Source organism: Papilio xuthus, unplaced genomic scaffold, assembly GCF_000836235.2.
Source record: "Papilio xuthus unplaced genomic scaffold, Pxut_1.1 DF826923.1, whole genome shotgun sequence".
Taxonomy (NCBI): domain Eukaryota; kingdom Metazoa; phylum Arthropoda; class Insecta; order Lepidoptera; family Papilionidae; genus Papilio; species Papilio xuthus.
The window spans coordinates 253524-362989 of record NW_013531726.1 but is presented as its reverse complement, the minus strand read 5'-3'; the positions used below and the strand labels follow the sequence as shown (position 1 = coordinate 362989).

At 35.3% G+C, this 109466-nt stretch overlaps 11 protein-coding genes and 1 non-coding gene across 16 annotated transcripts in view; 8 read left to right on the top strand and 4 right to left on the bottom strand.

The window, feature by feature from the left end:
• LOC106122352 (microtubule-associated protein futsch) overlaps window positions 1–10561 on the top strand; it is a 105069-nt gene extending 94508 nt beyond the window's left edge. The window contains exons 12-13 of the mRNA XM_013318292.1: window positions 1388–8296; window positions 8586–10561. Of these exons, the coding sequence (XP_013173746.1) occupies window positions 1388–8296; window positions 8586–8755 (7079 nt within the window). The 3' untranslated portion in view covers window positions 8756–10561. The remainder of the gene's footprint in view (window positions 1–1387; window positions 8297–8585) is intronic.
• A 3021-nt stretch (window positions 10562–13582) lies between these two features.
• On the bottom strand, window positions 13583–33562 carry LOC106122554 (uncharacterized family 31 glucosidase KIAA1161). Of its 4 annotated transcripts, none has more exons than XM_013318594.1 (9): window positions 33439–33562; window positions 27438–28000; window positions 21536–21624; window positions 17348–17489; window positions 16599–16821; window positions 16015–16194; window positions 14528–15939; window positions 14254–14431; window positions 13583–14143 (listed from the first exon to the last, which is right to left on the bottom strand). In XM_013318594.1, the coding sequence occupies exons 2-9, from the start codon at window positions 27969–27971 to the stop codon at window positions 14004–14006; spliced, it is 2898 nt and encodes a 965-aa protein (XP_013174048.1). In that variant the 5' UTR covers window positions 27972–28000; window positions 33439–33562; the 3' UTR covers window positions 13583–14003. The 4 variants fall into 4 exon arrangements, with proteins under 4 accessions (XP_013174048.1, XP_013174047.1, XP_013174049.1 ...); XM_013318593.1 differs by lacking the exon at window positions 33439–33562 and adding an exon at window positions 29833–29974; XM_013318595.1 differs by lacking the exons at window positions 27438–28000; window positions 33439–33562 and adding an exon at window positions 25251–25860.
• Window positions 33563–39046: 5484 nt separating this feature from the next.
• Window positions 39047–48105, bottom strand: Snx27 (sorting nexin 27). The gene is made up of 9 exons (XM_013318706.1): window positions 47801–48105; window positions 42069–42171; window positions 41365–41635; window positions 41189–41286; window positions 40878–41121; window positions 40634–40797; window positions 40355–40544; window positions 40081–40283; window positions 39047–39904 (listed from the first exon to the last, which is right to left on the bottom strand). Exons 1-9 carry the CDS (start codon window positions 48067–48069, stop codon window positions 39836–39838), a joined length of 1611 nt encoding a protein of 536 aa, XP_013174160.1. The 5' UTR covers window positions 48070–48105; the 3' UTR covers window positions 39047–39835.
• A 610-nt stretch (window positions 48106–48715) lies between these two features.
• On the top strand, window positions 48716–68130 carry ClpX (Caseinolytic protease chaperone subunit). The gene is made up of 11 exons (XM_013318556.1): window positions 48716–49165; window positions 58725–58865; window positions 60437–60650; window positions 62385–62563; window positions 64458–64607; window positions 64902–65046; window positions 65261–65352; window positions 65620–65773; window positions 65842–66037; window positions 66122–66509; window positions 66980–68130. Coding segments are annotated over exons 1-11 (1734 nt in total). The 5' UTR covers window positions 48716–49092; the 3' UTR covers window positions 66982–68130.
• A 255-nt stretch (window positions 68131–68385) lies between these two features.
• Window positions 68386–69642, bottom strand: Kynu (kynureninase). Its single transcript, XM_013318242.1, has one exon. It carries the CDS (start codon window positions 69631–69633, stop codon window positions 68386–68388), a length of 1248 nt encoding a protein of 415 aa, XP_013173696.1. The 5' UTR covers window positions 69634–69642.
• Window positions 69643–70463: 821 nt separating this feature from the next.
• On the top strand, window positions 70464–73599 carry LOC106122426 (cytochrome b-c1 complex subunit 2, mitochondrial). Its single transcript, XM_013318374.1, has 8 exons — window positions 70464–70709; window positions 71017–71246; window positions 71916–72207; window positions 72332–72459; window positions 72612–72787; window positions 72882–73001; window positions 73090–73257; window positions 73483–73599. Exons 1-8 carry the CDS (start codon window positions 70512–70514, stop codon window positions 73557–73559), a joined length of 1389 nt encoding a protein of 462 aa, XP_013173828.1. The 5' UTR covers window positions 70464–70511; the 3' UTR covers window positions 73560–73599.
• On the top strand, window positions 71540–71613 carry TRNAT-AGU (transfer RNA threonine (anticodon AGU)). The gene has a single exon. It is a non-coding gene; the product is annotated as a tRNA-Thr (tRNA).
• A 287-nt stretch (window positions 73600–73886) lies between the features above and the next one.
• LOC106122396 (uncharacterized) lies at window positions 73887–75080 on the top strand. Its single transcript, XM_013318341.1, has 3 exons — window positions 73887–74049; window positions 74120–74496; window positions 74717–75080. The coding sequence occupies exons 1-3, from the start codon at window positions 74022–74024 to the stop codon at window positions 74954–74956; spliced, it is 645 nt and encodes a 214-aa protein (XP_013173795.1). The 5' UTR covers window positions 73887–74021; the 3' UTR covers window positions 74957–75080.
• Window positions 75081–76134: 1054 nt separating this feature from the next.
• LOC106122559 (cytochrome P450 6k1-like) lies at window positions 76135–83114 on the top strand. The gene is made up of 10 exons (XM_013318602.1): window positions 76135–76271; window positions 76653–76811; window positions 79750–79950; window positions 80493–80645; window positions 80807–80991; window positions 81646–81800; window positions 81997–82115; window positions 82200–82305; window positions 82380–82628; window positions 82816–83114. Exons 2-10 carry the CDS (start codon window positions 76653–76655, stop codon window positions 82989–82991), a joined length of 1503 nt encoding a protein of 500 aa, XP_013174056.1. The 5' UTR covers window positions 76135–76271; the 3' UTR covers window positions 82992–83114.
• Window positions 83115–83495: 381 nt separating this feature from the next.
• Window positions 83496–88397, bottom strand: LOC106122393 (cytochrome P450 6k1-like). The gene is made up of 10 exons (XM_013318339.1): window positions 88297–88397; window positions 87480–87635; window positions 86435–86635; window positions 85943–86095; window positions 85660–85844; window positions 85256–85413; window positions 84930–85048; window positions 84611–84716; window positions 84196–84444; window positions 83496–83753 (listed from the first exon to the last, which is right to left on the bottom strand). Exons 2-10 carry the CDS (start codon window positions 87633–87635, stop codon window positions 83563–83565), a joined length of 1518 nt encoding a protein of 505 aa, XP_013173793.1. The 5' UTR covers window positions 88297–88397; the 3' UTR covers window positions 83496–83562.
• Window positions 88398–89210: 813 nt separating this feature from the next.
• LOC106122431 (cytochrome P450 6k1-like) lies at window positions 89211–90500 on the top strand. Of its 2 annotated transcripts, XM_013318381.1 has the most exons (4): window positions 89211–89337; window positions 89581–89739; window positions 89976–90176; window positions 90287–90500. In XM_013318381.1, the coding sequence occupies exons 2-4, from the start codon at window positions 89581–89583 to the stop codon at window positions 90446–90448; spliced, it is 522 nt and encodes a 173-aa protein (XP_013173835.1). In that variant the 5' UTR covers window positions 89211–89337; the 3' UTR covers window positions 90449–90500. The 2 variants fall into 2 exon arrangements, with proteins under 2 accessions (XP_013173835.1, XP_013173834.1); XM_013318380.1 differs by lacking the exon at window positions 89211–89337 and having other exon boundaries at window positions 89483–89739.
• Window positions 90501–90539: 39 nt separating this feature from the next.
• LOC106122430 (probable cytochrome P450 6w1) lies at window positions 90540–92549 on the top strand. The gene is made up of 5 exons (XM_013318379.1): window positions 90540–90724; window positions 91026–91183; window positions 91357–91475; window positions 91644–91752; window positions 92234–92549. The coding sequence occupies exons 1-5, from the start codon at window positions 90651–90653 to the stop codon at window positions 92404–92406; spliced, it is 633 nt and encodes a 210-aa protein (XP_013173833.1). The 5' UTR covers window positions 90540–90650; the 3' UTR covers window positions 92407–92549.
• Window positions 92550–109466: the final 16917 nt, after the last annotated feature.

Here is a 109466-nt window from a genome sequence, read left to right as displayed (position 1 = left end):
AAAACGCCTAGCCCTGTTGATAAGCTGGACAAGGTTGAAATACCGACTGTAGACAAACTAGAGAAAGAGAAAACGCCTAGCCCTGGTGATAAGATGGACAAAGCTGAAATACCGGCTGTAGACAAACTCGAGAAAGAGAAAACGCCAAGCCCTGATGATAAGATGGACAAGGATGAAAAACCAGTTCAAACTGCAGTTGATGAAAAACCAACTGTTGACAAAGTTGAGAAAGAGAAAGCACCAAGCCCTGTTGATAAGATGGACAAGGCTGAAATACCAGTTGCAACTGTAGTCGACGAAAAACCGGCTGTTGACAAACTTGAGAAAGAGAAAACGCCAAGCCCTGATGATAAGATGGACAAGGATGAAAAACCAGTTCTTACTGCAGTCGACGAACAACCGACTGTTGACAAACTTGAGAAAGACAAAACGCCTAGCCCTATTGGTAAGATGGACAAGGATGAAAAACCAGTTCTGACTGCAGTCGATGAAAAACCACCTGTTGACAAACTTGAGAAAGAGAAAACACCTAGCCCTTCTGATAAGATGGACAAGGCTGAAATACCAGTTCCAACTGTAGTCGACGAGAAACCGAGTGTTGACAAACTTGAGAAAGAGCAAACGCCAAGCCCTGATGATAAGACGGACAAGCCTCAAATACCAGTTCCGACTATAGTCGACGAAAAACCGAGTGTTGACAAACTTGAGAAAGAGAAAACGCCAAGCCCTGATGATAAGATGGACAAGGCTGAAATACCGACTGTAGACAAACTTGAGAAAGATAAAACCCCAAGCCCTGTTGATAAGATGGACAAAGCTGAAATACCGACAGTAGACAAACTAGAGAAAGCGAAACCGCCTAGCCCTGGTGATAAGATGGACAAAGCTGAAATACCGGCTGTAGACAAACTTGAGAAAGAGAAAACGCCTAGCCCTGTTGATAAGCTGGACAAGGCTGAAATACCGGCTGTAGACAAACTTGAGAAAGAGAAAACGCCAAGCCCTGATGATAAGATGGACAAGGATGAAAAACCAGTTCTTAATGCAGTCGACGAACAACCGACTGTTGACAAACTTGAGAAAGACAAAACGCCTAGCCCTATTGGTAAGATGGACAAGGATGAAAAACCAGTTCTGACTGCAGTCGATGAAAAACCACCTGTTGACAAACTTGAGAAAGAGAAAACACCTAGACCTTCTGATAAGATGGACAAGGCTGAAATACCAGTTCCAACTGTAGTCGACGAGAAACCGAGTATTGACAAACTTGAGAAAGAGCAAACGCCAAGCCCTGATGATAAGACGGACAAGCCTGAAATACCAGTTCCGACTGTAGTCGACGAAAAACCAAGTGTTGACAAACTTGAGAAAGAGAAAACGCCAAGCCCTGATGATAAGATGGACAAGGCTGAAATACCGACTGTAGACAAACTTGAGAAAGATAAAACCCCAAGCCCTGTTGATAAGATGGACAAAGCTGAAATACCGACAGTAGACAAACTAGAGAAAGCGAAAACGCCTAGCCCTGGTGATAAGATGGACAAAGCTGAAATTACGGCTGTAGACAAACTTGAGAAAGAGAAAACGCCTAGCCCTGTTGATAAGCTGGACAAGGTTGAAATACCGACTGTAGACAAACCAGAGAAAGAGAAAACGCCTAGCCCTGGTGATAAGATGGACAAGGTTGAAATACCACTTCTGACCGCTGTCGATGAAAAATCAATTGTTGACAAACTTGATAAAGAGAAAACGCCAAGCCCTGTTGATAAGATGGACAAAGCTGAAATACCGACAGTAGACAAACTAGAGAAAGCGAAAACGCCTAGGGCTGGTGATAAGATGGACAAAGCTGAAATACCGGCTGTAGACAAACTTGAGAAAGAGAAAACGCCTAGCCCTGTTGATAAGCTGGACAAGGTTGAAATACCGACTGTAGACAAACTAGAGAAAGAGAAAACGCCTAGCCCTGTTGATAAGCTGGACAAGGTTGAAATACCGGCTGTAGACAAACTTGAGGAAGTGAAAACGCCTAGCCCTGTTGATAAGATGGACAAGGTTGAAATACCACATCTGACTGCTGTCGATGAAAAATCAACTGTTGACAAACTTGATAAAGAGAAAACGCCAAGCCCTGTTGATAAGATGGACAAGGTTGAAATACACGATCAAGATGAAGTTGATGAAAAACCGATTATTGACAAACTTGAGAAAGAGAAAACTCCTAGCCCTGTTGATAAGCTGGACAAGGTTGAAATACCGACTGTAGACAAACTTGAGAGAGATAAAACGCCAAGCCCTGATGATAGGATGGACAAGGCTGAATTACCAGTTTTAACTGAGGTTGAAGAAAAACCAACTGTTGACAAAATCGAGAAAGAGAAAACGCCAAGCCCTGTTGATGAGATGGACAAGGTTGAAAGACAAGTTCAAGAGGAGGTCTATGAAAAACCGATTATTGACAAACTTGAGAAAGACAAATCGCTTAGCCCTGTTGATAAGATGGATAAATTAGAAAAAGCAATCCCAACTTTTGTTGATGACACTTTGGCGATAGACAAAACACCAAGCCCCGCCGATACGCTAAAATCAGTGAAAGAAGTTGAAGTTTCAGAACAAATTCTTACTTTCAGAACAAAAGGTGAAGAAATTAATGTGCCTTCAGAAAAGTCACATCAAATTGTAGAAACTAAAGATAATTTATTAACACATAAAGAGCAAACCGAGAAGGTTACAGAAGAAAGAAAAACCTTGCCTACCGAAGCCGTGGAGAAATTAGAAAAAACAGTCGATAATGCATTAATGACTACTAAAGACATAACTAGTACCACAGTTTACCTTAATGGCCACTTCCAGTCACCTAAATTAGATTCGAAGGATGAGACAGAAGACACATTTATGTTAGAAAAAAGTTTGGACTCTTTGAGTCCTGAACTTGAAACTTCACCAACGAAAGATGAAATTTCACGCAAGGATCATGTTATTAAATCGACATTCGCTAAGCAAATTAAAGAATCTGAAGAAATGATAACAAAAGAAAGAAGTTTCTATTCAGATTATGACATTGGATTCCAAAGTATGAAAGACAGTGATGACAAATTGAGTTCTTTGTCTACTATTGACAGTGGAATTATTGATAAGGACAGCTTTACCCATACCTTAAAGCACGGCGTTAGTTCTGAGGATATTTCAAAGGAAGTCAGTATTGAAGAAAAATACAGCTTTGAAAGTTCAGAAAAATCAGAGAAAAGGCAGGTATTAGACAGATCATTGAAGACGACTAGTGGTTATAAAGTAATTACTAGTGAATTTAGTAGCTATAGTGATTCATATCAATCTACGAGCAGTCAACACACAAGTTTCGTCGATAGTACTAAAGAAGGGCCACTATCAGACGTGAAAATTCCAATATCTCAATTAGAACATGAACAGTTAAATATCGATTCTAAAGAGCATGGTATCGATACCTTTGAACAAATGAAAGATAAATCAATTGATGAAAGATCTAAACAGCCTGCTGATTCCCATCTTGTTAAAACTATTCAAGCAGCATTCCAAGACGAAGGCATACAACAGGGAATTAAAACAGAAGAAATTGAATATGTTAGTTCAAAAGTTGATAGAGTTTCAACTCCACCTACCGTACCAGTTAGTCCCCTACCCAAAATACCATTACAAGACCTAAAATTGACTGATGGTGTTCAAAGCGAAGTCAAATATGATAAATTACAGGGATCTGAAGAAACCATAACCAAAATTGTTCACGTAGGCGAAGATGTTTTGACACAAAAAATATCAACGTCAACTGAAAAAGTACCAAAACCATTTAAAAGCGATAAAGAGGATGAAGATACATTATCTTTAATGCAAACCATGGGTAAAATAAAAACAGAAACTGACACTGTTACTAAAATAATTAAAGACGGCGAAAATGTAGTGACCCAAACTATTACAACCGTAACGACTAAAGAAATAATTTCTAGAGAAGATGGCACACCACAAAACGTGAAAACTACTATTGAGACTACTACTCTGAGTAAAAGTTCAGATGGATCAATGACGACTACCACAGACACTCAAACATTACTTTCAGAATGTTCTTCTAGTCTCCGATCGACTTCACAGATGGATTTGTACGATCAAGAAAAAAAACTAGATAAGGAACTTGAGCACAGTGATGAAAAGTCTGAGTCAGTATATAGCTATCAGACGCAAGAAAGTTACAGTGAAAAAGGGTGGTCAGAAAAAGATAAATCACATTTTATCAAAGAAGACGATGAGGCCGACAGTAGCATTGAAGCTGTAGTAATAGATACTGATGTTAGCAAAAAAATTATTAAGGAAAATAACTTAGATATCATAGAAAATATTACTACCACAACAAAGAAAGAAACCATACGAATTGATGATGATAGAAAACTAATTAAAACCACAGTGGAAACAATCACAACTAAAGAATATCCAGATGGTTATAAAGACGTGCAGAAAAATGTTGAAGTGAAAACAGAAGAGGTTACTGTCGAGTCAAGTCGTAACATAGATAAATTGCTTAGTGATTTTTCACTGTTAGAAGAACCCGAAGAAGATATTTCCACTAATACGGAAACAGTGACATGTGACGGTATTGTTATAAAACGAACAATTACAAAAAGTACACTAAAATCAACCTATGTTGACAATCAAAGTATTCCAAGGAAGCTAAAGACTGTTAAAACAGTTACGACAACAGATGAATATCCCGATGGATCTACGCAAACAAAGGTGGATTCTAGCACATCTCTAGAAGATATAGAGATGGAACATGTTGAAGAAACCTTAGATCTCTCAGAATATACGATAGAAGAGGACACAAATGTTGATGTACAACGAGAAGAAAAGGAAGTGATTCTTAATGGTCAAAATGTTTTGCAAACTATCACAACAGTCACCTCGAAAAAAGTCTTAAGTACGCCAGATAAAGCAAAGAAAAAAATGAAGACTATTATTGAGACCACCACAGAGTCTATGCTACCAGAAGGAATAACTGAAGTTACAAAAGATGTAAATATACATGTTTCGGATTACAATAATGAACCATTAGATGACATTTCAGGCGGGTATGTACAATTTGGAGAACCTCTCGTAGATACAAAAACTGAAAAACAAACAATAACCGACTCAGGCATAACAATAAATAGGACAATTACTGTTATAACAACTACCCGAAATTATAAAAATATTTCTAAAAGGATTACAAGAACAAATAAAACTGTAAAAACTATAACAGAAGATGAGTATCCAGATGGATCGGTGATATCTAAAACCAGTGAAATGGTTTCGATAATAGATCAAAATTTGGATGTCGACGGTAGTAATTTAGGAGAATATGACAATTTCCAAAAGAATGTCGACGAAATACTAAAATCTCACATACCACCTGGTGAACCAGAAGAAACAGAAACAGTGGAAAAAGAGGATATAACAGAAAATGGTGTAAAAATAAAACGAACGATACGTACAAAAATTATTAAAAATAGTTTTTCGGATGTCCAAGGAATTATATTCCGACAAAGAATAATAAAAGTAGTTACAACATCAGACGAGTTTCCAGACGGGTCATCTCGAACTTCTGTAGATGTAACTTCATCTGTATCAGAAATTGATTCAAATGGAGAAATGCAGACGGATGCACCTGTAGAAGAGACAAAGAAGAATATTACAATAGAAAACAGAAAAAATGTGATTATTAAAGATGGGGTACAAATTAACCAAGTCATCACAACAACCACTACAAAAGAATTAATAACGACTGAAGATTTAAAGGAAAAAATTAAAACAACAGTTGAGACTGTCACTGAGTCCACATCACCAAACGGAGCTGTTGAGGTTATTAAAGATGTTAAAGTATCTATAACTGATTACGAAGAAGATACACTTGAAGAAACTTTAAAGGAATTTATTGAAATAGGCAAACCTGTAATCACACAAAGTTCTGATTTGCAAGATATTGATGAAAATGGTATCACTATATCTAGAAAAACAACAATAACAACGACAAAGCAAGAATATGAAAGAACTTCAACAAGAACAAGAAAAGTTAAAATTATTGTCGAAACTGTTATAGAAGACGAATACCCAGATGGAACAGTTGTAACAAAAAGAAGTGAGAAAACATCAATTACTGATGTTTTACCAACAATGACAACTGAATCACTGGAAGAAGAAGATGCTCCAGAATATCAAATTGATGATACAGAAATAGTGGTCGACACTAATGATGAATGGGATATTAAGAAAGAAACTATCCTACAAGGCTCGATAACAGTTAAACGGACTATCACTACCCAAACAAAACGAGAAACTTTAGCTAGTGACGACCAAAATATTAAACGTGTACGAACTACGGTTGAGACGACTACTGTAGATGAATATCCCGATGGTACAGTCGAAACCACGAAAGATGTTAAAATTACAATATCCGAATATCAAAAAACAACTGACAGCGACCTACAGGCCGCTCTTAGAGGATTGACTTCCACTGGAAAAATCAAAACGTCAGTTGACAAACAATCGAACCAAATTTTAACAGAAAACAATGAAAGCATAACTCAAAACATAACAACCTACACCACAAAAGAAGAATTTAAGAATAACGAAACAAGTGAGATTGCTGTGAAAACCGTAACTGAAACGGTCACTGAAAACGTTCATAAAGATGGTACAATTGAAACTACAAAAGATGTTAGAACTCAAATCACATATCTGCCGCCCGGCACTACTCTCGATGATTGGTCACCAGAAGATTTAGAAAAAATTTCTTGCACACAAAAGACATCACTAGAAGATAAGCCGAAAATTGATGACTTAAACCTTGAAAACAAACATGGAATAAACACAGTGGAAAAGCCAAAGAAACAACGTTCTCCCGTAGGCGAAATAACAACGGACACTGAGACTTTTACGAAAGTTATAAAAGAAGGCGATAACGAAATAACTCAGACCATCACTGTTGTAACGACAAAAGAAGTCATCACTCCTGAAAAAATTAAGATCACTGTTGAAACCACTACTGTCAGTAAAGGAAACGATGGCGTTGTCAAAACTACAAAGTCGACAAAAACAACAATATCCGAAATTAAAGAAGAGTATGAAGAAATTATTGATACGGGCGAGAGTGAAAAATCCTTTTCTAAACTTTCATCAAAAACAGGAGAAATGCGTAGTTCCTCAGCTGCCAGCGATGACCTAGACCATCCTGGAATTTCAACGCCGCCCTCGGATATAAGTTCCAGAGGTTCCAGGGCAGCGACGCATGTATGGGGTACCGAAAGCAGTGGCATGTACTATAGTGACGACGATGGCCAAATGAGTCCTAGTAGTACAAAATCTCAAATCGCACACTCACCGCGATCAAACGTAAGCTTTGAACTAGATCCAAAATTACAGCTATCGGAGACTTGTCAAGATTTGCCAGAGGACAAGTCTGAATTTGAGTCCATGACATATAGAGAATCGTCACCATCCGTGCATTTAAGTCACATTGGTGATACTGATTCTTGTACATCCTCCACGCATTCCGAAGTGAAGTCTGAAGTTCAAGTTACTGATAAAATCGGCAAAACGTCGGAGAAAAAGGTAGATGATAAAAAACAATCATTTAAGTCTGATATCACATTCCTTAAAGAAGCCGATGAACATTTCGAAAAGGCCATAGAAGAACATAAAAAAGTCAGTGGATCTGATGTCATTTCAAGTATCACCGCTAAATATGAATTGGGCCAACAAAGTCAATCAAGCATGAGTCAGCAACTATCAACAAAAGAAGAAAGTAAAATTACATTAAAGGACCTCAAAACAGAATCAAAGAAATCGTCCGAGACAACTTCTTTCAGTACCTCAAGACAAGAATCAAAATCTAAAACTCAAAGTCAAAGCGTAGAAAAAGATCCTATCGAATCTTGGGGGAAGCCTTTAGGTCTACCTAGTCCTATTCAACCACCCACATCACAAGGGGATGGCAAAAGCACACCGAAAAAGCAAGGTCCCAGTTCAAACGTTCAAATCAAGAACAAGTTGAACCAAGAGAAAAGTAAAGATATGAAAAACAGAGCATCAGAGTCTCCCAGCAAAAAGAAATCTCCGAGCCCGGTGTACATGGAGCTTACGTATGTCCCTCACCACGGCAACTCCTACTACTCCGCGGTTGAATTCTTTAAGCGCGTCAGAGCACGGTACTACGTCTTCTCGGGCACCGAGCCTTCGAAAGATATTTACAACGCTCTTCTCGACGCAAAAAAGACTTGGGAAGATAAAGATTTAGGTAGGTTATATTTAACGTGTGTTACTAATGGGGAGAAAAACTGCCTTTTGGTATTTATAGATATAGGTTAGCATGATCAATAGTTACTGTTGCACTAAATATACCAGAAATATACAAAAGTACTCTGAGGCCTGTAGCAACAAATTCCGTAAAATTTCACTCAAAAATACGTTGGCACTGGCGCCACCTACTTAAACCTTTCAGTGTTTTTCCCCATTCGTTCGATAAGATCACATTCTCCCTTTTTTCGTATAGCAAATAATAATTTTTTCATCGCTTTCTATTCCAGAAGTGACTATCATTCCTACATACGACACGGACGTGCTGGGCTACTGGGTTACAGAGAACGAGGAGGCGTTGGAGAGGTATAAGATCGATCTGTCGCCGTCGGCCTCGCGCTGCACCATCAACCTGCAGGACCACGAGACCTCCTGCGCCGCCTACAGACTAGAGTTCTAAATGTCGGGACTATTTGTGGCATTCTCAGCGAACCAGTGAGCCGCCGATGTACGCATGCTTTTGAATGATGGAACCAAAGAGTAATTAATTGTCGTAGGAAATAAAAGGGCTGTGATAAAAAGAGGCATTCAAAAGCATTCGCATTAATCGATTCGAGCCACTCGTTCGCATGAGGTCGCTTACAAATAGATGTAATATACTTTGTGATATTATAATGCAAACAACAGACTGTTAAGGAGTTTGATAAATTAAGAGTAAGAACATAAACGATTAACATTTGTACGAGCTGCAAGCCTCTAGCTGCTAGCTGTGAGCTGCAGCGACCACGGACAAGCGAATCTTAAACGGCCAAGTCCTCCCCAACAATATATATCAATAACCAAGTATTCGACCTAAGAACAGAGACGTCCATTTTTTTCTAAAGATACCGTTTTCTAATAACGTCATAAATATTAACATGCCATTTAAAATATATTTCTGAGTATTTTTTAAATTTGGTCTTATACAATATGTAGAGCTTTTATACATGATATTTAGCGTAACCAGTCCATTTTGTTTAGCCAAAACACCGCTTATCTAAATGTCTAAATTTTTGAAAATTATTTTGCTAACGCATAAATTCTACATAGAGGATATTGTATAAAAAGTATTTAATATACGATTGTTTTTTAATTGAGCGCTTTATGAAAAGGACGTAACGATTTGTGCCGCTCCTGCGAGCTGCAACGCCCTAGAGGGGGCACCACCATCAACTATTCAACAACTTTTCTACAATTAAAATTTTAAATAAATATAAATGTATGTCTTATAAAGGCGTACTTAAACATGTCGTTTGTCGATGTCGACGCACTCTTTATATTAATGTTTCTTAGAACCAAGATAACTAAAGGAATCTAGAATGGCAAAGATAACTTCCTCATATTGAATTAAGTACAGTTAGGTTTAATGATTACGAAGTGAGATTCGTTTCCCAGTTACTTTACAATCCGAGCTTCCCTGCCATTTTTGTAGATATAATAGGTGAAGTGAGAGGCCGCCGCGTCCGAGATTAAAGGTAGTGACTGCTCGGGAGCCGCGGGTGCCTAGGACGGGTCTCACTGGGAGCAGCCTGCACTCCCAGTCTGGGATCCTTACCCGACACACGCGGCTGCGGGCGGACGCCGCGGCCCTCGCCCCGCACAGAAGTCATCTGTGTCCTTCTAGACTTACGACGAGCCTAAATCGATAGAGAGCTTAATCCATATAAAATGTTTTATTAGAACTATTTATTATTACCAAATGAACAATCTATTTACCTTTGTTTTAGTTGAGGTCTGCTTGTTGCCTATCGTCCCGAGAGAGTCGCGAAGGATGTTATTTGGACTGGCGCCGAGAGGCGAGCGATCAGTCTATGGTTATTGAATCTCTGTTGTTACTTTTACGTTGGTCGCGTGGATATTTCGCTCCGTTAACGCGTTGTTTATAAACAAATTTCTAGTCGTTTCGACGTATACTGATGTACTGATATTATTTCGTTCCTATATCCGATTACGGTGTGACTTTCTTTAACCTTTTTCAAAGGAATTTTAAAATAAATTTTGCTGTAATAATACAATGATGTTCTCAATTAGATATTTTCCTCCGGTGTTTGAGTTAGAGTGAGGTGAGTGCGTGACTTCATCGCCACCTAGCCTAGTGCGGCCATTCAGTTCTACTCCGAGTCAAGTTGAGGTTATAAGTCAATTAATTTTAAGTCATCCATAACATAAAGCGGACATGCCGCCATCCTCGCTTTCTCAGCCAGCCTCTTCTATCTATAGATAAAAACTATCAGTGTACTGGCACCAGCACAATAAATTAACTTTTAAAAGAAACCTTTTAAATGTTTTAATAATTATCGTATTACATATATATGTCTATATATATTTTTTATGTATCCATCTGTACGAATGAGATATTATTTTTAGGAGCATAATAATATAATATAGTATGTGTTTTATCGGTGTATTGATTGGTGTGAGCACAATGATATATATTTTGTTTATGTGAATTTACGCTTTATCTAGTTGTTTGGGCGGAACTAAACAGAGAGGTGTTTGATTTGTTACGAACGACTCGTCTTCGATGCATTCTCTATCTTGAGGAATCAGCGATAGCTCTTAGACTATTTTGTTACTTTGCATTAGTTAAAGAGACGTGTATCATTTGTTTTGCGCGTGTTTTGTTTTTGTAGTTTTGTCTAACTCTAATAGAATGCATCGCTGACGAAGAATGAATGAAGAGTTTCGAGAATGTTCCAATTAAGTTTTTGTCAAGGCTTCGTATTTTGTTAGCGGCGCACCGCGCCTCGCGAACAGACCCGAAACTTTACTATTGTATTTTATAGCTAGATCTCTAATTAATGCATATTATTAGGAATATTAAAATGTTGTAAAAGTAAGAATTGTATCAGCTTAGTGAACATCAATAGCTCCGAAAAATAAACCATTATTGAAATTATTAAATGTTGTATTCTTGTGACCTTCGCTTGTTCTAACCTTTTTAACTCTCCTAAATAATTGTTTAATTGAAACAATTTAATTATTAATTAAATACAATTAATTTGATTAAGAATAAAATTAATTAATTATTTTTTTAATTATTGATGTGTTATCAAATATGTTTATTCTAAATACATATTTTATTATTTAAAGATTATTTTGTTAGATAATGGATTGCTAAGAGATGTCATAGAGATTAAGACGTGTGTTAACACTGAGTGGTGCTAAACAAGGGGTGTGCTATGAAAATGTTACTATGCAATTTTTTTTTTATTATTTATGATGTTTTTTTTACTCTTTCATATAATTCAAACTAAATATAGATTACGCATAAAGAAATACTCTCAGATAAATATTTTAATTTTCTGTCAAAAAAATTAGCTTAAAATACTTCGTTTTTTTTTTAATTTTAAAAGAAATCCTATTTTTTTTTTAAATTTCATTTTACATATAAATAAGATTCGCTTTTTTTCCTTATTTAAGTAAAATTAATTCCACAAAATGTTAAAAAAAATGTGTAGAATCTGCTAATTTGCTTTTCGATTGATATGTTATTTAAATATATATATATATATTTATATATAAAATTGATAAGTTATGTTTTCTGTGTGTACTTATAAGAATGGTGTTTAATAATTTAAATAATGAATTAACTTCTTACGTAATTAGTTATTCTATCTATAACCGAAATGTGTAATATTAAATGGTAAAGTAAAAAAAAAAGTAAAAAATCCCTTACATTGTATCTCATCTTTTCTCCATTCTGAGTGTTTTGGTGGAAATGTAAGTCATTCAACTAATAAACATATTTCAAAATAATTATGCTTTTATTTTAGAAAAAAAATCTACTTAAAAAAAATTAGGAATAAAAAATTAAAAAATCCCCCTGTAGTTATATTACTAAAGTACACTTAGATATTAAAATTGCTTATGATAATGGCAATATTTTAAAGAGTCAAACCCCTCTTCCACTGTATATTTCTCTAATATGTAAACATCATTTCCACCAGCGCAAAGAGCATTAACGAAATTATAAGACACGAACTTAGTCACTTTCCGGTGGTTTGAGAGACCAAAATCTCTATATAAAATATTTTATCATCTCTGTCTTTCATCTTTGACAAAACAGAGATAACAATATATTTTAAACGCGGATTTTAGTCTCACAAACCTACGGTCAGTTGATTTGATACATGTACAATACTTATTTAGAAAATAATTGGATGAATGAAAGTTTTTTTTTTTAAATAAACAAAGGGGCAAACGAACCATGGACTGACCAGATAAACCTTACTTCAATTATTACCACATAAAAGGTTACGACTTAGGGGACTTCAAGAAAAGAGCGTACACCCTTAAAGGCCGGTAACGCCTCTGCGGTTTCTTTGGCGTTGCGGATGTCCATGGGCGTCGGATCAAATAATTTTAGTCGATTAGTTGCTCGTTTTCCACCTTGTCATATAAAAAATAAGTTTAAGAGATTTTTAGGAATAATAAATAATACAAAGATGTAAGACTAGATTCACAGTATTTATTTGGATAAAGAATTATTTTACTGGAACAAATTGTTTTAACTAACTTATTTCTTTGGTACTATTTTTTAAAACAATTGATTTAATATAAAACATTCAGCTATTAATAAAATATTAATTAGCGTACAATATAAATATAATAAATATTTATAGAATCGTACAGAATTTAATTAATTTTAATTGGATTTAAACAAAAATGTATTATAAAATGATTAGAAAATTTAATTTGTTTGCAAAAAAAATCCTCATATTTTATAATCAATATAAATGTTTACACTAATACAGGATGACAAAGTGAAATAATAAAAAAAACATTATTAATTTCCAACAAGAAATCTGAACTTGATAAAATATAAATTATATTTTATTTTACAATTTATAATTATTAATTATTTTATTACAATTTAATTAATATTGGATCATATTTTCAACACATCCTGTAGTTAAAATGATTTTCTACTTACATAATAATCTCAATAAATTACGTATAATATTTTATTTTAAATAAAAGCAATCTTATTGTTATAAAAATCACAAGACAATAAAAGCACACTTATTACAACCAAAATAAAAAAACATCTTTTCTTGAACATCGGAATTATTTTGGTAACAATTATAAATATGAACATCTATTTTTTTGGTCCCTCTCATATTGAAAATAAAACTATATTTTACTGTTTTATGGAAAAAAAAGTATAAACACAATTAGGTACCGTTTTAATATTTGTCTCACGAGAGATTATTTTATTTTAATTAGCTTAAAAATAAGATCCACTCTCAATAGACAAAAATTAATCGAACAATAACATTTCAAAGATACAAAATGCATTTTTAACTATACTAATGTTCTAATACTCTTGGAAGATTTTAATATATATTACAATTAATGAATATTGGTCATTGGACAATATTAATAGAACTTCAGTCAATTTTCTACTGATTACCATTTGTATTTGAATTTTGAGTCACGATTAAACAGTATGATAGTATTAAAGTTCATTTAGACAAATCGCAATCGTACGAACAACACTCGGCCGTTGCTTAAGAACGAGACAAACATAATGTAATGCAAAACATTTGTTTCGCTCTGAAACGACTGCCGAGCTTTGTTCGTACGATTCCGGATTGTGTAAATGAACCTTAAATGTCATACTTGTTCCACTATTGTTAAAGTATTTCTAGTGTTTGGTAGTAGTCTCACTTGAACCTCATATCGTCGGGCTTACGGATGAAGTAGGCGACACGGTCGACAGGGACGCGGTAGTCGTGCATCCAGCGGCTGCCCTTACGCAGCGAGCCATCGATGCCATCCTGCCACAGACCCGCCGGCAGGTACACTGTCAACAACAAAACCATTAAAGAAAAAGGTATCAAGATAAAGATAAAATCATAAAAAGTATTTAGCCCTTTGTATCTTTCTATTAAAAAAAATATATTAAAGTCTTACCTTCTCTGCTGGTCTCACCGGGGCGCAGCACTGGGGCTACCACCAGCTCGTCTCCAATGGCGAACTCGTCGCGCACGGATAGCGCGGAGTCTCCTCCCGTCACCAGCCATAATGGTCGAACCAGCGGCAAGCCCTCCTCCAGCGCTTCACGCTTGTATTTTAGCAAGAGGGGCGTTATCTGTAGAAATAAAATAATAGTCCACTCATAAGCAGAATACGTAACTAATAGAATGAACCAAAATTTTGGTAAGAGAAAAATTTCAATACTACTCACCAGTTTTTGTCTTAACAAAGTCAAATTCTTTGCCATTTCTAACACTCTCTCGTCGTTGTATTTACTCGGTAAATGAGTAAACTTCATCACGGGCAAGAAAGTTGCCATCTGCAGCCATCTCATATACAGTTCTCTCTCGGGCAAGTCTATTCCGTTCTCTTGAGTCGAGTTCGCTGCGTTAGATTCCATTAATCCTTTCGATGACGGCAAGAACTGCTCACTGCCCGGCCAGTAAATGTCACCGCCCACCGCACCGGGCATTATAAACGGATATCCGTTCACGCCATACGTTAACATCGTCGGTATAACTTGTCTCAAAGCCTGCCAAGTGGATTCAAACGGGGGTAAAGAAACAAAGATCGGTGGCCTCGGTAGAGACACCGCTGAGGACACACCTATTATATCTAAAGACTTTTCAAAGGTCTTCGTAAATATTGTCTTGTAATGATCGGGGTTGATCAACTGTTTCTCGCACTGGTAGTAATGCGGCATATCGTAAGCCGTGCCCAAGTCGAAATAGAACGAGTCTATGAAGTATTCGTCAATAACCGCCTGAAGCTTATCCAGTATCCAAGGAACTGAACGATTATTGGTGATGTCGATCACACCCGCGCTGGGAGAGGACTTGAACCTTGTCAGTGCGGGGATTCGGCGATCACCATTCCTTTCGTTCACAAGCAATCTCTTCTGCACAGTCTCAGCAAAGTTTTTGCTTTCCGTACTGACAAAAGGCTGAACCGTAAAAGTTACTTTAAATCCTCTTCTATGCAACTTGTCAACTGTAACATTCAATGTGTCGAAGCGAGATTTATCGACTGTAAAGTCACCTATTTCGTTCTGCCAGAATTCATTGATTAACACGTGACCTTGTTTTAGAAAGCCTAGGTTAATTACGTCTTCGGTGTATTTTGAAATTGTTTCTGCGTTTAATTCGTGTTTGAATCTCGGCGCGATTTGCCAAACCGGCTCCGATATCAGTGACTCTAAAGTCTGCATATCTTTCGGCTTCAACCCGTCCCACAACGGGGCCCTTCTATGACTATGTATAGAAGAATGCAGAGATTTCATATCTTTGGACGTACATATATTGTATCGGAGTTCTGGAAATTCTGTTACCTTATTTACGAATGCAAAGTCATCATATTTAGCTTTGAGGCATATCTCCTTCCTGCCGTTATTAATGGCGACATGCAGAGGTGTTTCATCATCGATGATTAAAGCGGCTCCTTTAGAATTAATGAAGTAGCGTGTCAAGACGTTACTCCATTGTGACTTTTGTATATCACCAGTGATGAAGGGAGTGAAGTCTATAAGACCGGTGTTGACAGGCCAGGTCAGGTTCAGTGATTGTCCGCCGCCATACCAGTGGACCTTAGTATCGCTCCAGTCAAAGCAATCTGTAGGTGCGATATCTGTAATAATACAATACTGTCGTTAGAATAGTTATTAATAGATAATTATACCATCAAATATAATGTGTATGTGACCTGAATGCAAAGCCTTCCAGTGTACGGAGTAGCAGGTAGTGTTGTCGAGACCGGGGTCGTGTGGCAGGCTCTTTAGGTAGAGTCTCAAGGCGCGCGCCCACTGCAGGCACTCCGAGCCATCGCCCAAGCGGTGCTCCGGCAAACACGGATACGATTTCTTCACACCCTCTAAGCTTACACCTAATTAAATAAAAACACTCTAATAAGTATTGTTACTGGCAGACTACGAGTTTTCCTACAATACGGCAATGTCACGTCTTTTATCTTGTTGTTTCACTTTAAAAACTTTTATATGACTTTTCCTTGTGTCTCTTTCTTAATTTATTCTTTCAACACGTCCATGAAACTAATGAACAATTGTCAAGGTGCGTTCGTCTGTTAATCAATGTGATTTATTACAATCAACAATCGAGGTAAATCTATTATAAAAGGATGGAAATGATCTTATTTTCTAGAAATATTTCTCACTAGAATAGGAACGTCCTATCAAAGTCTCTTTATTATACCTTTCCGGCACGTTTTTCTTTCTCTATCTTTTGCTACTAGCTGACAACCATTTTAATTACAATAAAACACCAACTGACCTAAACTAGCTCTCAGTATCTCAACTTCATCCTTATTGTAGATTCTGATGAGTCGCTTTGGCTCGTTGAACTGCACGGTATCAAAGTAGGCCTTGGTGAGTACCTGCTGATGGTACAACACATACGCGAAGCTGACGAAGAATACCACAGCGAGGAACATGAGTGCCACGAACGCACGTAGCTTGTAGTCTGTAGGTTTCTTACGCATCTTCTGCGGGATGCTCTGAAAGATATAGGAAATTGGTAATCTTTGTATAACGCAGAACTTCAGAGTTAGAACACAGCAGATGAATGGAAAATGATTTAACTGTATTCAAGTTTGTGAGTTGAGGTAGTACAAGTGACGAATAGGATATGGTGTTACTGGGAAATTGATAGAGAGATCTGGGACTTTTGGGGCGACTTATAATGTAATCAATCGAGAGATCTGCGAGGGTTTGTTGTTTTTTTTTTTCTGGTGATGGACACGGGGGAGACCATCACCAGGGACTAAGGGGTGCCTCCCCCCCGAGAGGGAGCTGCCTCGGCAGCTGGCGCAGACGGGGCCGCGGACAAGAGCGAAAGCGTGCCCGTGGTCCCGTCCCGATGCGTTGGAGGAACAGAGGGGTTTAGTGGGTTTGCCTCCGCTATGGAGGAGAATCCCACATAACTACCGCGTCCCCCCCGGGGCGCGGAGTATGCATAAAGCATTCCCCTCTAAAAAAAAAAAAGGGTTTGTTGTTTTGGAGACTTTGGTAAGTGTTTCGAACCTGTAGTTTCTCCTTTAACAAGCTGGCCAGTGAATTGACTGAGGTGACGGAGTTGCTTGGCGAGTAGTCGTCGTCATCCATGCTGAACTCAGAGCGGCCCAGGCGGCGAGCGCCCTTGCGCCGCGGCGACCGGAGCGGTGTCCTGTATGCACAACACTTTGATTAATCCCATTGCTTTTTGCTGAGGAATCATGTGTTTTGTATTTCCTTTCATTCTCTTTGATTAAACTTGATTGAAACACTCTGAACCACTGGAGATATATGCTGAAGTAAGCACTAGAAATGTGTTAACATGCCCATCTAGGAATTAACAATAATATGTAATAGTACAAGACTGTCGGCAGTGGAAGCGCACTGTAAAAGAACATCACAACTCGCACGGTGACGAGCGTAAGCAGTTACTGATTTTATTTATTTGTAGTTATTTTTCTCTATATCTGGATATATAAAAAGAAAAACGTATATAAATGTCTGTATGACCCTCACTCGAGAACAATGTCGCAGATAAATCAGCGTCATTTGGTAACGTCAAATGGCGTAAAGTAGCGTCAATTTAAATGTTGTGCAAGGTCACACGAATACTCGGATACTGGAAACGACATCATCATAACTGTCGTAATGAGGATACTGGCACTGACACTCACGCACACCCTCATATCTGCTGGAAGTGGCTCCACAAATATCATTCTACATAGCTACCAAATAGAATATTTTATTATTTAATACTAAAAAAACTCTCTAGAGATACCTTCTAACGAGCATCCATCCATCCACCCATACATCCAAACATTCGCATTTATAATATTAGTATGATTTACATGCAAACATGTCGAGATACGGGTTATGTAAATTGTACGCAAACTAATCAGCTTAAAAAATATCTAGAATCATAATATTGTTTAGCAATTATCGTTTATCGTTTAAAAACAAACACATCAACAAACAAACGCTTGATAATTATTTCAAAATAACTAAGAAAAAATGTTTTGTCATAAAAATGAACATACATCGTAAAACAATATATTAAGTTTAATATTAACCAATGATATCGTGTAGTTATTGTTGTTTGTTTTGTTAAATTATTATACAGTTTAATTGCAATTAATTATAATAGCTATGTAAATATTATTACAAATCCGATAAAAAAGTTAAAAAGATAATAAATACAATTACTTTAATAGTTTTAATCACATAAAGAATATTTAAAAGATTAAATTATCTCAAATAATAAAAAGGTATTCTTATTTGTGTTAAATTTTTAAAAAAGATGCACTTACAATTATTAATAAATGTTTCCACTAAACAACACTGTTTATAATATATAAAAAAATCTTTATTTCGTTAGAGAATTATTAAAAAAAAAATCCAATTGCACAGAAAAGTCCGTGATGAACACACGACCGTAACTGACCGGGCCAACGTTCGCTCGACGAGAAGTTCGCGAAACTACGCTCAGACTTGTTCTCATTCATATTATAATTATTTATTTTTTATTCATCTAATGTGACGTCATTATAATTTAATTTATGCCAGTATTATAACTGCTAATATTTTTAATTTAACCAATTAACTATAGCTTTGTAATAAATCTTTTACCATTGGTTTTTGAGATATATAAAAGATATCGTCTTTATCTTAGATAAAATAAAAAAAAACAATGTGATTTAAATGTAGATTTTGCTGTCAGAAACCCACGGTTACTCGTCTTGAGACATCTGAATAAAAACTAGTAAGTTTTTAGGTTAGATTACTAACTAGATTTCTTTAACTTTCTCTAGTATAAGCCCTTTCTCTAATACTGAATATGTAACAGATTTCTCGAGCCAATACAGTTCGAGTTCTCAGAAGTAGTCTTTAACAAAATATTCACACGATCATGTGTTTATTTTTTTTTACAATGTTGGTAACATCCGTTCTTTATACAAGGAAGTTTATATTCGTATTATTATTTTGGCAATATGCATTGGAAATATGCTACAAAAAGGCTTGTTAAAATTTTTACTTAAACAAAATACCTAGTGTTAATTACGCGTCAATAGCCTAATGGGGTTCGAATCCCGTCATATTACTATTGACGTAAACCATATACTAGCACAAGTCAAGAGCTTAGTTGGAATGGTAAAAGAAATTTAGTAAATTTACAAAAAAATCTGCTAAGATTTAAAAAAAAATTAAACTGTTTTTGGAATAGTTTTCGAAATACTTTTGCACGTGACATTCGAGAGAGATAAAACACTTTTAATATTTATATTAAAATTGCAATTTAAATTGTACTTTACGTCTTATATTAAAACTGATAACATATAGCTAGGATTAGGAAATTAATTACTCTAATTGGGTTTTAATTAATTTCATTAAATTAATTAATTTATTGTAGTTTTAACAATGCAAGTAAACTATTTAATTTAAAAGATAAATACATGAATAAAATGAAACCTTTCGTTGTTCAAACACAATTCACTGTCCATGCGATTAGTACATAACTGATTATAAATATATAAACTAAATCTAATGAATTCGCCTGACTATTCCTGTCAAAGTCTTTGGGAAATATCATAATAGAGTATCGAAAGAAATTTTATTTACTATACAATTCTAATTTTTATAACATAATTTAACAAATCTTACTAATGTTATAAAAATAAAGTTTAGATGGATGGATGTTTGTTAGAAGGTATCTTCAGAACGGCTGCATGGATGTCGCTGAAATGCATAGATGTAGAACATAGTCTGGAAGAACACAGTAATTCGTGTATTTTTGTAATACCGCGGAACGGAGTTGCGGGCGACGGTTAGTATGTTATAAGTAACATCAGTTCCTCTCTATATGAAATAAAATATAACAAACAGACATTTTAATTTTCTTTTAATATAATATTTAACTAATTAGGTCAAGATCTGTCAAAGAAACTTAATAACAAAAGTTATCGCGATGTATTTTATTACATGTCAACTTTGTAATGCCAAATGATTTTATTAATATTAAAAAGATACATTTCTAAACAAAATAATGCTTTATGAATTTAAAAGCAAATAATTTAGAAGATTATAAGCAAGAACTAAATAATATGGATGTCCAAATAGACGAAAAAAAAAATTTAAACGCAATTAAACGATCAAATTCAAATGTCTGCGTAATTAAAAAATTTAATTTCATAGCTGCACATAAAGTGTGTGTACATACACGTTTACAGTTTATTACATCAACGCAATTTACCTATGCGTAAACGGCCTAATCATTAAAAACGATAAAAAGAAGCACAAAAAAAAACAAAATTGTAACCTCTTACAATCTCATATGACTCCATTTATTATCTGTGTTCGCGTTATCTTAAGTACAGAATTCCCGCGCAAATCTGACAGTTGACAGATGAGAAATCGCGCCCTCTGATCACATAATGGCGGGCGATGTGTGTCAATTGGTTATTCCTACGCTGACCGGCGCGACATGACGCAGCGGAGATTCGCACGGGCATCGATTGAATACAAAACAAATAGTACTTTCTTTCTTATTTTTTATTATCAAGGTAACAATTTATATAATTTATTTTACAGATTCCATTTCTGTAATTACTAGCTAATGCTTATGACTATAGATGGTTTAGAAAGAAATGCTTTCAATTGATCTTTAAATCATAGGTATTCTATTATGGACCTATATCATAAGAATTTATTTAAATTTAAATCTTTAAGACCTACTGTTGATTATTTTCTATTTTTAAATTCTTAATTTAACAAACAGTACGCGTATAAAACTGAAACACTAGTAGGAAATCATTAAAATGTCCTAACAGATCTCATCGCATTTACTAACCGGCAAGGTTTACACAATAGAGCTGTTAAATTGGGTTACGACAAAGGGATCGACTATTAGGTGAACACAGGCGAGGCGAAAGATTGCAACCGGGACGGGTTCAACGACCGGATGCACTTCCTTATTAAGTTGTCCCTTAAGATTGAGTGCAGACCGCCCCCCCCCCCCCGGCCCGCACGACGCTGTGCCCTCCCCCCCACGCACGTCCTCGTATATACGTAAGTCTCTAACTGACCTAGCCTATCGTCAATATGTTCAAAAGAAAAGTTACTCTGCTTTTCCACTGTCTTCAATTTTGTATAAAATAAAGTTCATAGACGTTGTATGTATACAAATGTTTTGGCAGTGTAAACTCAAGGATAGCAAACACTCACTTGACTCTGTCGTCATCAGACATGACATTGCTGTCGTCCCCATTGCCGTCACTGAAGCCCGATGCAGAGCTCTGATGATGCTCCGGAATCTGGAACATGACAAACATTAATTAGAACGTTCATTTTCGCGAAGTCAGATATTTTTCGAGGGTAATTTTGTTGTGATCCTTAATTGACCTAGTGTGCTTTGCAGTCATTCGATTGATATTATTTTTTTAATAAATTTATTACCTTTTCTTACCGTTTTATACATACGAATGTTCAGGTTTTTGTTATAACGTATCTTCACCGCTTAACAGATCTCTGTGAAATTTGACAAAATAGCAGAACGTAGTCTGGAAGAACACAGCTTTTTATTAAGTTTAATTTTAATTGCCACGTGGATGGAATCGCGGTAAAAATCTAGTTAATAATTTTAAAAGCTGCCATATAAAATGTCATTCTTTAAAATAAGCTCACAGAAATACATTTAACGTGTGAATGCTTTAGTAGATACGGCAGAGAGAGGATTTAAATTAAACAGAAGGCCTGTCCAGAAAAGATAAAAGATAAATCTAACCTGCGTCAAGGGAATGCAATCAAAGTCTTTACGTTTGACGCCGCGCATGTTCTTTGGTGTCGTTACAGCGGGGAACTCAATTAATACTAATTACAATAACCCAGTCTTTAGCCTACAGTCTAGACCTTAGTCCGGACATGGGTCTATTTCAAGGACAAAACCCTACTAATTTAATTTTAAACAATTTAAATTAATTATTAAAACAAGAGTGGACAGAATCTCTGTTATCGATTTTTTTAAATTAATAAAGATTTTATTAATCAACTATATTATGTTTTTCATATAGTCTTAGATAATTATATATTTCGTAATACACGGCAACAGTTGGATTACTGAATATAGAAAGGTCTAGATCTGATGTAGATTACAGCCGCAAAATAAATTGGTTTTCTCTAATCGTTATAACTTCTTATTTTTCATGTAACGTAATAGTTGAAATGCAGTATTGTGCCACAAAATATCTATGTTTTTAAAATATGATAATCCGTTGATGTATAGTTTCATATATTTTAAGAAAATTGGAAGCAATTTTTAAAAAATTGACCAAAACTAACAACGCCATCTATTGCAAGACGTAGAAAATCTTTGATCACAAATAGCTGCGTATTATACCTTTCCTTGCACTAGATGGCGCTGAGACTGAAATATAAATTTAAGACATTTTTAAATTTAATTAAAAAGTTCCTTGTAGTTAGCTCTGTAGTAGACCTTTATTCGCACAGATGGCGCTTGTAAGAAAATCTAAATTTAACCAATTTCAAAATCTTTACGTGCAAGTAGCTCCTTAGTGCATCTTTATATGCATAGATGGCGCTCATACTGAAAGCTAAATTAAACCAATTTGAAACCATGTTATTTTAATAATAAATACTAAAATAATAAACCAAAAAATTATAACAGATATTGTCAAAAGAATGATATACAAAAGCAACGACTATTGAATTAAGCAAAAAAATTAAGATAAAACGTATTGAGACCTTGGAGTCCAGATAGTTGTTGACACTACCAGAGCTGTCCGAATTGCTGCTGGCAATACTTCCATCACTGCCATTGAAACTCCTGCCACTACCACTACTCTTGCTCAAATCCGAATCTGATTCAATCCAAAGCGGCGATCGATATTTGAACTTGTGAGCGAATGCGTTAAATCGAGACTCGTTATTCATTTTTAATTCATAATTATTTAAAAATGACAATTTTTTAATTTATTTTAAAATCTGCACTTTTACAATTAACTCTTACACTTTCAATCTCACTCTTATAATCTAAATACTGTCTGAATGTTATTTTGTTTTTTTTTGTATTATGATTGCACAGAACATTAATACTTGCTTGTAGTTTGTTAGAAAGGTTAGGTACGAGAACTAAGCGTGTGCGGGGTCTAAGATCACGGACAAATTCAAATGAATTGAATGTAGGCAAATAGGTCGCCTGCAGGGGATTGACAACTTCGGCACTTTATTTTTTTATTTACACTTAAATATTTCATTGATAATTTAAATTAAGGAACTCATTCTTTGTTCAATTTTCAGGATTTCGTGGTTTCTAAAGAAAAAGTTAAGTTCTTAATCTCTTTATTCTTTTTTCTTACTTGCATAGAAGCTATTACATATGTAATTCGTCGTTAATTTGGCCTTTATTGTGAAACAAGAAAGTAAATAGTTTTTTTATTTCTTTATTAGTAAAACACGATGGTCTATGTTTGAGCATGATTTTAGCACATAGGTCGTTGACGTTTCTATCTAATAAATCTAATTGGTTTAGTTTTAAACATGTTTTACAAAATAACGATAAACAATTTGATACGATAATAAGATAATTGTTTATAGGCGTACATTAGAAAGAAATGTGCCTAGTCAAACAGGTTTCTACAGATATTCAATATCTAAATCTTTTAATACTATAACAAACTCGCCTAAAACAGTCAGTGGCAAATATGTGTACGCAGAGATGACGTAGGAAATAACGTATTTCGCATGTCTTATCATTATGTATATACGTATTAATAAAATTAGAGTGTCGGTGTGTAATATAGAAACTTTTTGGCTGTCTGCAAGGTCGTGTTTGATCGGGTAATCTGAACGGCTGGATTGATTTTGTCGGGACTACGGGCTACTTCTTTTGCGCTGGCGAAGTCGTGGCCAATCGCTAGTTATACATAAATTATACTTAATATTTTTAATGTAAACAACTCTTAGAAGTAAAAATAACAATTAAATAAGACACTGTCATGTCCAAACAATACAATATGCAAATGCATAAAACTAAATACAACTAATTTGTTAAATAATCATTAAGCTTTATTTTATATCAAAATATTAATAAAATTTACCAATAATTTCTCTTTATATCAAAAAAATATAACGCAAAAACTTTAATGCCGAAGTTGAGCATCGCGAACGGATGTGGTCAAGCAATTTTGATAATCTGTGTGCGGACTGCGGAGAGGTCTACCGTCTGTCAGTGTCAGCACGGCCAGCGGGATACACTGCAAGGTCCTCCGAAACGTACGTAATTAGGGCTACCAACTTACAAGAAAAAACTACATTTGACTAACAAAAGGTTAACAACTTTTGACTCTGAACAAATATAACACATGAAGACGTAGCAGTCCTAAACAATTAGTGTTACTGCTAGTTTATTTAAAAAGTAATTTCAGGTAAACTAAACTTCGCCAATCATAAAACAGTTCTATTCGAACTATATTTGCTAACATCAATACCTCTATAATTTTCTTTTATGTAACTTTACGACTACTATTTTTTAAAAATGATATCAGACTATACTATTGTCTGATAAGCGTCGTCAGCCCATCATCTAGGCTAGGCCTGGGGGGAGGTCAGGCTAGATCTCCCCACCATCCCTGGTGACGACCGCTGTCGTACGCGGTATCATTGAATATGCATACTTATTTATTAATTCGCGTCTTGCAACGTTTATCAAATTATATAGTTAAATTCGTAGTTGTCTTGTGTTAACATGTTATATTGATTAGATAATTGTTATTATGATTTACAGATATACGACTAACAGCGTTGAGGTCAACTGATATAACATATACATACTTAAAATTTGACTCTTTATATACAACGTCTAAGCTATTATAATTCTAAGAAAAGTTTATAAAAGAGAAGTTATTTAAAAGCATAAACTCACATTAATTTTAGCTTCCTTGTTCGTTCCTTCGAAATTTTTAATTTCATCGGGCATCGAAATTGAGGCTCTTTGTAATTTTCTATAAACTACAGGGCTGTCACTACCAATTGTTACATCAGTTTTCTCTTCATCTTTATCAGTCTTACTTTCAAATGTTTCAGCGAATTTCACTTCAGGTGTGGCAGATCTTACTTCAGCGGAGTCTGTGAAATTAACATCAGACGTTCCTGGCTCATCTTCATCTATGTATTTAATATCGTTCGGTGTACGATTCGCTTCGAGAATAAGTCGCTTAGTTTCCGGAGGAATTTCTACGTAATCTTGAGGATATGAAGGAATGTGTAGTTTAAGATCTGGTTTCTTTCTCATCCTCATTTTGCGTTATCAATTATCTTACAAATATTGTCTCTGCACGTTCAGTTTCAATAGATAAGTTATCTTGTTAATTCAAGGCGGCGTGGACATTATAGGAAATTTTACATAACCTTGATTTCACATGGACTACAATTGATAATTAAATATACTAATTTATTACTTGTTTAGTTTAAATTCGCTATTGATATACACAGATCTGTACCTGCGTAAGCGCACTACACTATACGTGCTACTAAAAAATATCGCAAAACATTTCTTTTTCTTTATCAAACGATATCTTTGATTATATCACGTGGTGTTATGATAGTAACAAAGTCGAATTTAAATGTTTACTACACATTCGATTAGATTTTAGTGTTCATTGGACACGAAGGGCTGCGATACTTGAAGAATCTTGATTAATTCGTTCGGAATTAAGTTCAGTTTTGGTTAAGTCCAGAATATCCTTCTTGACGTCTTCAATTTCACAAAATAACAAAATCATATAAATCACAAAATTCTCGAAAATTTTTGTGTTTACTATTTAAATAGCTTATATTTTTTTTTACTTTAATAAAAACTATTTGCTATTTTGTAACAGGCATAAAATACTTCGAAACAAATTTTGAAACAAAAATCTTTATTTTAAATGAACACACGTAACAATGCAGTTTTGATGTAATTGTGACATAATTGCTGTATTTAACAAAAGAAATTCATAAATCTGCAATAGTTTGAAATTTTTATTTATTGAAGATAACTGTTATAAGATAAAAATTGTGTTTCTTTGTTCTTTTTATCGCGTGTATTAAAACCACAACCTACATTTAGTTGTTGGTTTAATTAACAATCTTTTGGAATTAAAACCGCGCCTTTCAGATATGAAAGTTAATCCAACAGATAACATAGAAATGTGCAATCAATTTTTACCACTAATGATCGCACTCAGAGTCGTTATGTGGTCTTAGGAAGACCCTTAATGTAGATTTCCCATACATCTAAACTGTGGTGAACCACTGAACGAGATATATGCGAAAGTTTGGGTACATATATAATATGTTACGTGTAACTTGAAACTTTAAACTTAATATTTTCAATGGAAAAAGTATAAATAAGTAGTAAGTAAGTAGTAAATTAACACGTTTGCTTTTAGTTTCAGCTTTTTTTATTATTTTTATTTATTAGATTTAGAATCTAGGTAACAAACTCAATCCTAGTCTAATAGCTACAATTCTAGTACCTAGTAAGATGCTATATACCTAGATGTATCACCTTAATCTAATCTCTTACGTCTCGGCTTAACGCGTTATACAAACAGAGCGAGCACTTCGTTAATACATAAAGTCTATTTACATACGTACGTACGTTACGTACTGTACATAATATACTGTACGGGGTTAATAAGGGCTATTTAAAAATGTCATTTGTCTGCGGATTGATTGGACAAAAACTTTGAATGAAATCGGCTAACGTGGTCAAATTCTACGTGTACTTAAAACTATATGATTACTTCGTGTTAAGGAAACATCTCGATTTTATTTAGTTAAATCTATTGATATATGAACTTAAGGAATATAGAACTAAATTATAATGTTAGTTAGTCCTACAAATAATATATACTAGAAATCTCCCGCGAGTCCTACCGTGCTGAATAAAAAAAATAACCTAATTAGTAGTCTACGTGTTTTGCCAAACTAAATTCTACATCTATGCCAAATTGTAGCGAGATCCACACAGCCGTTTTGGAGAAACTCTTTATCTATAACAAACATCCATCCATCTAAGCTTTCGCTTTTAACATTCGCATTATAATATAAGTAAGATTAGACTCACCCCATCCTCTGGATTGCCTAAGTAATGCTGCTTTAAGACTTCCGATTCCAAATTTTGTAATGTTGGCATTGATATAGAGTTCCTTCTTAACCCTGCTCTTCTTTGTTCTACTTCTTTCTCCATAATTATCATGTCATTTGACTCCTGAGCACCGAATGCTTTGGATGTGCTCGGAGATTCTGATACGTCAGTAGACTGAGTATTAGGACTTGTCGGGGATGACTTTGATTCAGGATCTAATGTAATATACAAAGTTCCTTCAGGTGTGTTTACCACTATTGTGTCACTGTTAGGTGTGTGAACTGCCCCTAAATCTTTGGCATGTATTTTGTCCTCTTTCAGCGTCTGTGGTTTCTCATCTTCCATCTCATGTTTTCGTATGTCAAGTGTTTTCGGACGTGTCGTTTCATTTTTAACTTGATCGAGTTCTACACATTCGTCGACAAAAGGTATTGTTTTGTTTGATTTCAGTTCCGGAGAATTTAAACCTTTTGCTACTCCTTCGAATGGATTGTTGGGTGCATTGTTGGCCATTTTTGATTAGTCTATTTCATAGTAGATATCTGTAAAAATAATTATTTGTAATTTAATTAAATAAATAAGTAATATTTAAATGTAAAGTTTATTTTAAATTTAGTTTTAAAATCACGTTGTAATGAATACATTAAACGGTCAACGGCTTAAAATAATTAAGGATACTTTTTCATGTTAAATTAAATAACTAACTTGATTGTTAAGTATCTGAGTATATACAAAAAATTACTTTACCTCTCAAAAAAAAAATCTTAAAAATAAACTTAAAATCACGACATTCAAGTTAAGATTAAGTAATTCATTGTTTTAACTTTAAACTAAATAACTTTATAAGATGTTACGACAATTGTAACATAGCAAAACTAAATTGTGCACCTGAGTTGTTTGGAGTGACGGTTCGGTGATTAGCGGCCGCCATATTTGTTGTGTGATTCAATAAAGGCGGGAAAACCGATGTCATCCGGACGTCAACACGTCAAAGTATTTGTATGGATGTGTGTGAAGTACATATTGAAATTTAAATATTATTTCTATAAAATTCCCATTTCTCCATGTGTCATTATGCTTAAGAAATGGATAAAATTATTTTTATTTACTCTGTAGTATGTATGAGATAAACCTTTGTTATCATGTTTTAGTTTTACTCTTGCGATCTTTAGATATGTTACATTAAAACCAATAAAATTAAAAATGGTAATTAAAAATAACGGGGATAGGCATAAATTTTCACCTAAGTATTAGAAAATATTTTAAGAGTCCTCAGAGATATTTAAGAAATCCTCGGCACAAGGTCGCACAGTAGCCGTGTGTGCGCAGGCTTTAGCAGAAATCTGTTGACAGTTTAGTGTACGTCACAAATTGGTCCGGTAGATATTTACTTTTGTATTACAATCGCTGCAAAAGTTAACATAAAGCTGATAAATATATTTTTTCATCAGAAAAAGATATGGTTAACAGAAGTTATTGTCAGCCAGCATTTGCTAGCCTTATTTTAAAAAGTAAACGGTCAAATTTATTAAAATTACACACTAAAATTCAACCTAATTTTGAATTTCGAATTAAATGAGTAACGTCGAATTCAGTTAACCAAGTAACTGACGCCCGCGAGTTCGTCCGCGCGGAATAAAAAAAAATAAGTAGCCTATGTGCTTTTCCAGATTATGTTTTACATATATGCCAAATTCCATCCATCTAAACATTCGAATTTATAATATTATTAAGATAATAAGATGTAACAGTTTCAGTTCTGCCAACCGTGTGGCATCAGTTTACTGACCTCATCATACGTATATAAGGAAACGTCCTCGCTATATGTTTTATCACATATTACGTAAACATATAACCAAATTATATACTTTTGTGTGGATACAGAATACTATAGTTAGTAATTAATATCTAAATACGATGTCTTATTATCCGACTGACTGAGGATAGCTAAAGTAGGGTTTCTTGGTATTTAAAGATTTCGACACGATTTAATATAGTTACTTAATGAACTTCAAGTTATTATATTTCAGGCTTCAAATGATTTTTTTTATTTTCCTATAAAGAAGAATTGCAAATGTTACTATGAGTTTCGACAGTCGATCACCTGTCTAAAACATGTTGTTATCTCTGCATTTATCAGAGAAAATTGGAATTATAACAACACTAGCTGTTGCCCGTGATTCCAAAACGTGATTAGTAGCCCAAATTTCATTGAGGTATCTTCAGCCGTTCTGAAAATACCTTCAAACATCCATTCATCCACGTAAAAATTTGCATTTACAATTTTAGTACGAAATAAGATAAAATTTTGTACATTGCCGAGGTTTTCAGACAGTGGAAACCCACGATAAGCAACATTATTAAAAACACTTACTTGTTTATTTTCCGTCGAGTTTCCCGAAATATATTACCAACACTCCCCGAAATAAGGTTGTTAAGGGACATTGTATAAAAATTTAATAGTATACCATGACATAAACAAATAAGGCAATCAAAATGATAACAACTACGGCGTAAATAAAATAATCCAAATAAAAAAAACACCAAAAACATTTCACATTGCCACTTGGTAAACCATTTTCACATTTCAAATTTATTTTAAACATGACAAATAAAAAAAAAACACAAAAAACTTAAAAGTAAAAACAATTAAGTCGTCTGTAAATGTTAAGCTTTACTGATAGTTGATTTAATATTAAAAATACCTCATAATTATAAGGATATAAACGCGTTATTTACTATTAATTTATAATATTTTTAGTACACTAATTAAAAGCAGGAAACGTGCCCACCGGGTTACATCACACACCTAATGAACACTAACAATAAATCCGTTTGCATTGCTCACGCGCTCCACACTGCTAATAGTTAACAAAACTCGTTAATTTAATTACAACTCACAGAATTACCATTTTTTAACTCTTCCACTAAAAATCATTAACTAAAATATGCTATAGACAAAAGGATGTGAAGTGGATAAGTATGAAACTTAGGCTTAGGTTGCTTTCCGCGGACGAGAGCGAAAGCGTGCCCGTGGTCCCGTCCCGATGCGTTGGAGGAACAGAGGGGTTTAGTGGGTATGCCTCCGCTATGGAGGAGAATCCCACATAACTACCGCGTCCCCCCTGGGGCGCGGAGTATGCATAAAGCATTCCCCTCTGAAGAAAAAAGGCATAGGTTGCTTTGGTCAATGTCATTCACCTCTTCATTCAGTTAGGCTTGCCTAGGCCATAGTCAACCACGCTGACCCAGTGTGGGTTGACTTTACACATATCTATGAATGTCTCCTCAGATACGTGCAGGTTGAATCCCGATGTTTTACCCGAGAATTTTGAAATCACGTGTAACGGAATCGCGGTTACTTTACTGTAGATATTTGATGGTTTTTGAGATTTATAAGTTTTTTACTCGAAGTAGCTAAATCTTCAAACCATATATGTTCAGTTTCCTTGGTCCAATTTAGTAATGAAGAACCAGTCTCGAACCATTCTTTTGTTCACAACAAGGCAGTTTACTTAACGCGTTGTAATGACATAAAATTTGAGCGCAAATCGCTTCTCATTACGCGAAAACTCTTAAGAAACTATACGTTCATTGTCTCGGCTTATCTCTTTGTTAATAACACTGTTGGAGATGAGTTAATGATTCAAATAAGAAATATATAGATGAAGCTTAAATTAAGTCTAGAATTTAGGGTAGAATTAACCTACAGCGTTGCTTGCATTTTCCTGCAAGAGTAGACTAAATACCCTACTTACTAAACTAAATCTTTCGACAACTTAACCACTTAACGTCTAGTGTTGAAAATGCTCTGCTTCATTCATTGTAAAAAAATACAAAGAAGTTTATATATGCCTACCAATTTAAAATAGTTAGGTTTAGTGGAAATGCCAACTGTTTTTGTTTCAGGCACTTTACAACCTATCTTTATATATATAATTCTTCTGTGAGTGTGTATGTCACTGAACTTCTCTCAAACGACTGGACCGATTTTGATGAAATTTTTTGGGTGTGTTCAAGGGGATTTGGGAATGGTTTAGATTCACAATTTTGTCCGCTGGACAATGTTTTTTTAAATAATTTTTAATTTATTAGTAGTTGTTGATTTTGGAATGTTTTACATTGGATCCGACAGACGGCGCTACCATCATTAATGCAAATTAAAGACGTGTAGACACGACAACGTTCGCGGGTCCGCTAGTATATCTATATAGCCGGATCGAAACAATTACTATATAATTCGGTCGCGGCTCTAGATCAGAGCAGTAGATTATTATAAAAATCAAAATATTACAAGAATATTTTCATGAGTTTGTTGCGCTGCGTTAACGTTAACCGAGGTTCATCACATATTAATAACAATTATATTAATCCTGTTTCAGATACAAAGATAAACACAAACCTCGTGTTCTTCACGCAACGCTGAAGCGAGATTCACAAGGCGAGCATTGTTTTATAGCGCGCCGTTACATTGGTATGTAAATCGCACCTTAACCACGTGCTTTACACGTAGCAACCTACTATATAGACACATGCATCCTTTTACAATAACATATGCGAAGTCCCAATAATGAAAGACCCGGAGAGGTCTGAAACTAGTCGTTCACATAGATTACACAATTAAGCCGCGATTAAAGTATTTTTTACTGGAGGAAATTTATTTATGTCAGCTCATGCCCACGCCATGTTCTAATGTTCCATGTTCCATTGATCGTCAGTGGCTCAATGGTTAAGCATTTGACCTGTAATGTGCAGGTCCCTGGTTCTAATCACGCCATATACCATAAGTGTGTATGTTTTGTTTTCTTTTAACATTTATCCGACGTTCTTATGTGGAAAGAAAACATCAAGCAACCTGTACATATCTGCGCAGTAAAGGGACGTTACGAGTTATATCGCTGACCGTACTCTAAGGCTTAGGTTCTAAGTATTGTGACTACACTAGTAATTTAATATTCCGTAGCACGTCAATGTCGGAGACATCGTGCGTCCTACTTGCATATGGTTAACAAATTCGCTGCACAATGATACAAATTCATATTGACATTCGGAGCTAAAATTGATCTGTTTAATAATAACATAACTTACATACTGCATGCATTAAACTACATTTAAGGATCAGGTTCACAATTAACTAGTTAATTTACTACTGCTAGCAAGCAATAAACTACATAATTTTACTTTTTAATAATATTATAAATGAAAATGGTTAAAATGGATGGATCGATGTTTGTTAGAAGGTATCTCCAGAACTGCTGCACAGATCTCGCTGAAATTTGGCATAGATATAGAACATAGTCTGGACGAACACATAGACATACAATTAGTTTTTTTTAGTTCCTCGTGGACACACACAGCTAGTGATTAAATGAAAATAATGGATTATAATTTTTAAGTTGTTGAAAAATTTTACATTAAAAACAGTTATTTTCTTATTCAGTAGGTCTTATCTATTAAATAATTTAACTTCGTCATTCTTGTCATTTTCATTCATTATGATAACGCCATAATTCAGGCTTCGAAATGTTTAATTTATCACTTTATGACACTAAAAATAGATGTTCAACAATTTTGCTCGCGAATAATTTTTATTCTCCTTGTAATATAATATAAAAGCAGTTTGAAAGTTTTTGTGTTTTTCTTTTAATACTTTTGCAAAAATATATTCCGATAGTTTCTTTACTTTTACTTTTAACACTTGAATACTTAATGTCGGTTATTTCAAAATTGTCTTAGGAAATCAAGGGGCAGTAGGTTTCTGAACCCTGATTTTTCAAGCTAAAATTAAATTTATGTTCAGTTCTTAAATGAACAGTGGTTAGAAGAAATATCATCTCTTTATTTCAGTGCAGTTTTTCAAACTTGAAATTAATTAAAAATCCTTTTAAAAAATACAGTTGTTCGATTTTTTTATCAGTTTACTAAAATATCTTGTTTCAATAAAATAACTTAATTTAATAAATAAATAAATCCAACGTACCACAATTAAAAAACACAAAATTTCACACACACTCACTAACACCGCGCCTAAACCTTTTGAAGTTTAAAAAACAATTCGTAAAATGGCGGGTTGCAATGCGCGCGCGCAAACCACACTGACCCGGTCTTATCTATCTTATTACCAACAAACTGTAACTTAAGTTGTCTATGGAAAAGGTGACCATGAATTTATGGCCTGAAACAAGATTAGAAGGACAATTTCCTCACAAAATAAAACTAAGGCAAAGATTACCTCAATACGAGATGTTTTGTATCTCACTGTTCAAAGGAAAGTGACGAGGAAAACCTTTTAAAACATAAACAGATTTACAATTTTATTGTTGTCTTCGTTTTCTGTTGTGTAATTTTACGCTCTTTTCCTTAAAATAACATCGAGTCGAGATCAAAAAATATAAGGAATCCGTCCGATTAAAACATAGATAGTAGTCGATTCTCAGACCTACTGACTATAAATACGAATTGGTGATGACACCAAAATTTTATATAAAACATAATAAGCTCGCTCTTTACATTACTTATCTTATTAATATAATATTATAAATGCAAATGTTTAGATGGATGGATGTTTGTTTGAAGCTAACTTCCAAACGGCTGAACGGATCACCATGAAATTTGGCATGCATATAGAACATAGTCTGAAAGAATACATAGGCTATACTAATTATATTTATTTTTAATTAGGCGCGGACGACCACTCGTCTTTATAAGGACTGTGTAAATTCCCAACGGATATTTTGGTAATGATTATAGGATTAGGATTCTTACGTTTAAATTTCAAGGAATTCCTTAGAGCGACCTACATTTCTTCCCACAGGATCATTTGTAGCTTACTCTAATGTTACCTCGTCCTTCCCGCAATTGTGATGTCTGCTCACTGTCTACACAGGAAGTATTAATATTACACATAAGTACGAATTAATATCTTCAGACATACTGACCTTTATATGATTGTGCTTTATCCCATAAATATTCTTTACTTGAATTATATTTTACTTTGAATGACAAACAACACAAATTAAATGCGAAAAACAATCTTACTTCTTACTAATATTGTAAATGCGAATATTTAGATGGATGTTCGTTATTATGTGTCTCCAAAACAGCCAAATGGATCTCACTTAAATTTAGCATAGATGTAGAACATAGAAACACCGCATTGGCTAGTAATTTGTTTTGTTATTAGTTCCGCTCGAACGGAGTCGCCGGCGACAACTAGTCTCAGTACAATTGTAATCGTAAAATCTTAGAATCCAAATTTGAATAATTTTATTCCAAGAGGCTATTATTTTATACGTCACCTACAGATTGCAAATTTTTACCGAATTAGTCAAATTATAAACTGTCAGATTTCGAACTGGAGAGAACGAAATATTCGCAATGACGTTGATAATGTTTATATACATGTATTTTGACAATGGAAACCCTACAGTTGTACAGATCGAGTGCAGACGTACTTGTTAGCGTATGTTATAGAAATAATTAAAAGTAAACAAACGTTAGCGTTTCGTGATTGTCGAGTTAACGCGGCGCTGATGTGAGGTCACGTGCATTCAATAAACGACCTTAAACTCAATAGCATTAGACACTTATTAGCAGTGATAAATGAATTATAAAGTATAGAATATACAGTATGATTTATAACTCGACTAATATTTTTTTTCCAAAATAAAAAATTATTTAATTTTTTTTTATATTTTTTAAACATATTTTTTTGCATGTGGTTTTGTATCTTTTGTTGGACAGAATTTATTAAAGGTGGAAATAAAAAAAAATGTAGTTTAATACAATTTATTTGTTTAAGCGAAATCTATACATACAGATTTAGTTTACGACATACATTTGTGACAGACATACAATATCTATAATTTATACATTTATACTATATTAAAAGTTAAACAGGAATGTAAGTAATGTTAACATTTCCTCACAGTATATAAAACTTCACATGTAAATTTAAAGTAATTATAAAAGTTTTCAGAACAAATATTTTTATTATAAAAATTCCCTACAATATTATTTTTAAAGTACATTTTAACCGTTTATTAAGATGGACATAAAAAAACAAAAAAATTGTTACATCTGTAGTTACATATACTGTGACACTTATTACGATTTATTACAAATATATTGATAAAAATTTCCACTTATTTTATTGCTCTGTGGTCATAGGAATTTTATACTTAATCTATGTTAACTTTAAATAACAGATTTTCATAAAGTTGCATAAAAATTATGACATGACAAAATAATATGAAAAAAAATGTCTTTTGATTAAGTTTTGCCATAAAATAGAACTTACATTTTAATTATAGTTTAATCGATAAATTAACTTGTACATATATTTGACAGATTAACAAAAAAAACGTCACTTAATCACTAAAAACGTTTCGTTACACGTAGCAAAATAAAACAAACTACAAAAAATATTAAAAAAGAAAAGTTTAAAAGCTGCTTTTACATTATTATATTTATTAAATAACTGTATTTAAAAGATTATTTTTATTGCACTTTTTTATTTTATTACGAGGCAAAAGTTATTAGATGATGTACGGAAGACTACGAAATCTATTGATCATGCGCTAAAGTTGGCCATCCCTGCATCAATTCCGAGTAACAAATCCAGATGTAAATAAGAAATAAGTCTGTGTAGTCGAGGAAATTTATTCCGTACCCATCGGTGAAATGACACGCAATGCTACCGAGACTAGAAAACTATTTTAATATACTGAATGAAACCTTCCTAGCATTAACATAGTTTTTTTTTAACGAAAATGCATTGATTTAAATGTTCAAAATATGAGACACTGATTATAATTTCAGATTTGCAATCAATAAAGCTTAAGAAAAAAACAATTAACATTCACCATAGTGTAAAAAAAAGTAAAAAAAAAAAGAATTGTTATTTAGGATAAATGTAAGAAATGTTTGTATAATATTTAAAACGCCTAAACGATGCAATATGGCACCAACAATAAATATAATATATAGCTAATAATAATAATAATAATACTGCCACACAATACATGTCATATGTTTACATTCGTCTACACATACATAACACATACAAATATATAAGAGATGGACTTGATAATTGATAATGGAGATGGAACGACAGCTAAATACTCACATATGTGTGTCCGGTATCGGCACCGGACGAATATACGTGACTTTTCATATAAGTTTATTATCATGTTTCACGAAATTTGGAATAATTTAATAAGAGAGATTGCTTTCAGGTAAAATATATTCGTCTCAAACAAACCTATAGTTCCCAAAATAAGATACATTTTTAAAAATAACAATCATACAGGATCATAAACGACTGTTTTTTTTTTAATTAAGATATTAAATTAATTTGGTTTAATAAACCGATCTAAAAATGACAATAGCAATTGGATACTATGATGTTTTGAATCAAATAATTTTTATACTCTGTTTTATACAAAGTATTGATTTCGACCATACTAATGCATACAGGATGTTGATGAATATAATTTGGAATTATAAGTATTTTTTGAACCTGCTGTATATTTTTAAGACATCAAATCGTAAATCTTGACGTAAATATAAAACAAGCCATCAGGTTTGAAGTATTATAAATGATTATGTGATAGTTATAATAATTTGACATATTTAAAGCTCTTTTAAAATTAAATGTGATAAATAAGTTCGTTGATAAATTTCATTTAATTTAATTTGTCATTGATATCGTTTTAGATGTAAAATGATATAGGGTGATTAAAATTTTATAAAAAAAAACAACAAAAACATTCAAAAATTTCCTTCTACATCTGATTCGTATTTGCGACTTCAACACAAATACATGACTGTTTATTAATGGTTTCCCACTGTTGACAAACTTGTAGAGAAACATATTGCCATCCTTATCATTCAAGTTTTCAACAGTGAAATTTCATTATTAATCGATCGCATTCAAAAGCCATTCTTAATTTCAAACTTATTAGAATGCAATAAAGTTTAAAATGCATTAAAACAACAGCTATGCAATATATTAACGAGATATGTTTATATATAACTACGTCTATATTATAACGATATATGTATAGTACGACAAAGTCATCTGGCCCAGTGAGAAGGGTCATTAATTATATAACACCTAAATATGTATAGAAAATGACAAAACACACGACATGACAACTACAGTACGACAAGGATGTCATGATACTTTTTTGACATTGATTGATCCTAATTTGAAGTCAAAGGTGAAAGTCTGAATCCGCGAGGCGCGCTGTAATCGCGGTTGCTTAAAGAACATGGGTTTCTGAGACTTAAATCGCCGTTTAGAACATATTATCTGTGTTTTGTTAAAGATGACGACATGGATTATGATGTTTTATACAGATTTCAGGCTCAGAAACCTATAGTTAGACAGAAAATAATAAAAGAAAAAATGATATGACAGCTACAGTATAAAGAGGGTCTTGTGACTCATTTGACGTCAACAGAGGGGGCGCTAGTGAGCTGTCATAATTTAGTTTGTCTAATGGTCACTGGGCCAGTTAACTTTGTCAATATAAACAATTTAATTGCCGTCACATTGGCAACTGTGTTACCAGTATGTTGCGGACAGATTATTCATAAATATACTAAAGTTTATTTTGTCTATGGCAATCTAATGTTGAACTGTCATGTTACATAATACACCTACATCTATCATCTATACTTATATATTGAAGATGAACACATTAAGACCAGCTGAACGAGAAAAAAAAACAGTAAAAATGTTATTTTACGAATTAATTATTTAAATTTAAGACATCTAGATATTTCCAAACTCGATCTTTATTTTTGCAACTTTTAACAAGTCGATTTTAGGGCTATGTATTTTTAAAGTCAAAGTTACGAAAGGAAAGATTTGATCGTTTACATTGAATAGGTTCAAAACTATTCAACTGATTAAAAAAATTCTTTAACTGTTGAAAAGGTACACTATGTCCAGGAGACATAGGGTAGATTGATAATTAGATCTGTTGATTCCGCGCGGACGAAGTCGCGGTTAACTGCTAGTGTTTATTTTTAAATCTCGTCTCTCTGGTCTTACTATTTATGTGGAATATCACTTAAACTAATGAACTGATATATATTGTATATGTATATCACTGGTTTAAATATATAAAGGAAAAGCAATAACTGTTTATATGTTAGCCTGTATATTCACTAGAGTTTAAAAAAATCTTTTTTTTACGTGAATTAATTTTTTTTATTTCATAATTAGTTTCAGAAAAAAAAATTGGTTTCGATATATCAGTTACTTAATGTTTACTTTAATATTTAATTTAAAGATTTTCAATACCGTAAAGTTTTAAATTCATTTTTAAAGAATGATTTTTTTATATAAGACTTAAAATTCTTACAATAGAAATTACGTTTAAATGATATATTCAATGATTAAAAGAGTTAATTTCGTATTATATTTAAAAAGGTTATAAGGCGGTATTTTAGACGTTACCTTATATTTATCTATTTTTGTTAATAATTCTACTAATCCATCATTTAAAATAGGCGCGTTTTTCAAACGTATGTTTAAAAAATCGTTAATAATTTTAACATAAAATTCAAGATTGCAAAAGACTATTATAGAAAAAACCGAAACACCTCTACATATAAATAACTATTATCCTGGCAACACTGAACTGACAGCTGTCAATTTGACAAACGTTCGAAAACCGCGCCTTTATTTTAAAAGATTAACGACATTGTTTGCATTTAATTATTAGATTTAGGTCTTATTTGTAAAATTAATACGAATAAAAACCTATTTAAAATTAGACTACTATTGATATAATGCATTGTTTGTAAGATGTTTTATTCTATTATTTAATAAGATTAGTGTTGCCATCATGTCATGTTAACTATTAAAACTTACCGAGTTAAAAATGTTATATTTATTATATAGATTTTAGTCGACTTCGATAATACTACGACATTATACTTAATAACTAGAATTAAGTAAATTTCCACTGGACACGATGGCGTTGCTTCTTTGCATTGAAGTGTACCTTAAATGAACTATTTAAAAAAGTCCGCATAAATACGATTAATCTTAGACTGGAGATTCGAATTTAACAGCAACGTGCCCTCTCCCCTTATGTATAACGATGAATTATTAAATATAAAACAATTCGTAAGTATATAAGTACAGAGGAGGAACGGACAGCATCAGTTCCTATCACAGCGAGTGCGGCGCGCCTCTCACACGGACACCTACAAATAATCACATCTAAACGATAAGTGTTACCATAGCAACGCGCGCCGCCATCTTACATTCGGTACACATGCATAGTGTCGGTCATGTTGCGACACATTAGCGGAATAGTGTTAATATCGGGCATGTTGTGTCTCGATTGTGTAACGCGCTACTCGCCGGTGTCGCTCCAACTCGCCTCCTCCGCTATTCTGTCCATGCAGTTGCACAGGAACTGATACTGGAAACATTTACATCGGTGTTTCAATTCACAACTAATTGCTATGTACCGTAAATGGAAAATAAATTTAAAGGCAAATCAAAAAAGTATGAGAAAATTTGTAAAAATGTCGCGATGTTTTGTTGCAGCGTAGATATGAATGTGGTGAGATGCAGCGTGTAGTGCAGTGTACATACATATGGCGTGTAGAGAGCGATGGCGGTGGTGTGGTCGGAGTTCCCGGGGCGCCGGTACGTGATGCGCGCCGCCGCCGCCGCGTCGTCCGCGCGCCACTCCCGCACCTCGCGCCACGACACCTGCACAGCCTCCCCCTGACCCGCCCCCATCTCCGCACCCTCCGCCCCCTCGCTCCACGCCGACAGCTTCAGCCCGCTCCAACCTGGGGGAGAAGCGGCGGTCGTACACACAAATGCATGAGGAAGTGCGAGACGTAGACGGAGCGCGGCGTACCTATGGCGAGGACGAGGGCGGGCGTGGCGCGGCAGTCGGTGGTGGCGGGGGGGAAGACGACGTCGCCGTAGCCGGGCAGCGCGCGCGCCAGCGCCAGGTAGTCTCCCGCGCGCCGCACCTCCTGCAGCGCCTTCAGCTGGTACAGCCGGTTTCCCGCCGAGATCACGCCGCGGTTCACCTCCTCCACCGCCTGCGACGCCGCACACACGCAACAACGTTACCTTCCGTACGCCGCCACAGAGACGTGGTGCACGTCTGCGGGGTAACGTGTGAATGTACCTGCCAGAAGAGGAAGGCGGCGGCGGCGGGGTGCGCGCGCACCAGCGCGGCGTCGCGGCGCGGATTGAACAGCCACTTGCGCACGCACACGCAGCTCGCCGACGCCGTGGAGTAGTTCTGCACGTACAGCGAGTGCGGGCACTCGTTGCCCTGCAGCTTGCGCTCTGCTCCCACACACCCACACACCCATGTGTTAACATCACCCGGTGCCACTTTACGATCACAAGTTTAAAAAGCGACTCACCGAAGTTGTACTCGACGATTTCGAAGAGATAGAAATAAGGTCGGAGCTGGTTGTCGAGCGCGATCTTGTCGCACACGGCGCGGTAAACGTGGTCGGCGTTGGCGGAGCGCGCCACCGACACCGCCACCACGCTGCGGTCCGGCAGCAGCACCTTCAGCTCCACCGGCGACGCGCACGACTCCTCGCCCTCCGTCAGGAACTCCTGCACCCACTCGCTCTCCGCGATCACCCGCACCGCGCACACCTGCACACATCGCCCGTCAGGATCTCCTGCCCCTTTCCTACCCCACACTTTGTCTGCTGTGTGTTACCTTCTCTAAATACTGCTCCAGGCCCCGTCTTCTCGCGTCCAGCTGCTGCTCGCTCAATGTGAAAGGCCACTTGCCCGGCAACTTCGGGAAGTTGAAACCTGCATATCGAATTAGTGTAGATTACTCACTTGAGAACCATTAAACGAGTCATTTTCTAAGTAAATCTTTAATGTTACCCAGGAACTCCTTCCTGAGCTGGTGGTGGAGGGCTGCGAACTCCCGGTATCGCCTGCTGCAGAGGTGTCGGCCGGCCATGTGCACGTTGAAGGCGACGAAAGACCTGCCCGTGTTGCGCTCCATCACGACGCGGTAGTCGGGGATGGAGACCGGCAGAGAGCGCTTGTCTGTGTAATCATATTTCTGGTAGACAGCGGCGCGCGAGTTGGTCGCGCCCCCGATCACACCTACGGGAGCGGACTCGTCGCCCGGCTCTAGACGTTCTGCTTCCTGAAAAGGACGAAAGTATTTGCTGTTTGTGGGCGTGTGAGAGAGATAGAAAGTTGGAATTTAATTCTAAGAATACGTTATTTTGCATAACGATATGTAATATGTTAAGAGTTGCCAAGTGTTATGCATTAATTTTGGCGCTGAAATACTTTACGACTAATTGTCTAAGCATGTGCCGCGGTTTTGTAACAAGTGTAACATTTGCCACGTGACGTGGTCACTTGGAAAACGCTAATTACTGTCTATCTTAAATATCTCAATGTAAATATCTTATTCTTGTAACCTAAATAAAACCACTTTGTCCCATAGTGCGTTCGCGACTGCCGTAACAATTTATTTAAGGGACTTTGAGCACGCAATTAGTCGGGCTAGTGGAAAAAGGGCCTTAGGTCTTAAATTCCGTTTATTACATGATATTGTATAAAGTACTTACCTTCTGCGTTACAGATATGACAGTAAGAGAGAGACAGTCACCACCGGATTTGATCAGGTCCACCACTTGCTTGTGGGTAGCGCCTTCCACGTTCACGCCATTACTGGAATAAAACGTTGAACATCATGTTAAAAGATTTATTTGGACGTTCATATATTAGAAAAGCAATAAAACACTTTTACAATATGAACAGTTTATTGTTCACTAAAGTGACAATAATGTATTCAGGTGTTTATTACGAAAAATCTTCACTAAAAGACTTCATTAACCATGACTCTGCGTGTTACATTCGAAACACAAAACATAAAATATATAGCGTAGGAAACGTGTAATATGCTCGTTGATATCGGAGAGCGATAAACCGTAATGGATTACGCTCATGCCGTTTGTATGTAACAATTATTGTAACGAATCCGCAAAGGCCGACAGTAAATGTCCCTTCAGAATAAGTTATAATATAAATATACAAGGGAAGACATATTATATATTTCGTTCGTTCTGAACATATAAACTTTACTTGCACTAATAATAAAGATAACAGATTTGTGTAACGATTAAAATCAACCAATACTGGATTCTTTTTAAAAACACTTTCACACTCAAAGTGCTATTTCCGAGTAACATAATTTTACATATATTATAATTGAAAATGTTTGTTATAAGGTGTCTTCAGGAACGCTAAACGGATCTGAAATTTAGGATGTAGAACACAGTCTGAAAGAACTACATTGGTTACTGATTAAGTCTTTAATTCCGCGTGGTCAGAGTCGCGGACTAAAGTCGCTATTGTTATAACAATTTTATAAAATGACTCTATTTTACAAATTGAATATAAGACACATGGAATAATATTAATTTAGAGTATGACGAAATACTTGGTGGATATTGCTTTATGGACATGTTTATGACTTACTAAAAATAGAAGATAGCAGAGTTCAGATCAGACGTTTAGATCCTGTATGAGTACAGATGTTCGCGTAATCGATCGCGCAATAAATGTGTCCGTTCCGGCTTAAGGTGAGTTTCCACTAAAGCTACGCTAAAAATTTAACTTATTGGATATTGTACAACACCATGTAAAAATACTTTAGAATCAACCTTTGTCTTTAAAAAATATAGTGTGGTAGTTTGTGGGTATGTAATTATTTTTATTTAAATACTTACTGATTCGAAAACTATAATTATGGCTAGTATGGTACAGAATACTATTGCATAGAGTAGGACTTTTGACTCGATAAACCCAGCTATCGAGCTTAGTATCAGTGGAAACGCAGCTTTCGAATGTTAACTGCGCAACGAACGGACGCCTCGACCGAAGGCCGGCTAATTGCTATACACCAGTATATCCCGGGAAATATACGGGAATATTCTAGACATATAGTAACATTAGTCTATTATTTAGGATCAATTAACTTTATCTAAAGAACTTAATGATATTTTATAATATTTTAACTATCATTAACTAGTTGAAAAGGCTGTTGAAAAAAGGAAACAAAGAACCTAAAAAGTAGGTAGCACTTATTCCTTAAAAGAAAAATAGGTCAAAACAGCAAGGCAGCCTGCGTCGCATTGTTCTGTGTTCTTTCAAAAATAAGGAGATAAACAAGGTTTTAAAATTTGGAGCCTTTAGACCCCTTTTTTGTTCCCAACTTACATTTACTTATTTCTTAAATTCAAATTGCATAATTTACCCATCATTATCTGATATTCTTTTGGGCGTCTCCACATCGTATATTTCAAAACCGGTGCTAGGACAGTAGTAGAAGCAATAATGGAACTGTCCAGAGACTCCACGTTGCAGCATTTCGACAACTAACGAGTATACATGCACTAAACATCGACACCTCACCAAAAAAACTAAAACCGAATTCACTTCACCAAGTACTAATGTCTGTACATAAACACAGACGTTATCACTTTTTCTATAAATATCAAAGAAGGATTTATTATTATTTGTTTGTAAATTGATCTTGAAAATTTAATTCACGAAATCACGCACTAACTATCCAGAGAACTGGCTTAGTTAAAATGCATTAGTTCACTATTCTCACCAGATTTTTAAGGTAAATTGACGTAAAATAATCGTACAAGTAAGACGGAACGTTACGAGTTATGAAGTTGAGAGTTTAAGTGATACGTAGAACTAATTAAAGATGAGAGCTTTTAATTATTTAAACATGATAATTATTGAAACAATTTACTGCGCCATTAATAAAGACGGCTCATTCGCGTTAATGTATTTGAATCCGTACCACGAAAATACCTTATAATAAATCTTTTAAGTTAGTCTTTACGTTGAATACTTTGTGCTTCTAATTGGGTTTGGATTTCTAATATCATCTCTAATACGAAGCATTCCTCGTTTGTCTTTAGTGTTATCATACGTATTTCTTTTTTATCGCGCAGTGTTGCATTTTGAGCGCTGGGCGAAAGGAACAATTGTGTTAAAAAGTTCGTCGCTCGGAAGCCAACAACGCAGAGTTTAAAGCGGCGTTAAAAAAGCGCGCGTAACTTCCGCATACTTAAAAAGAATAGTTTATTCTTTGCGAATACTTAATTTAATGCATATTATCTTAATATAATGGTCATTAACTTAGCGAAATAAGCTATAATAAATAACAAGGCAATAAGAATTGCACTTAATTATGTTTATATTTATGATAAGAGTACATGGCACCGTAAACTAGAGTCAGTTTATTGGCTTTTGTATTACCGTTGACCCTATTGCAGATAGAGAGGATTACACGGCAATAGCCTTTGTAAACTAAACTATCTAGATTATATTTGAACACTATACAATACCATTGCAATGCAATACGTCGTTTAATTTTTATATCAATGCGATGTTGATGCGACGCAATCATGTCTAAACGTTGAAATAAGAGTCGTAGTAAGAAAAATACATAAATAGAACAAAAAAAAAGTAGCCAACTCAGCGAAATGCAGCGACGGAATAACCCTTCCGTTTCCTAAGAGATAGCATTAATTTAGATTTTAGGGAGTGTCGTAACAATAAAATGTCTATTAGTGTGGGTGTAAAACTGTATGCTTAGGAAAGTTGTCAGACTATTGTGACATTTATCTAATATATTATTCAAAGAATGTAAAATTAAACAAAAGAGTACAAGATTAGAGTATTGCATACTTTTCCTTTCGTCTTTTCTAGTGTTTAGATCATATCAATGCTATGAAAATTGAGGAAGTGAGTGGATAGTTACATATAGTATACTATCTTTTTCTGTAATTTCACGTATTTTGTGTGAGACTGTGTTTATATTGTGATTTTGATTGAAAAGATACGTTATTGTTCAAGAAACATCCTGTGTACATTCTTTAAACTGCAATTACAATCCAGGGCTGGAATCTAGAAACATATTTAAAAAGAAAAAAACTACTCGGAATATTTGTTGCTTTTTTTTAAAACACTGGCTGCTAATATTTTTATGCAGATATAGTTTTAATTACAAGAAAAAAAAGTTGAATTGCGAATCACTTTTTTGAAGTTTGATAATAATTTAGTATCCAATATGGTGTCATTAATGCGAGTATACATAATTATACATTTAGATAAAATGATACAGGCCAGTGTATTCAATACGACGTCTAATTAAACATGCAATTAGCATGTACTTAATGTAATTAGGGCAAGGGTCCTTGAGTGCACATCTTAGGGATGTCAACATTTAAAGGCTAGATTTAAAGACATCCTGGATTTAGGCCTGGTCATTTATTACAATTTGGTGAATACATAATATTACATATACATATAATATTATGTATTCAATGAATGTTTTATTGTCAGCAAAACAAGATTTAAGCATAACAAATATAATTTGGTTGTAAAATTAATGTTGCATGAAAATCATTAAAATTTTATTAACTGGAAGGAATGGGGTTACTACCTTAGCCATGGAACATGGATTGTATTCCAACACAATATAAAACTTCATACAAAAACGTATAGCCATCTCTATTTTTTCAGAATGAACGAAAGGGATAGTAAAATACTTTTGTATTGTTAACTCAGCAGTAGAAATTCACATAAATTTCTGTTAGAGAAAAGAGCCATGATTATTAACGCCATTAGCTACATGCAGTAGATAAACATATGTACATACTTAGTTATATGTTATAAGGAGGTCTAAATATATCTCTGAAGCTATTTATTGATTTATTTCAAGGCCTTACAAGAAGCCATACAATTTATTTTACAGCTTCCCAGAACAATTTGCATACATAAATAGGTAAAATATGAAATAAATATGTAATTAAGATTAAGATTATAATTAATATTTGGGTAACACATAAGTATAAGGCAGAAGCGAGAAAGATGTTAGGACCGTGCCTAATGGAGATCTCTGCTCTCTGCCTACGTCTCTGGGTTATGGGCTTAAGTTACATTACTGTTGTGTTATAATTAAGTAAGAAGTTTTTATTTCATAACATAGTCAAAGATATGTTTAACAAAGTTATTTACAAAATAATTAAAAACAAAAAATTCTCTTTTATGGAATACTAGTGGACCACGCAATTAATATATGTAATAAATAATAGTTTGTCAGTCCTATAACCTAGCATTTTATAGCAATAATATTTATACAAAAATAATATGAACATTAGATAAATAATATTCACAATTCTAGTTGTACCAAACAATATTTATTTATGAGTGTAATAAATAACCAATAATAGTTATCAATGTGTAATTAAGATAATCTAATATGTTCCTAAAGATAATTAAAACAAAACAAAAACATTAGTTCTACCGGGGAAGTACTTTAACCTAAAAGTAGATATATATTTGTTTTTCTACATTTTGTATGACCCCAAATATGAGAGATTTGAATATCTATTCAGAACTCTCTCTCTTTAACTAGTACCATATCATACACACGGAATTAAATAAATCTAGTAATTAATACACCCTACATCATTCAGAGACACTATAAATTTCCATAGGTGAAAGAATTCTTCAAATCAGTTTTGTAGTTTCAGAGTCAATTCGACACATATAAACATAATTTTTATAATATGATTTTACTAATGCTGATAATATTTTGTAATAGAAAAGTGTAAAAAATCAAACTATGTAAATATTACTTTAATGATATTTTTAATTTTCTGTCATTAAATGCACAAGCAAACACAGAGTGCTAAAATAATTTATATAGTATGTTATAAACATGAGAGTTTTGGAGCCAAAATGATAAATAAAGTAAAAAAAATCAATAGATAATGAAAGAGATGCCAATATGTTTTTGTATAAATTAGGAAATCTATGGTTATCTTGTTAGATAAGTTCATTATGATAAAGAAATTTAAATACTGTGTAACTGCCTTCTACAAGGGAGATCCTTATCCATATATAAGGGGTGCATTCCATATAAGATGTCTACAGTGAAGTAATGTTTAAGTAACTAATGATTCTAGTAGCGGCAAAGAATGAATTTTAAATTAACTTTGATCATGCCTACAACTTTTTATGTGAATATTGTGAATATGCTGCAATAGCATTATACAACTGTTACAACACTCTTGCGCAAACTTTCAATCCACAAAATATAAAACATTTTATATTTTATGAATAAACAGAATGTAAATAATAAAACTTTATAGAGTCCAAAAGAAATATTCATATTTCAGTAAGTTATGAAATATTTGATCGTTATCCATTACACGCTTAACCCATAATTTACGCTTACATTGACTGAATATTAAATTTAAGTACTCACACTTCTAATATCCGGTCTCCTTTTCTAATACCAGCCTGCTCAGCCGCTCCTTGCTCCAGAACAGCGCTGACATGCTGCAGGGGTGCATATAATTCACCATTGATAGACCTCAGCTGTCCACCTTCCGAAACTTGACCGCGCACGTTAAAACCGAAGCCAGTTTCAGTTTTATATATCGTAACTCGACGGGGCCCATTGCTTTCAATTGGGCCCTTATTATTTCTTTCAGTTCTAACAATACTGTTATTATCGGTCTCTGTCTCAGCCATTTTGGACAGTTTTGACCAGATGACAGATGCATTACGTCGCTGGCCAAAGAGTATATAACGCTAACAGTTTTAAAAAAGGAAAAGCGCTGTGCCTAAAACCATTGACCTCTATAGCTATTGATAGGTCACTAGTCGCTACTTGTAAATGACAGCTATTGCTTCGTTCCGATTCAAAAGTATCAGAAAGCGTATTTACCGAACTGTCTAGCCTCGCCGAGGAATGGAGCAATGCGCGGTAACCGTATTATTACGTTAGTTATTCATTTTTAGTTTTGAGTTAGTCATATTTTGAGTTCTATTCCTTTGCAGCATTGCCAACCGCTATCGTCACTCCAACAAGTGGGAATCAAAAAAGCACAAAAATCACGGCTCATAGCCTGTCTAGTTTTTGCACCATAGATAAAAGAAAAGTCTGTGAAAAGCACAGATTACCTGTGTAAAAAATCTGAGTATTTTGTAGTTCTTAAGATTTTCTCACTTTAACTTCTATACCAAAAAATAAGTTTGGGAATCTTTACATACGTTTACCATTTATTTTGAAACATGTTTTTTGAAATCAGTAAATCCTGAAACAGCAAATCAAAATTTAATTTTGACCAGATACATTAAAAATATGAAATTTAGACATTGAAAGCAGATGGCGACACTGATAAAACAACGTGGTAAAGAAAATTCCAATTACTTCACATTCACATCAAAATCAGCTGTGAACATCAGTATGGCCGCACCATCACCTACAAAATAATTTTTTTATAATTCAGATAAATAAATAGAAAAGTGCAATTTTTGTGTTAGTATCGCGTTAGATTGTGTTAGAATTTAGAACACTGTCGGTGTTGATGTTGACTAAAAGTGTTGCGTCATGATAGGACACCTCTCACTGACAAACAAATACAACAAAAATTGCTAACTACGAACAAGAGGCGGCTGTTTGTTACATTAGAGTTATATTTTTATTTGTGGCGTCGGTTGTGATTGCGGGCTGATGTGTTTCGTGCATCATTTGAACATAAATAAGTAACAATGAGCAGCATAAGACTTAGCTTCGTGTCGGTGGGAAGGATAGCGGTTCGGAGAAATTCGCATCTGACATCGGGTGAGTGGATTTCCATTTTCCATCATCATTATATTCCGATTGGCTTTTGCCCAATGTTTTATGTCGCAGTTACAGATTACTGATACAGTACGTATGTTTGTTTGATAACATGACGTCACCACGTTAAATGTTATTATGTATTCATTTGAGTGATATTTATTATCTAGCAAGTTTGTTGTTTTCTATCCACAAGTGGTTTTGCGTTGCACCTCATATCTTTGTAGCAAAAATAGAGTTTATAGTTTGTGAGAATTATAGCAATATAAAATAATAAAAGAAGTTAACATGATAAGGTCAATAACATTAAAATTGTATAATTTGTGCTTGACATTGACTCTTAAGGTCTTTTAGATGAATGTGGACCATTCATCAGCAATGAATAAATAAGTGGTCTATATGCATAAAAATATTAAATAGAGGTGATGAATTTGCATATCATGTTGCAATATTTGAATTAACAAACATTTCATAAACATTTTAAGAGGTTGAATCAAAATATGATTTGTGAACTTGATATATGTTACAATATTTATTATTCATGTTTGCATTTTATTTAGTCTTTGTCAGTTTAAGTTGATGATCTCCGGTTGGGTGGAAAAATATGTACCAAAGTACAGTTTGGAAAAAATTTCATATGATTTTAATTTATATATGTATTAATCTGACATATTTCCTGCAGAATTATCCTAAAGTAACACATCAAAATGGGTTGTTTTCAAACTATTTTATTATGCATTTAATATTTAATTTGGCCTTGTTTAAATGTCGGCTATACAATTTTGTGGTAATTTGCCACTAAATAATGTAGGTCAGGATCACCAAGTGGTATTCATGTACATGGATTGTAAATGATGTGATTGTGGTGATGGTTCAGAATTGTGTAATTGAAAATTTGTTTTAATTATAGCTTAGCTTATGTGTATGTATGTACTGCAAGTAGCATCGGTGGCTCAGGTGTTAAGCACTAGACTTGCAATCTGCATTTCCTGGGTTCAAATCCCGCCATGTACCGCTGTGATGTTCTATTTAAATATGTTCATTTATCTGATGTTCTTATGGTGAAGGAAAACATTGTGATGCAACATGCACATATCTGAGAAGAAATTTAAGTATATGTGTGAAGTCAGCCTACCCGCACTGGGCCAACATGGTTGACTGCCTACTACCTAGTCACCACTAACTTAGAGTAGGCTCTGAGCCCCTCAGTGGTGATGTACAGTGAGCTGATGATGGAACCTTGCGGTTGTGTTTTTAATTTGGATATCAGACTATTCAAGCGTTCAGAATAAACTTTGTCACAAATATTGTTACAAAAAACATGTAAAAAAGATTCCTCAGTCTACCTCATTTAAGTTAAAAGTTACATTAGCACCTATATTGTGGATAACCACATTTCAGTGTGTACTAGCCCTAATGCTCTTAGGTTCAGTAAAAGTCTGAGAGTATAAAGTGAAAGTTGTGTTATATCACAGCATCCACGCCGACTGAGGCTAAGCTTGAGTAGTTAGCACTAATAGGATATCCAGCTTTACAACAAACTTCTTTGTAATTTTTTTAACAATGAATTAGCAAGCTTGTAACTTCTAACTTGCTCCTTAGCGTTATCCTTGTCTTGTGGTGCAGTGACATTGACAAATCCCACCTTTTCTTGAAATGAGAACTTGAGGCATGTACGAGTTTTGCATATTTGTGGAAGATTCATTAGTGATAAGTTGCATACAATAAATATAGTAGGAGATAGTAAAAGGATCGTGATGATGTCTAACTTCAGTTATATGTAAAAAAATTGTAAGAGTGTTCCAATATTACTATATTTTATTATCATGGTTTTGTTTGTTGTAATGGAAACTTAGAACCTAATTAAAAGCACAGGAACTTAATTATTTGTCCTCAAAGCAAACAAATAAGGGGGAAGATAATATGTGTTATATGAGTTTTCCTCATTGGAAATGTTTCATGGGAAAAGTAGTGTTGCTTTTTGACTATACTTCATTTTAATCCAATGCCAAAATAAAGAAAATAAAGGCACTGCAAATTCTAATATTATACAAGATAAAACAAAGTATAATATTAAAATTATTTCATCGATAAAAATGTGTATATCTTTTCCTCATCCTCGTGGTGTCTAAATTTAAAAAAATAACTTATCTTTTAAGTGTAAATGTGAATTTTTTGTATCATACCATTAGCCGCAAGGTCTTTTTTGGACAGCTGTTGTCATGGAAGTTGCATTTTATTTTACTTATCCATAAAATTTAAGTAATTTTTTTGTCCACTACTAATATTTGTATCATGTTTCACTTAATACATTTCTATTTTTGGATATTTTTTACTATTATACTAATAATGAAGCATTTCAATTCAAGAAAAGATTAATAGAGTATAATTAGACCTTTATATTTTATTCTAAAAATATAACTCTTCAGTGACATCACAATTTAATATAAAACAGTGTATCTTATTACATGTTCTTATGGAAAAAGAGCTAGCGGCCACATGAATAAGAAGTGATCACTGCCTATAGACATACACAACTGTAGATGCCTTGCCTACCTTTAATTGACAAAGGTAGGGTACTCCCCTCCTATATCATAGTCGCATATAGCCTAGCCTATAGTATAGTCAAACTTACTGAGTACAGAAAGAGGCAATATGCTCTCTCTATGAGTCCCTTCCTCCATAATATCCACGTCCACTTTGAAATGCAGGATTGCTTCCACTTTACTGTCTTCTATTCATGTGACAAATGTTGCCGGCTGCTATCACTGTAAAATGTGTAAGCTATTTGCAAATATGTATGTTACAGATCGGAATGTCTATTAAATATGATTGTAAAATATATGTGTTAAGTGTTGCAAGAGAAAACTTTCTATATTACGTAAAAATAATAGTTTTAAGATCATAATCGCGTGCGCACCGAATGAAATACATTTTGTGGGGCATTACAGGCGCCACTTTCGTTTTCTCGCCGCTAACGAGATAATAATGACTGGATTTTAAAAGGCTTTAGTGCGTTGTGTTTTTTAATATTTACCATAAAATATCGTAAAGTGGACTGTCCCTCATTATTTACCTAAAATAAATGGGTAAATACGATTCTGGAATAAATGTTTCTGGAATAAATGGAAAACATGTTTGTTACTGATACTATATTAATTTATTAATATTTAAAAGTTATATTTATATAATCAGTTGTCTTATTTGACGTCAATAATAAGTTTAATTATAAAAGTATGTTAAATTGACTTTATAAATGCATAATTGTTTCTCATAATTGAATATGTTTTACTTTTTATCTGAATCCAGTTTTCGATTAAAGCCGCTAAATAGTAACCGAATTAATTGGGAGTGTGTCAAGGTGAGTGTTGCAAGTGGTGTCATGTGCCTGACACCCCCCTCCCCCCCTCTCCACCAGCCGCAAGACACGTTGCACCCTGCACGTGGCTTTATGACCACAATCCTTATATATATAATTCTTCTGTGAGTGTGTATGTCACTGAACTTCTCTCAAACGACTGGACCGATTTTGACGAAATTTTTTGTGTGTGTTCAAGGGGATCTGGGAATGGTTTAGATTCACAATTTTGTCCGCTGGACAATGTTTTTTTAATTAATTTTTAATTTATTAGTAGTTGATGATTTTGGAACGTTTTACATTGGATCCGACAGACGGCGCTACCATCGCAGTGTCAAATTGTCAGACAACGTCTGTCGGGTCCGCTAGTATATAAATATGAAGGTAAAATGTCAGCGAAGTATTTTTTTTCTTTTTGATACAGTATGTGAAGTTCTCTGCCTACCTCTTAAAGTAAATAGCTTGATGTTTAATGAGCAAAAGCTTAGAATTTCCGTTAAAATAAGTCGCAGTGTAAAAAAAGCCGTGTTTTAGTCTATCTCAGACATTTTAGATTTATCAAGTAACTTTTTATAAGACTGTCTCAAGGTAAATAAATCCAGACCAGACACATTAATTCTATCATTAATGAAATGACAGATAAATGACGAGTCATACTATAAAATGAGGTTTTTATTCACTTAGTTACATAAAGACAATTAAAAGTTCTTAAAAAAAACTATAACATTAATTAATAGTGCTGTTGTAAATATTTACTTCCCGATAATGACATTTTACCGCAATACAGTTATCAAAAATGAACAATTAAGACAACATAACCTGTAACCCAGAAGGGTAGGCAGAGATTATAAACTTTCATATTGCGCCGTCCTGACAAACCACTCGCATCATCCAAATTCGTACATATTTTTTAAGAGAAATTAATACGTCAACTTTCAGCGATTTATTATTTTGTATTCAGTTGCACATTTTGACGGTGAATTATGAAGACTTTCAAGATAAAATATGATCTTCCCCGTGACAACTGTAATTTGAGCCCGCTTACTTCGTAAATTATATGACGAGGTGGTACATTACTTTGGTGCATGTAAGCGCGCAATGTGGATGCAATAAACAAAACATGTAACCAAGAGATGTACAAATTGTAAAGTTGAGGTTACACTGGGACAGTTAAAACAAGCATATACATTTTTGGAAAGTATTTTTACGATCAGGGACATTCTTTGTAGTTTTCCTTTTGGATTTTTGGAACGAGTTTTTTAAAGTTTGGTTACTTAGCCAACAGGTAATACTATAAAGAGGAAATATTTGTATTTTTGTATTCAACTAATAAACTCAAAAACTACTAAACAGATGCTAAAAAATTATTTTGCCTTAAAAAGGTACATTTCGACTCAGTTACATAGGCTATATTTATTACTTTATATTTTTAAAAATTCCTCGCATAATACGGATACGGATCTATGATAGAATCCTTTCATATTTTGATATAACAATTAAAATATTTTTGAATAAAAGAACCTTTTTAGCGCCAGTGTAAACACGTCTTTAAAGTATACTACCAAAAGCGGGCAGTATATTCAAATCACGAAAACGAACATTTAAAAATTTACCTCCGCACATTCGAGTCATTCTTCTCAATTATTTTTGCCGCAAAATATCGGTTTACCTATATCCAAATTAGTGTATTACTTTGTATAAATTGTCGACTTGGCAAACAATATATCACCATCCTGGGTATTTTCCACGAAGGGTCGGCACAGTTTAAAATCTTCCATTTATCTCTATCAGCTGTCATATTTGAATTCACTCCCTAATAACACGCTTTATAAAATGCTATATATTAGTATAATATAAATGCGAATGTTTGGATGGATGTTTGTTTGAAAGTATATCCGGAACACCTCAACAGATCTGGCTGAAATTTGACACAGATGTAGAACATAGTCTGGAAGAATACAGGCTACTAAGTTTTTTAAATTCTGCGCGGACGGAGTCGCGGATGACAGCTACACAATATAACTTTGGAGATCCCGGGACCCTCGCAGACGCACTTGAGGTTGGTCACCGAGGGGTTTTAGTGAGTAAGAATCTCACATAACCCCCTTTCCCCCAAAAGGCAGGGTATCTTACGAAGATCCCCCCCCTGATACCAAAAAAAAATTGTACATTAAGTAAATAAAATTATTATATATATTTTAAAGATGAACAACAATATTTTATATTAGTGGTAATGTTTATACATTATCAGTGCATTGCCCCCGTGAATAATATTTTATCAAATTACTTTATTGATTGCTAACACATATGTAATTGACTGAATAATCATCATAAAGCGTCAATAGTCTAATGGTTAAGGGTACGGATTACCGATCACGAGGTTCACGGGGCACGGGGGTTCGAAACTGGCTATTCGACTATTTTCGTAAACCAATTTCTAGCACAAGACTAGTGTTTAGTTAGAGTGGTACAAGAATTAACAAATATCTCCTAATATTTTTCAAGAAAAAAAACACTAAGTGTTTTTTTGGTCTCATATAATGTGGTCTTCTATAAAACCTAAAACTTATTTTACTAAAATCAGGATTAACTTACAGACAGACAGACAATTGGATTATCGTTATGAGCAAAGCAAATGTATGATCGCGAAACGTGATTTTTTTTTAATATTGCATACAGACACTCTAATTTTATTCATTGTATAGATACTAAAATTTCGCACACACTTGTATGATCAAAAATGACACGGTATCACTTGAATATAACTAGTGAAAGTATTTATTGGAAAGCTCTTTGCAATGTCATATCGCTTATTTTGACTCTCTGTAAATGCACTGTAAACTCTGTTAATGGATTTTACATTCCATCTTTTGGTACAGAGTGCAACTATGGTAAACTAGCTGCCGCCCGCGCGGAATTGAAGAAAATAATTAATTAGTCTATGTGTTCTTCCAGACTTTGTTCTACGTCTATGCCAAATTTCAGCCGGATCCGTTAAGCTGTTCTGGAGATACCTTCTAACAAACATCCATCCATGTAAATATTAGCATTTATAATTTTGGTAATAAGTAAGATATATTAAAATGCCACTATTATTAAAAAGAAACATCGATATTACAGACGAAATATGTGTTTATTTATCAAATCAATTTTATTATTGAATCGCTAAAAAATAGATAAAACGTGTTTTTGTTTTTCACTGATTAGCTTATGAAAGGCTACGTGATTTGGTTTAACTTATAAAAACTTCATTTTACGTACAGTGAACATGATTTAGAAAATCGTGTGTCACATTTCATGATCACAAAGGATGTTTTGCGGTCACTCGCATAGTGTGGGGATACTCGTATAAGATGCGGTTTACACGCGACAAAGACAGAGGTTAAAGCACTTCGTATACAAGGAAATGTAAACGTACCTAATATTGTATGGTACACACAACGTTAAATCCTCGACTCGCGTCGTCTATTCGGTCAGATCAGGCATAGTGACTACATGTCAACTATACAGATTTGCTCTGCCATCTTGAAAATTGCAGCGACTTCTCTCACGATGATATTGACAAATAGGTTGCGAGCAACTGTCTTTGGCGATGATAGAAATGTCGGCGACGTGAGCTATGTACCGACTTCTTTAACATTGCATAAGTCGCTTAGCGACTAAACTCACCGGGTTTTGAAGATTTACGTTGCGTTGTGTATTAAGGGCCTTTGATTGACAAGCGTGAGTTTCCATTGCCGAAGTTCACGTACAATATCGAACATATTTGTTATCCCTTTCTTTCACTTTGAATAAAACTGAGATGACAATGTTTTTGCATAGATGTGTCTGAAGAAGAAACATATGGTAATAGTAAGTTTTTAGTCTGTTGAAAGCTACGAAGACTGGTGACAATATTATTAGGATTATATTTTACCCAAATAGGACTTGATAGTCTTGACTTTTTCGTCACTTTTTTTTTCTTTATTCAAATCAATTTGTGGGAATTTTTTGTTCAAATGTATTTTACATTGTATGCTTAAAATTCTGTATACACCTAAAGTCGTGGTTTGTGTGAGCTTTTTTTGTTTATTTTTCCTGTTCCTTTGCCGTATAAATACATGTTTTCGTAATATTGCGCTAACAGATCTCTCTGAGTGATAAATATTGATATAAGTATCGTTTAATGATGACCAAATTTCTGGTTATCCTCGACGGTTTACTTGTTTATGGTTATTCAGAAAATTACTTGTGATGATTGTAATTATTAGATGTCGCCCAATTATTGAATATCAGAATCAATAATCAAAGAAAATTTTATGTTCCATTAGGAAATTTAGAAGTTAGTATGACTTGCAATTCAGTGATTTGCAAATCATGCCAATAATCTTGTCTGTTTGTAATTGCTAACAAGACAAACTCTCATCGCTATATTATATTCGATCCTTGAGATCCATCCGAAAATTATTTGAAAGTTATTTGTATCTAAGAAAAGCAAGAAGCTAGAAAAAATCTGGAGAGTGTCGATGACTTAGGGGTTAAGCACTTACTTGGAATCTCCAGGTCCTCCTGGGTTCGAATCCCGCCAGGTATCAATGTGTTTTGGCGATTTACATATGTGCACTTATCCGACGTTCTTACGGTGAAGGAAAACATTGTGATGCAACCTGCACATATCTGAGAAGAAATTCAAAGATATATGTGAAGTCAACCAACCCGCTCTTGGTCAGCGTGGTTAACTTTGGCCTAGTCACCCCTAACTAAGGGTAGGCTTCAAGCCCCTCAGGGGGGACTTACAGTGAGCTTATGTTGCGTTTACACTGATCATGTTTTTCTTTTGATAAAGCGGTCACTGTTTAATTGGAATTAATTGAATATGTTCAAAATACCACAGATAAGCAAAAATATTTTCAGATCGAATATTAATTTCGGCCGTGAATTAGTTGTAATCCAGCGTTTATTTTAAATGAAACATCTTGTAGGAATTGTATTATCTACACTTGGTTAGTGCGAACCGAGGTCAGGTCATGGTTAGCCTTTGTTTGTGTCTTGAGGTTATTGTAACTATGACCATGATGTCTGTTGTTTTGCTACGAGTGAAAGTAACTAACAAAGACTCAATGTGAAGAATTAGCTTATGGTTTGCAAAAGAAGTCCTCCTCCCAAAAGGTCCAATAGTCCTGTTTCAATCTGTAAGTTAATTGTAACACTGTATTTTATTATTTTCTTGTACGTATCAATAACAAAAGTCGCTGACTCAGGGGTCCTGGGTTCGAATCCCGCCATGTACCAATGTGTTTTTCGATTTTATTATGTACATTTATCCGTCGTTCTTATGCAACCTGCATATATCAGCAAAAAAAAACAAGATATGTGTGAATTAATGGGAGAGGCGGCGACGCGGCTTGCCACCCGTCACGTTTCGTCTTCCGAAAGAGCGAAATACTGGTCCTGGTCTCTATCTACCCCTCTGGGTTGTAGACGTGAGTTGTATTTTATCAATGTCAAATATGTATTGTTAGATATAAGTACTTGAATTCAATTCCATGTATTGATACCGATTGCAACTATGTAATGTGTAGATGTTAAGGTCTTATACTGACCTTACAGTACAATGCAGTCAACTGACCACGCAGTTAACTATCCATCCATTTATTAATCTATGTGACCTAAATATGTACCCTTAATGAATCAGTATCCTAGTACATAGTAGCGGCGTTAGGGTAGGGTGAGGTGGGGCGACCGCCCAGGGCGCCGGCCGTAAAGGGGCGCCATATGGTCTCTAACATACACTATCTCTGAAAGGTTTCCCCCAAATCAAAAAAGGGAGCGCCAAAATAATTCTAAAATTGAACTTGCTAGTAGAAGCAGAATACAGTGAGAGCTATTTAACACTAAGTTTTTTATTTATTTAATTTACACATAATAGCTGAAATCATCACGCGGTCAAAAAAAATGGAATATACAAAACTGTTAATTCAGCCATCATGAGGTGTTAGTAGAACAATAGAATGTCATCAAGATAACATTACGTTAATTTATGATAATCTATTGATAACATCTATGTAAACATAAGGGCACATACACCCTGGCTGTACGAAGCATAAACAATACCCTTAATCATAGGTACACACTTCGCGCTTTTAACCGTGCATTTTGGTGCAGATACACTGAACCCCGTGATCAGTTGACTTTATTTTAATGTATGATTGTTTTGTTGGTCAGGTGGTGTGCAGACATGCCGCGCGGTGCGGCGCGCTTGCTTACGGCCGCTGACGACGTGCTCCGTACTGTGCAAGAATCCTAGCGAGCAGCCGCCCGGCGCCGCGGGCACGCCGCACGGACCACCAAAAGACACAGCCGCAGGTAACATTATCTTGAAAAAATAATATCCAAAGTTAAGCCAATGTCAATCTATCTTTCGCTACTCTTTAGAGAGTAGATAAGGAAAAAGAATTGTGGGATGGGAATGAAATCGGGACCGACAATAGTTTACATTAAGGCAGACACTCAAAAGGCACCAACACATGCAGTTGCTCTTGTGTCGAGGATGTCTATGTGCATATATTTTGTCACTACTTATAAAAAAAAAGTGTACCATTAGCCGTAGTATCTCTTTGCTGGTAGAGAGCTATTCAAACAATAAATCGACCAATGAGATCTTTTAATATGTAACTGGTTTAAGTCGATATGCGATTCTACAATTAAGATAATGCAGATAAGACTACTACAAAGCTGATATTATCGTTAGTTAATCGATACTAGATGTCATACGATGACTTCCTTGTTCCTTATTCACGTATTTTGCCTTTTTTGCGTGAATATTTCTATCGCAACTATAACTAGGGAGAACAAAGAAATATACAAAAATGTAAAAAGTTAATAAATAATATATTTTTTATTTTTTATATTGATTGCTCTTTGTCTGAATGAAATAGAGGAATAAAACAATTGTGATTATTTCTTTTGAGCATAAATAAATATGTGATTGCAATTTCTACAATATTTTTGTTATGTAAATACGTCATATCTAACTATACTTATAAAACTATTGATAAATATAAATTCAATAAAAGTAATGTATTAGTTAAATTATTATTTTTTTCTATATTTACATAGACGCTAAAGTTACGTGTCCATTATCCCGCGTAAGACGCACCGCACGCACGGCCCGCAACGAATTTTAGTTTGGTCTGTATGATTTGATATAGCGTCGCGTCGATCATCCGCGCCGCCCGCATTAAACAAAGACGTAGCAACGTCCGCGCATGCGCGCCAATGGACGAGTACCTTAATATTAATGCGCCAAAATTAGTTGCAAATATTACTTTAAATATAATTTAATTGTATATTAAATGCATTTTAAAATCCATATTAAATCATAATTAAAAAATAACGAAGATACACGAGTTGGCAAATATTCAAGTTACATAGTAATTGTTTTTTATTTATGGATTAGACGACACGTGTCTGTAGAAATAAACAATATGATAATTTAAATATCTCTAAATAAATATATGTAAATGTCTTTTGTACACTACAATATAAATGACAAATCTATATGAATATAATAAAAAATCTTATTAAGCAGAGAAATATACGATTTCTTAAAAAATCAGTTTTTTAAAGATGACTTGACAAAAGCATCGTTTCTAAGTATACATAAATATTATTCCGGATATTAATGTTGATTTTTGAGGCGCAAATTATTGTACAAATAAGTTTTAGACTCATGAATTGCCTACTTTAAAAGTCATGAACGCATGATATTTTTTCGTCCTGTGTAGTCAGCATTTGTCGTGTTCGAGTAATAAAATTAAACGACTCGCGTATAGATAGATGAACGTCTGTCATATAGTTGTTTTTAAATAATTGAAATTAGAAATATGTCATAGGATTTTTTTTCTTACCATTAAACGTATTTGTTGTGACGTCAGGTCAGAGTTCCGGTGGTAAGAAGTCCGGGTCTGGCACTGGCGGCGTACTGACGTGCCCCAAATGCGGCGACCCGTGTACCCACGTCGAGACCTTTGTCAGCTCCACGCGCTTCGTCAAATGTGACAAGTGTCACCACTTCTTCGTAGTACTCAGCGAGGTCGACACCAAGAAGAGTATTAAAGACAACGCAGAGAACAAATCAGGTTTCTATAGGTCAGTCAGACTCTTGTTATACTTTATTTTGTGTAACTTATTACCCCACCATTAGGGTCCGTTCACACAGACCGGGCAGAGTACAATGCAGATTTTTTGTCGCAAATAAAATTGAAACAAGGCTTAAACATCTAGTAATAAATAAAGCCTATGCACCAGGGGAGTATAGATTCCCAATAGCAAACAAACCATTCCTCTTGATAAAGTCTCTGCCCGGTCTGTGTGTACGAACCCTTAGGCGGAATACCTATACTATTATACTGCAACAAAAATAAAACGATTGGAAGAAAACTCTTAAAGCAAAAAAAATGGCAATATGCAATATTGTATGATAATAAATTCAAAGAGTATATATCTAATTCAAAATTAATCAGATAAAATGTTATCGTTCAATATAAATGTATTTTGGGCAAGAAGTGTCGTTGAACTGTGAGTTATTGCATTTCTTATACAACTATCGTGATATTTGTTTCTCTTTTTATCTTAATACTTAAGTAGTTTTTTTCTGTAATTTATTTTTATATACGCGATTGTATTACGTCGTTTGTAAGGTCGAGGTGACTTTTGTTTTCTAATTATCACTAAGTTTTTTAACCTATAACAAATAGATTTTTAAAAATCCATTGAAAATTTGTGTTATATTTGAATATGTTTGTATACAAGTTTTTGTACAGTGAAAACCCGAGATAATCATGTATCAGTTTGAACAATTAACACCAGAGATGAACCTTTAACGGTCAATATCACCCGGGTGAAGGAACTGCAAACGTTTGCACACGTTGTTTATATTAATATGTTTTATTTAGCGTTTTAATTATTGTGCAAAAATCATATTTTTTTCAGATACTTTAGAAGCAAAACTGTCATTGAAACCATATACTAGTTTGTCACCCGTGACTCAGTTTGCACGGAATTAAAAAAAAATAGTAGCTTATATCTTCTTCCAGACAATGTTCTACGTCTATGCCAAACATCGAGATCCGTTGAGCCGTTTGCATCCATCGAAACATTCGCATTTATAATATTAGTAAGGAGTATTTTTGGAGTCTATCAAGAACCGAACTTTCAACTACACTGTTTAAACATTATGTAGACACATTGTTTTCTTACAGACTTCAATGTAAGAAATTCTTCCATAGGTATTTTTTAAGAGCACTCACTCTCGTGTACTATTTTCTTTCGCTTTCATATAATTTGATCATTACTTTTTTATAATATAAAATGGCAAACGAGTGGCCACTTCAAACTTCTCTTTAAGCTCGATACTTGCGTAAGATCAGCCGTGATATTGCATCTTGCGCAAGCGCCGGACGCCGCGGAAACTTCCGCTGAACTGTTGAAAGTTAACTTATATATCTGTCCAATACAATATGTTACAACATTCATACATTCGTGCCGAATAAAAGCGAGTTAGCGGATGGAGAATATTAAGAAAGTATAAGTTAGCTTTTGTATAGTACACAGAAATAATATATGTTGTTTACCAAACGTAAGTAGAAAGCATCAAGCGAGGCATCAAGAATGGATGGATGTTTGTTAAAAGGTATCTCCAACGGCTGCATGGATCTTGCTGAATTTTGACATAGATGTAGAACATAGATTGGAAGAACAGATAGACTACTAATTAAGTTTTTCTTTTAAAATTTCGCGTGGACGTAGTCGCGGGCGACAGCTAGTTAACGACTTTAGACATTACCTAGTGTAAATGTTAAATTAGATTTGTGTAAATTCCAGAAAGCCACCACCACCTCCTAAGAAGATCTTTGAATACTTGAACAAGCACGTGGTGGGTCAGGAGTACGCGAAGAAAGTGTTGTCTGTGGCCGTCTACAATCACTACAAGCGTATCTACAACAACGTCTCCAGCGGCGCGCACGCTGACGCCCACCATCCTCTGCATCACACGCATAGAGGTACCAACTTACATTGACACAAAAGTACATACATGACATTTGATCACACAGCTCTATGGTTCCTTAAATGGCCCAGGTAGATCCTCTTGAGTCTACAGAAGACCCTGCTGGGGTTTACATTATCGGACTTAAGTTCAGGGTTCATAAGTTAAAAATGAAGTTTAGGGCTTTCAATCCCAATTTTCCAGTGACGATCGACGAACCATTATCTTAATATTCTAAATATAAATGTTTTTATCAAGTTGTTTTTGCTACTTATGTATGTAAATGTATATAATGTCGTTGCTCTATATATAATACTTATGTTGTAAGGAACTGTATTGAGTTGTTATTTATCGAAAGTGTTGCCAGGTCAACCCAACCGCGTCAGGCAAAAAGTCAATGCAATTGGTCACACTCTCGCGCACTTTTTGTCTACAAAGTTTCACTTACTATTCTCATTTACGCCATTAAATTTATTATAATAGATCGATCTCACTTGCATTTTTAATGTTATATTTTAAATTTAATATCTTTAAAGTACGTTATTTTAAACAATAGATAGACGTAAAGACTTTATTCCAATGACTATGTATTAAAAAAGTGAACTTAGAATGTGTGTTTTCCTAGACTATGTTCTATATCTATGTCAAATTTCATCAAAATCTGTTGAACCGTTCTAAAAAACACTTTAAAATACACGTTTATCCATCTATACATTCAAACATTCGCATTTATAATATTAGTAAGATGTATTATGTTATTAAAATAAGTTCATAGCTCTGCATGTCTTTGTCAAAGTAAAATGACATGCGACTGACATGGTTATTGTTTATGGCCGCCATTGTCTTTTGTTGTCGCTCTCCAAGTGAAAGTTGTCGGTGATTTTCATAATTGATGCGGACAATTGTAGTTTGAATCACAATAAAAGGTTAAGGTCTTTTATTCTCTAACAATGACCTCTATAGACAGGCTATAAGGCGAAGTATTTTGTGCCTATTTGATTTTGAAGCTGTGGAGTGTGGATTTGAACTTATAATATAGATAGAATTAATTGTTGTAAACAAAGTAAAAGCTGTTATTTTCAAGCAATTACTTTTTCATTTATAGAATTCAGTGTTCTGTAAAGATTTAAAAAACGTATGTCGGTTCAGTCAGGTTAGTTTCAATTCTAAGGAAATGATTCCTAATGTTTGATGCATCCAAAATCTATTAGAAGAAATTATGAAATCGCAGGTAATAATGTTGTACAGCTAAGAAACGTGATAACAATACTGAAGTAGTGTTGCACAGACGAGGACACAAGTTACATACTAACATGTCAGTACTGACCACCGAGTGCGCGACCGCCTTGTTGTACTGACATGCTGCTGTTGTACTGTTACATTATTGATATCACGTCTTTTAATCGATTGCTGTACTATAGGGTTACATTGATTACATGACTCGTGTGTAATGTTTCATCTGACGTAAAGACCTCATTACTGCCTCAAGAGGGAAATTGGGACAAACCTAACTCTATACCGACTTATTTTCTAAGTTGGCAAAGCAAGCTGACAACCGAATAGCGCTTGAAATAACGTAACGATCGCTGGCCAAATATATCCGCAATAGCGGATGCATTGCCTACTTTTAATCGACGGTGGAGAGGACGCATGAAAGATAATATTTTCCTACGCGTCACCTCCTCCGTGATATCCCCATTTTCTTACCATTCTTTCCTCTTAAAGAAAGGGCGGGAAGGGAAAAGGAACTAAAATTGGGGTTATAAGTATTATATCTTTGTGTTACTGTGTTATGAACTAGTGTTGAATGACATGACAAATGACACTCGTAATATATTAACGCGTCTGTTTATTTAAAGGGAGTGAATAGGATGATAAACTGTTTTGTGAAGAAAAGTGTTTATCTGCAGAGTTATTGCACGTGAGTCACGGTGGTGGTGGGAGCGGGGGCGGGGGCGGAGGTGCAGGTGGTGGGGGCGGAGCGGAGGTGCTGGACCGGCAGCAGCACGAGCTGCGTCTAGACAAGAGCAATGTACTATTGCTAGGACCCACTGGCTCCGGTAAGTCATACCACTTAGCCCTTTCTAGAGTTCAAAATACGGGAAGTATCACGATCATAAAGCGTGAACATTTCATTCGTTTTATTTTAACCTATTGAATAGTCGAAATCAATGGAAATTAGAAATTATATTTACACTATCGGACATAAAAAAAATAGTAGCCTATGTGTTCCCACAGACTATGTTCTGGGACTATGACAAATTTCAGCGAGATCCATGCAGCCGTTTTGGCGATACCTTCACACGGATTTATAAGATGAGTGAGATTAGAGAAGAGAGGTAACGTTTGCGCAGGCAAGACGTTGCTGGCGCAGACGATAGCGCAGTGCCTGGACGTGCCGTTCGCGATCTGCGACTGCACCACGCTCACGCAGGCAGGGTACGTCGGCGAGGACATCGAGAGCGTCATCGCCAAGCTGCTGCAGGACGCCAACTTCAAGTAACTTTCACTTACACACATTGCATAACAGTCCTTCCCTTCTCATCCTTAAGGACGGGAAGGGGAAAGTGGATGTGTCTCCTCCGTCGATTAAAAGTTGGAAATGGGTTGTGCAATTAGGGATGTAGTAATTGTTAGCTCGTCGGTCACCTTATTAAATAAATGTTGAAGAATGTAGTAAGTAATGTATTAACGGAGTAATTGTGTGTGTCAGTGTGGAGCGCGCGCAGACCGGCATCGTGTTCCTGGACGAGGTGGACAAGATCGGCGCAGTGCCCGGCATACACCAGCTCAGGGACGTCGGAGGTGAACCACCGGCCACATCTTATATTTACTTTTGTCCCATTCGAAGGATCAAAATGTTATCTTTCACCTCTTCATACGAACCCACTAATCTAAGCTCGGTCTCGTCTTTTCCTTTTACATAAAAATATGCCGCTACTTTGGCCGCGCCGGATTAAAAAAAGCTTAATCAGTAGCCCATATGTTCTTCCAGATCATGTTCAACGTGTATGAGAAATGAAGCGGGTCGTTCTGTAAATATTTAGTAAGAAATGGTGAATTTCGTTACAGGCGAGGGTGTGCAGCAGGGCATGCTGAAGATGCTGGAGGGCGCGGTGGTGTCGGTGCCGGAGCGCAACTCGCGCAAGCTGCGCGGGGACGCCGTGCACGTCGACACCACCAACATCCTGTTCGTCGCCAGCGGCGCGTACAACGGCCTCGACAGGTGCGTGCGTCTCGCCGGAGCGGTGTCACGTGTGAGGGCGGGGTGACATGTGATGTTGTGTGCGGCAGGCTGGTGCAGCGACGCAGCAACGAGAAGTACCTGGGTTTCGGTGCGTGGGACCGGTCGGGCGGGAGGCGCGCGGCGCTGGCGGCGGCCGCGGCGGACGCCTCCCCGCTCCAGTCCGCCGCAGCAGAGGGCGACGAGCGCGACGCCTGGCTGCGCAAGGTGCAGGCGCGCGACCTCATCGACTTCGGCATGATTCCGGTACGTTCAGCTCGTCTCCACCTCCAGCCGCTCCTACCTCGCGCGCCACCTGCACACTAACATCCTCCCCCTCTCTGCCTGCAGGAGTTCGTGGGACGGTTCCCGGTCCTCGTGCCCTTCCACAGCCTGAACCAGGACCTGCTGGTGCGGATACTGACGGAGCCGAAGAACGCGATGGTGGCGCAGTACAAGCTGCTGTTCGCGATGGACAAGTGCGAGCTGACGTTCAGCGAGGAGGCGCTGCGGGCGGTGGCGGCGCAGGCGATGGAGCGCAAGACGGGCGCCCGCGGGCTGCGCGCCATCATGGAGAACCTGCTGCTGGAGGTGATGTTCGAGATCCCCGGCTCCGACATCGTCTCCGTGCACATCCACGAGGGCTGCGTGCGTCGCAGCGAGCCGCCCTCCCTCACGCGCCGCCAGCCGCCGCAGGAGCGCGACCTGCACGACTGGCCCTCCGTGCGTCTGCACAACTGTACGTATCACCCTCACGCCCCCCCCCCCCCCTCCCCTCCCCCCACAGGTGAAGTGCTGAACTCCTGAGCCACCGCTGCTCTATTTATTCCTTTAGCGTTACCAAACCCGGTCAATTCGTGGCAATGAGCGGGCGAGAGACGCCGCGCGCTGCACCTCGCACCTCGCACCTCGCGATACCCGACACGTTGCTCACATGATCCCTCGAGCCGGACTCTGTGGTGACTTGCTTTCTTTTTTTTTGTTTTTTTTTGTATGAATCTATGGATGGATTGTCTGATAAGAAATAAATTGTGATATGATGGGTAGCAGAGATCTGGTACATGTAGAGACAACGCCAGTAATTTTACTAGTAATTTAGTTTTAGTTAAACTTTAGGATTCAAAATGTACAATATTTATTTATCTTTGTATAGAATATTTTTTGCTTTTCCATACAAAGTTATTTACATGTGTTTTTTTATTGTTGCAGGAGATGAAACAAGCGAGCTAGCCGAACCATCAGTCAGTGAGCGGTGCGGTGCTGCAGTACCGGTATGGTGCTTGCTGACCTCAGCGAGAACTACAACACCGAGCTCGGAGTGCGCCTCCCCCCTCTCCACGCCACACTGATACAACTCTTTTACGATTTGATTTATTATCAGCCGATTTGGAATCTATTATTATGGTTATTTTCTATCAATATAAAATATTAAAATACACCGAATTGGATTTTAAACATAAACGTCTGATATAGAAATGAATGTTGCCAGTTTTAGATTCCATGCGCGCAATTGGGTAAATTAAAAATGGATAAAATAAAACGGGAAGTTATCTATCTGTTTCTGCGTATAGAATCCAGACAGCATTTCTTGTAGATGTGCCAATCGTAGCAATTAACTGAAAAGATACATTTTTAACAAAGTGTAATAAATTAAAATTAAATATTTGAAAGCAATCTAGTGACATTATGATCTTTATGTAAGTTCCTCGAGTTAAATTTATATATTCTCATTGTAAAGGAAATCATACAAATTTGCGCTTGTGATGTAAATTACTGTAAATAAATAGTAATGTTAACGTTTAAGATTTTGAATAAGCTTTTTTTTCTATTTTTCTCTAATTTAAGCTCCCTACGTGTAGGCAAAATTAGTTTCGGTTGGCAACCCTGTGAGAAATGACGATTTGACGTTTGTTGATGACGTCACACATTTATTGTTTTCTTTTTATAATATAAATAGTTGAATAGTTGAGATGTTCACTTGAAATGCGGACAATGTGATTGTATGAATTATTTTAGGTCTAAAATATAGATTAATATAAGTCCGGTTAGACGAAATTAAATCTAGAGTTTAACATTACAGCTAGAGGTGAATAGTATAAAGTCTATTTTCATTTAAGATAAAAAAAAATCAAAAAAAGAAGTTGGACGATTTTATTTTTTATTTTTCTTTTTTTTTACATACTGATGTTCACATTTGTAGTTGAATTGAATGTTTTTAAATGTCATAGTTTAATTCTCAGTTGTTATTTGATCAGGTTACGATTTAGATATTTGGGTGCTGAAGATAGTCGAGAAATTAATTATAAAAAATTAAATTGTGTTCATCGATGACGATAACAAAAATAAATATATGAAAAATGTTTGTTGCTTTTTATTTTTATCCTTCATATAAATATATAAATCAAAAGCAAGTTAACATGCAAGTATAGTTCTTTTCACATATACCTACACCTGAGATAGCGTTTTGAGTAAAAAGTTAAAAGTCGCCTAAATTCTGAAAACCATTACAAAACACCACAAATTCCTTGTCTGAAACGACATTTGTGTAACTTACCCTTAATCTAAGTTTTTTTTTTTTAAATTAGGACAATTTCTACAAATATTTTAGAATTACATTAATACGTTTTACTCTTCATAATATACAATAAGATTTCTACAAATTCATAAACTTGTAAATAAGTTGTGTACAATGCTATCGGAGTTACTCGCATTATGTCAGGCTCTCTGAAGTCTGTCACAACACCACGACTTTTCAATGATAATGAAATTCTTTGTGCATCCACATGTATGATTGATACATGGCCTCCTCTCTTCTCATCTTCTCTAAGATTGCCCACACTAAACCCGTAATGTACTAGCTTCGTATCGATAAGATACATCAAGTACGCTGTTATATGCAATGATTTCTTTCTTATGTTATTTATTCCTGCTTCATTGAATATTTCGAGTGAACCTTTCAAAGGTGCCATTGAAAATAAAGAAGGTGTTCCGATTTGCCAACCGTTGGCATTTCTCTGATGATCGAATTCCTGCTTGAACTGAAATCTATTTTCATCCTTGTTGCCGTACCAGCCGGCTAGACCTGGACTTAATTTGAAATGTTTTTTATTCATGTACAAACCAGCGCAAGACCCTGGACCTCCGTTCAGGTATTTATAAGTGCACCAGACGGCGAAATCTATGTTCAAAATTTGTAAATCTAGATCTATAACACCTATCGCATGACTTATATCCAATCCGATGATAATTCCAAGTTCGTGCGCTTTCTCACAGATTCTCTTTAATTCTAAAACTTGCGAAGTTTTGTAGTAAACAGCTGGAAGAAGGAGTAAAGCGACATCTGTCGTCATTGAGTTTATAATAAGATCTTCTTTCATGAAACTTCCTTGACAACGAACGACCTTGACTGCATCGCTGGGTGCTAAGTTATTTAATCTGACTTGACTGTCAACGGCGTAGCGGTCCGATGCAAAATTAATATCATCAACTAATACTTTATATTTTTTTATTGTCGGTTTATATAATGTGCACATAGCTACATGTATATTAGAGGTACAAGATCCAGATATAACAATTTCATTCGGCTGTACTTTTATCAAAGGGGCCATTAGTTCAGCCAGGAGACTTGAATATTTTACATATTGGTAGTTATTGTACATCCAAATTCTAACGCCTTCTTTCTTCCAAACTTCCAAAAGATCGTTTAAGCTTTTCTCGGCGTCAATCGAAGCCAATCCTACGGAATGACCACAAAGATAAATTTCTCCTTTCGTCTGATAAAATCTATGCGTGAATTGTCTCAAAGGATCTAATCTGTCTAACGTCTTTGGATATTCGACGTCTTCTTTGAAATTACGATCCATTATGTAATTTTTTATTACTGTAATATTTAGTAATAAACTCACGAATGATAAACAATAACGTTTCACTTTTTGTAAATAAATTAATTAAATTTAATGTTACAGGAATTATTTTTAGAAATATTTAGAACTGTCTTTATTGTAGTTACATTTTAATGTTCACAATTGTTTTATTCAGTTTAAAATTAAATTTTGTAATCAAAACAGGTTTCTTTAATTAATATAAAAACATTTAATAAGTTCATTGACCCTGTTGATAACTTTTATTGCAGTTCATTTTTATTTTAATTACATTAATAAAAGTATGTCAATACTTTTATATCTATCTAAAAGACCTTATCAATAATGTTTGAAATAAAAACATAACGGTTATTATCTAGTTTGACCTTATTTTGTGGCAACACCGTATCGTTTTCCTGAATTTGGGAATTTTTTTCATGACACTGGTATACTTTTGCGTTACGCATACTTTTGACATTTCGAAAATGTGTCATGTTACGTTTTCGGGTCTCCGATGCTTTCTAAAAATGGATAGGCCATTGCTTAAAAATGATAGCAAAAAGCATTTGCTACGACTTAAATGCCTGCTAAACAGTTACTGACACTTAATTCCATCTCTATTATTAGTTCGATTCCTCTGCACTGCTACCACCGGCAACCGTCAGCGCCAAAATAGCGAAAATCATATAGGCACAAAAACCACAGTTTATAGCCTGACTATATATAGACGTCAGTGAGGTTCTTGGTCTATGGTTTTTTTTTAATACAATGCAAGAATTTTTTTAACACAACGCCAGACACAATACAAGGAGTTTTTATTAAATATGCCAAATGACAGACGTCCACATGACAATTATTACAATGTATTGACAACTGCTATAATGAGCATAATAAATAGAATACATTTAAAGAGATATTTACCAAATATATTTGTATGGAACGTCAAACATTTGTCACAATGTATGCCGAAGGCTTACGGTTCGGTAGAGGTGTATCGCACGCATATGCTAAACGGTGTGAGGGTGGCCGCGGCGCAGTCGCTCGGAGCCCAGCTTAGTGCATGTACTATTATGTTCCAGGTATACCATAACTTTAGTAACAACGCGGTAGTTAGGCTTATATAGTTTAACAGTGGGAGACGCCAGGAACAGTGTAGACAGACGTCAATTCGAAGTAATTCTGCTTACAGTCTGATGAGTGTGTTCTGGAGTCCTAATTTTAGTCCTCTTTCCACCGTTTTCTTATAAAGAAAGACTGAGACGGAGAAGTGGATTGAATGGAGGAAGGGATGCATGCATAAGGGGAAATATTGTCTTTCTGTGCGTCTAGCGTGCTTATGGTAACAGCGTAATAGAAATAGAGTATAACTTCTAAGTTGCACTTTAGGTGGGGTCCCGCCTCGAACGCGACAACCAGGTGGGCGCGAGTCATTTCGTGCGCGCGATGTCTGGTTGTTCGGGGCACGCGTATTCTCTGGTGGGTAAGGCACGCGTGCTGCAGCAGCGCGGCTGCTACCTCACCTGCTCCAGCGACCGCCAAACCATAGCCTTTACTCTGCGCTGCCCGTTGCCACACTTCCACGACCTCAAGTACTTCCTCATAGATACCGCCACCAGGTAACATAAATATATTGCAAGTATATCCATTATAAAGTCTGCAGAACAATTCGTTTGAGTAGTTTAGTAACACAACATTTCCAATAGATGGCGGTTTACTTTAAGTTATCTTACCAACATTTTGCTAAACACTCGTAACAAACTGATATTATGTAAGAATGGTATTTTTACTATTCCACATAATGAACGAAATTCAATATTGTTTCACAAAAACTATAAAATGATTATTTGTTAGCAATTATGTGTAATAAATTATGACATTTTTAAACAGTAATTTCAACTCCACGGTCAGCGGCGCCGTGGCTTAGTTGGTTAAAGCGCCTGTCTAGTAAACAGGAGATCGCGAGTTCGAATCTCGCCGGGGCCTAGTTTCGAAACTAACTTTTTGTTATTTTTACAAACTAATTTCTTTAATGTTTAACATTCCTTTATATTTGTAATAAAATTCAATGAAAAACATAGAAGTTTGTATCATAAATTTAAAGTTTCACACTTCCTAAATTTATTGCATCCATAAATGACATTGTCAACCCGTGCGATATTATTTCTGATTTCTGAATTTGGCTATTCATATAAATTTTTCGATTAAATACGTTGCTACACTTATAAGCCGGAAATATCATTCACACTATATATTTATATTTTCTTTCAAATAAGTCTACATCTCAGATGCTGTTTCCACGAATGGGAGGTAACCGACATAAAACCTTTCATAAAAGACAACTTGCTGCGTATGGGCTGTGAGCAACGCGCTGTGGACCTGGTGCAGAAGGCATTCTGGGCTGGCCCTCTGCATCAGTCCATATTCTGCGACGAGGTCAGGGTCGATAGTATGAGCTCCGCTAACCTCAAGGACTTTGTGACTAACTTCACGCCGAGCAACTGCACCGTCACCAGCTGCGGCATACCATTCGAGGATACCCTCAAGTTGGCTGAGAGTCTTCATCTACAGTGTGTGCATGTTGGTGCTTTTTATATATTTTAAACTTAAATTCCAATACGTTGTACTTTAGTGGATGTTTATTGAGGTTATCCTTTTTTAAGGATCTATTAACGCTAAGTTAATTCTTATTCGTTGTCCCTAGGACGTATGCTGTGAGCAAGAGCACATGTTCTCATTCCCCCGCGGCGGTTACGAGTGCCACGACCTCGGCTCCGGCAGTGACACTTGCGTAGCAGCCGCGCTGCTCGGCTGCGGCACACAGGACTTGTGGTCACAACCATATTTACTAAGCGCCTACCCATTTATAATAGCAATTCTCAAGATTTTTGTTAAATATAAACCATTCTTGCGATGCAAATACAAAGTTAAAAGACATGACAATTTACATAATTATTTAAAAACACTGAATGTTAACTTTACAGTTGCCTCATGAAGCACTCGATTCTTGCGGTCACTTGGGACATGCTTTTCTCTCAGTTGCGTGAGCGCGCGCTGGATCGCATCGTGCGCGACAAGACGCCGCTCGGCTGCCAGACCGACGAGCTCTATACCACGTATAAGCCCTTCAGCATCTCTTATATGGAGACTGGTATATTTGGTAAGCGAATAATATGTGTCTACAAACTCAAAGCACATTCTAATGATGATTAAACCTGGATGTGCGAATTTAATTGTTCCAATTTGTTTATCAGGAGTACTGGCAAAAAGTCATTCTTCTAATATCAATAAAGTGGCAAACACGGCAGCGCAACTATTGGCCAACGTGGACAAACTTAGTGTCGAACATATCGCCTGCGGCAAGAAACGACTTAGTAACACTAAATAAATATTTAAACTGTAAACTATTTCAAATTTCACAAGAACACGTATTAGAGGATGAAATATATGCTTAATTTTCAGAATTAAATCTCGCTTTAAATGAAGAAAACTGTGTCAATGTCTCTGAAAGTCTCGGGCTCCAAATGGCTAGTAAAATACATATTGACGGTCCGTTGAATGCTTATTGCGTTATAGATTCCATTCCCAATGAAGAGGTGTTACAGCTGGCTAAAGATATTGTAAGCAGAAGTAAGTGTGCCCAATTTAATCTAATTAAATAATGCATTTATATTTTACGTTAAAAATGTTCCTCCTTATTTTTATTCGTGAATCGTAGTTCTTAAAGATTAACAACCTACTTTAAGAAAGTCTAATAGTAATAGTTTATAATTTGGTCATTTAATTAATAATGTCATCTTATTGCGAAGATTGATGCAAAGTTTTCAATCGTTTAAAATATTGTGATTATTTCAGAAAGTGACATGGCTTTTGCAATTGTTGGTGATGTCGATGCGGTCTCTCAGAATGAATTATATGACAACGTACGCTGAATGCTTTTGAAAATGAAATAAATGTAGATGTTGGATTTTATTTTAATTCTTTCCTACAGTTTAAATCTTAAAGATGTACAACATATTTTTGATCTAAATCCAAAAACTAGATTTTTATGATTCAATCAGTTTTACTTTAGCAAGCTAAAATGTCACAATACCAAGGCAGGCAAAAATACAAGGTAAGTATCGTATCGAAAATGCAAACGCACGGGTAGAAGTTACAATAATACATTTTTATGATCTGTTAAAAATTATATAGTCTGGATTAGCCAAAGAACCTGCAACATTGAAGATTTTTTGTCGTTGTCATATGCATGTCACTGTCATTCTTGATTCTTGATTTAGATTTGAAATTTTTCTATTCTGTTGAAATATTAGTTTGTAAATAAACTAAATAATAAAATATGTTTAATAATTCTTCTTAGAATGTAAGCTACAGTAGTTAAAAAACAGAACAAAATGAATTCTTTGCACACAACTGTAAAATGTAAGGAGGAGCATCTTTAAGGTTATGTATGGATATGACTTTATGTAATTGATAACTTTAAATATTTCAGATTTAAGGCGCATAAATATAGCGACCGCTTTAAATACCTTAAAAGAATGTAAAAACCCACCTAAATATGTTACAAAAGAAGGCATTTTTAACAACTGCAAAAGTATTACATTCAGTCCACGAAGTATTGGATTTGAGATAGAAGATAAGCCAAATATAAGCCGCGTAAAACAAGATCCAGTGTCATACATCCCTATAATAAATCCTCGTTCCATCTTACCTATTATTGACACTAATTGGCGCAAAGATGAGATTGGCTTACCTGCTATTCAACAAGAGGAAAAGCAGGCAGTTCGTCTCATCGTCATAAGGCGCAAGAAAATGAAGAAACACCAAAGGAACAAGCTTTGGAAAAGAATGAGGCACCGTTGGGCTCGGGTTAGTATCAAAGGATGTGCTACATTTATATTATTTCCTTGATTGTTTATTTTCAATGTTTATGAACAACATTTAAATTAGTTTTGTAATCTCTTAAAAAATCTTTACCTTTATGTCAAAGCGACATGAGTATAATTGCTTAACATAATTGACCTTAAAACAGCTATTAGCTTTTGAAGTTATTGAATTTATCTCATAGTGAAACTGACCAATATTACAGGTCAAGAAGCGCAGACGTCAAATCAAAGAGAAGATCTTCCAGAATGAACTGTTGGCGATGGTGAAAGCGGCTAATGAGTTCTCTGCGGAGCAGTATGTGGCCAGCAAGATAGAGCGCGCCAACCACACTCCACTGCCTACACGTTGGAGACACAAGCGTCTGCCAGCTTTCATTATACGACAGCTACTCGGAATTGATAAGAAAATTAACTACAAACACACTGATGTCTACAAAGCTTAGAATATATTATAATCTTAAAAAACTAACACATTTTCTTGCATTTTATAGTTTCACTATTCTTAAAAATGTGAGCAATGATGTAAAACATTTCTGTTAGTAGAGAAATATAGAGTGAAATTATTAAGTTCTTTTTTTAATTTAAAAATCAAAATAATTTCTATAAATAATTTCTTGCGAGGATTTCGGGATTGTTGAGTTATTTTGTAAATTCATGTAAAATAACGCCATCTATGGAAAATTAAACTGCACAACTCTTACGTCAGTACGAACTTAGGTAGGCTCAGTAGTACTCTATAGACATAAGAGATGGCGCTGTACCTATTCAATGTAATCATGAAAACATTTTCTGTATTTTCGTACGTGTTTGTTTTCATAACGATTTGTGGCACATTGCCAATTCAAATTACATAGGACTAGGTGTATTATACAAAATTAAAATAAAGGTCCACTATTTTGTATTCAAGTTGAATTTTAGTTGGAGTATTAACCGTGGGTTTTTAAGACCTCTATTTTGGGTATAGATAATGACGGGGATGATGTAATATATTTTATACATAGATTTTATTGTCAGAAACAAAATCATACAAATTATTGTAGTACCGTTATTCGGTTAGACAAACTCGACCAGACTATTTTATATCCCTTGAGTTATGGATATAAAGTCATCTAGACATTTTTCTTAGGGCATTGATTTTAGTTATAAAACTTCCAGTGGTTTAAGCTCAAGGCCGCCACAAAGTTTACAATATAAACGCGCGATGTCATTACGATAATAACAAAGATGGAACTAGATAATTTATAGCAAACTAGTTGTCGCCCGCGATTCCGTCTGCGCGAAATTGAAAACAAATTTAATAAGTAGTCTACGTGTTCCAGACTGTTATACATCTGTGTCAAATTTCTTCAAGATCTGATGAGCCGTTCCGGAGATACCTTTAAACAAACATCCATCCATGTAAACATTCGCATTTATAATATTAGTAAGATTTAATTTATCAAGATGAGCAATGGCTTTATTATAGTAGCATTTTTACGTTAAGCTATGTTATCTATCTATCTATCTATCTATGCGGTGAGCTACATATATCAATTAGTATTATTGTAAAATCAGACATGCGCCATTTTGATAATGAATTAACATACACGTGTAAAATTATATGTTCAGAATATAAAAGCGAGTGTCAGTGGAGATGTTCTTGCTTAGCATATGTATAGGCTTTTATATATATTTTTATATAACATTATATATAAATTAAAATTACATCTGGAGCCAAACTAGTCTCGGAAGTTGTTCTGCTAAGACGTCGATCTTAAGGTAATACATAATTATTAGTAACGAACATTGGGATAATTTTATTTTAAATTCATGTTTATTTCTTTATAAATATCACACACAAAAAAGGTTTGACTATATTAAAGCTAGTTTTTAATCATTTAATTGAATATTACTTTAAATCTAGAAAAAAAATTAACATTATAAGAAAATTATTGCGTTTTTGAACCAAATAAAGATTTATAAAGTCTTCAACAAGTAAATTCTTTTATTGTTAAAATGGGTATACTTTTTTATGTTAAATTAATTACTTTTTTAAACATTGGTAAAAAAAAAACTTTATTACACGGCTTTGTATACTTGTCAATATTTATATTTCATTGATGAATTAAAAAAGTAGCAAATTATACGTTTTTTTGTTAGATGTTGGCGAGTTTGCTAGTTAGCTTAGTCGTCCTGGCTTTGTTCTGGGTGTTCAAGCAATGGCAGGACACGAGGAACTTCTGGGCCAAGAGGCAAGTGCCTCATCTGCCTCCGCACCCAATAGTCGGCAGCCTCACATTCATGATGAAGATGAATCCGGTTAGTATAATAATACCAAGTAATTTAAGTTCCTCCTACTTTACAATATGTGTAATAAACTTACTGAAAAAAGATCTTAATTAGGAAAGAAAAATATATTTAAAACATCGAAAAAAAACCAACGCCCTTTTATTCCAACTTGCTTGCATTGCCAACGTAGATAAATTTAATTTATTTATTTATTTATTTATTTATTGGAAGACCAACAGCCATTTTTACAAATTAAGTACAACAATAGTTAGTAAACATATAGCCAATTATAGGTCCTCGCCGATAGTGGCATTTTACACAAATGTTTTAGCGCGAACAGATATTATACATTAACAAGAGTCAAAAAGCACAAAAAGAATTACAAGATTACAAAAAGAAAAGCTTGATTAGTTTAATTATGTTTGTTCTTTAGTTTATTACTTTGTTCTTGACGAAAAATTTCCGATAAAAAGCCTGCTTAATAGAATTACTTGTAGAATTAAATATATCTAAGGTGGAACTTTTAGAGTGATTGTTAACAAAGAAGCCAGCTCGTAACATAAATGAATTTTGTCGATAGTTAGAAAATGCCATAGGAAGATGAATAGGAGTGTGATGGCGTGCTGATTTCTTTGGTACATTAAACGATATTTTAGAGAGAAGAGAGGGACAGTCAATACTACCGTTTATAATATTTAACATAAATATTATATCTGCCACTTCGCGTCGAACAACAAGAGGGAGAATATGAAATTTACCGCATAAATTTAGGTAATCTTGAGAGCGAAAATTATAATTTAGCCGGAAGCATAAATACTTAATGAATTTTTTCTGTATGTTTTCAATCCTAGAGATGTATATGTTATACCGCGGGTTCCACACTTGACTGGCGTACTCGAGTATGCTGCGTACGTAACTACAGTACAATATTTTGTAGGTTTTCGCTTCCTTGAAGCTGTGTGACGCACGCATTACGAATCCTAGTGCCTTATATGCTTTAGATATAATGGTATCTATATGATTATCAAAGAATAATTTGTGGTCGTGGATAACACCCAAATCTCTGACCTGGAGACATCTTTCCAGCCTCGTCTGTTTAATTGTATAATCGAATGCGATCGGGTTAGTTTTCCTGCCGTATGTTACAACCAAACACTTCGAGGGGTTTAAGTCTAATTTATTTTGAATGCAGTAGTTGCTGAGACGATTTAAGTCTGACTGCAGCGCGACAGCGTCATCAGAATTAGAAATATAAGTAAATATCTTCATATCGTCTGCAAAGCATAGTACCTGTGAATGATGGAAACATTTATCTATGTCGTTTACAACGATAAGGAACAACAGAGGCCCGAGCAAGGAGCCCTGCGCTATTCCGCTAGGCAATGGTATCCAACTAGATATATAGTTATTTATGACAACGGCCTGTGATCGATTGGATATGTACGAGGAAAACCATCTAAGGAGGTCTCCCCGTATGCCCATCAGTTGTAGCTTGTACAGCAACACCCCATGGTCAATTCGATCGAAGCACTTGCTATAATCTGTGTAAACGACATCGACTTGCTTCCCTTTGTCCATCGCGTCAGTTATGAAGTCGTTAAGCATAACGAGATTGGAGGTGGTCGACCGACCTCGAAGAAACCCATGCTGGACGTGACTAAATGAGTGTTTTATGGCCGCGTATAGCTGATTGTATATAACCTTTTCCAGCACTTTAGCAAGTATGCACAATTTAGAGACTGGTCTATAATTGGTCACATCAGTTCTCGGACCTTTTTTATGAATAGGTGTAACGTATGCACGTTTCCATATTGACGGGACGGTACACATGGACAAGGATTTTTGGAATAATACGGTAACAGGGATAGATAATGTTTCGGCACAGTTGACCAGAAATAGGGGGGGCAAGTGGTCCGGTCCGGCGGATTTAGTATTATCTAACGATTTTAGGTATTTCTTTATCTCGTCGTGGTGTACGTCGATGGTACCGATATCTGACAACGGATCGCACGCAATGTTTTGGTGACGCATATCTAAACATGCTTGTGGATCATGAGAGTAAGTTGAGCTAAAGTAATTCGAAAACAAGTTGCATATTTCGACGCCATCCGATGCCACTAAGTCGCCGTAGTTGACCAAACCGGGAATTCCTGTTAGAGTTTTTTTCGTTTTAACGTATGTCCAAAAGTATTTGGGGTTATTCTTAATAGACTCCTCCGCAGTTTTGATATAATTCTCATAACATTCTTTCTCTAATTTCTTAACCCTATCCCTGAGTAGCCTATACGTCTCAAGGTCGGACCTATTGTTATATTTTTTAAATTTCATGAAGTATTTGTGTTTTTCCTTAATAGATCTTTTAAGTGCCGAAGTGTAATGAGCAGGGCATGATTTACTTTCGTGTACTATAGTCTTGGGAATATGTTTGTCTATTAACTTATTAATAATTGAGTAAAAACAGTTGACGCATTCGTCAACGTCAGTTGAGGAAAGTTCGATATCCCAGTTTATGTTCGAAATTTCTTCATTTATTATGTCATATTTTCCCTTATTGAATTGATATTTGACTCTTGGGGCAATCTTTAATATAGGGATTTCAACGGTCGGCAAGTAACAAATAATAGCCTTGTGATGAGGGTCGATGGGAACTAAAGGTTCGTCACACTCCGCGACCTTAACAAATTTATTGGCTAAGACGAGGTCTAATAGTCTACCATGCAAGTTGTGTACGTGGTTGTACTGGGCGAGGCCTAGCGCGCTCAACGTGTCGAGCAGGGCGCACTCGTCCGCACCGTTTCCGTGGCCAGAATAATATACTTATAATTATTATACTTCTAATATTTGCGATGTAAACCCAAGAAATCCCCTGCTAAAGTTACATGTCTATGTTTTTGGACAAACATACAAACGTTGATTCAAAGGACGTCGATTTTAATTATATTTGTACTAACATTTGTGCATTCCTAAGGGAGTGTGGATGCGGGAGTTGTACGATCGTTTCCGTGCACCGTACGTGGGCGTGTGGTGGTTGTGGCGGCCAGCGCTGGTCGTGCAAGACCCGGAGATAGCGCGTCGTATCCTCGTCAAAGACGCGCACATCTTCAAGGACCGCTACCTCTCCGGCGGGAAGAGAGACATCATTGGCTCTATGAATCTCTTCACCATGAAGGTTCGTTTGGTGTATAAATTTTGGAGAAGATTCCTAGTTTTAGTAGTTATAATATTTGCTAAACTGTTCAACTAACATTGTCGTTTTGTTATGTATGTTAATTATATAAAAAAACGTGTTTAGCAAATAATGCTGAATATCCTTTAAATGTTATTTGTTGTAGATTTTAGAAACTGAACGTTATTTACTTAACACTGTAGTAAATTAAATATTGTGTTCAAACATGTCATCTAGACATCTAAATTGTTTAAACTAGCTGTCGTACGCGACTCCGCGTAGTATAAAAACTCAATAAGTAGCTTATGTATTCTTCCAAATGATGTTCTACATCTAAACCAAATTTCCGCGTGATCCATGCAATCGTTGTGGAAATATTTTCTAACAAACATCCATCCATCCAAACATTCGCATTAGAAATAATATTAGTGAGATAACGCGAGATCGTTTGTACCTCATTTGAATATAATTTGCATAACATAATAATTTCCTCTTAACACGATACAACTATTTCTATTATAATATTATTATGGTAACGCGCACAGAGCCCGCTGTGGGGGACGCTACGACGTCGCCTGACCCCGGTGTTCACATCAGCCAAGCTGAGGAGTCAGCAGAGGCACTTCATTGATAAAACCCAGCAACTCATGCAGAGGATCAAAATGGACATGGACAAGGAGAAACGTGTCAACTTGAGAGTAAGCAGGTTTTTATTATTAAAATTTTAAAGATTGTGTTTCGGTGAACCCTCTGGGGTCCACGGAAGGTTTTTGGCGGTGTACAATGGCGGGTAATAAAGTATAGAGTTACAAGTTGAAGAAATATAAAAGCGTGGGAATGCGTGGGTGGTTTGGTTTAGATGGTGTACTCGGACTACACGACGGACGTGGTGGGTCAGACGTCGTTCGGTGTGGCGAGTGACTCAACGCTGAGTGGTCGCGGCCCGCTGCGCGCAGTCACCCTCGACTTCATGGAGTTCAGCTGGTGGCGCGGCCTCGCCTGGGCCAGCATATTCTTCTATCCCGATATCATTGGTATATTCGGGTGAGACTTTTAAACCTCTGTTCCACTACGGCAGCTAGGCACGTCACTGCTGTTTCTATGAGCTCGTTATAAAGATTCAAACTTTATGATAGTCCCTTCTTAGTTCTCATGTTTATAGGTTTGGACGGTACTATACCATTTTAGCTGCGACCGTGACTGTTTGTAGCTTGGCAGTCGTGTTTGAGTGGTACGACTAGTCGTTTAGTGGAAAACATCTATTTACTTACCTAATATTTGAATTTGTATAACTGGTTTCGCAATAGTCGAGCATGTACGAATACTTTGAATTCTTTTATTTCAATCACATTAATTTTATATCAGTACATAATTGAATTCGAAACTCTGCGCGAGGACTCCTTTCTAATGTAGGTAATAATTTATTTTGATCGTATTTTGCTTTGTAGATGTTTTTATTTTTAGATTAAACGACCGGTTTATGCACTTGCTTGTTTACCGTTTTTTCATTGCATCGTTTATAATGTTAGATCATTAAATTAAGCATAGTTTATTTATGTTACATTAAGTTTTTTGTTCGTTTCAAACTGCTTCACTAAATCGCTTATTAACAACCGAGAGGTTCTTTAAGGTTAATGAAGTAGGAGCAATGTACGAGGGATGAATTATCGGTGCAGTTGATGACGTCACATGTTCCAGGTTCACATTTTTCCCGAAGGCGGCGACAGATTACTTCAAGCAGGTATACAGTCAGATAGTGCGCCAGCGCGGGGGGTATGCAGCACCCGCTCAGGGGGGAGACCTCTTCGACGCGCTGCGCAAGATAAAGCAGGAGAGCGACAACAATGGAGAAGGTGTTACCTTGAGCCGCTAACATATTTGAAAAGCCCTATACTTGAACCTTTGCTACCTAAAAATTTGTATCTTGGATTTCTAAATTATGCTGGTAAAAAATTAGTTGAAAATCTGTGTAACATCGGTCGAGCGGGTCGTGCGAGCTGCCGCTGCGACCTCCACCACAGTTATATTGACATCGTTGTATACCACTAGATATCGGTGACGACGTGCTGGTGGCGCAGGCGGCCATCTTCTTGCAGGGGGGTTTCGACACGACTGCCTCGGCGATGGCGTTTGCCACATACGAGTTGGCGCATCTGCCTCATGTCCAGGTATCACATCGACAACTTACTTAGGTAAATTAGTGACTCTCAAAATGGTTTATTTCCTTCTGTATAGTAATGTTAATGTTTCAGGACAAATTGTATGATGAGATCATGGAGATTAAACAAAACATGGGCGAAGGTGAGCTGGACATGGACAAGCTGCAGGCCGCCAAGTATCTCGAATGCGTTATTAAAGGTGACTACTTTTTGTACTTTCAACAATGTGAAACAAACGACACCATCATTTTAACACTTTGAGTAACATTCCAGAGGCTCTGAGGAAGTATCCGCCGATGGGTTGGCTGGACAGAATCGCTTCGGTGGATTACGAGGTGGACGACAAGCTGACCATCCCCGCGGGCACCCCCGTCTACGTGAACGCCATCGGCATGCACTACGACCCCCTCCACTTCCCCGACCCAAACCTCTTCGACCCTGACCGCTTCCTGCCGGAGAACGAGAACAATATCAAACCTTTCACTTATTTCCCTTTCGGTGAAGGTCCCAGGGTTTGTATCGGTAAGTTGACACTGAGAAAGCAATTGAACTTTAACTAAATCGCCTGTTCCTTTTGGGTGGTGTGAGTTCAACTTGGAGATCTTCTTGTGGTCACTACTACTCACTTTTGATCACTTATTTACGGAACCTCGCTTTTGTTCACCTTTTTTATGGTACGAAAGTAAACCCAATAATGTTATGTTGTCAGGACGTAGATTCGCGATGCAGAACATGGTCCACATGCTCTCCAACATAGTTCTGAACTACAAGGTGGTGCCGACCCCCCTCGGGCCGCCGCACACAGACATACCCATTGAGAAGAAGGGCTTGTTCCTCTTCCCAGGTGAAAATCTGTACGTACAATTTGTACCGAGAGATGTTTGAGTAAATGTGATTAACTACAATTTTTTCATATTTAACACAACTGACACCCTTTAGTTTCAACGAGGCCTTATTTATCATTTAACAATTGTTAATGAGGAATTATATATTTTTTTTGTTTATGCAGTTAAGTTTTTGGTGATCGTTTATATGACATTTTTTTTCTTGAGTTACTTATTGTTTTTTTTTAGGTTAACAGATTACAAAACTATTTACCAATTACGTATTTATTATTTTTAGCTTTTCACGAAGTAAATAAATACTTGTCTTTGACAAAATAATCAAACTTATGAAGTAATATTAACTTTATTTTGAATTATGATGATATTAATTTCGGAGAAATATAACAAAGGGACAATATTTTAATACTAGAAAATAGACAATAAAAAAATCTTATATTTTTTAATTTTTTGATGAAAAATACTTATTTTTACCGGATTGATTTATTTTCCTAATTAAATTAAATTTAATTAAAGTTAAACAGACTAAAAGTATAATTGTTTATAAGAAAATGAACGCACAAGGAGACTGCCAAATGATAAAAATGCCGTTATACAATTTTAAGAAGAATTTATTAACAACTATTAAAAGCTGCTGTTCTAGACTTGAACATTGTGTATATTTTCTCTCCCGGCGAAACAAACATCCCATTCTTTTCGATGTCAATATCTGCGGCCAGTTTGCCGTTTGGTGTTGGCAGGATCTTATAGTTGATAATGACGTGACTCAGCGCCGTCAAGAAAGTCTGCTCACCGAAGCGACGTCCTGGGAATTCAGTGAAAAGATCCAGGTTATAGTATAATATAAATTAATTTTAGACGTTTGTTACACTGTTTTGTAAGTTATTTTAAATTTCAACCAAACTTTAACGTTTAGCATTAAAATTTTATTGAAACTTATTCCCTTTCCATGTATCCTCTCATCTGGAAAGTACACTTCCACTTCCCATCCTTTCCTTATAAGAAAAAAGGTGGGAAGGGAAAGAGGACTAAATGAGGCCTCCGGGACGCACACTCATCAGACTGTAGTTGAAATTGCTTCCACTTCACGCCTGTCTTCTGTGTGGTCGTGGTATATCACCGGGCGAGCCGGGACAATTCGTGCGAAGATGTTAAAGCAGGTTCTCCCACAGTCGTTAAGATGGGGTGATATTCATTTATCAGGCAAAAAATGATGTGAACTAAATTAAATGAATTATTTTCATTACCTATACACATTCTTGGTCCTTCACCGAAAGGTATATAAGTAAAAGGCGGTATTTTCTTTTCGTTTTCTGGCAGAAATCTATCTGGATTGAACTGCGTGGGCTCGGGATATATGTTAGGGTCGTAGTGCAGGCCTAGACCGTTGACGTAGACAGGTGTGCCAGCGGGGATCGTCAACTTGTCGTCGACTTTGTAGTCAGTAGCCGCGACTCGGTCCAACCATCCCATTGACATATATTTTCTGAACGTTTCTATAATTATGTAAACATTATTCTATTAGTATAAATAGAACACTGTAGAGTGCGGAAGACGCTTTTTCCATAGGTCCAATTGATAGGTTTAAGAAATTGGACAATTGATAGTTGCTTTCGGAGTTATAAATATTGTTATTATGACCATTAAAATATGGTTAATTACCTTTCATAACACATTGCATTAGTGTTAATTCATTAAGTGAGTTTGGATCAAGATCTTTGTTCCCGTTTCTTTTCTTAACTTCACAAACTTCATTATAAAGTTTCTCCTGAAATATAATTTTCATCATTTTAATGTTCGTATTTAATATCATTTTAATGCACTCTTTTTAAACACATTCTTATACAATATCGAGCTGTTATATTATTGACGACATTAACCAATGTGAAATATTTATCAATACCAATTTTAATTTTAAAATGTAAATAAAATACTTATGTAGTTCTATTTAATGTGTGAATGGGGTGGTAAGTTATCTTACTTGTAGTTGTGGAAGGAATGCAAGTTCGTAAGTACAGAAGGAAAGTGTAGATGCCACTGTGTCAAAGCCGCCTTGCAGGAATATCGCTGCTTGCGCAATCAATGTATCTTCGGGGATTTCTGCCACAAATGAAGAGGTTTCTTTTACAACGAAGAAATAATTATAATCATAATCATTGTAGTTGTCACGTAATTCTATCATAAAGTCAGATTTTAGCTTTTAAAGTTAAATATACCTCAACAACAATCTGAGTCTTGAATGTTATCTGTATTTTATATAATAATTATCTTCTTAAGCTTGTTAAAAATAACATACTGATTAGATACCTTTATCTTCTTTTTCATAGTCTTGTTTTATCTTGCGCAGCACATCTATGAGGTCCTTGTTCTCAGATGTGTCACCGTTGTATCCGCCGCGCTGAGTGATGATTTTGTGGTACACCTTCCTAAAGTAGGCCACCGTACTCTTCGGGAACATGGAAAATCTGAAATACATATTTTGGAAAAGATAGATTCGCGTTATCTTTGATATATATTTGTAACAACGATCTATATTAGTATGTAAGTAAGAAAATAGATTTTAGTCTCCAAACAAAATACTCAAGGATATTCCACCCGTAAGTATATAAAAGTTCTTGTTACATGCAAGCTTGAGCTCAATTACACCTGACCACAACATCAGAAACATGTTTTCTCTAACCGATGTAAGGAATAAAGTATGTAAGACTTACCCAAATACATCCACCATTTCTGGGAAGAAGAATATGCAGGCCCAGCCGATGCCGCGAAGCGCGCTGTACTTCATAAAGTCTTTTGTGACTGTCCGCAAGGCGCTCTGCCCCGTTATCGTCGCGTCGCTGTCTACTCCGAACGATGTGGTGCCGATCACATCGGTCGAGAAGTCCGTGTACATTAACTGTTGGGATACCACTTAGTAAACACCCAGTAAGACTAGTTGTGGTGAGAAAAATGTAATTGCTTCAACTTATGTTTTATTTTTAAACCGGTACATACTTTGACATCCACTCGACCGTTGTTCTCCATATCATTGTGGATGCGCTGCATGAGCTGCTTGCTCTTGAGGGTCATAAAGGCCTGCAGGTGCCGCAGACGCGACGCCGTGAACATCACCGTGAGACGTCGCCGCATCTCAGACCACGTCGGATCCTGCCACAATTGGATTTTTTTAGATTTTTTGGCTGATTTAAAGGCTGTAAAATTATTTTAAGAAAAAACATAATTCGTCTCTCATCTCATTAAATAGATTTGGGTTCTATTGAATTTTCAAAAGGTAAATTGGGGATGAAAATTATAATTAAACTGTCGTTTATTAACCTTCTGAAGGCAAGAATAGAATTTTTCAGATCAAAAAAAAATTGTCTCGTAACTTTTATAGCTAATTAACTGTAGGTAAATACTGCGTTTGTTAATCCAAAATTATCTAGAAATCATTCATTCTAGAAACTGCATCTTATGAAAGGTTTAAACAACTATTTGCAGACTAACATTAACAGTGAATATATTCCGTCCTCCGATTGGGTCTTTGGTCCCGGAGCTGAGGAACCTGTCTCTGAAGACGGCGGAGTCCTTGACGAGGATCCTACGGGCGATTTCCGGGGAGTTAACGAGGAGTGCCGGTCGCCAGAACAGCCACAGTCCGAGATAAGGTGTGGGCACACGCCCGTACAAATCCCGCATCCAGAGACCCTGGTAACCAATGTATGTACATTTAGACTCTATAAATTTACTTAATATGTAAACTAGCTGTCGCCCGCGACTCCGTTCGCGCGTTTCTACATCTATGCCAAATTTCATCAAGATCCGTTGAGCCGATCCGGCCTTCAAACAAACATCCATCCATCTAAACAATTGCATTTATAATATTAATAAGAAAGAATAGGAATAGTATAGTAACATAATAGTGGAATAAGGGCAATTATTTTGCTAAGCAATTTCCTTTAATTGTTATTTTTAAACATCGTAAGAGTTAATATAAATGCACCGACGGGTCATACATAATTGCAATCTGCATATCAAACGTATAATCTTGATGTAGTGTATTGTTGTGCTATCAGAGGACAACTGCATCATAAGATATATATTAATTCTATAATTCGGGAATCATAAATATTGATGTACATAAAGATATTACATAAAATATCATATCATATTCTATTTATATAGAAAATGCAATAAGAATATATACAGTTATCCTAACTATGCTAATATTATAAATTCGAAAATAACTCTGTCTGGTGTTCCCCCTCAAACTACTGAACCGTTTAAATAAAATTTGGTACACTGATAACTTAGAGCCCGAGGAAGGAGATAGGCTACTTTTTAATGCGACACAAGGGTTATAAGTTGAAAGTGGGTATGCAAAATCGTATGGAACTATCGTCATTTTTACAATTATAAGCTTGAAATTTATCTTTTTTGACTGTTAATTAGAGATAAATAAATATGACATGTTCCTATCATTTTCACTGTCAAGGGTGCAAAATAATAATAAGGAATATAGGATGAAAGCAGTTACGATTTTTAAACTCACCGCATTTTGTTTCTGCAAGAAAGTCAAGCTTCCTAGAACAGGATGCGGAGGTAAGTACGGCACGCCCAGGTCAGCCCAGTACCGTCTCACCCGCTGCCATCGTACTCCAAGCCATGTTAGAAGCAGCACTAATATTATCGTAAATAGAACTAACATCTGGAATTATATAAAAATAAACATCGTTAGTTAGAGGGACAAAAGACCAAGAATGATTTTACATTGATTTTTTTACTTTACTATGTTGGTAATACACATGATTGTCCCTCGTTACCCTTCAAAAGGTGACCCTCATTATAAAATTTATTCTGAGCGTAGAAATTTGAGTAAGCCTTTGTATCGTTATAAAAGTGACCAGATAAAAAAAAGGTTTAAAAATAAACGCGCAATACTATTGTTAGGAAGAAAATCCGAAAATGTGCCAGTGTATTGACTCAACACTAGCCTTACCAAAATGTCCACGTTTATGTCCCCTCGCTATTCATTCCGACTCTGGACTTTGTAACGAAAGCACGTCATTTGCGACATAGGATTCTAACTAATACTGTCCAAAAGTAAATACATTCTGAATAAGAAAAATATCGACAAATAAGAAAAAAAATGAAGATGTCTTGGAGTCACTTAATAGTAGCTTTTACCCACTCAGGACTCAGTCCGCGCAGAATAATAAAAAACTTAAGTAGCCCGTTCTACCAGACTATGTTCTACGTATATGCCAAATATCATCGAGATCCATTAAGCCGTTCTGGAGGCACCTTCAAACAAACATCCATCTCTAAACATTCTCATTTATAACATTAGTAAGATATAAAATACTTACATTTGCAATGTAGTCCTGTTTAATTCTTCCGTAACTAATTTCCTGTCTAAACAAATGTCGTAATGAAATATTAATGCAAACATTTTTGTATAAATATTTATATCAACTGTTACGTAATACAATTTATTGCTGTTATCAGTTTTTATCTAAGGATTGTTTTTACAATACGAGACCAAATCAACGTCCGTGGCTTAATTATCTGAATGTAGTAATTTGTTATGTTTTTTAAAATTAAGACAACGGCCAGCAATTGCTGAGGCATTCCCAGAGGAACGAAAGGCAAAAGTCACCACACGATAAGATATCATTTTGATCGTTCAATGTTGAGGCTACAGTATACACAGGATGTTGTAAATTTTGCAAAACGAAGTAATATATTCTATTTTTAATTTACTTTTGAATATTTAAGCTGTACCGTAGTCCGCGAGGTTTCCGGTACAAATTATGGACATAAAACAAACGCAAAAATCCCGCGTGTTATAAAAACCTGTGGAATGAATTATGGCGGACGAGTTTCAAAGTTTTAATGAAATTTTTGTTTGCCTCAGAACATTATTCTAGAAGCTTGTTCTATTAAATATTTTTTTTTGCATTACTTTCGAATATGTTTTATTTTTAATACGAATGAGAAGGCGAATCTGCAGCTATTATTTAATTATAAATTTTTAACTTCCATTGAAATCTGTAGTACAAGTAATTAAGAATGTACTTTTGGCAATAAACAAGTCTAAAAAAAGTGATAAGAACGGAAGATTGTCGTACAATTGACATATTAGACATATTAATTTAATAGCTATTTCGTGATCACTACATTACTCCATAACAACAAATAAATAAATAAACAAAGGCCCTTTCTGCACAATGTAACGTAAATATTCAAACCTAGGCGATTTTAGTCGCTATACGACTAACGCAATAAAATGTCGTAGGGAGTAGTCGCTATGTCTGTACTGACCGTATAGATGATTCGCGTCGACAACTCAACGCTGTGTGTGCGGAGCGCGCAATGCGATACTCGCGACGCGATTTACGTTGTCTTGTGTACGATGAGCCCCACTATATGTACATTCATGATTATTCATGGAGACAAAAATGTTGTCGTCTCCGACAATACGTCAGCGACTTTTGCTGTATACGAAGCCCTATGTCATTGTATTGCTTAAGTCGCTTAATAAACGTGACAAAGCGTAGAAGACACATAGACTTGACGTATTCATATTTAGTAAAGTCGAAGACTCTCAGTAATCTATCTTATTTAACGCTTTACGTTGTTCCTATTTTCAGATGTTTCTGCTTCTGTTAACGCTTGCTGTATTGCTGTTGCTGGTGTGGGTTTACGTTCGTTGGTGTAAAGTAAGACGTTACTGGGCAGACCGAGGTGTGCCCTTCGCTCCACCAAATCCACTGCTCGGGAATTTGACGTTTTTACAGCGTTATAATTCGGTTAGTTACTAAGACTCTTTACTGTTTATTATTACATTGAGATTATAGTAACGAACAAAAATTTACAATGTTTTATAGTATTTTTATATTGATGAAAAGGGATGAAAAGGGATAAAAAGGAAATGAAAGAAAGAGGAATAATTTTGTATTACTCCTGGCTTGACTTCCTTTCCTAAAAGTTTCCGTTTAATGCAGAGTCTTTTGTCTAGGTTGCTTAGTTATTATAATGTGCGCAGGGGATATGGATGAGGAACTTGTACCAAAGTTACCGCAGCCCGTATGTGGGCATCTGGCTGTTCTGGCGGCCGGCGCTGGTCGTCAATAGTGTGGATATCGGCCGACGCATACTGGTCAGCGACGCAGCATTCTTTAGGGACCGCTTCGTAACTTCGGGAGATTCTGATCCTATCGGGAAATATAATCTATTCACTGTGAAGGTAACTTCATTTAAAATACTCTACTAATTAATACTGAAACCGGGACTCACCGTAAAACCTTAGCATTAGCTTTATACGCCTTATTGTGTTACTTCATTATCTTCTTTTAGGAACCAGTTTGGTCATCCCTTAGACGTCGCCTGACGCCTGTGTTCACCGCGGCCAAGCTGCGCAGCGTGCACGACTTCGTTACGGTGAAGACCCAGGAGCTCATGCAGAGAATTCAAAATGATATGACAGAGAATCAATGTTTCAATCTTAGAGTAAGATAATTAGAGTTATAAGCTGACGACCGCGAGACAACGAATCTTAATCATGACTCTTTTCATAGAGATTGCAAGAGTTTACTTGTTGTTATTGTAGAAAGCATTCACGGATTACACGACGGATGTGATCGGCGGCGTATCGCTGGGTTTCGTGGGGGAGGCGACGCTGTCGGGTCGCGGCCCTCTGCGCACCGTCACCCAGCAGTTCATGGACTATGACTTTTTCCGTGGCGTCAGCTGGGTACTGTTGTTCTTCTGGCCCTCGTGGGCTAATTTCTTCGGGTAAGAAAATCTAAACTGAAAGTGTTTGCTTGACTTGAAGGTTTTCTAGGAGTTTGATTATGGAAGTTTTGGCTACCTATAGACGTTTATTTCTTAACCATTAGAGTGAAATATCATTTAACACTTACAATCCAATTGATGGTCCATGATGAATCATGTCATAGCAACATACATACATGATAAATTATAGTTCTTTTCGTGATATTTTGTCGTATGATGATAAATCCTAAGTGTGAAGGGAATATGATAATTGGTGCACAAATGTCTGATGTTATGTAACAGCATATATTTTCCCTTGCAGATTAACCGCATTCCCTAAAAATTCCATAGACATATTGACGCGAGTGTACCAGACCGCACTGGTGCAGCGCGGGGGCTATGAGACCGAAGTGAAGGAGACCAGAGACCTGCTCGATGCTCTCATAAAGATCAAACAGGACTGCGCCAGAGACAATGAAGGTTCAATAAAATACAATAGTTTATCTTTTAACTTTTTATTGCTTCGAAGAAATTCACAAAATAACTACAATATGAGTTTAGATGTATTGTTTACTGTTGCTAACTATTTTAAGATCTTTTTAGGTGATCTAAGATTCTTCTTTTAACTTTATGGGTCTTCTTCATTATTACAGATATGCCAGATGAAAAATTGCTAGCCCACGCGGCGGTGTTCGTGCAGGGTGGGTTTGATACCACCGCCAGTATTCTCAGCTGGTGCATCTACGAACTTGCATTCCGTACGGAAATACAGGTATCATAAAAGAGGACATTTTATTCCATAAATATCTCTTCAAAGTTTAGGTTATTTTGGTACCGAAGTATTGTCATATTTAGAAGGCGTATTCAATTTTTTTCAATTCTTAGATTTTAATTTTATTAGATTCAGGGATCACAACTATTTGTATAATGTGTATTCCAGGACAACATGTACATGGAACTTGTCGATTTACAAAAAGATAAGGAAGAACTGAAAGATATTGATCTCGGTAGTCTATCTAACTTGAGTTACTTGAACGCTGTTATAGACGGTACGTTTGTTTATACTGTTAACATAGTATTTTATATCAATTTTGGAGAACATAGTATTATAATTTTAGGTTAAAGTACATAGCTGGTATTTACTAAAGAATATTGAATGTATTCTACCAGAAACATTGAGAAAGTACGTCGTCATGGGATGGATAGACCGCGTCGCGAATCGCGACTATCAGATAGACGAGCATCTGACGGTACCGGCCGGTACCCCGGTCTATGTGAACGCGGCGGGCATCCAGAGCGATCCGGACATTTACCCGGAGCCGGACAAGTTCTGGCCGGAACGTTTCCTTGAATGTGATGTCAATAGAAGCGCTACGCCCGTCTGGACCTTCGGTGAAGGGCCTAGGAGTTGTATTGGTAAATGTTTAAACTTTAAAGAACACATTACAATTCAATATCATTACGAAAGTGTTAATATTAAACATGATTAGGGCATTTATTACTCATATCCTTAGATGTAATTATTTGCAGGTCGCCGGTTCGCATTAATTAACCTCCGTTGTGCCGTGGCGTACATGGTGGTGACGTACAAGTTCCGTCCCCTGGCCGCAACACCTTCCCCTTCCCGCGTGCAGGTGGAGAGACACAGTCTCTTCTACGCGCCAGGGGAACCTCTACTTATTGACTTCGAACCCCGAAAGTAGCTTTCGCTTAGGTAACCTTGGGGCCTTATAACTTCCAAAGCAACAGTTACCTAAACTTAATACTTGGTCATTGTTTTAAACTCTATTAGTGCTTTCTGCGGACAATGATCCAGTTGTGCTGAAATGAAGTCTATCCAATCTAAATTAGATTTTTTTATTAACCGCAACAAACTGCGCAATATTTGATTTTAAAGGGAAAACAAAAAATACATAAAAATTAAGTATTGACTTAAAGAGTATTTGTGGACATTCCTCCATTGTATTATATTTGATTGAAAATTCTACCACTTATAAAAAATACACAAAAAAAACAACAACTTTGAATAGAAATCTCTTCCAATGAAACTGTTTTGAGTCAAATATTATAGTTTATATCCATAAAGTCAATTATACAGTTAATAAAGTTAGTTTGTAAACTGCCTTCATAACCTAAATGCTCATTGAACACGATATTGACATAACTTTTAATGGACATTCAGAAACTTGCCAGACTACAGCGTTACAGATTACAATAAAACTATTGTTTGGAAATTTAACTGGAGCAAGTAGCATCATTATATAGAAGTATATAAGTAGCTTATATACATCTTCGACATATTCTATTTTGAAACAAAAAGATTAAAAATCAATCAAAACAGTATGTTATTATAACTCATGTTGTTTATAAAAAAATCCTTTAAATAAATTCTGGAATTTTTATAATAAATGCGGAACCACTGAAGTGAGTAGCGATTGTTTCGTAGACGTTGCTACGAGTACGTGGGCGTAGGTCAGAGGTCGTAGACAAGGTCGCAGGCAGGGGGTTGTTTACTACGAATACTTCAAGGGAACAAACATCGTTAAGTAAAGGAAGTTCGCATTTGCCCCTTCCTGTCATTAAGATCGTCGACTCTACAAAGCTTTGTACCTTTTTGTGCTATTTTTTGAAGAAATGTGGCCTTTGTGAAATGTGACATAAGATAAAGTCACAATGAAATTCGACTGCCGAACTTTTATTAAAATGTTAAAACTTGTCTTTGTTTTATTTTTAAGAGAATAAAAGGGATGAAAAAATACATTTTAATATCGAAAGTAAGACATAGAAAATGACTAGATACATGGGAGTGCTTTAAGACAAAAAATTATGGATTTAGTTAAAAAATTAAAAAGTGTTAATTTTGAATGAAAACATTTAATTAAAACAGATTGACTTATCCTGCGGTCTCCTATTTATCTTAAGTTCCTTGAATGTTATTCTAGTCTTTGAAATATTCAGTATTTAACTACTAAACCTCGGTTTTTATTCGTAGCTAAAATCAAATATAAAACATTTCTCAACATTACGCAGACAAATCGTTTCAATTCCGAGCGAAAAATGACACGATTTTCTTAATAAATTACTGGAGTTTTATTCAGCGCAAATAGATTTTCTTTACAAAATCTCTGGGATACTTATTGCATAAACTTTTGAAAAGATACTCTCTTATCAATATAAATTGTGACAGGATTGTTTTTTTTTTGTTTTGACATTGTGATATTTTCAGAGTTCAGGCATTTTATAGGATTAAAAAAGCACATAAGTGTTAATTTAACTTTAAACTTTCATGGTTTTATTATTATACTGTTCGTTAGATCGTAACATGCTCAAACAGCTCAATCGTGGTAAGAATCCCGTGTCTTACGAACATTATAAGTGTCAAGTAGGTAATTTTTTTTTGAAATGTTGTAAATATTTAGGACATAATAATTTGAAATGTTTATCAAATATTTTATGAATTAAATCATAATAAATGTTCAAAGAGCAAACTGTTAATAAAATCCGTGAAAAGCTCTACAAAGGCCCTCAATCGCCTAATTGTAGAGAGGAAATTAAACACTTATATTTCAAGTACAAAGGTTTTTGCCGCTCAAGGAGTAAAGCTCTTCAAAGTGAAAAACCATCGTTTTCTAAGTAATTGTGCTTACTCTTGTCAAATATCTTCTATTTCTTGTCTTCATTTTAATACTTAAAAATAAATAACTAATTTGATTGTTTTTATTTCAACATTGTTTTCATTGCTATTATTATTGACAAGGCGTAAGTAGTAAATTGGACAAGACAAGTCATTACAAGTTTTTTTTTAATTCAGTAATGTAATTTTTATGTGAATTGTTGTATCCAATAAATTTCAATGATCATTTTGTTTTTTCTATTTAATGTCGTCGTTCAGAACTGTTCCATTTCCGTTGTAAATATATCAAACAGAACAAAAACATCGTTAGCAACAGGAAACTGCACTAGGCTTCTTCCGGTTCTCCTCTACTAAATATACTATGTATTGTATGTGCTTAAAGCTACTACATAATATACTATAATGCATTTTGTGGTTTAATATAGTAGTATAATATAATTCTCAATAATAATAATATTTTATGGCAAGCGATGGCAAATGAGTAAGCTAGAGTTAAAAGGTAGGAGATGCATTACCTTGCTACTTCCTCTCCCCAGCTAAATCTTTTTTTCCCTTTCCGTCCTTTACTTATTAGACAATGATATAGTGGAAGAGGACTAAAACTTGGCCTAATTTAAGTTGTAACGAATTCGATTTGGTCGACGTAGATCTTTGAGAAAATCAGCTGTTGTATCGACAACGACGATGTCAATAGACAATTATCTCGAAAGCCAAAACCAATCAGAGTTCGTCAGACTGATGGGAATGCAGATTTTGAAGCATTCAAGTTGTTCGTTGCTGATAAAGAGCTCGTAGGCAATGATTGCATTTTCCTATTTCGTAATCAAAATTTATTAAAAAATACTTATAGTTTGTTTATTTATTTATTTTATAAAACGGTTAAAATATAAAATGAGATAAAATTAATTTAGCGAGCGAGCTAACTGGATGTAGTTCTTGTTCATTTAATCGCCTCTTTTCATTTGAAATTCGTTCGATGCTTAACCCCGTTCCGGAATTAATTAAAATTCAAATAAATGAAATACGCCTCCAAGTCGCTTTTAATAAATGCCCTGAATGTCTGTAGTCCGCTCTTATTTCTCAACATTTATTTTTCTCGAGTAGTTTTATTTACCAGCTATCTCTAAATTAAAACTTTTAAGTCTCTACCCTTTTACATAACCAAGGTTGTTACTTATCTGATTATGTGAATAACTAATAGGTAATTCAAGAAAATAAATTATACTATTAACCTGATTATAAAACTTATGTCAATATTTTTTTCAATTCTATTCTAACATTACTTCTAAGAAAACATTCATCAAGCATAGGTAGAGCATAGTCTGGAAGAACATAGAGGTTACCGTTGATCACGGAAATCCTGCGGGGTAATGTAAAATCAAATAACATATAACTAGGGTCAACAAATCATTATCAAATGTTGGCGATTGCATTCAACTGCGCCATACAAATGCACCACGTTATACGTCGCGTCATACGCCGCGTCGTGCTCACTCTGACAGATTTACAGGCTCCATCAGCTCTGACAGAGACGCGCAATGAATATTGATGAGAGAATACTGGTCACCAGCCTAGTACACCGACATAAGTACAAATGAAACCGTTTCATACGTTACAATGGTTTATTATGATTATTTTACGTAAATTTTACCACTAATATAGTAATTCTTATGTTCTAACAGATATGGTTTTTGTTTTTCAAATAAATAAGGATATATTTGGTACAGGATTTGGATAGTAAGAAGCCAAAGTATTGTGACAGGCAATTTTGACACAAATTTATTTACTAGCTTTTGTAAAAACTAAATTAGTTGCCTATATATTCTTTCAGGTGATGCTCTGCTTCTATGCCGAATTTCAGCGAGATCCATGCAGCCGTTCTGGAGATCCATCCATCCATCCAAACAATTAAGATAAGTTTAATTTATTTTAAAATTATAAAATAGCGAAGTATTTTTGAAAAACTTTCAAGAAGTGATTTGAACTTTCAAGGGTTTAATCAATTATAAGAATATTTTACTTCAAACTTTGGTTCAACCAAAGAACTTATTCATGCGACAACAAATTTATAAAATCTCTTCACTTTACTTTTGCATAAAGTTCCACATAAATATTAAAAAATGCATGTTATAAATATTGTTTTTACTTACTAAAGAAACTAATTAATATGTATAATATTTTAAGGTAAAAAAGTATATTTCTTTTGGCATTGCAACGTGGAGTTTAACAAAATAAAATGAGTAAAATATAAGGAATATCCCATGGTACATTTGTGCAGCTGTAAGGCGGTCACGTACATCCCGGCGAGTGCGTGACCACTGAGAAATCAATTTGAGGCCAAATAAATTGAAATAGCCAGCAACATGGCCGCCGTAAATTCTTCTAAACCTCTCTCACTTAACTAAAACTAGCCCACGTACACGAATCTTTGCGAATGCCATTCTGCAGGGAAAGTACATTTATTATTCAAGATTATATACTCAACCCTCTATTAAGCTTGGATTTGATTTATACAACTTATTAAATATTCTTTTGCAACGTGCTTCGATGCAATTATTAAGGTTAGTAGTGTTATATTTTAAGTATATAATTAATCTTAAAATCTTTTAATAAGTAAAAGTCTTTAAAATACCATTTCCCAAAAATGTAGGGTAATCGGAAAACAATTTGTGAGATTGGTCGTGACTTCCTTTAGGATGGAATTAGCGTCCCGAGCGGGCGAACTCCCGGGGCGAGGGCGCGGCTTGCGGAACTTGCTGTCTATTTTACGCCAAATCGTCTCAGATATTACAAATTCAAATTATAACTATTCAAAATTGTTTAAGCATAAATAAAAGTTTCATTAAATTCCATTTGCCGGTAAATTAAACTTCACTTTAATGCTACTATCAAACAACCTGACATTACTCGTCCAATCTAAGTCATTGTGTTTGTAAGTGACACTATTCGTAAGTGATGTGCTACTTAACTGTAGCTTAATTAAGTTTAGTTCCGCTCCTTGTGACGTCACACCTGCGTTAGTCACGCGCTGAACTAAAAGCAACTCCTGCACTTTCAGTAACAGAATCTATATTTTAAGACTAACTTTACTATGCAACTGTTACACTGAATATGTTTTAGCTTTGGTATTTACTTAGTCATGTATAGGAATTTTCATATTGTTCTTTTTATATTATACGGTGGCACGAGTAAGGGGTCATCTGAATTCTCTAAAATAGCGATGCGGTCGCCGACGTGAGTGTTGTTGTTTAAATTCGATTATACTGGTCTTATTCATTTATAGTGTTCAAGTTCGTAACTTAATACTCTTAAAACTTAGGATATTTTTTTTCTTGTACTTCTTCCTATCTTTTTAATGTTGCTGTAGCTGGCTGTCTAATCTGTAGATGTCTGTGTGTTTTTAAAATTCATGTAAAACGACACCAGAACTTGTAATGAATTATGAACGTATCCTCGCACTCTGTAGTACAAACAAATGATCACATTAAATCTGATGAACGTAATATTACAAGTTTCTTGCACGTAATTACAGTTTATAGCACGGTCGCATGCAATACATTAAAAATGTGTTAAGGCCGGTTTCCACAGGGCGAGATCTTGCGCGCGAACAAAAACAGCCGCGTACCGACGGTTTCACGGCATATATTTGTGCTCTAGAGCGTCAGTGGCACAGGTGTTAAGGACATGACTTATAGTCCGCAGGTCTTAGTTTCGAATTTCGTCATGTACCAATTTGTTTTTACATTTTTAATTTACATGTGTACATTTATTTGTCGTTTTTACGATGAAGGAAAACATCGTGATGCAACCTGCGTATATCTGCGAAAAAAAAAGATATGTGTGAAGTCAACGCGGTTGATTATGGTCTGGTCAACCCTGACTTAGGGTAAACTCCGAGCCCTTCAGTGTGGATGTAATGAGCTGATGATAATAATGTGCTCTCCCACAGTTGATACTGTTGATGCGATTAGTCTTGCAGGGAAAACCGCTATGGAAACCATCCTTTAGTTGTTGAAAAAGTTTCGCTGGCCATAGCGTCGCTTAATGTTTCATTACTAAACTTCTCCTTAGCTAACTTCTGATTATATTGCAAAAATATGTTAACAAAGTTACTTCGTTAAATAAGATGGAAGAATGATCCAAGAACAATGTACAATATATTAAATAAAAATCTAAAGTACATCAAATATACTTTTGGAAAATTTAAATGTGTTTTAAATTTATAAATAACCTTCTATTACACATACATACATAAACAGGCAGACAAATTGTTTGAAAATTTTCACCCTGTTGGTTTGCTGGTTTGAAATAATTATTCAGAATAAAATTTCCATTAACGTTCCTTTGTCATTTGCGGCTGAAAAAACATTCAGGGAATAATAGATATTCAATGAGCCAGTCGGACGTTGAGTTTGAACAATATTAAAATTCATTTATCAAAGAGATTTAAGGGATTGATTTGCCCACATCACATAGAGAGGAAACTGGGCTTTGAGATGATGGAACTAATTAAAGGATTCATCTTACTAATATTATTAATGCGAATGTTTAAATGGATGGCCATCCATATGTCATCCATATGTTTGTTTAATGGTATCTCCAGAACGGCTGAACGGATACCGTTGAATTTTGGCATAGACGTAGAACATAGTCTGGAAGAACACATATACTGCTAGTTAAGTTTTTTTAACTTCCGCGCGGATGGACGCCGGCTAGCTAATATGTAATAAAAAAAAATCCTAAGAACATAAGGAATGAAGATAAATATTTTCTACTATGGATAATACATGACTAAAAGTGAGTCCTTTATCAACTATTTAATTAACAAATATTGGGACATTGCCTTTCGGAATACTTTGTTTGTTTATTTTAAAAGCTTGTAAAACTGAATATGACACAAGTAATCCTGCAACATTTCTCAGTAACGGGTGACGCACTTCCCGTGCCTTTGAATGTTCCGCTGCGAGCTACAAATGTTTGTTTATCATGGATTTGAAATAGTTCCGCGAATAGCATATTCGTTATAAAGTAAATAACTAAATCCACTTACAATTTGTACTGTAAACACAAAACATAGCAATTGTTAGTTAACTATGCGACACATAAATAAGTTATGTATGTATGTTATAAAGTGATATTTTACAATAATATAGCTTTTGACCGCGACTTTGTCTGCGCAGACTTAAAAAGTGAAATATATCTCATGTTTTACTCTATACTATATTCTAAATCTGTGACAAATTTTAATAAGATGTCTTGTACATGTGAGTTTAATGTAAATTCATTATTTCTGTTTAGGGGTTTTAGTTTTTATTGAAATTATCATATTTTATATTATTTAATAATTTATTGTCCATCTATTAATATATTTATATTCACGTATGTATACCCTATTATCTTCATAAATTGTTTAGTGAGGCTCTGGCCGACCCTTTGTCAGAGCCGGAATGGCGGCGACTCGTCCCAAATTGTTCATTTTCAAAAGGACAATTACAATGTTCATCCAAATGAAAAATACAATACGCTTCACGTGTCATTATTATAACTGTACTCTTTGAAATATATTATACAAGAAAATATCATTTATATAGAAATTAACAAAAGCGAGCAAATATAATTTAAACCATACCCTTTTGGTTTGAAAATAAGCGGGATTGGTCAGGAGTAATTAGAATTTGTATTGTTTAATTGTATAAAATTTTTACAAAAGATATCAAAAGCGGAGCAAAAGATACGTGATAACACATAAAAATACAGACAAATTGATAACCCCCTTCATGTTGTTGTCGACTACGTCGGTAAGTAACTGACAATTGCTTGCAAATAGCAACGCAAAAGTGCTTAGCTTCAGGCTAAACTTGTTTCTTAATTAAATCTAGACTCTTTTAATCTCAAATTAACACCTATGTATGTGACAATCGTAATATTTTAAATTGCAATTACTCATCACAAAAATTGAGAAATTAATTACTTGCAATCGCTGTGTCTAATTTCTATGATAATATTTTAATAGGCACTTTATTGTAGAAGTATTCGATAAGGTGCAAAGTTACCCGTTTATGTTTAACTACCACGCTCGTGTAAAACCAAAAATCCCCGCTTTGTCTCCCCTACTATTCCTTACTTACTTCTTACTAATATTATAATTGCGAAAGTTTAAATGGATGGATGTTTGTTTGAAGGTATCTCCAGGACGGCTCAACGGAAAGTGATGAAATTTTCCAAACATGTAGAACATAGTCTGGAAGAACACAGGCTTCTTATTAATATTTTAACTCCTCGCGGCCTCAGTCGCCAGCGACATCTAGTTATGAATCAATAATAAAATAATTTAGTTTCATTTAAAATATATTTATACATGTACCGGGACATCAGAGTGACACCGCATATAGTGACTTCCGTCACGCTCATGCGACCAACACCAATTTGCGGTCTTTGTTATTGGACGCTATTTGAACTGAAATTTCACACTGTTATTTTAATTAAGCTTTAAGTTGCATTTAAATTGTATAAAATAGCCACTGATTGATGCAAAAGGATGGTAATGTTTTTTAAATTTATTTTTAATTGTATTATTGCGTTAGTGTCGCCTCTCTTTGTGTTTCAAAGTGTGATGTGATCTCAATAATGACGTAAAACAGTCCAAAAGTCATAAAAATAGGTTTATAAGGGTAAGAATCTTGTTTATATTTTGATATATGAAAGTTATTAATGTTATAAGTTATCTATCGCTCTATAAAAGCTTGAGTAAAAAAATAATGAGCGATGTTCCTCGCTCGAGAGTTTTCTCAGCTATTTTGTTATCTTCAAAGTGTTTACTGCGCGGCACTAACGTCAATCAGGAGGCCATTATCGCGACCCATCTCAGATATTCTCTTACAAAAACTTTATCTTGTTAACTTAAAGACATTTTCCTATTATTCATTTTTTCTTTTATAAACAAAATAGTAAAATAAGTTAAATCACAATTTATCTCAATATTACGTCGATTACTTAAGAGGTCAAAGTTTCTCATAGAGAATTCTAAGTAAAAATTCTTTACTTAAAAACTTATTAAGAAATCCGTAACTAAAGTAATAGTATAAGAATACTTCGATTTTTGTTTTGCTTTTAAATTTCACTAATCCGTACACAAACATAGAAATATTAACGCGGAAATTAAAACAATTTTTTTAACATTCATATTCGCGTTGAAAAAATAAAGTGTACAATGTTTCGTCAGTGTAAACTCAATGTTTTGAGTACGTGACGTTTTCCTAATTTTAATTTCAAATGAAACATGATCACGAATAAATCCACTGGCAACGTTATTAGGCCGGAATTCAGCGAATTCAATTATCTTAAATGCCTTCATATAATAAATATACTGAGTACGCTGCGTACTGCGTTGTTTGTTTGAGATACGCAGGCAATTACAACTGAAACGTGAATGTAATTAAAGCCGATTCGAATGTTAGTCGTCCTAAATGTCCTCGACTGTACAGTGCTATACAAACTTTAAGGAGGCTCGCAATTTTGTACATATTGAGCACTTAAGTATCGACAGGATAAAAATAATTCGGACCGGGACGTTCACCTGCGCGCTTTCACCCGCAGGGCAACATGTAGCTACAAACAGCGAAGATATTTGCTCGCATCTAACTACGAGCCTCTATAATGTTTGAATATTTTTATACTAACTAAAAGACTAGAAGCTTTCCCTTATATAAGAATGTTTTGTTTGTTTTACTCGTATAAATCGACAAGTAAAGTTTTTATAATCAACCATGATGCTTAAAGTGATCTTAAAGAGAAAGCTAATAATAACGAGCTTCTCATCTCCGCAGACAACATGAAAACAAAACAAGTTTATAAAGTGGATACAACTTGTAGCAATTCAACGAAATTGCTGCGAGCAACAATAATCGTCAGTCGTTGAAAAACTTTTTAATCATCATACACTCTTGTTTGTTTTGGATTTAATTTAAGTTTGAACATAACATAATTTCACTTTTTTATTTGTACACATTAATGTATGCTACTGTAAGACTACAAATGACTTCAGATTTTATTTAAACTAGAACAAAACTGTAAATTATTTTCCATTTTTACAAACGATTTAACACATGACCAAAATACAGTTAAATTATTTTTTGTATCGAGATTTAAAGATTATTTTATCTGTCATTCAAAATAGACCGTATATGTGTATTAATTGCAGCGTTAGTTGAAATATATTACGTAATTTGTACACGATGTGTTTGTGGAACGGGGATTCATTCGGCTTTCATTAGTGACTTTACGCTGTGACGTCACTGAACTAATAGGATTGTGGACGGATAGATTTGCTTGTGGCATTACAAACATCTGTTTTGCTGTCTGCGATTTGGTCTTTATGTTTGTAGCTAATTTTGTAGTCTGTACAAAGTTCTATGTTAAAGTTATATGATTACTAGCTGTAGCCCACGACTACGTTCGCACAGAATTAAAAAAAGACACTTAATAAGTAGCCTATGTGTTCTTCCAGGGTATGTTCTACATCTGTGGTAAATTTCATCAAAATCCGACGAGCCGTTCCGGAGATACGTTTAAACAAACATCCGTCTATCCATCTAACCATTCGCATTTATATTAGTAATATTCGGATCCTGGTTCATGTAGAAATATTAAAAAAAATATCACCAAAAAGAATATAAATTAAATAACGACATGAAAAACACATTACTAAAAGCTTTTGTAAGCGAAAATGTCAACTTAAAGTTATCCATTAAAACAAAATTCATGTCGACAGAAAGAAAAGAATTGGATATAAGTTGTTGGTTTGAAAAAGTAATTTTGCTTTGATGGATCACTTTGAATAATCACATTTTTCTTCATCAATAAGTTGAAGGAATGGACGTTATTGATGTCAGTAATGGCCTACATCTTGTTAAATCTTACTAATATTATAAATGCAAATGTTTACATGACTGGATGGATGTTTGAAGGTATCTCCAGAGCGGCTCAACAGATCTCGATGAAATTTGGCAGATATGCAGAACATAGTCTGAAAGAAGACATAGGCTATTAATTAGTTTTTTTTTAATTCCGCGCAGACGGAGTCGTGGGTTAAAGTTAGTTACTTCTATAACAAAAGGTATTAATTTATAATTTAAGTTTGAAAGTGCAACAACAGTTGATGGAAAAAGAAAATATTCCTTTTATCTATCAACTTCCTCCTCTGCTTATTTAAAGCAGACAAGGCAGTACATCTTGTAAGCTACTTGATACCTTTGTGTAGCGTTCACTTAACATAATAACCGCTTTTTGCCATTTTCTTCTATAAAAATCTCTCTTATTACGTTGGTTGGTGTACTACGTAATTTATCAGATGCGACTATTGTGAGATTTCATCATATAAAAATATATTGATTGTAAGTCGTATAGCATGTTTTATAACGGAACACGATCATAACCCGCGCCGGAGGCACCTCACTCACGGGCCGCAACGGATTTTAGTTTACGTATCGAAAGACAAAGGAAATCCATCTTATTCTGTGCGTGCGGTGCGTGCTGCGTGGAGCAATGGACGCGTACCTTAATTAAACAAAATAATTAAGGAAATGTGTTAGGGTAATCTAGCGCCTTGATTCGTGAGCGTTAAGGCGGGGGAGGCACGCGGGATATTTATTGCGGTGTGCGCTGACGTAGCTTCATTCAGCCTCCACTAGCGCGTTAATTAAAATAAGAATAAAGCTTCTAAATTAATATACAATAAACTCATATTTTTAATTAATACAATCCACAAGACTCTTAATTCATATTTTGTTTAATTTCAAAGTTTGTTACGTATCTACAACGATAATATCCGATGTATTTATAGTTTAACTAGCTGTCGCCCGCGACTCCGTCCGCGCGGGATTAAAAATAGATGTTGGCCGATTCTCAGACCTGCTCAATATGCTCACAAAATTTCATGAGAATCGGTCTAGCCGTTTTCGGAGGAGTATGGGAACGAAAATTGTGACACGAGAATTTTATATATAATATGGACCATAGACAATCATAATCTTCCAAGGAGAAGAATATCTGTCATTTATACTTTTGTTATGAGTCGTTTAATTCACGTTAAAGGTGTTCCTAAGCGCCCAATTAACAATTCACAATAGCAGTTACACATAAAATTGTGTCGTGTTTTGTATCAGTAATACTTTAATGATAAAATTGAAACAAATTTTCCAAACTTGAGTTCAAAACCAACAAAATTAGATTTGGTCAATTAAGCATAACTGAATTAGCGAGTACTGATTCAAATTAGCAGAGAATGGAGCCCAAATTTTAGGCGGAGCTTTCCCGTTGACTCCAATTTATTTTCACGCAATTAAGCCATTTAAGCGGCAATTATACACTGCTCTGTGCCGGGTGCCGGGTACCGGGTGTCTAGTGCCTGGTGCCGGGTGCCGGACGGGGGTTGCCGGGTGGCGAGCCGATGCCGGACAGAACAAAGTGATTTATGCTGTGCCGCTGTGTATGTTGCTTGTCGATAAACAGCTGCAGTGAATGCATACATATTGACTTATCTTTTGTGACTTCATTTATTAACTTGGGATTTGTTTGTACAGTTTCGTATGTGTATATTTTATTGCCGTTTCTAGCTCTTTAACCCTGAGGTGATTCAGTATTAGAAATTTCTGTTTGGGACTACACTATCTTTGGAGTTAGCTTTGGTAAAACCCTACTAAAGACATATCTATCTTACTAATATTATAAATGCGAATGTTTGGATGCATAAATGGACGTTTGTCAGAAGGTATCTCCAGAACAGCTGCATGGATCTTGGTGTGACAGAACATAGCCTAGAAGAACACATAGGCTTAAGTCTTTATTCCAAATCCGCGCGGGCGGAATCTTTGCGGCAGCAAGTAAGTACAGTCAGCGTCATATAGATCGTCACAGACAAGATATGCAAATATATAGGTACACCAAAAGTATTCAATTATATCGGTACAACAAAAGTCCTCAAAATAATAGATACATTCACCCTGCTCAAATACATCGGTACATACACAGCGTCAAATATATGAGTACATGCAAGATGCTCATAAATATCGTAGCAGCCACAGCGTCATAAGTAACGAAGCAGTCAAGGTGCGCAAAAATATCGGTACATTTGACAAAATTGAACTCTATCTCTATATACTTGTGATACAATTTGGAATAAACTACTTCTGTTACATTTGACACTTTGCATCAAACCATTATTTCAAAATTTACTAAAAGTGTTCGACGCGGATGACAGATATTAGGTAGATAAAACCAACATCAAATTTAAGTTTGTCATCATATATGCTAGTTTGGTCTCGTGGCCTTACCGTTCGCCGCCGTTTGTACGTAAGGTCGGCGGTTCAAATCCCAAGCCACTATTTTTTTTTGATATTTAAACTTTTTAATTTTAATATCGAAGCACATGTAATTAAATTCTATCGCCGTAGTTATTAGGTACTTTTTGATATTGCCTTGGACTAATGAGTTTGACCGTTAAAGTACTTTTCTATTTCAAACGAAAATGAAGGAGATAAAGCGATGCTATTGGCATGTAATTTGTTTATTACTCATGTTTGTTAAACTTGTACCGGTAAAAATAACACTTTTACTTTTACCTTTTACTGATACTGATTATATTTAAGAAACAAAGAAAAAAAACTGAATGTCAATATCCAAACTACATCAAATTTTTGGTCGATTGCAATAAACATTCCAGTGTGCGTGGGCGCGCACACATATGTAGATAACACTTGTACGTATAGTTTCCGCGCGTACCATTCTTAAAACCCGCAAAGACAATCCACGCTCCGCCCACTCACTTCACCCGCGATGGTCTGACCTAATTGTTGTTAACTTTATTTAAATTTCTTTCAACCCGACAGCGAAAATTATAAAAAAAAAATGTCGAGCAAAATTTTACATTACCAAATTTTTACTGGTTATGAAAAAATAACCCCGTGATTGATAAAATGAAAAAAAGTAGCCTGAGATTCGAACCGGTAAACTTACATATTACGGCAAACATACTAGAATACTGCGCCAAGCTAGTATTATATATATTGTGACAAGGCAAAATTTGATATTAGTTAAAACGTATCTGTCATATTCGGCGTGACAAACTTTTATATTTAAGCGTTATGACAGGAGAAGAAAAATATTGGGTTGCCCAGTAAGTTCGTGCCGCTTTATAAGAAAAATTGAAACCCTGTTCTCTTAAATTTTTTGAAATGTTTTTAAATTATATTGGTACGACTCTATACCTAAAACGTCTTTTATTATTGGATAAAATTTTAAAAATTAGTTTTTATCTCAACCAATGAAATGAAATTATTCACAATATTATTATATTATTTTTGTGACGTTTGATAATGGTGGAAATCCGAAAATGAATCCACTTCAGCTACAGTCTATTGTAAGTTTTATATCGAAAATCAGAACGAACTTTCCGGACAACCTATAATGTTAATACAAAGTGTCAAATGAATGTAACAGAAGTAGTTTATTCCAAAGTGTATCACAAGTATATAGAGATAGAGTTCAATTTTGTCAAATGTACCGATATTTTTGCGCACCTTGACTGCTTCGTTACTTATGACGCTGTGGCTGCTACGATGTTTATGAGCATCTTGCATGTACTCATATATTTGACGCTGTGTATGTACCGATGTATTTGAGCAGGGTGAATGTATCTATGATTTTGAGGACTTTTGTTGTACCGATATAATTGAATACTTTTGGTGTACCTATATATTTGCATATCTTGTCTGTGACGATCTATATGACGCTGACTGTACTTAATAAACAATCTATGGAACTCGAAGAATCTAGATGAATGAAATTTATTATTTCATCATTTAGTACAAAACTAAATTCCTTAGCATTGTGTTCTTACGTCAATAACGTTTCTGAATGATTTTTGATAATACAATTATTCATTTATTTACTTTATCTCATTGAAAACAGCTGAATAAAGATAAAAGGTTTATTGGTAATAAAGATAAATAAAAACATAATGAAAATTCACATTAAGTCTGTTTATGGTTCTTTTGCAGAATTTATTGGACGCAAAGTGAATAGTCATAAAACAGACAGGCAGATATTTTGCGGTTTATTGAACCATTATCATAATGAATATTATTTGCAATCGTATTTAACCGCACAATGCCAATAAATATTCATAATTACTAATTAATTAAAATTATGAGCAAAAAATTAATAGTATTTGTGGTATATAATGAAATATTATTATATACTTGTCAACTACATAATGCATCCACAACAATAATCGATTAAAAAATTCAATTGATTTAAATAATGTTTAGTTTTTCAACCTCAAACTAACACGACACATATTTAAATATTCACATAAAAATGCAAAATACAAATGTAATAAGATTATTTCTTCCGTACGTAGAAATTTTATTGTTTCCGTCGAAAAAGCAATTCGTAGCGCACCTCGTGCCCACTGAAATTGCAAATGTATCGCATCCCCCGCAACCCCCGCACCCCCCGCACCCCGCGCCCCGCGTCCCGGCGTCCCGGCGTCCCGGTGTCCCGAGAGCGTGGCGAATTCGATTTGTGTAAAATTGCGGCAACAGCACTCCGCCATGTTTCACTGCCGCTGCATTGCCTCCTCGCTTTTATACCAGCTTATATTCACGTAAGAATAGTCCTTTGAAGACAGATGGCATCAGCTAGGTATATACTAGTACTACTAGATATTATGCTGGGCCGATTCTAGGATTTCCGGCGCCCTGGGCGTGATTTTTGCGACGGCCGTTTTTTGATGTGAGGGGAAATAAATATTTCAAAGATTAGGTATCTTAGGGGGCATCGCAAACACTAGAGTAAGATGTGAGGGAGCGCTTGCGAGTACGCAACACAGCTACTGATTATTTGATTACCGCCATCTATTGTCCTAAAAGAAAATCTTAAATGGAATCAACGTATTCGATTCATATTTTTAAATGAACTTATTCTTAGTTTGATACAAAGCCTCGCTAACTTTGTATTTTTTTTAATTAATACAATTCTATGTTGTTAGAGTCAAAAGCCAGCGGCAGTAATTATTCCCAGCCAGTGTTGTGAGAGAAATAAAATCCAGTAAAAGTCTCTGTTCCCCGACACACGTTCAATGCAACGCTAACGACCCCGCAAAAATACGCAGCGAGCGAACTGAGTAATCGGGTTAACACTATTTTATTCACATATGTATTTACAATTCTTACTTTACAATTCTATTTATAGAAATAGAAAATGTTAATAAAACATAAAAAATATTTAAAAAACAAAACATTAAAGTTACGAGTAACTTTCAAGTTGTAGTTAAAGTGCTAGAAATCTCCAAAGAGCAGCCAAATTTGCCAACTTTAAAAGTTCACCAACTGACCTCCGGCTATAAATCTCCCCTAAATAAAAACGAAAAACTCTTAAGGGTTATTTTACTTACAAGAATCTTTAACCTAAAAACTAAAGCCATTTGAATTTATATTGACTCTTTATAAAGTTGTTCAACAACAATAAAACAATGAAAACTCCACACACTTCTGTCAATATGTTTGTGGTTCTTTAGGAAACTGTACAGGGTAGGCAAAAGTTGACTAGTTTTCCTAGCCCTAGTTGATAAAAAAATAATATTTAAAGAATTAGTTTAGCTGTACAGAGGGGGAACGCTGCCAGTATCTTCGGGACCTTGCCTAAAGGGACTCCTTTTGATAACATATTTTAGTTAATTATTCGGTTTTTTTTTAATTTTATTTTATAACATAGATTTGAGACTTTATGTATTCATAGAAATAAGGATGTAAATAAATAAATTAATTCATATTTGAAGTAATTCACTAGATAAAATCTGATAGATCTTATTAATTTAGTAATTTTTTATGAACGAAATACTAACATGAATCTATTTTTATATTATTATAATACTTGCTGTCGCCCGCGACTACATCCGCGTGGAGTTAAAAAAACTAAATGAGTAGCCTATGAGTTCTTACAGACTATGTTCTATATGTATGCCAAATTTCATCAAGATCTGTTGAGCAGTTCGGGCGATACATTCAAAACAAAAATCCATACATTTAAACATTCGCATTTATAATATTAGTGTGAATTTGTAGTCTTAGG

What these genes read in the sequence shown, in the direction of transcription:
- LOC106122554 (XM_013318594.1), bottom strand. Translation starts at nt 27,971, where the DNA reads ATGGCCAACAATGCACCCAACAATCCATTCGAAGGAGTAGCAAAAGGT. An exon ending in TGTTAAAGGAGAAACTACAG is followed by an intron (nt 16,822 to 17,347) that starts GTTCGAAACACT and finishes TATATCTTTCAG; the next exon opens with AGCATCCCGCAGAAGATGCG. An exon ending in CTTTGTTAAGACAAAAACTG is followed by an intron (nt 14,432 to 14,527) that starts GTGAGTAGTATT and finishes TTATTTCTACAG; the next exon opens with ATAACGCCCCTCTTGCTAAA.
- Snx27 (XM_013318706.1), bottom strand. Translation starts at nt 48,069, where the DNA reads ATGGCTGAGACAGAGACCGATAATAACAGTATTGTTAGAACTGAAAGA. An exon ending in GGAGACCGGATATTAGAAGT is followed by an intron (nt 42,172 to 47,800) that starts GTGAGTACTTAA and finishes GTTTTATTCCAG; the next exon opens with TAATGGCGTGAACGTGGAAG. An exon ending in AATCGTCGAGTACAACTTCG is followed by an intron (nt 40,798 to 40,877) that starts GTGAGTCGCTTT and finishes GTGTGGGAGCAG; the next exon opens with AGCGCAAGCTGCAGGGCAAC.
- ClpX (XM_013318556.1), top strand. Translation starts at nt 49,093, where the DNA reads ATGAGCAGCATAAGACTTAGCTTCGTGTCGGTGGGAAGGATAGCGGTT. An exon ending in ACCAAAAGACACAGCCGCAG is followed by an intron (nt 58,866 to 60,436) that starts GTAACATTATCT and finishes TTGTGACGTCAG; the next exon opens with GTCAGAGTTCCGGTGGTAAG. An exon ending in AACAAATCAGGTTTCTATAG is followed by an intron (nt 60,651 to 62,384) that starts GTCAGTCAGACT and finishes TGTAAATTCCAG; the next exon opens with AAAGCCACCACCACCTCCTA.
- Kynu (XM_013318242.1), bottom strand. Translation starts at nt 69,633, where the DNA reads ATGGATCGTAATTTCAAAGAAGACGTCGAATATCCAAAGACGTTAGAC.
- LOC106122426 (XM_013318374.1), top strand. Translation starts at nt 70,512, where the DNA reads ATGAGCATAATAAATAGAATACATTTAAAGAGATATTTACCAAATATA. An exon ending in CTGCGGCAAGAAACGACTTA is followed by an intron (nt 73,002 to 73,089) that starts GTAACACTAAAT and finishes CTTAATTTTCAG; the next exon opens with AATTAAATCTCGCTTTAAAT. An exon ending in TAAAGATATTGTAAGCAGAA is followed by an intron (nt 73,258 to 73,482) that starts GTAAGTGTGCCC and finishes TGATTATTTCAG; the next exon opens with AAAGTGACATGGCTTTTGCA.
- LOC106122396 (XM_013318341.1), top strand. Translation starts at nt 74,022, where the DNA reads ATGAATTCTTTGCACACAACTGTAAAAT. An exon ending in TTTGCACACAACTGTAAAAT is followed by an intron (nt 74,050 to 74,119) that starts GTAAGGAGGAGC and finishes TAAATATTTCAG; the next exon opens with ATTTAAGGCGCATAAATATA. An exon ending in TGAGGCACCGTTGGGCTCGG is followed by an intron (nt 74,497 to 74,716) that starts GTTAGTATCAAA and finishes CCAATATTACAG; the next exon opens with GTCAAGAAGCGCAGACGTCA.
- LOC106122559 (XM_013318602.1), top strand. Translation starts at nt 76,653, where the DNA reads ATGTTGGCGAGTTTGCTAGTTAGCTTAGTCGTCCTGGCTTTGTTCTGG. An exon ending in TCATGATGAAGATGAATCCG is followed by an intron (nt 76,812 to 79,749) that starts GTTAGTATAATA and finishes TGCATTCCTAAG; the next exon opens with GGAGTGTGGATGCGGGAGTT. An exon ending in GATATCATTGGTATATTCGG is followed by an intron (nt 80,992 to 81,645) that starts GTGAGACTTTTA and finishes CACATGTTCCAG; the next exon opens with GTTCACATTTTTCCCGAAGG.
- LOC106122393 (XM_013318339.1), bottom strand. Translation starts at nt 87,635, where the DNA reads ATGTTAGTTCTATTTACGATAATATTAGTGCTGCTTCTAACATGGCTT. An exon ending in GGAATATATTCACTGTTAAT is followed by an intron (nt 86,096 to 86,434) that starts GTTAGTCTGCAA and finishes CAATTGTGGCAG; the next exon opens with GATCCGACGTGGTCTGAGAT. An exon ending in ACGGTCGAGTGGATGTCAAA is followed by an intron (nt 85,845 to 85,942) that starts GTATGTACCGGT and finishes GTATCCCAACAG; the next exon opens with TTAATGTACACGGACTTCTC.
- LOC106122431 (XM_013318381.1), top strand. Translation starts at nt 89,581, where the DNA reads ATGTTTCTGCTTCTGTTAACGCTTGCTGTATTGCTGTTGCTGGTGTGG. An exon ending in TTTTACAGCGTTATAATTCG is followed by an intron (nt 89,740 to 89,975) that starts GTTAGTTACTAA and finishes TAATGTGCGCAG; the next exon opens with GGGATATGGATGAGGAACTT. An exon ending in ATAATCTATTCACTGTGAAG is followed by an intron (nt 90,177 to 90,286) that starts GTAACTTCATTT and finishes ATCTTCTTTTAG; the next exon opens with GAACCAGTTTGGTCATCCCT.
- LOC106122430 (XM_013318379.1), top strand. Translation starts at nt 90,651, where the DNA reads ATGGACTATGACTTTTTCCGTGGCGTCAGCTGGGTACTGTTGTTCTTC. An exon ending in TCGTGGGCTAATTTCTTCGG is followed by an intron (nt 90,725 to 91,025) that starts GTAAGAAAATCT and finishes TTTCCCTTGCAG; the next exon opens with ATTAACCGCATTCCCTAAAA. An exon ending in CTTGAACGCTGTTATAGACG is followed by an intron (nt 91,753 to 92,233) that starts GTACGTTTGTTT and finishes AATTATTTGCAG; the next exon opens with GTCGCCGGTTCGCATTAATT.